This window comes from Schistocerca nitens, chromosome 7 (genome assembly GCF_023898315.1).
Source record: "Schistocerca nitens isolate TAMUIC-IGC-003100 chromosome 7, iqSchNite1.1, whole genome shotgun sequence".
NCBI classification, from domain to species: domain Eukaryota; kingdom Metazoa; phylum Arthropoda; class Insecta; order Orthoptera; family Acrididae; genus Schistocerca; species Schistocerca nitens.
In genome coordinates this window covers 169116702-169257969 of record NC_064620.1, presented here as the reverse complement: position 1 = coordinate 169257969, position 141268 = coordinate 169116702, and the positions used below count along the sequence as shown (strand labels likewise).

General features: G+C 40.8%; 1 protein-coding gene across 1 annotated transcript; it reads right to left on the bottom strand.

Annotated features, from left to right (window-relative positions):
- Positions 1–32167: 32167 nt before the first annotated feature.
- Positions 32168–127608, bottom strand: LOC126194698 (XK-related protein 7-like). Its single transcript, XM_049932923.1, has 6 exons — positions 127306–127608; positions 103131–103232; positions 63628–63848; positions 63320–63472; positions 61997–62276; positions 32168–32543 (listed from the first exon to the last, which is right to left on the bottom strand). Exons 1-6 carry the CDS (start codon positions 127602–127604, stop codon positions 32339–32341), a joined length of 1260 nt encoding a protein of 419 aa, XP_049788880.1. The 5' UTR covers positions 127605–127608; the 3' UTR covers positions 32168–32338.
- Positions 127609–141268: the final 13660 nt, after the last annotated feature.

The window sequence follows — 141268 nt, the reverse complement described above, 5'->3', positions numbered from 1 at the left end:
GCATATGATGTATGAATTTTGCCACTTGACGATGGAGAGGTAAGCAAACAAATGTCTGAGTCAGTTGGATGCAGTGACTGTGACTGGAATCCAATTGATCCTGGGCAGTGGTGATATCCATTTAAAAATAGTGAGAGAGATGCAGTTGTTAGAAATGGCTTCTCAAATATTGACCTTCTAACAGTTCAACAGCTTGTACATAAGACTGATTTGATTTGCTTTTTTATTGGTCCAGTTTTATCATACAGCACAAATTGTGCAATTGATATTGGACAGGCCAAAGATAAGTTACAATAATACATCGCATTAGCAAAATAAGTACCTATTACAGTTAATTTTGTTACATATTCAGAAATTCTCTGACAGAATAGAAACATTGCTTTATTAGACATGCCTTTAGTTTAGCTTTAAATATTGGATGAGTAGCATTTTTTATTTCCTGTGGTATCTTATTGTGTAGCATTACACCAATGGGATTATTCTCCTCTGATAGGAGGTTGTTCTGTGATATTTCTGATGTATATTTGATTTCCCTCTGGTACTATAGTTGTGTAAATTTTTGTTCTGTAGCAGTTTGCCTGTTTTCGGGGGTTAGTCCCTAGTGAACAAGATAGTTTCATAAATGAATAAACTTGGAACATTTAGAACACCAAGCTCAGTAAAATGGGATTTACAGGACTCCATCTTTTTAAGGCCACAAATTATTCTTAGAGCTCTTTTCTGCATTCTAAAAACCTGTACACTGTGTGTTGAGTATCCCCAGAAAATGATCCCATATCGGATTAGGGAGTGGAACTGTGCATAGTATGCCTGCAGTACTGTTGTTTTGCTTGTTGTAGCCTTTAAAATTCTTAGGCCATACCACACAGATGATAGTTTTCTAGACAAGTTATTTATATGTGTGTTCCACTTTGAAGTCTTGCTGAACCCATAGACCCAAAAATTTTGTGACACTTACATTTTATAGGGGATAATTTTTTAATTGTGCTTTAATAGACATTTGACTAGTTGGAGAAATTAAATGAAAATCAACACACACAGTTTTTTCAGTATTTATAATGAGATTTTTTGTGAACCACTCAGAAAGTCTTTTCATAGAACTTTCTGCTGTGGATGCTGTGGACTGCAAAGTTTCTGGACTGGATCCCGTGAGCAATATGCTGGTGTCATCGGCAAACAGGATAGTTTTTGTGGGACTCATTTATTCAACTAAGTCGTCCACATAAATCAAGAATAGTGGACCTAAGATTGAGCCCTGTGGTACACCATATTTTATTGGTAATTCGCTAGAACGAAAGGAGTTGTTTCTTGTTTTATTCATTTTGTTGAATTCATATTGAAGTGATACTTTCTGCCTGCAGTTTATTAGGTATGAACACAACCAGCTATGTGCTACACCTCTTACCCCTAGTCGTTCTAATTTCTTGAGCAGAATGTTATGGTCCAGGATGTCAAAGGCTTTTGATTGATCTATAAAAATACCTGCAGCTAATTTATGTTGATCAAGGGATTTTAAAATGCAGTCTAAGAATTCGGAAATTGCTGTCTGTGTAGATTTAGACTTTCTAAAACCATGTTGTTGTACTGTAAGAGGTGCATATTTATTTATGAAACTTAAAAGCCTGTCATAGAAGAGTTTTTCTAGAATTTTTGAGAAGGAACTTAACTGTGACACAGGTTGGCAGTTTGATATTTTTTCAGAAGAACCTTTTTTAGCAGTGGTGAAGCTTTTGCTATTTTAAAAATATCTGGAAATACACAAGTTTTTAAAGAGAGGTTGAAAATTTTTGCCAAGGGGTTTGCTATGTAGTGAGCATATGCTTTTAATATGAAATCAGGTACTTCATCAAGACCACTTGACATTTTATTGCTTAATGATTTAATTTTACTTATAATTTCATTGGGGTTTGTTTCATAAACATACATAGAAGCAGTTGTGATCACTGACTTGCTGGAGAAACTTGGGAGTGGTCCTTGACAGTGTACTTGAATGAGGTCTTAAGCTAGTGAAGTGAAGTATTCATTGAATTGTTCCACAACTGAATTTTGGTCTGTGACTTTTGAGCCTTCTCGTGTTAATGATACATTCTTTTTCTGTGGCACTGAACTACAAGTTTCTTTCTTTATAATTCTCCATGTGGATCTTATTTTGTTAGACGAGTTTCTTAACAAATTGTCATTCCACATAATTTTTGCCTCTTTGACTACTCTACCATAGATTCTTTTGTAGGCTTTTGAATAATATGCGAATTCTTGGGTTACTCTATATGTCTTACAACAGTACTGCAGAAATCTGTTTCTCTCACTGGAAATTTGTATGCCTTTAATTACCCATTGCTTATTATTGTTGTTAGGTTTTACTGTTTTTACTACTTTTGGAAATGCTACATTAAAATAGCGAAGAAAGATGCTCTGAAAACTCATGAACATGCGATCAACATTGTTCTGAGTGGCGATGCTTTCCCAGTTTTCCTTCGCCAGTAAGAGATTAAAAATTCTAATGTTATCTTCAGAAAAGGTTCTTTTTTTCAACTACTTTTTCGGAACTGCTACTACTTGTTGGCATTTCTATACACAGTAGCTGTGCCTCATGATCACTATAACCCATGCTCAGTACTCTGTGAATCTGTAATTTGTTTCTGAGATGAATATTTGGTCAATAATGGAATTTGTGCATTCTGTTAATCTTGTTGGGCAGTGTATTGTGGGGATCATATTGAATGTGTTGGTCATATTTATGAAAGCATCTCGGGTTCTGCTGTCTTTTGAAAAATCAATATTGAAATCCCCACAAAGCACTATCTTCATATTTAGTGTACTGATGCTGTTCAGCAGAACCTCTAGCTTATTCATGAAGACTGGCAGGTTTCCACTTGGTGCTCTATACATGTTAACAACTATGAAATTAAGCTCTGGTAGTTTAGTAAAGGAAAAATGGTTCAAATGGCTCTGAGCACTATGTGACTTAACTTCTGAGGTCATCAGTCGCCTAGAACTTAGAACTAATTAAACCTAACTAACCTAAGGGCATCACACACATCCATGCTCGAGGCAGGATTCGAACCTGCGACCGTAGCGGTCGCTCGGCTCCAGACTGTAGCGCCTAGAACCGCACGGCCACTCTGTCCAGCGGTAATGGAAAATTCAAAGTCTTTTTCAATTGAATCAGTATAACTTTTACTGACATCACAGAACTTTATTTCGTCTTTCACAAAGACAGCAGAGCCACCATTTTCGGAAAACTCTCTTATACTTGCTAATCTATATTCTGAGACTGAGGTTAATTTTACTTCGTCATTTTGTAGCCAATGTTCAGTAATGCAAATTATGTCTACATTTAGTGCATACTGGGGTAGTGCTTCCAACATGGAAATTTTATTTGTGAGTGACTGAACATTATGGTGTAGTATAGCAAAATCTGGGTATTTACTAACTTTAGTTGAAACGGTTTCTGATTCTTTACCTAATGGAATTTCTACTACAGCACTTAACCTAAAAAATGTTCGGTATCTTTCTGGTGTGTGGCTTCTGTTTGCTGGTGGTAATCAGCAGGTGAGTTAACTTCTGGAGCTTGCATAAGTTTCGCTTCATCCACATCTGTCCTCTTCAGTTTAAACCATTTCGTAATTTTCGTTTGGCTGATGACTTGATTGTTTGTTTCTCGCCTAATTGGTTTAAACCACTTGGTAATTTGCATTTGTCCGATGGCACAGCTTGTAACTCGGCTAAAGCACTTCTTAATCTCAGTTTGTTCGTCACTTATACTTTTTCCTTCGCTCTTCTTCAAAATGCGAGTACATATTTTTTTTGGCTAGTAATTTCTTTCCTGGTGTATTTAAATGAAGTCCATGGACTGTATGGAACCTTCGCTCCAATCTGTTTGTATCGACATTCTTAAAGTTACTGCATATTTCAGTGATACACCCGTCTGCAACATTAATTTCGCAGTTCACACACAACCAGGGTGGTAAATCATGACGATGTGGGATGTTCACAATGAGTACATTTGTGTGGGTTAAATTATTTAAACATTTCCTCATTTATGTAGTAACTTTGTATGTCTCGTTTCTATAGACGTCGTTTGATCCTCCAATTAAAACGGCAAAATCGTCTTTATTCAAACTAGCTATATCAGTTGATGTTACGTCCGTTATTTCACTCACAAGGGGAGGCCGCCAATTGTGAAATTCAGATTCGATTCATACTGCGCATAATAAAAGCTCATGGCCGGAGGTGTAATGTGGCAAAGCACCATGATGCTTTTCTCAGCCGTTGTCGAGAAAATCGACAGTTAAAAGAAACCGTTGCGGTGAAATACTCTCTACGATTAATAATTTTCTACAGCGTCGTGGCGCAGCGGTAAGTAATAGTTCGTAATAGTTTTCCGTAATTCAAATATATATATATACAAAGATGATGTGACTTACCAAATGAAAGTGCTGGCAGGTCGACAGACACACAAACGAACACAAACATACACACAAAATTCAAGCTTTCGCAACAAACTGTTGCCTCATCAGGAAAGAGGGAAGGAGAGGGAAAGACGAAAGGATGTGGGTTTTAAGGGAGAAGGTAAGGAGTCATTCCAATCCCGGGAGCGGAAAGACCTACCTTAGGGGGAAAACCATATAACCATTATAACCATATAAAAATTGTTTATGCATGTTGGTGAAGGCGGATCGCTCTCCAATTGTACCGCCTCCATTTTTCCGTTTTTTTAACAGGGTGTACCAAAGCTCTCCCGTCCGCACTGATTTTCGACGATGTTATAAGTTGCGCTAGGGACCGCATCTACCTTCTTTCGAAGTTAGCAGGCAACTACGCTGTTATGCGGCGGCTCGTTTCGGCCCATTCAACATCTGTCCTTCAAGTGTAACGAGCGAGTAACGGAGTAAAGCAGCAAATTTGTGTTCGTGGGGTCTCTATTCTAATTCGAACGTTTGACTTACGCTATACGTATTCGTTTCGGAATACCGTTTCTACGTCTTCCGTTAACTATACGTGGTTAACATTATGAAGACAATTAATAACATTTGTGAAATACAACTTTATTTGCCAGTTTTTCCACGACAAACGACTTTCAACAACTTATTATATGCATAATTGTTGCAACTGATTGCCGAGAATTATATAAACTACAAAAAAAAAAAAAGGTTGCATGACGAGAGATTCGATCCGGCGACCTTCAGATTACAAACCCGAGCGCATACCGCTGCGCCACGACGCTGCAGAAAATCATTAATCGTAGAGAGTATTTCACCGCAACGGTTTCTTTTAACTGTCGATTTTCTCGACAACGGCTGAGAAGTGCATCTTGGTTCTTTGACACATTACACCTCTGGCCATGCTTTTATTATGCGCAGTATAAATCGAATCTGAATTTCACAATTGGCGGCCTCCCCTTGTCAGTGGAGCCCCCTGGCTTTATGAAACAAGAAGCCTTGAAACTACATGTTCTCATCAACATTGCATTACTCTTCTGTTGGCCATTCTAATCATTTCAAAATGATCCAAAAAAGCCTTTTACATTTAAGTTAGCTAAACTAGATGACAGATTTGGCTACACAAACACAACTTGGAAAGAGCTATACTCCATTCTTCTTGATCACAAGAATATTTCATTGCATAAAAATAATTATTTAGCATGGAGATGTGAACAATGCCTAGTAGAGAGCAGCGTGCATTCCCTGATCCAAAAACTATTGCTGGAAGAAATGCTTTTTACAACAGTCACTAAAAAGAATTTTAGATATTACTATCTTTTTAGTTCACAAAATTTAAATTTGTCTTTTAGGAGATGTAGCCATAAGTTAGGAAAGCCGTAAATGAATTGAGTTGTTAGCTAAATAAGACCAATTTTTGATAGAATATAAAGTTTATTTTAAAAGCTCTCAAGAGAAACATTTATCTTGGACAGCACGACATGAGCATTTTATCTTATATATTAAAGAATATCTTAGAAGAAAGGCAGGAAACACTTCTTTTCTTTTCATTTATTTATGGTGCTACCCCAGATGTGTCTAAGACTGAATAGAATAGTCTGACTTTAAGGTATGTATTTTTAACAAAGAGGAAAATTCATGAGAGGCTTTTGGAATATTTTGATTTACAGAAAAAGACAGGTGATGCAATTAGTAATGCTATCATAGATGTATTTAACAAGCATGAAACTAATTTACAGCACCATAATGGTCAGTACTTTGATAATGGATCAGATATGGCTGGTAAAATAAAAGATGTGCAAGAAAAAATTACAGGCATTTATCCACAGGCAGCATTTTCTCTTTGTGCAGCTCATACTCTGAGCTTAGTAGGATTACATCAAGAAGTAATGTCGTAGGTACATTCTTCAGCTATCTAAACCAGCTCTACAATTTCTTCAGTACATGCCACAGAGGTGGGAAGGGTTATTAAAACACAATGTTCGTTAATTTCTCCATGGCGTGTTTGGAACAAGGTGGAGCACAAGAATTGAATCAGTGAAGCCCATAGCAGAAAAATTACCAGAAATAACAACTTTAAAATACGCAGAAAGTCCATGCAGTTTTTCTCATGATGGGGTAGCAGAAGTGAACGACATAATCAATTATTTCACCAAGTTTGAAACATCGATTCTCTTGAACGTTTGGAGGGATATTTGAGACAATATAAATGTAACAAGTTTTATTCTGCAGTCAAAAGATATTTCCTCTGATACTGAAAAGAAAAATATTAAAGCTATTCAGTTAATGCAGATAAGGGTCTAAGAGATCTATAGCCCAAGTTCTTAAGCAGAGCTAAAAACTGTGCCACTGTGTACTAAATTAATGAATGATCACTCCAGTTGCTTAATATTTTCTTTACTTTGGTCCACAACTTGTTTTGGCTTTTATGTTTATGATATTTTCTAGTAGATCTGAAAGTTTTGTTGTGTGAAGCAATATCAAGTGACAAATGTTGATTCACCACAACATTAGTCATTTATGTAGATGCCTCTGGCAGCTTAGGAGACCAATCCATGAATATAACATGTCCACATCCATTGCACCTAAATGTGAGTTGGGAAATGATTGAATTTGCCAGTCTTGTACAATATTACTCAAACTGACCCACTCCAGTTAAGGTGGTCAATTGCTAGAGCTTTCAGTCTCCTGCCAGAGCATTTCAGCTATTTGAATTTAAGTGTGTACTCTTAAATACTTTTTTTAACTGGCACCTGCAGCATTTTCTAGAGGAAGCGCATTCTTTTGCTGGCAACTGAATTGTCAAGGAAGTCTGTCATCAGTTGTAATGAGATCAAGCCAAAGATACAATAAGAATCCTATGATACTACAAGGTATCAAAATCTTTGGCTTCGTATAAATAGTTCATAAAAACTAGTTATTTAATACTTAAATGTTCATATTTTATACATCTGAATTAATATTGAAGCATTTTACATGAAATTCTGTAAATTCTATTTATTAACGTTTTAAAGGTTTACAGCAGGGGTGTTCAATCATTTAGCATACATGGGCCACACTGGAAGAAGATGAGTACTTTCGTGCCGTACATTATATGCCCAACACTAACAATAACCACTGAGAAAAAAATTATTAAAATAGAATTAATTTGACATTTTATATATAGGGTTTCATTAATAATTTTGTAAATGAGTAATTGCAAATCAGAGAATTAATATGACTTTGACTCTGAATTTGGGAAACTAATGTATAAATACCAGATTCGATCAAAGAGGTGCTCTCAAGGTGTTCATCTAAGATATGGGTCCTATTTTTACTCATTGTGTGCTTTACTCTTGAAAATAGCTGTTCATAAATGTACGTGCTTCCAATCAAAGATGATGTATATAATGCATGACTGTGCGGCAAGGGATATTTGTCTCTGGACATGTATAATTTGTAAAAGTTCAACAAAGATTCATCATCAAATTTTTCTTTTAGTTGGTTGTCAGAGTGCCTCTTTGCATCTCGTCTAAAAAAAAATCACATTACAAAGAAATTTCTCTGCTGTGGGTGGGATGTGCAGGGAATGAGAACAATGACCACTGCGGGGTGACAAAGGGCAAGTGAAACAGCTTCCACCATCATGTGCAGTACTAACACATTATGATTTGTATCAGTCATCTGCTGTGGTAGAAATTGTATACAAACATAAAAGGATTTCCTGTTATAGAGACATTCATGTTCAAATGTGGTTCTTATTTGTATCAATGGATCAATAGATTTCAGTACTGTTAGACAGCAAACATTGGCTGTAATTGCATTTCACATAAAGATTTCTAACTTCTATCAACATGTAGTCATCAGAACTGTGGTGAAAAGAGTTCTTTATAAAAATTGTACAGAAATAACACTGAATTTCCTTGTATTTCCATAAATTAATTTCATTACACATCTCTAAATATCTAGTTTCACAGTTGCAACTAAAGTAGACATAAGGTGACACACCAGTGAGTCTGGCGGATTGACCGCTTATAAAAATGAGACTGGGGATTTAAGTACAGCATGGGTGACAGTGTTATGAGATGGACCAATGAGAGAACAGCATCATGTGGCGGGAGTTTCAAATTTAAAATATTTAATTTATCATAACTTTACATAAATGTTTTTTATTTATTTTACTGATCGTGTCTTTGCCCTTCTTGGGCTGCATTGATACTTGCTTTGGGCTGCATGCGACCAGCAGATTGGGACACCTCTGTTGTACAGCAGTTGTTATTGGCAAAGATGTAAACCCTTAGTTTTATATATTCCATCTCTGTTCTCCACCGTGCACAGGCTTGGCAGGAGTGTGGTTCTAATGGGCAGTCTTGGCAGGAGAAATGTTGTACACAGAGCTGGTGATCTTTTACAGACTGCTGAGGGCAGATGTATTTTGTGTTACATTACAGGGTGAAATATTGCTGAATATAATCATTTCAAAGTTCAGGAACTTTATTTCTGTCAATAATCTCTAGAAGCTACCTGAATAGCACAATCTTTTCATCCGTTAATGTTTATTTGTATGAGAATAGGATGCATCACCATCATCATACCATACAGAAGACGACGAGACCAACTGAGTAATAACTTAGAAGTTTGGATGTGGATATGCAGTTCAGTGCAACTTCTTTCAAAATAATGATCAATGTTTGGTTCGAAAACAGATCATTGAATATCCTGCACTGAAGAGATGCATTACTCAACTCAATAATTGATGTGGCCAACCCACTGGAGGCTGAGACTAATAATGATGGCTCCTATCATGTTCGTCCATGCCCTAATTCAAAATGTAATATTCGTTATAGGAGACCTGTGCAAAACTTTCACACTTTTAAAGTTTTAAATAATTATAGTATTTGGAATAATTGTAGTCATTGGAATAAGGGGAGTTGTGTGAATGAAGAGAAAACGTCTTTAAAAATGAATTGAACAATGTGAATTAATAATCTTCAATTTAGGATACATCCTTCTACATACATTCTGTGTGTCCAAAAATGTGTTTAGCATTTGAAATGTTTGCCTGGCTTGAACGATGGGCAGAGACCAGAAAACTTAGCTTCCGCGACAGGCAGAGATAACAGCCTACCACAATGGCCACAGTTATTATCTATGACAGGGGTTGTCAAACTTTCTTACTCAAGAGCCAATACTAGCACTGTGGCTTCGCACATCAGGCCGCATATGTACTGATCTTATTATTAATTGTCAACCTACATAAATTGCTACATTATGTGCCCCCAATAGATTAGCTGTATTAAGGGCATGATAAGTTGCATCCAGCCACCAAGTATGGACTGTTAAAAGTCTGTATTATTCAAAACACTGTGTCGACTATTTCTGTTTCAGATAGCTGCGACCCTCAGGGACTCCAAAGTTATGACACTGTAATTGCCTGATAAAATGTTGTTGTGTTGATTAAGTAATTAATAACAATAATTGTACTTATCTTTAAATGCATTATACACTATGAGAATGATCAGAAAAGTTTACCAGACATTTTGAATATAATTTTATTTCTACTCATTGCTCTGTATTACAAACTCATCAACTTAATTTCATACTCCTTCCTACATATATGTTACACAGTTGAAGATGACCTTCCATATAACATGCATTCGTGAATCCATGTTACTTCTGTTTGAAATTTATACCACAACAGCTGATCAGTTCGAGTTGCACACATCTGTGAGCAGTCAATATTGGAAGAAACCATGTAACATTCCATCTCTGACATCATCTAACCCCACAGTGGCTGCATTGCTTACCCCCCTCCTCCTGAGGAAAATAGCCAACTATACTTATCTCACAGCCAAATTCACAAATGTCAATTAAAATTAACCACATCTTAAAATATTACTCTCTCTTTCTTCTTACTGAGAAGGAAAATTGCACTCTTAAGACACTCTTAACGGTAGTTTACATTTATTGATTGGATGTTAATTGCTAGATGTGTATTATTATGAAATATTAATGAGAATCGCGGGTCACACAAATATGTGATTCACACCACATGCAGCCTGCAGTTTGATAATCCCTGACCTATGACAATGCCATATACAAATTACTCCAATAATAAGTGCTCTAAAAACAAATAAAATGGTATTTGTAATAAGATAATGTGGAAAGGGAGTTTCTTATTCACAATTAATAAGTTGGCTTCTTAAAATATAGGTATCAAATTGGGCATCCATGATTCCCTTATGCCTATGATAGTTAAAGTTTCTTGTATGTTAAAATTTTCCACAGACAGTATATTAGTGTGTAAAATCGGTATGCACTGTAAGAAACTGGTTAAAAAACTTTTTAATGGTACCTCACTCATCTCTGTATGATTAGTACGTGTTAATAAAAAGGGCTGTCAAATTGAGAAATAATATATATATATTCCTCCTATTTGATACTCCAGTACTTTGGTGTCGCGTCAATACTGTGTTCAGGGTTCAAAGCCACTAAGACAGGCCTGGTACACCAGTTTAATGCATATTTGTAATGTTTACTGAGAATGCTCCAGTGACTACAAGCTGTGGGGGTAGTATGGATTCTGTTTTCCATATCCTTTACAGAATGGTTCCAAGAGAATACTTCTAAAATAAGAAATGTTATCTGCCTGCTATAGATGTGTATCAGAGAGTAGTATCAAAGGCCAGGAGAGAAATTTGTGGGCATTTTGTTTGAGCATTTCGATTTTCTAAGTGTTCAGACTATTACGAAATTGCCCATATGCACTCTTGAAGCAGATGTAAACAAGCTTATCTTTTGGTACTTATAAGTTGTAATTTCTTTACAGCTTTCAACAAACCAATATTATAATTTCCTTTTCACAAAGCAAATCAAATTTTCCGCTGATTTCATAATGATGCTTCGGCGTAAGGCCTATTCCAGCTTTACTACCTCTGTGTTGACTGGGTAACTAGTCAGATGCTCTAAAATATAATTCTGGTACTCTGTGGCGAATGTTTTGATACATCAAATTCAACATGGAGGAGCAGATGAAACAGTTATGAGGCTATTGATGGATATAAGATCTGGGGCAACTGATAAGTTTGTGCTTTATCTAAAGCTATTTGCTGTCTTTGTGGTGAAATGTCTTTGTTGTCAGTTTGGAGCATGTATTCAGGGCAATTCAGAAGAAATGTTACAGAGTTTGTGAGGTGATTCTACACGTGAAAATAAATCGAAAAAGTCCAAGAACATGTGTCCAATTCTTGATCATTAGGGAACTGGAGCATATTGGAGACTACACACATCAATGAATGGATATGAGGAAACGTGTGAATATTGCTTACCAAAAGGCTGTATAGGCACTATGGTGGACAGAATAATGGTGGGAAATGTAGTGGACTGACAAGGCAGCCAGTCCACAGTGACGGGTAGCCGAAAGGGCACACGTACACACACGCCGACTGGCGCGAAGTCTGGAACAGGATTCGTAATGAATGTGATAAAGAAAAGAACGTAGCTACTAGAACACTTAACTTTTATATCGTCCTTTGGTATACAGCATTCTTGATGATACAAGTGAGACTATCTTGAGATACATGCAATGGTACAAATGGCGCCTTGCTAGGTCGTAGCCATTAACTTAGCTGAAGGCTATTCTAACTGTCTCTCGGCAAATGAGAGAAAGGCTTCGTCAGTGTAGTCGCTAGCAACGTCGTCATACAACTGGGCCGAGTGCTAGTCCGTCTCTCGAGACCTGCCGTGTGGTGGCGCTCGGTCTGCGATCACTGCCAGTGGCGACACGCAGGTCCGACATGTACTAATGGACCGCGGCCGATTTAAGCTACCACCTAGCAAGTGTGGTGTCTGGCGGTGACACCACAGGAAAGATGACTGATACATGCTAGAAGAGGTGTTTGAAGTGCCCCCACCCACCTCAATGCACTTCTCAACATGTTGGAGGGTGTGTTGTGTTGTACTTCCATCAGCTCGGCGGACTTTAATGTGGGAAACAGCATTGATGATGCGAGTTACAAGTTCTTCATGTGTATCCACCTTCATAGTGTAACGTCCCTCTAATGGGGTTAGGGCACTTGGTCTAGCAGGCCAGTTCATGGGTCCACTAAAACCAATCCACCATTGAGGAAATGTGTTATTCAGATACTGGGATACTTGTCTATACTCCATTCACCGAAACAAAAGACGTTCTGTAAACACTGCAAGGCGCGTGACCACAGTGCTGCCGCCCAGGGGTGTACAAGGCAAGGAGGGGCGTCAGAAGTTAAAAAATGAAAGTGGTGATTTTTATAATTTGGCACCTGAACATGATAAAGTGATCAGAGAACTACCTTCCGACACTTTTCTACATTACATTAAAATCTATTGTCACTGGAAAAGAGAAATATTAAAGCTTTCAGGAAAAGTTGTATTTTCGCGTTACTCTATATTTGTCACGCCATAGCTCCTATACTGTGTGTCGCACAGCAAAATAATTTTATAATTGCCTTCATTACTATATGTAGATGACGTCTGCAAATTTTCAGCCCAATAGAGTCAGTAATAGTGAAGTAATAGATTAAAATCTCACGTCTGATGCAGAACTTTTACCAAATCATCATCCGAAATATAGTAAGCGACAAACTTTTCCCCTTAAATTTTTGTGTGGGGTGTAAGCAAGAAAAGTTCCAGAAAGGTTTTAATTTAATTTTGTAGTTTGTTCGAATGCGATGGGTGCAACCGTTTGTCCTTTATGAGCGATGCATTGTGCGCTTCGCAGGCGCGACGCTCTAGTCAGTATGGCCATCTCAGTTGCAGGTGTGAGCTCGTTAGTGGGTGTTGTACAGCGACGATTTCAGGATATTTTAAGTTCATCTGTAAAGATGCTTGAAAGACTAGTTGTTGATTATTAGTGTGTTTGTAGTCACGCTGAGCATTCACTGTTTATGTGCGCATCCAATAGCATCGCATGGTTTCTTATTTAAAATATTCACTTATTTCATTAGCATCACATACGGCTGTCCTCATTATGTCATCCACAGATTCAGCGAGCGAGGTCGACATGTCAGTTCTGGGTCCACCAAAGAAGCGAGCAAAGAAGAAATCATTAAGTTCCTCTGAGAAGCACATTGTGCTTAATGTGTATAAAACGGAACTGTTACATCCAGAGCAGTCGATTAGTGACATTGTTTCGAAAACAGCTGCAGCTACAGGTGTTGGACGTTCTTCAGTGTATCGTGTGATAAGTGAGTACAAGGCCACACACTTTTTGAAGTCTCCCAAGAAAGGAAAATTACAACAGAAACTTTCTAAAAGTGTTGATGACTTCGATAGAAATACGATACGAAGGAAAGTACACGAATTTTTTTGTTTTTTCGTAACGAATTGCCAACAGTTGACAAAGTGCTTACTCTGTCGTTAACGAAGGTGCAGATCTGGGCAATTTTCAGAGAACTACATTTTATAAGTTATTGAGAGAAATGAATTTCAAATATGTCCTGCGTGGGCGCGATAGCATGCTAATAGGCAGGGATGACATCATTTTATGGAGGCGGCATTATCTTCGAACCATTAAATGGTTGAGAGATGAAGGCAGACCCATTTACTATTTGGGCGAGACGTGGGTGAATGCAGGACATACCCGAAGTTACATCTGGGTAGATGACAATATAAATTCCTCAAAACAAGCGTTTCTGTCCGGATTATCCACCGGAAGCAAGGGCCCATCAGGTAAAGGGAAACATCTGATTATCGCACACATTGGCAGCAAAGCAGGGTTCATCGAGGGATGTTTGTGGATTTTCGAATCCAATCTAAGTGGAGATTATGATGAGGAGATGTGCGCCGAAACCTTTGAGAAGTGGTTTCAAGATGTTCTTCCTCAGCTTCAGGAAAATGCAGTTATTGTTCTTGATAACGCGCCGTACCATTCTCGGAGAAAAGAAAAAGTTTCCAATGCGAATTCCAATAAGCACGAAATCTCAGAGTGGCTAAAATCTAAAAACATTGATTTCGAAGACGGTATGTTGAAGAAAGAACTTTTAGATATAGTTAAAAATCACAGAATAGCCCACAATGAATACGCAATAAATGAAATGGCGAAGAATGCAGGGAAAACTGTTCTCAGAATTCCTCCGTACCACTGTGAATTAAACGCCATCGAGTTAGTGTGGGCCAGAATCAAAGGCTATGTTTCAGCGAAAAACAAAACATACAAAATGCCGGAAGTTAATGTACTGCTAGAAGAAACAGTAAGAACAGTGACTGCAGAGGATTGGAACAAGTGCGTCCTCCATGTCGTAGAAAAAGTGAAAACTCAAATGTGGAAATTAGACTGCATTATAGAGGCGAGAGAGGAGCGGTTTGTTATAAACCTCAATGAAAACAGTTCAAGTTCGACAGAGTGAACCTTGTTTCGTCCTTCGTCATTATTATTACTGGTATTGTTATTAAAATTAACAATTAATTGTGTTTGAATGGAGCATTTTGTTAGCAATCTGAAGGCAAATAAATCTGCTTCGACAGAATGAACTCAGTTTAACATTATTTGTAAATTTATTTTGTACATTGTTGCCCAGGTTTCTCAAGGTCCGCTGTGACAGCTCGGCAGCCAGCCGAACGCCGCCAGCTGCAAAGCGTGCGCCAAGGATTTTCCACACGCCTACATACCACGTGAATGCTTTCTCTGGAAACGAGCGTAGTCGCTCACGTGACACTGTTTATGTTTCATCCCAGCTCTCAGTGAATAGATTTTAGTACAGTGAACCGGCGATCCATCATGTTGCAGGTACATTTGCCATTATTGTGCTAATATCAAGTTTTCCATAAGTGCAGGGAGGCCTTCTATCTGGAAATGTGTGTACACTATGGTTGTCATGCGATTTGGCGGAACACAGGCCCTGTCACTGGGTTGGGGTTGGTTTGTTTGGGGAGGAGACCAAACAGCAAGGTCATCAGTCTCATCAGATTAGGGAAAGACGGGGAAGCGGCCATGCCCTTTCAAAGGAACCACCCCGGCATTTGCCTGGAGCAATTTAGGGAAATCAAGTAAAACTTAAATCAGGATAGCCAGATGTGAGATTGAACCGTTGTCCTCCCGAATACGAGTCCAGTGTGCTAACCACTGCGCCATCTCGCTTGGTCCTTTCACCAAGTCATCAATCATATCACACCTGATGTTCACTGAGAACCTTACTTGGAATCTTGATTCCCTAATGTCATGTGGGTTCTCCACCACCCATGTATGAGAATTGTGGATGTTCATATCATTGCGTGTAAATGTAGCCTCATCTCTAAATGAAGTGTATTGTCCAACATCTCTGTGTATGGCCAGCCACTCACTAAATTGTTGTCTGCTTACTGAGTCACCTAGATGCAGCACATGGAATGGGTACAAGCCTTTGGAATGTAACATGTGTTTGTAAAATGTCAAGCTGATGGCTAATGTTCTGGGACTGGTGGTAGGGTTCTGTTGTCCTGCTGCAATAATGTCATCCCTTTCCTCAACTGACTGGACAGCCTCAAGTTCTCATGTTACGTGTATACTGGGTACTGGGTATCACAGTCACATAATGTTTGAAAAACCCTGAGAAATACCTTGGCACAGTGGTTTCATACATCAGGGAAACATCTCTGGTATTCTGTCACAGCCACATGGGCACTGCAGTTATAGTACCTATACACAAACAACAGGTCCACGTATTATGCACGGATGATGGACCAGTCATCTGTACCACCATTATTCTGTCTACCACAATGCCTACACATAATTTTTTTTGTAAGTAACATTCACACTTGTCTCCACATCCATTCTTGAATGTGTGTGGTCTTCAACCCACTCCAGTTCCCTAATGATCAAAAATAGGACACATGTTCATAGAACTTTTTTGGTTGTTTTCACATGTGGAATACCTCGCAAATCATGTGACATTCCTTTTGTATCAAGTTGTGTATATGTTGTCTTTAAGTGTTATGGCAAACTAGCCTTAGTATATAGACCTTTCCCAACCCAGCATTAATTACCACATAATAGAAAGAGCATCTGTCAAGGGAATCTTGGTGAGAACAATGTTCAAGCTGCTCACAGAAATGATTCTTAGAATTTTAATTTTAGATGGGGACATGCAAGGAAATAACTGATATCTAGTTGTTTCCAGGAAGAAGTATGGAAATGGTCATGTACTGTCAACTCTGCGACAGTACCAAGCAGATGCTTATTCACTAATGTAGCCCTTACTGCAAAACCACCACCATGAATGCAATATTCTCCTGTCTATCACTTCCAAAACATAGTTTAGTCCATACAATGTCTACAGTCAATCTAATAGCCTGGTTTCAAATGAAGCAGCAGCAACAATGTGAAAGTGGCTCTTCATTTACAAGAGCTATTGTTATTCATTAGGTCCAGTAATGTTAATACAATGCTGGCCATCAAAATTTCAACACCACAAGGACAGCAAGTAACAGATGTTAAATTGACATGAAGTGTACTTCTGGATGGGGTATGTAAATGGAGAACATTTCAGCACAGCAGTACTAAGTAGGTAGGAGTAAGGAAAGATCATGCAGTGGATTTTCCTTTCAGAAACTCCCATTTGCATGTTGGTTGATTGTGAGATCATGTTATGCCTGGAATAAGGCGAAGAAACATCTGTCTGCATGTGTCAAAATCCGACAGTGACAGGAGCAGGTCTTATGAAGACTTCAGTTTAACCATTCTGTGACATTGATGCTTGTGTTGGTTGGGATCCAATGATTGTCATGTAAATATGGAATCGATGGGTTTCTGAGGACTATGCTCATAGTCATCTCAACAGCTCTATGTGACTGTAGCTGGTGACAGTCTTGCTAGCCAATCAGCGCTCACATCAGTTTCCACATTCTGTACTGTGTGAATTTCCATCATATTTGAGTGTTCTACTGTGTTTTGTGTGTATAAATGTGCAATTGAGTGATTTCTGTGAATTTTCTTGTGATTTCTGTGAATTTTCTCATAATGGCTGAAACATCCAGAAGGCACCAAATGTTTCAAAACAGACAAGGGACCTTAATTTTAAAGTGTACTCATTATTCAAACATTGAGGCAGATTCAGACAAGCTGGTCAGCAACATTGACAAGGTGTAGGAAAGTGCTGCAGTGGCGTATGGCAATATTGGTGTACGAACCATCAGACGAATTCTGCAGAATGCCAAGCTGTCTCAGTACACATATGGAAATGTGGAATTTTGGTCTCGAATTTAATGAAAGAGGAGTGTTCCCCACAACAGCAAAATTGATCGCTTACACGTGAAGGTACTGTGTTCAAAGGAGGGAGAAGGTCAATGTAAAGAGTATTGAAGAACATTTGATTTAAAGCTGTAACATCTAGTGACAGAGGGAAATGTTTAATGGAGCATAGTCAGGGTTGCCACAAGTTTCTCCGAGTGAAAGTCCCTGATTAACAGACAAATTTTGGCATTTTCCCTGACAAATTTTGAGATCTAAAACGTAAGTTGAGACTTAAGCTGACAATCTGTATTTGCATCTACAGTACAACAATAGTGCAAATGAGGAAATCTCTAACAAACTTCTAAGCAATGGCGTTTCCTGATGTGACCAAAAATCTTAAGTACTGATGTCACCATCTTATCCAATGAACTAATTTTAGGTGGTAAAAGCAAGCCAAATGGTAAGTGTGTTTCATTATTTTGTTCAATAAAAAGAAACACATGTGGTGACAAAAACATGCATTTCCTTGGAATCGCAAGACATATTTAAAATACCTTCACTAATTTCAGAAATAAATTCAGAAAAAAGTAGGCCTCTTGAAAGAAGTGTGGCCAATAAAATATTGGTTCTGCTACATTTGTTATTGTGGGTTCTTACCCACTGTGCTATTTCTATTATTTTACAGATATTTTGTAATTTTTCTTTCAAGAAATACATTGAAGAGCCGAAGAAGCTGGTACACCTGCGTAATATCGTATAGAGCCCTCACAAGCCCGCAGAAGTGCCGCAACAAGATGTGGCATGGTCTCAACTAATGTCTGAAGTAGTGCTGGAGGGAATCGACACCATGAATCTTGCACGGCTGTCCATAAATCCGTAAGAGTACAGCGTGTTGGAGATCTCCTGAACAGCATGTTGCGAGACATCCCAAATACGCTCAATAATGTTCATGTCTGGGGAGTTTGGTGACCAGCAGAAGTGTTTAAACTCAGTAGAGTGTTCCTGGAGCCATTCTGTGGCAATTCTGGATGTGTGGGGTGTTGCATTATCTTGCTGGAATTGCCCAAGTCCGTCGGAATGCTCAACAGACATGAATGGACACAGGTAATCAGACAGGATGTTTACGTACATGTCACCTGTCAGAATCATTTCTAGATGTATCTGGGATCCTGTATCACTCCAACTACACACACCCCACACCGTTACAGAGTCTCCACCAGCTTGAACAGTCCCCTGCTGACATGCATGTTCGATAGATTCATGAGGTTGTCTCCATACCCCTACATGTCCATCCACTCAATACAATCTGAAACGAGACTGGTCCGACCAGGCAACATGTTTCGAGTCATCAACAGTTCAATGTCGGTGTTGATGGGCCCAGGTGACGCATAAAGCTATGTGTTGTGCTGTCATCAAGGGTACACAAGTGGGCCTTCGGCTCCGAAAGTCAATATCGATGATGTTTCGTTGAATCGTTCACACGCTAACACTTGTTGATGGCCCAGCATTGAAATCGACAGCAGTTTGCAGAATGGGGTGCACTTCTGTCATGTTAAATGGTTCTTTTCAGTCATAATTGGTCCCGTTCTTTCAGGATCTTTCTCCGGCCGCAGCGATGTTGGAGATTTGATGCTTTACCAGATTACTGTATTCATGGTTCACTCATGAAATGGTCATACGGGAAAATCCCCACTTCATCACTACCTCGGATATGTTGTGTCCCATAGCTTGTGCGCCGACTCTAACACCACATTCAAACTCACTTAAATCTTGATAACCTGCCACTGTAGCAGCAGTAACTGATCTAACAACTGCGCCAGACACTTGTTGTCTTATATAGTTATTGCCGACCGCAGCGCCATATTCTGCCTGTTTACGTACCTCTGTATTTGAATACGCATGCCTATATCAATTTCTTTGGCGCTTCAGTGTATATGAGTACATAGCATAAAACCTCCAGTGACTGACAATTTCTTTCTTCTTATCATCCATACTTTCAAACCTGTAAATTACTTTTGAAGTGCCAAAATGTACTAGAACAAATAAGATGTCTATAAAATGCTACACAGTACAACGTACTTGCGGTGAGACAGTCACAATTCCTAAAATCTAGTGCCCATGGTCTCTGGCCCTGTGAGGAGCACCACTGTCCTGGGTCTGCTGCATTATGCCACACACAAACAGAACCGGCCTGTGGGCAGATCGGTGAGACTAGATCTGATGGGCAGGGCCTGCGAGTTAGTGGGAACCCAAATGGCTTCAGATCAGCAGGTCCAATCCGTTACACATATCCGCATAAACGGCCTGCAGTTTTGGCCTGTCACAGTAAACCACTGTGGCCAGCTATTCGCAAGCCACATACATGTTGATGAAATCAGACCATGGTGATAAATCCATGCAACAGATAACTTGTTCAACTATTCTGAGAATCAATAATAATGAGGATAGGTAGCAACACACCATGATCACTGAGCTGCAGACAGGCAAACAGAAAAGACAATCACTTTCTCACAACTGAATTTTCAGCCACAGCTTTTGTCAGAAAACGAGATTACACACATGTTCACACAATCACTCAGACACAACTCATGCACATGAATACCGTCTCCACCCACTGCACCTACAGTGTCTGAGAATCAGATCCAAACAAACCAGTCCTCATGCCCCCTGCCTCTCGTCAGCAGCTGCTAGGCTAGCGGCAAGAAGTGGTGCAGCACTGACTGCAAGCTGAGGGGAGTGGTAGGAAGGAGAGAAGCTATAGTGATGAGGGAGTAGGGATGCGGCACATGTACTTCGCTCCACTCAGCCAGCGATGATGCACGACACCTCAGTAAACAAACCATTTCATCTACTGAGACAAGAACGAGATTTTTCCAGTGTTTTTTTCCCAAATTTCCCTGGCGTATTTGAAATCCCGATTTCCAGAACCCGTGGCAACCCCGATAGTGATACTGCTATGACGACATTTCTAAGAACAATGCAGGAAGTTATATTAAAAGGAACATTAGCTGTGTATTACTTGGACAAGACCTCAGTACCACACTATAAATTTTATTTAGCAAACAACAGAGGGAATAAATGGCTTGCCGGCCGGAGCAGCCGTGCAGTTCTAGGCGCTACAGTCTGGAGGTGAGCGACCGCTACGGTCGCAGGTTCGAAACCTGCCTCGGGCATGGGTATGTGTTATGTCCTTAGGTTAGTTAGGTTTAATTAGTTCTAAGTTCTAGGCGACTGATGACCTCAGAAGTTAAGTCGCATAGTGCTCAGAGCCATTTTTTTGACTAGGTGGCTTGAAAGTTCCTATAGAAAAAGGAGGGCATCTTACAAAAAGTCACAATGACTCTTTGCTACTGGATTTGTGCCTCAAAGTAAACTTGTATTCTGACCAAAATTGAAAACCAACTCCAATTACCATTCCAAAATGAATGAAGAAACATTTCTAGAATGGTTTCAGAATCAACTGTTGCTGAATTTGCATCCAGGTTCTGTCACTATTATGGCCTAAGCAAGCAATCACTGTTACTCTCAAAAGGCCTCCCACTAAAACCACAAGAAAAACATATTCTTTCATAGCTGTGAAGTAATAATATACGGCATATTGAACTCACAAACAAGAGCAAAGCTGTTGCAGCTTGTTAAGATTCCAAAAGGCAGCAGTTAAAAATACAAAATTGATTGCACAGGTCTGCAACATGGTCACATTATAATCCCATAGAGCTGACGTGGGCACAGGTGAAGGGATATGTGGCAGACAAAAATACCACATCTGAAGCAGCCAACATTGAAAGGCTGATCCATGAAGCAACAGACAAAGGTCACTGTTGCTGATTGAGAAGTTTAAGAAGCTGTTCATCCTCCTTTGGATATTTTAGACTTGATTCTTTCTTCATTTTATTATAAAGTAAGAAGCAATAGAAGGTGTAATCTTTTCTTTGGGTTGCAATTTATTACAGAATCCATTCTGCAGAGTGAAATCTGATCTCTCTTTTCTATGTACACTTAATAAATTTATCTTGAAACAGTTTTTAGTGCACAATGAACCAGAGTGTAGAGAGATAGGTTAAAACTTCCACTGCTAAAGCTGCCCATAATGTAGCTGCTGTCTATAAGCTTTCAGCTGAGTTGATAACACAGCATTCCTGGTGAGCTGCACATCCAGGGGCCATTAATGAAGTCGCCAACTATAGTGCCAGAGGTATTGTTCTTTCAGTTGTATAGGATTGTTCAACCACAACATGTATCTTGAATCTGGAAACGGGATTTTGTTTGCAGCATGAGAAGTACCCATACAGACAGTGCAATGATGTTTGGAGCACCACGGGTTCTCAACACGGCGACTATTACTGCGGCAAAAGCAGACAAAGCCTTCTTGTCAGTGGTGTGTGCAACGACAACAATGAAACAGAACTAACTTACTTAATCCATGACACTATGGTCCTCTGAGGACCTTGGCCTCCTCAATCACAGACTTCCAGTCGTCTCGGTCTTCAGCACGCCTGCACCACCTCCTCACTCCCACTGCTCTCAGGGCAGTTTCCACACCTTCCAACCATCTCACATATGGTCGTCCTCTCCTGCTACCACGAGGATGTCCCATCATCAGCTTCTTCGGGAGCCTTTCTTCCATCACCCATTGGACATGTCCTAACCATCTTAGCCTTCCCGTTTGACTGAGGTTACCAAATCAGGTCCTGTGTACAGAGACTTTATTTCTTCATAAGTCCTAATTCTCCATTTACAGTACCAAAAATCTTCCTCAGCACTTTCCTTTCCCAGATATTTAGCTTCTTCTTCAAAGCCTCTGTCAGTACTCATGACCCACTGTCATACATAAGAACTGGTTTGATCATTGTTTTGTAAAGTGTCAGCTTTTATTTCCTACTTAGGTTCTTACTTATGAGCATGGAGTATAGTGCTCTATACAATCTGTTGGCAGCCTTAATTCGGTTTGCTACATTTGGCTTCACTTTGTTTTCTGATGTTATTACTGAGCCAAGATATATAAAACTGTCTGCTCTTTCAAAGCTGTACCCTTCTAACTGGAGATCATCTATGTTTCTTCTAACGCTCTCAGTTACCATGTACTTAGATCTTGTCTCACTAATTTCTAAACCAAGGTTCTTGGCAGTGGCTTCAAACTCTTTGAAAGCTGATGTAAGCGTTTCCGCACTTCTAGTACTTATTACCACATCATCTTCAAAGGCTAAAATTTGAATTAGTCTATTGTAAATATTGCCTCCTGGGTTTGTGGCTATCGATCTTACTGCATTCTCTAATACCAGCTTGAATAGCACTGGGGATAATGAGTCTGCCTGCCTTAGGTCTTCTTCCATTGGAAACAATCTCAACAGACATTCCTGAACTTTAACCTGGCTTCTGCTGTTTTTCAGGGTCATCTTAGTTAATTTTATTAACTTCTTACGAAATTTGAATGTCTGCATTGTTTCCCACAGTGCTGATCTTTTATATCTGCCACAGCCCTGTTTAAAATCTATAAAGAGATGTTGTAATTGTACATTATATTCATAGGTCTTCTCCAGCATCACATGTACCATAAAGATATGGTCAACTGTAGACCTCCCAGGTCTGAAGCTTGCCTGGTACTCACCTAGAATCCTTTCTGCTCTTCTACTTACTTTCTTTGTTATAGCAGTAGAAAGGATTTCGGAGACAATGCTCAGCAGAGATATTCCTCTGTAGTTCTTACACAGCATGCATGATCCTTTCTAATATGTAGGGCAGATTCCTAAGTTGCTTTATAATTTCTCTTAACTCTTCTATCGAGGGTGTTTCTGCGTGTGCATCATCTCCTCCATCCATATCTTGTTCTTCTTCAGTTACTTCTCTAGCCCCTACATTTCCCTCTTCACCTACGACGTGTTTGACAGTCACACTTCAAAATGTTGAGGCCATGTTTCTATTATTTTCTCCTTTCCAACTATCAAACTGTCTGTCTCATCTTTCAACATGTCCTTTCTTCGCTGATATCCTCTCTCTGTTTTTCTCACACCATAAAAGAATCCCCCCCTGCTTATTTTCAAAGTTCTTCTGTATTTCATCCATCATTCCCCCTTCCTCTACTCTCTTTTTATTCTGCACTAAATTCTTAGCTATCCTGCTCTTCTCTTCTCTTTAAACATAGCCAAATTATTTCGAGTGAGTTTCTGTAACATTCTTTGTCGAACTTCATTTCTATCATCCAGCACCTTTGACATCTCTTCATCAAACCATCCATTTGTTTTCTGTTTTCCTCTTTCTCCGAGTACCTCTTGAGCTGTTGTATTTCAGGCTAACTTAGTTTCGTCCCACAGTACATCGATATCGTTTCCCGCCATCACGCTGATCTTTTGCAACTTCTCTTGCACTTTGTTCCTAATACTCTTCCTCTTTCTTCTGGTCTTTAAGCATCTCCACATTGTAGACCTTATTTTCTCCAACCCAGCCCTTCTGGCCTTCACTGCAGTCCTTTCTAAGGTTTTGATTCTTACCAAAACTTGGTTTGAGTCAATATCCGCTCCTCTGCATCAGAGCACATCCAAAATATCTGAAGCACATCGTCCATCTATCAGTACATAATCTATTTGATTTCTCATCAGCCCATCTGGTGATATCCAAGTCTTCTTATGAATGTCTTTGTGTGGTAAGCACATACTTTTAATCACCAGTCCTTTGCTGAAAGCAAATTCAATCAGTTTCCAGTCGTTATTTGATTCCAGATGTTGACTGTTAATTCCTGCCACCGGTTGGGTCTCTTCCTCTTTACCTACTTTAGCTTATGATTCCCAGCACAATTTTGGCACTGAACTTCGGCAGCTTATCATATACTTGCCCCAATTTCTCATAAAATTCTTTTTTTCCTTTTTCAGCTGCACCTCTGTTGGTGCATGCACACTAATTAGCATCAAGTTGGAAAAATTTCCCGTCACCCTCATTCGGCATAATCTGGAGTTTATTGTTTCATATTCTTTACCATAAAACCTGTTCCTAATCTAGTTTCTTCTTCCCTGCTATTGATCAAGGTATAATGCAGAAGTTTGACCACCTCTGTTTGTTTCCATCTTCATCTCTTGCACCAAGTCGGTTTTTCAGACGAGTACCAGTTCACTGTACAGCATCCTAATGGCAATATCCATGTGTGAAGGCTCAGAAGAAACAAAGTTTCCACACAACATTTGTCAGTATCAAACAGGCACAGCATCTGCCATGAAAGTATGTTTTGGAAGTGTTAAGACCTGTGGCTGTACCCCATCAAATTATCCCTCAACAAGATAATGTAAGACTGCCTGTTGCCCATACTGTCCTAACCTACCTCAATACAACAGGTGTCTGGCTCTTGCCCTGGCTGGAACGTTCTCCAGGTCTCTCCCTGACTGACCACATCTGAGCGTGGGTTTCCAAGACACTAGTGTACCTCAATTACAACTAGTGAATGCTGCTGGCATAGAGTTGAAGCTGCCTCGAACAACACACAAATTCTATCATCCGAGCTCATTTTGACTCAATGCCTAGCCACATTAGAGCCACTTTTGGTGACAGAAGTGGCAGGTCTGTAATTTCGTCCCCTATATATCCCCACATCACCTACCTATTATTCATGCAGTCTTAATGCACTGTACTCACACAATGAACAAAATTTCGTTCCTCTCTTTCTGGTGTTGCAATTTCAATGACTAGCTGCAGTGTACATCCATTTTCATTCTGATCAAATTATTTTCTTTTTTGAATAGAAATAGTGGGTGACCAACTGGGCAAGACTGTTCAACCAAACTTAAGTGCGACTGACTGCCGAAGTTTAGCCAAACTATTCTAGGGTCCCCCATGCCCATGTGTGATGGGTAGCAGTATTCCTACATAGGCCTGCCTAACCAAAACAAAACTGTTCACTCTACTTCTCCGAATAGTTACAGGGTAACAGGGTGCAACCATCACACTGTTGCCAATAGTGGGTTGGACTAGTGACTCCATTTTTCAGCCAAAACCTGTCTCAACCACCCTTCTCTCATCACTGTTTGGCTCTGAAAAGTAAGAATAAATAAAGGGGGGAGGGTGGGAGAGGGACAGGGAGAGGGGGGGAGGGGGGAGGGGGGGGGGAGAGAGAGAGAGAGAGAGAGAGAGAGAGAGAGAGAGAGAGAGAGAGAGAGAGTGGGGGGAGGGGGAGGGAGAGAGAGAGGGAGATAGAGAGGGGGGGAGAATAACATTCAGATTTCTAAAGGCATTGATTATTATATGAAAAATGAAAATACTTTACAATAATTAATAAAAGATAAACTTTATTTCAAATTTGTCAACATTCCATGGGCAGGAAGCCTTGTTTTACTGCTTCCAGTAATACTAGAGTATCAATTATTAATACATTATTAAAAAAGATATTTCTGTTATTGAAATGCAGATTGATAATTGTAAATGTTTCAACAAAGTGTCTGAAATGGATTTACAATTTAGTACACCTTTCTGTATAAAATATTGTATGAGTAAGAGATTCACAATGCCTCAAACTAGCAAAATTCGTCTACTAACTATTTTACTCACAGAAATAGGCCAAACAAACAATACGACAGACATACAGCACAAACAGCATTATCAATCTAGTAACATATACGGTCACCACATGAGAAACTTTCTCTCAGAACTGTTTCCAACGTATTACTTCACCTTCACAATTGTAAACATATGAGAATTATAAAAAATGATGCAACGAGAATTATAAGTGTAGGCACTTAAAATCCCAACTGACAGTGCATCTCTTTGTTGCCCATCTCATTGTGTGCCACCTTACAATATAATTCACTGTGACCAATGGAGAACTACAACAGGCATATACAAATAAAAAAGTAAGGCTGCTTATAAAAAGTTTCGGTCTCTAATTCAATAGGGCAGGACTAGCAGAAAAGGACTATTTAATGTCCTGATTATCACATTAATCACAGTTCTTTACCAGCTCTTTTCTCCTTGGTTTTTATAAACACTCATCCACCATTGGAATGGAACAATGCATTACTCTCTAGAGTAAAGAACTGGGAGAAATTACAGCAGCACAAAGGGCAATACCTCGTTAAGATAGTTATGGTTTGCTCCCACAAAAGGCAGGAAATTTATGAACATTTCATACAAAGATAAATAAAAAGAATTTAGGGATGGGACATTATGAGAACGATTTGGAGAAACTACCACAAAACAGAATCCACGATGTTCTATAAGTGCCAATAACAAGTCTTGCCACAGAGAGAGGGCATGGCACTGGCACAAAGATATTAAGTCTGTTATACAGTGTGAGAATATATCATCTTCCTTCTCTATCTTAAAATTTTTTAAAGGCACTTCCATAAAAAATATGAAAGGTACGCATTTACAGGCTACACAGAGTCTTGAAATTTTAATTTTTAAGACAGAACTAATACTGTTCATTGTTGTGTGTGTTCAACTGAAAATATACCCATCATAAATGGAAGAGGACTTATTTGATGTCAAAACACACACACACTGAAAATATACCCATCATAAATGGAAGAGGACTTATTTGATGTCAAAACACACACACACACACACACTGTTTTGAGTGAAAACCTTGTGCCTCTTCATGACATTTGTACTTTTATTTTTATCTTATCTCCTTCAAAAAATCTTTAACTATTTCTCTTACTATTTGCTATATTTCCTGGAAATGCTGTTTGGGTCAAATAGCATACTTACATGGTGTGTCTGAAAAGTAATGTGTCACTTTTTTTTGTGACGCAACTGTCACAGAGTGGCTGAACCTTTTGGGGAGGGTGAGGATGACCCTTTGCTTTCCAGCAGTAGGTCGCTCAAACACCTTCATGCTCTTGGATAGTTAGGACAGCTTCTTTCATGAACCTCATGTAGTAGTTGCATCAAAACTTACAATGGAGAAAATCTAGGGAAATATTACGCACTTGAGCTTCACATGAAGCTCAACAAGATGTCACTGGAAGCTTTTGGAATGCTTAAGAAAGCTATAGGGGAAGATTGCCTTTCCACATCAAAGTCTAACAGGTAGCACAAGAGGGTTGCCAACAAGGTCTGAAAGTATGCCCGTCCACATCGCGAACTGATAATTATGTGACTTGTGTGCACCAGTAAATGAATTCAGACTGATGAATAAGTGATAGCTTGATGTCGGAATTATTGGAGTGGCTGAAAACAGTTATGATCAGATTGTATTGAATGACTTGGCTATGTGGAAGATCTGAACAAAACTTGTGAGAGTTTTGACCGATGTGCAAAAGCAACACTAAGTGGAAGTGTGTGAAGAACTCTAGCAACTCTGTGAAGATGATCCGAACTTCTTGGACAATGTGATAATGGGGATGAGCCATGGGTCTCTTAGTATGTTCCCGAGTCCAAGAGGCTGTGTGCAGAATGGCACATGGCGTCGTTGCAACACCAAAATTAGGCTCACACGAGTAAGTCCTGGATGAAGTTCATGCTTTTTTACTGTCAGTACTCAATTTTACAAGGGAGGTTCCAGAGACTGAATCAGAGGGTCACCTGCAGCTGAAAGAAGTTGTGCACTTCGTGTGGAAACTGCCACACAGCAATACTCTCTCTCACACCGCCTTCTGTTGTCAGGCCTACCTGACCTAGATTGGTGTGAAAATGATGCTGCAGTCGCCCTACAGTCCAGACCTGACCTCAGCAGGCTTTCTTTTGTTGCCTCAGCTGAAATGGGACACATAACTGCAGTGTGATCATTAGAAAGGTTACACAAATCCTGAGCAACAAATACACAACAATGTATTAATGCTGAAGGGTCACACTTCAAAGAATTTTAAGTTGTTGAACCTATCTGATCAATAAATTAAATTAAAAAAAAAAAAAAAAAAAAAAAAAAACCAAAGAAAAGAACAGCATTACTTTCCAGACAAACACTGTAAACATGTTTTCTTTGATTAAAACCTAATTTTAGAATAGTAGAACCATACAAATTTTAGCAGTTAATGGCAAATTTACAATATAATGTCATATATCTTCCAATCAGGTACACATAACCTATATGATTACAATATTTACATGCAAATTTCTTACAATCAGTAAAATGTGTTATCACTTCTTAAAAGTTCCACAATGCTGCTTGCATCAGAGTTCTCCATCAGTTTTATCTGAATCTAAATGCTACAGCACCTGAGAGAAGTGCAAGACCAAATGCTCTGAGATTCAATGAGGAACAGACATTTTTTCCTAGCTTTCACACACTTTCAACCTAACGTCACAGGACATACAAAAATCTCCTGCGTATTTTTGCTCTAGATTTAAATTAGACGTGGACAGGACGATTACAAAAAAGCACTTCAGGTTCAGAAACATTAACACTGCATCTATATCCTATAATTTCATAAACAACTTACCAAAAATACTTTGTACTTCTAAGTTGCACATTTATAAACTTACATGTATATAATATGTATAATTATTAAGATCTTTTATCCCAAATGTGACCTCTTAAACTTTTATATGGATCACATCAAACATCACATTTGAGTTTTCTGGGGCTTCAAAATCACATAAATTTCTCTATACCAAAAACACACAACTGCAGTGTGATAATTAGAAAGGATGCACAAATCCTGAGCAACAAATACACAATGAATATTCATTAAGCATACAAATGTTTTACAGTGGTAATCATGTGCCAGGAGCAGACAGACCATTTATTCGACTTTCCTGTTATTAGTTGTTAAACATAATACCCAGAAGTGTGTCAAACTGCCATAACACTGATAGCACTTGACGAGTATATATAGCAATGGGTGAGAAATTCGGTAGGATGGGATCATCTATTGATACATTAGCATGTACATGACAGAATCTGATGAAACTATCTGCAACTTACACGAAAAAAAGATTCCGTGTTACACATGGTGTGACATTATTAGTTACTGCATCAGATCATACATCCAACAACTGCCACTGAATAGACGTACATCACCTTCTGCAAACATTCCTAAAAGATATATTCATTGGCACATTTCATGTTCCAATGAAGAGTGGTAGAATGTATAGTTTGCAGTTGAAACTTGGTCACTGATTGTATAGTAAAAGATGCATTGACTAGGAATATTGCGTACTGCACAGCAAAGCAAGTTTCCCAGTTTCAATCTGTTTAACTTTGTGTACAGATGGATTAGTATGAATTATTACAGTGTCCATTTAGATCCCCACAAGAAATCACTTACAAAAACAACAAACTATCTTGTGGATACAGAGTAACTAGGTATCCAACTACTTCTTGTAACATTAGGTTGTTTGTATTTGTACTGGCTGCTTAAATTAGTGTAACTCTAGAACTTCACAATCTGTCTCATACTGTAGGTTTCAACCACTGCAAATTTTACTAATTTTCATCAACCTATATCTCATAAAACACACACTTTTTTATTGTCATAAGATGGCATTTGCTTGGTCTTCTCAGTAGAATAGAATACCAGTTTGTTTACAAGATACCTTACACATATTTTAGGAGAAAGGGGGACTGTGCTCGGTTGTTTCAGACTCTGTCAAGGTTAAATGGTTAAGACAAAATCTTCCATTACATTGGTCAATGTGTACTATTCACCTTATTTTACTTTTGTATGTAAATACTGTTTGTAGTCCCCCACCCCCCACCCAGAATCATAGCTCCAGACTAATCACATAACTGTGCATTTGGCATTGGTGGAAAAAACTCTTTTTTAATTAATTTTTCAATGCAGCTGATTCTTCTCACATAAGCACACATTATTTGTTAAACACAAACTTTTTAAATCAACCAGGTATTACAATCCACGTTGCTTTGCCATCTTACAATCAAAACTGTAGGAAAATTTGCAGTTAACATATTCCTTATCACAACAACAGGTCACTGAATCCACATGTGATTCAGACTATTTGTAATGTAATGGTTATAAATGGGGAGAAAGAAAATATTAGGCAACCAACATGTTAATAGGGTTACGAAATGAACAACGCACATTGATTAGGAGCTAATGAAGTGATGCGACAAGTCATTGGTCAAAGTAAAGTGAATAGGTGAACCGTAGTTTAGTAGCTTTAAGTCACAGTCACTATCTTAAAATTACAGCAATACCATCTTTACAGTGGCATACAGCTATATTGATTTTTCTGAAGTATATCTGCAAAGAGAAGAAATAGAGACAAATTATGGCATTGTGTATCTTCTGCCACATTCTGTGTAACGAAATTTGTTAAATTCATGAAGATAGATGGGCTGGCCAGTACTGGCCTTCAAGAAGCACAACTTCCACTAACTCTCATAAAAATATCTACAAATACACACAGCACTCCTAGCTTACAGAACTACAGGATCCTTCAGCACAGAAATGAAGTAAGTTAAAGGAGGTTGGACCTCCAATGTCTAAGTAGGTAGGGGGCTACCAGTACACAAAAGGATGACATAATTTTAGAAGACTTGAAGCCCAAGAAAAATTAACGTGTCACCACACTACAAATACCCCACCTTAATCCTTTCTTTTTCTACATTCGCTTATAGTGGATAAAATTGATTCAGATGAACCTGAGCTATGACATTAGTACACTGTGCACTCTTTCAAGACAACTCATGCGATTAAAAAATATACTGTTTCTGTTCCATATAATGTTTTGGTTGAGAATCATTCAAAAGCAATTCTAGACACAAGTGCATATAAAAACCAATTTTTAAGAAATCTTATCACAATTTTAGATACAAAGAGCTGCAGAGGTCTGCATTCAGAAAGACTGTACATCCATATACACCAAATATTATCAAAAGACAGCACAAAACACTTGTTACAAACACCTACAGTAAAGCAATATAAATGCAAGTAACATGCCACAAAATATATGGAGACGACCTGTACAGTACAAGATATTTCTTACACACAAACATGTGGGTCAGAAAAATAACAGATCTACGGCTTATGTAACACAGTTACATACAAATTTGAAGTAATACTGATGTTCACCTGATAACCACTATACAGTATCAAGTTCAGGCACGGAAACCTCAGTGTTAATGTAAGATTATACAGAACAACAATCTCATTTCCTAATGTAGCTGGCAAGTTGAAGAGTGGTACTTTAACGAGGTAACCAGAAAATTATTGTTCTTTAACCACAGTATACCTGCATGACATGGCAGACTCTACAGTATGGAAGTTTTCTTTACCACATGTTTGGTGTCTGAGATACGAAACCCCTACATAGAGCATTTTCAAAGACAGTTTATACAAATTTAATTTTAGAAATACCCATGATTTAGTCTTGTAATCTTTCCAAGGAGCAGAAGTTAATATAAAATTTTAACTATATCCTCGCCTATAAAAAAGCTTACAAAAATAAAGAAAAAGATCCTCTAAAAATAAGTATTGAAAAGCTGAGAAAAAGATTACATTTCAATTAGAAAAATGAAAGTATATAACACTGTTTCATATCTTCAAAGAACTGCAGAACATAAAAGGCAATACTTTGTATTAAAAAATGAATGCTTCCATGTGGTTATGCAAAAGCAATTATCTTCATAATTTACAAGGAACTGTAAACCTTAATTTTGTTGCAGTCAGACATGAATTGTGCTTCAACTCACCATATCAAAATTATCAATCCGCTTTGAGAATTCAAATATTTAAAATATACATATATGTATACATATATCTCTGTTAATCTTATATACATAAATACTGTATTTTCGTGACATAGCTTCTGATCACATAACAAGTAAACACCAACTGTTAACTTTTTATTGGTTCGTAGTCCGACGTTTCAGCTCTGTTCCCGGATCCGTAATAGCAATGCTTTTGCTGAGCCTGATAGTAGTTCCACTTGGATGGAAGTGTCGATAATACGTAAGCATAAAAAAAATGGCAAGAAGAAAAGCTGTTGTCTGGACAACAACGGCTCCATAGTACAGGATAGGATTTTGTGCGGAGTTGCTTGAAACACACCTGTAATTTAGAATAAATAATTATTTTTGCATGCAACTGCTAGACTTCTTCAAAATTTTAAGCTCTCATTAAATACAAACAACTAATACAGAGTGATTCTGCACAATTGGGACAAACTGCAGGAAAATGTCCCTTACAGGATAAGGAACAAAACATGGTCATATGAACATATGACTGAAAATGTATGGTGTCTATGGTACAGGCTAATTATTTATTTATTTGTCACACCTATACAGTACAATGCATTGAACAACATGCTGTGATGAGACCACCGTTAAGCAAGAATTCAAAGTGGTTCCACAGACCTCTTAACATCTATGAACATGACACAGCAGCAATTGGTGCACACATTCAAATGTGCCATCCTGCAACCAAATGGCGTCACAGGCAGCACAAATGTGTTGTTGCTGTGTTTGCAACATCCGGCGTGGGCTCCGCATACAGCCTTTCAGGTGCCATCACCGGTAGAAATCTCAAGGGTTGAAGTCCAGCAACTGTACGGGCCATTGGACTGGACCACCGCATGTGAGCCATTGGCTCCATATGGAAATGCAGAAGTGAACTGGAGCACCAATGTGTAGTAAGCACATTACCCTTTGTTCTGGGAGGGGGGGGAGAGGCACGACGACACCTCTTCCTGTGTCTGCTTCGGTAATTGCACATTCAGTGCATCGGACTGCTAACCGAAGGGGCCCAAGTTTCCATTCCCAGCCAGGTCAAGATTTTCTCTAATTGGAGACTGGGTTCTGTACTGTTCTCACATTCGTATCATCACAATTGACATTCTGGGCTTTGTACTAACCTCACATTCATATAATAATAACTGACATTCTACTATTCAGATGGCTGTATCAGCATGTCTAGAAGGCAAAAAGGGGCACATCTTCCAGCATAGGTAGCAGGGTCACCCACAAGAAGTGCAGATATGCCTCACCTGTGAGGCATTGTGAAAGGATGACTGGTCCCACAAGGTCGTTAGTTGTCAATAATCCCTGCCATATACCGAGGCTGAACCACTGCCAATGGTTTGCTAGGTGCGGGTTGTGCACACTGACGATAACCCCCCCCCCCCCCCCCCATAAAGGCAGCCTCATCTCTGAATAGGATGAAAGACAGAAATCCCATCATTATGGTGCCCTGTGCAATGAACCAGCAACAAAACAAGACGGCATGGAGTTAAGTCTGATGGCAATATGGCCTGCATACGTTTTACGTGATATGGATAGTGGCAGTTGTCATGGAGAATGTTCCACAGGTGCTTATAAAGACGTCATATTCTAGTGTGTTCAAGACCTGTTTCTCCAAGGCTGTGTACAAACAGGACACACCTACCTCTCATGTTCTCCCATCCCTGCAAAAGAGCCTCTCACACACAATTGGCAAAACAATGCTGCAAACTTTTTTTTTTTTTTATGGTAGGTATAGTTTTCCTGGTGCAGTAGTGCTGCCGGCTTCCCACTGCCATTTATCTGCCATTATGTACAGACCATGTCTGTTTGTTAACAGTTTATATAATGCTCCACTGTCTCTCAGTGTTGCTCTTCAGGACACACATCCACACCAGTGTGAATCAGCAATGGCAGTGAAATGAATGGTTCCTAGCACTGACATGTGAATGAGCCTCTGTCAAAACACTAGTACAAACAGAACATTCCTACTTGCTTGGTGTGTTCTCATATGGGCTTTCAATCACTGAAATGTACACTGTCAAAGATATTTTAGCTGTACCTTTACATTTCTGGACTTATTTCCACAAGATCTTTTTTGTTTCTTATCCTCTTAGGGATCATTTCCTGCAGCTTGTCCGTATTTAGCAAAATAACCCTGCAAAGTAGATTCTCTACACGATAATCTGCCACTTTAGCTGTCATTGGTCAGTTAAAATACAATTTTATTCAGCATACACCATACTGTGCAGTATAGCCATTTTCAAGTGGTTGTCTGAAATACATACCACATGAAATTTAGTTTAAACACAAAACACAGGGTGTCAGTAAATTCCCTTTACATATTTTAAGGACACGTTCCATACATCAAAATAAGAAAAAAAGGCAGTAAACACAGGTTCTAAAATGTGTCTTCGCTACTGTGAAACACTCATCTCTAGTGAACAAGTGCTCATACCTCTTTAGGTATACATTTTAAAGCCCATGTTTACAGGATTTTAGTTCTTGTTTTGCTATAAACTACCTGCTCCTGTTGTTGTTGTTGTTGTTGTTGTGGTCTTCAGTCCTGAGACTGGTTTGATGTAGCTCTCCATGCTACTCTATCCTGTGCAAGCTTCTTCATCTCCCAGTACCTACTGCAACCTACATCCTTCTGAATCTGCTTAGTGTATTGATCTCTTGGTCTCCCTCTATGATTTTTACCCTCCACGCTGCCCTCCAATGCTAAATTTGTGATCCCTTGATGCCTCAAAACATGTCCTACCAACCGATCCCTTCTTCTAGTCAAGTTGTGCCACAAACTTCTCTTCTCCCCAATCCTATTCAATACCTCCTCATTAGTTACGTGATCTACCCACCTTATCTTCAGCTTTCTTCTGTAGCACCACATTTCAAAAGCTTCTATTCTCTTCTTGTCCAAACTAGTTATCGTCCATGTTTCACTTCCATACATGGCTACACTCCATACAAATACTTTCAGAAACGACTTCCTGACACTTAAATCTATACTCGATGTTAACAAATTTCTCTTCTTCAGAAACGATTTCCTTGCCATTGCCAGTCTACATTTTATATCCTCTCTGCTTCGACCACCATCAGTTATTTTGCTCCCCAAATAGCAAAACTCCTTTACTACTTTAAGTGTCTCATTTCCTAATCTAATCCCCTCAGCATCACCCGATTTAATTTGACTACATTCCATTATCCTCGTTTTGCTTTTGTTGATGTTCATCTTATATCCTCCTTTCAAGACACTGTCCATTCCGTTCAACTGCTCTTCCAAGTCCTTTGCTGTCTCTGACAGAATTACAATGTCATCGGCGAACCTCAAAGTTTTTACTTCTTCTCCATGAATTTTAATACCTACTCCAAATTTTTCTTTTGTTTCCTTTACTGCTTGCTCAACATACAGATTGAATAACATCGGGGAGAGGCTACATCCCTGTCTCACTCCTTTCCCAACCACTGCTTCCCTTTCATGCCCCTCGACTCTTATAACTGCCATCTGGTTTCTGTACAAATTGTAAATAGCCTTTCGCTCCCTGTATTTTACCCCTGCCACCTTCAGAATTTGAAAGAGAGTATTCCAGTTAACATTGTCAAACGCTTTCTCTAAGTCTACAAATGCTAGAAACGTAGGTTTGCCTTTTCTTAATCTTTCTTCTAAGATAAGTCATAAGGTTAGTATTGCCTCACGTGTTCCAACATTTCTACGGAATCCAAACTGATCTTCCCCGAGGTCCGCTTCTACCAGTTTTTCCATTCGTCTGTAAAGAATTCGCGTTAGTATTTTGCAGCTGTGACTTATTAAACTGATAGTTCGGTAATTTTCGCATCTGTCAACACCTGCTTTCTTTGGGATTGGAATTATTATATTCTTCTTGAAGTCTGAGGGTATTTCGCCTGTCTCATACATCTTGCTCACCAGATGGTAGAGTTTTGTCATGACTGGCTCTCCCAAGGCCGTCAGTAGTTATAATGGAATGTTGTCTACTCCCGGGGTCTTGTTTCGACTCAGGTCTTTCAGTGCTCTGTCAAACTCTTCACGCAGTATCTTATCTCCCATTTCGTCTTCATTTACATCCTATTCCCTTTCCATAATATTGTCCTCAAGTACATCGCCCTTGTATAAACCCGCTATATACTCCTTCCACCTTTCTGCCTTCCCTTCTTTGCTTAGAACTGGGTTGCCATCTGAGCTCTTGATATTCATACAAGTGGTTCTCTTCTCTCCAAAGGTCTCTTTAATTTTCCTGTAGGCAGTATCTATCTTACCCCTAGTGAGACAAGCCTCTACATCCTTACATTTGTCCTCTAGCCATCCCTGCTTAGCCATTTTGCACTTCCTGTCGATCTCATTTTTGAGACGTTTGTATTCCTTTTTGCCTGCTTCATTTAATGCATTTTTATATTTTCTCCTTTCATCAATTAAATTCACTATTTCTTCTGTCACCCAAGGATTTCTATTAGCCCTCGTCTTTTTACCTACTTGATCGTCTGCTGCCTTCACTACTTCATCCCTCAGAGCTACCCATTCTTCTTCTACTGTATTTCTTTCCCCCATTCCTGTCAATTGTTCCATTATGCTCTCCCTGAAACTCTCTACAACCTCTGGTTCTTTCAGTTTATCCAGGTCCCATCTCCTTAAATTCCCACCTTTTTGCAGTTTCTTCAGTTTCAATCTGCAGTTCATAACCAATAGATTCTGGTCAGAGTCCACATCTGCCCCCCGAAATGTCTTACAATTTAAAACATGGTTCCTAAAACTCTGTCTTACCATTATATAATCTATCTGATACCTTTTAGTATCTCCAGGATTCTTCCAGGTATACAACCTTCTTTTATGATTCTTGAACCAAGATTAAGTTATTGCTCTGTGCAAAATTCTACAAGGCGGCTTCCTCTTTCATTTCTTCCCCCCCAATCCATATTCACCTACTACGTTTCCTTCTCTCCCTTTTCCTACTGACGAATTCCAGTCACCCATGACTATTAAATTTTTGTCTCCCTTCACTACCTGAATAATTTCTTTTATCTCGTCATACATTTCATCTATTTCTTCATCATCTGCAGAGCTAGTTGGCATATAAACTTTTACTACTGTAGTAGGCTTGGGCTTTGTGTCTATCTTGGCCACAATAATGCGTTCACTATGCTGTTTGTAGTAGCTAACCCGCACTCCTATTTTTTTATTCATTATTAAACCTACTCCTGCATTACCCCTATTTGATTTTGTATTTATAACCCTGTAGAAATCATTAAATGCACATACTTGGGTCACAGTTGAAATGTTCAATGGTTAAAGCAAAAGAAAAAAATGTAGAGAATTGATCTAGGTGTATTCACAATCAGAGATGAACCAACCAGATATCTTGGAGAACAAATGAACAGAATGTGTGACTCATTGGTTTTATTACACACTGCACTGTTATTTATAAAAAAGTGATAATGTTACTCTAGAAAGTATGTGTAATACTACTCATTACTACAGGTACACTACAAAAGTAACAAACTTCAGGAAAAAAGATTTTTTTCAATAATACCGTTCAGTGTAATAGTTAAAACCTGGTTTTGTCTGTGGACTTATTTCTTTCCATAATCATAATAATTCTACAAATTCATTGGCTTGTGACATAGTCCACATTACTGAAAACAATTGCTATCAATACTAACGAGATAAAAGTTAAATAATACTTCTTTGTTTATACATTGTGTGAAAGTTTATCTGCATTTGTATGTGTTATTGTTTCGCATGTGATCTCATGTGAATTACTGTGTTTTGCCGATGGATTTGGCATGCTATGAATTGTCTGCCATTGCATTATTAACTAGAAACATATCATGAGTCGTTCAGTTTTTTTAGGAGAATGTTTTAGCAGTGGTAATCTGTTTGATTTGGGCTAATGGGTAATCATTAATGTTGTTATAGTTTTTGGGTAATTATTTTCCTGTGTGAATGTAATGTTCAGCCAAATTGAAGAAAATAATGATGGTGGTGGGCACTAAACAGCAAGGTCATCAGCACCCTTGCATTATTGATTTACCACTGAACATTATGAAAATCTGTGGTAAAAGGTCAATAAAACGGAAAACCAAGTTTCATCCCCACAAGGCAACTCCAATAACATGAGCTTCAGAAAACCCCATAATAAAATGCCAACGAGATACAGCAGAATAACTAGAGGGGGGAGGGGGGAAAAACATAGATAAAACACCTCTAAAGATGTGGTTAAAAAAGGGACAAATAACTGTTGTTGGTTGACTAATTATAAATAATCAGTGACTCTCCTACTCTGTGATACATTAAGATTCCCCCTCCCACAACATTTTGAGAAGAATTTTGCTCATTACACAAAATCTTAACACACGAACAACACTTGCTTCATCATCAGTTAGAATAGAGGGCAGATCCTGTGGGAGTCCAGTTCAACTCCCAGGTCATCATATAAAACACAATAAGTTAAAATATGTGACCTGCATCTGACATACTGGGAGCTCCTCCCGACATAAGAGGAAACCATACATCAGTCAGCAATGTCCCACTCTAAGCCGTGTAAGGGCCACTTCTTCAGACCGTCGTGAGTGGAAGGAGGTAAACCATGGTTGCACTGAAGTTTTTATGGAACATAATTTATTATTCCTCACTTCCAGCCACTGAGCCCACCACCAACACGTGGCCTTCCGGTGGTCACAAATGAAGTGACAGCCTGCAGGGGGACTGAACAGCGAGCAGGAAGAGGAAGGGAGGGAGCAAGCCTCCTTGGTAGCCACATCAGCGAGTTCATTTCCCTGAATCCCTGGGTGCCCTGGAACCCAGCAGAAAATGATTTTCTTCCCTTGCTTTTGCTAGAGAAGGAGAAGGAGAGCATCCTGTACTTGTTGCATCATCCGATCTGCTGGGCACATCTGTCCAATAGTGAGAAGAGCACTTTGAGAATCTGACCAGGTGAGCAATTTCTTGTCATGACACCCTCTCATCTGCTCCATTGCCCTCAGGATAGCAAACATTTCCGTGTAATAAACTGAAAATTGCTCTGAGAGCCCTATCCTGAAGACACTGTCAGGAAACCCAACAAAACAACTGAGAAAATCTCCCTGCTTAGAAACATTCTTGTGGGCATAATAAAACCTGGGTGGCTACGTAAAATCTCGTTAAAATTTAATTTTAAAAATATAGTCTGGGGTACAATGCTTCCTGTAAGCAGTCAGTTCTAAAAGCAATCTGGGCCTTGGTAGTAGTTATGGGGATGTCCTATCCCACCCCTGGCTTTGGACCTTAATGTTCCCCACCTGTAATAACTAAGGCTCTCCATCGCACAGATCCCAAATGGCCTCACTGGTTGTGGGCGACGATCGAACAGTCGTTCCAGTAGCGGCTGTACAACGTAACTGGATGCTGGCGATGTAGGGATTGACAATGCCCTATACGCTTGGCATACCACGAGAAGAAGACACTGAATGGATAGTGGAGGCTCACCAGCCTCCGCACACATGCTGATAACAGGGCTCATGTGATCGGTCCCTGTCGACTGCCTAATACCCTTGGGTCAACTGCGGTGCGAAGGCCTTGCTGACCCACAAATCTGGTATTCGTATTCAAGCCAGGATTGCACAAGGTCTGTAAAGTTGGAGCAGACGTGCCCTGTTGGCTCCCCAAGACCTATGACTGACACATTTAAGGATGTTTAAGGCCTTGAAACATTTCAGTACTGAGTTCTTTAACATGTTAAATTCTCATGAACAATGAGACCCAGATACTTCACCTTTTCCTTAAAAGTGAGAGCAGTGCTGTTTTAAAACAGGTAAATTAAACAGGCAGCAGGAATAATTAAAATCAACATGAACAATTTTCTCCAAAGAGGATTTAAAACCTGTTGTGGAATTCCATTCCCCACCACCTGATCGTCAGTTGCAATTGCTGAGTAGCCGTTACAAGACTGGCGGATGCGCAGAAGATGGACAAGTCATCCACAAACAAGGAACATCGTACAGGACGTCGCACTGTGGACCTACTACTGTTTATTGTAATGTCGAATGCCATGACACTTAAAACACTCCCTTGAAGGACACCATTCTCCTGCTTAAAATGGTCAGACAGGACAGTCCCAACCTTGTATCTAAAATATGTCTGAGAGAAAGGACCGTATGAAGGTGGGCAATTGTCCGTAGAATCCCCACTGATAGAGCTGTGACAAAATATTAAGCCTCTATGTAGTATCTTAAGCCTTTTCCAAAAGGAAGAAAACATTGACAAGGTGTTGCTTATGAAGGAAAGCTTGTTGAATTGCTGCTTAAAGCAGGGTCAGGTTATCGCGTGTGGAGTGATACCTCCCAAACCCACACTGGGAGCGACTGAGTAGTGACCTGGTTCCAAGAACACACACTAGGTGCTGACTGACCACACACTACAGTGTCTTTTCTACGCAGATTGTCAGGCTAATACTATGATAACTACTGGGATCTGTCCGATCCTTCCCTGGTTTTAAAATCGAGATTAAAACAGATTCTTTCCACAAGTTGGGAAAGTCACCCGTCATCCAAATTTCATAAATGAGCTGAAGGAGGACCTCCTTCGACTGTTGGTCCAGCTGTTTCAACATGCTGTAGATTATCAACTCGTTTCCAGGCATCTTATCACAAGCTACTGATAATGCAGAATCAAAAAATCAGCCTTCTCCTGTATCTCCCAGTATCAATGGAAAATGGAATCCTGGTTACAATTGGCCATAATGGACTTACATGATTCAGCCATTGTCTGAGCTATGTCGCTCAGCGATGTTATGAGAGACCCCTGTATTTATACGAGTTAGTCCTTGAGATCTTGCTAGCAGCTTCCAATACTTTACTTGTGCATGTGGACCTGATGTTGGAGTTCAGGAACTCTCGCCAAGATCTCTTCTTACTCTCCCGAATTACTTGCCTCGCCTTTGCACATGCCATTCTAATGTTTGCAAGATTCTCATCTGTAGGGCACTGAGTGAGTCTGCACATAACCACCCTACTGTGCCTGATTGCAGAACAACACTCATCATTCCACCAATGGACAGGTCGCCTCACAGGCAGTTCTGTTGACTTTGATGCATCAGCAGCATGGTGAATCACAGCTGCAATGTGATCCACCCAGTTCTGGACACCGACACACTGCCTGTAAAGCAACTAGTTAGCCTTTTTTTAACAATCATCTTGGTAGCTTCCTTTCGAGATCTGTTCCATCAGGTAGATGGATTGAGATAGGGGAGTGGTCACTACCATGAAGGTCATTGTCCACTGCCCACTGAGCAGTGTCTGCAAGGGCAGGCAAGCAAAAGGAGAGGTAGACGAACCTGCAGCAGTGCTAAAATGTGTAGCTTGACCTACATTCATCAGTATGACATCTGTTGTGTGTATAAGATCCTCTAATACCTGACCTTTAGGGCAAGTGGTGTTAGAGCCCCATAGTACACTGTGTGCTTTGAAGTCCCATAAAAGGAGAAAGGAGTGGGGTAGTTCATCAAGAAGATGAGTGAGGATCCCACTGTCAAGATGCTCATGGGGTGGTAGGTACACGAAGCACATCATGATGGCAACATTGGCCAGTATCTGAACAGCAACTGCTTGTGGTGATGTGGTTAAGGAAAGATGTGAGGAATGAAAAGTGTCCTTGATGAACACTGCAACACCACCTTTTGCCCTGCCGCTAGTAAGGTTGTCTTTTCTTTAAAGGTGATATCCTCCAAGTACAGGTGTGTCAGTCTCTTTAAGACAGCGGCAAAAAGATCTGTCCTGTACAATGAGTCTTGTTTTGTTTTAGTGCGCAAAAACAACTAGGGCCATACATGCCCACATCAAAACTGTGAAATACGAAGAAAAAGAGACGAGTTAAAAACGAATAAATGACTACACATCAATCCCAATCGACAGAAGAGAAGACAGCTAAAAACAGGGACACAGAGAAAGGTCTATAAAATGCACCCTAGAGAAATGGAGGTCCAGAACTAAAAATTAGATGGCCTTCACCATACTGTTACGACAGAAAAATTAAAACACGGTTGACAGGCTGTGTATTGTTTGCTAGAACAACCGATAGCTCGTTGTTCACTAGAACAACCGATAACTCGGACGGCAAACCCAAGCATGAATGTAAACGGTTGAAAAATAGGCATTCCATCAGGAAATGGCAGACAATAATTAAAAGTTGTGTGCAATGTGTACAATGTCGTGGGGGAGCACCACTTAAAAAATGGCGATGGCTAAAAGGCCAGTGCCCAATATGCAACCTAGTTAAAATTACCTCTCGTGGTAGGAGGGCTGAGAGGAGGTCATCCAAGCTGCAGGGCAGGCTTAATAACATGGAGCTTATTCCCATGAAGCAGGACCAGTGGCGACGCCAAAGGGACAGGTGGCAACACTGAGATCGGAGGGACTATAAGAACTAGTGGACTGACGTATGAGGACTGACGTATGAGGACTGCAGCCTTGGCAGCAGCCTCATTTCCTGTCAGACCAACATGACCAGGAAACCACATAAACTTCGAAGTGGCTCCATCAAGAGTGAACAAGTGACAAGTTTTCCTGGACCCGTTGCACTAAAGGTTGGGCAGCGTATAGCGCATAGAGGCTTTGAAGGGCGCTGAGAGTGTCTCAGCAGATGACATAATTGAAAAGCCTTTGTCACCGGATGTACTCTGTGGCCTGATGCAGGGACAAGAGCTCTGCTGTAAATACTGAGCAGTGTGCCAGAAGCAGATACCGAAAAATGTCGGCACCAATGACGAAGGCACACCAAACACCACAGCCAGCCAGCCATCTGTGTACACAAAGGTACTACTGCGAAGTTCCATGTGAAGGTCATGAAACTGAAGGCGATAGAGCAAGGAGAGTAGTGTCCTTAGGAAGTGAATGAAGGCCAAGGAGAACACAGACCGCCACATGAAGCCAAGGTGCTGAGGGTTAACATTCACTGGGAAATTTGCACGTAGCGTGAAGTTTAGTTGCCAGAGCAAGAGCCGAAAGTGAACTCCAGGAGGTAACAGAAGAGAGACACACCCTATACTGGCAATCAAAGGAATCATAGGATGGATGGCCAATGCACAGCAGACAAATGGCATGCTTACCTACTGAGGAGAGAGTCACGGCAGAAGTTCTGCAGCTTCTGCATACACTCTCAATCAGGCTAGTATAAAAGATGACGCTGGCCAAACAGATGCCATGATGGTGGATAGTATTGAGACGGCATAAGAGGGATGGACACGCAATTGCATAAAGCACCCATAGTCCAGTTTCGAATGGCCAAGGGACTGGTACAAACGGAGGAGGGTGGTTCGATCTGCTCCCCAGATAGTACCACCGAGGACACGTAGGACACTCAGGGACCACATACAGAGGGCTGCCAGGTAACACACGTGGGGGGACCAAGAGTGTTTCCTATCGTGCATGAGCCCCAGGAATTTCTTAGTTTCAATGAATCAAAGAGCAACAGGCCCAAGATGTAAAGATGGTGGGAGAAACTAATTGTGCCACCAAAAATTCATACAAATTATTTTGTCAGTGGAAAATGAAAGCCATTGTCGATGGTCCATGAGGAAAGACGATCAAGACATCGCTGAAGACGCCTCCAATAAGATAGGTCTGTGGAGAACTGCAATAGATGGCAAAATCATCAACAAAAAGGGAAAAAGTAGCCAGAGATGCCCGGCACGAGACAGGCCATTATACGGTTAATGGTGACAGTGAAGAGGATGACGCTCAGGATGGAACCTTGAAGTACACCTTTTTCCTGAATAGTACAATGAGTCTGAAGTCCTCCAGAAGAGTCCTGTATCCATTTATATTCCATTGGAGTCCGAGAGCCATTTCATCAGTGTGGTCTATATTTACCCCTGTCCTTGCACTGGGGTGATGAGGCGTTCTTAGAGTAAGATGGAGTGGAGGAACTGCCTGGCACTGTTGATGCGGCATCAAGATCCATGATACCATCATCAATGAGACGTGCCAGAATGACCTCCAATGGTGCCCGGGGCAGCTTTCGACCCAAATGCTGAGATCCTTTCCCAGCACGGACGAGTGGGAAAGGGTGAGTGAGAGCCACTTTTCTTTGAAGAAAGTGAGCATGGAGAGGCACTCTGCATTTGGGGTGACTTTGGTCTGCTCACTGTGAAAGCATTACTGGTCTCTTCCATCCTTAGCTGCCTGGATCACTAAGTCTTTAACTTTGTTTTGACACAAGCAGGTCCAAGTACAGGCCCTGGTGGTAGACGTTTGTGTTGAAGCGTCGACCTAGGTACAAGTTTCTGCACCAAGGAAGCATAAGGAGTGGCAAAGACAGGGGGTTTCATCACCTTATATTCCTTTTGGCTTCTACAATGGGGATCCAATTGGTCACTTATTTCGAGAATTTTGCATTCCTCTGCAAAAACAGGGCAGTCTTGGCTCCAGGCTCGGTGGCTCCCAGATCTGTTAATGCGGACTGCTGGAGATGAACAATCGGTCCCCATCTTCGTGGGCTGCCTTTCCACACTTCCCACAGGTCACTTCGCCTCTGCAACTCAGTGTTGTATGGCTAAAATGCTGGCATTTGAAGCAGCACATAAGGTTAGGTACAGAGGGCCTAACTCTTAAGTCGGAGGAAACCTGCCACGATGCGTTCACATAGTGTCAGAGAATTAAAGGTCACAATGCAGGTGGCAGTCTTCTCAATTTCTCCATTATTCTTACAAGCCATTTGCTCCACATCTATTTTCCCCTGTGATGCCCATTCTTGTTTGAGTTCAGCAACATCAATGTCCATAATATCATGGCAGGTGACTGCACATTTGCTAGAGTTAAGGGAGTTACGCAACTGAACAATGATGTCCTACTTACCCAATTTTTGTGACTTTCTAAATAAGTTCCACCTGCTTTGTAGGGTTAGTCTCGACCAGCAAGGAACCATTTCGCAACCGCTTAATAGCCTTTAAGGTACAAGCAAGCCCTTCTAAGCCTTTATGGATATAGAAGGGGGACATTTTTTCAAATGTCCGATTCATGACTCCTTGAGCCCCATTACTAACAAAAAGTTGATATCAGAAGGACAAGCCTCCATTGTTCTTTTTGATGAATCGGTGCGAGTACAACCACACAGTATACTCTTCCCGCAGGGAAGGGAAGAAGATGCCAAGGGTTCCATCTTGGTCCCAGCTACATCTACATCTACATTTATACTCCGCAAGCCACCCAACGGTGTGTGGCGGAGGGCACTTTACGTGCCACTGTCATTACCTCCCTTTCCTGTTCCAGTCGCGTATGGTTCGCGGGAAGAACGACTGTCTGAAAGCCTCTGTGCGCGCTCTAATCTCTCTAATTTTACATTCGTGATCTCCTCGGGAGGTATAAGTAGGGGGAAGCAATATATTCGATACCTCATCCAGAAACACACCCTCTCGAAACCTGGCGAGCAAGCTACACCGCGATGCAGAGCGCCTCTCTTGCAGAGTCTGCCACTTGAGTTTATTAAACATCTCCGTAACGCTATCACGGTTACCAAATAACCCTGTGACGAAACGCGCCGCTCTTCTTTGGATCTTCTCTATCTCCTCGGTCAACCCGATCTGGTACGGATCCCACACTGATGAGCAATACTCAAGTATAGGTCGAACGAGTGTTTTCTAAGCCACCTCCTTTGTCGATGGACTACATTTTCTAAGCACTCTCCCAATGAATCTCAACCTGGTACCCGCCTTACCAACAATTAATTTTGTACGATCATCCCACTTCAAATCGTTCCGCACGCATACTCCCAGATATTTTACAGAAGTAACTGCTACCAGTGTTTGTTCCGCTATCATATAATCATACAATAAAGGATCCTTCTTTCTATGTATTCGCAATACATTACATTTGTCTATGTTAAGGGACAGTTGCCACTCCCTGCACCAAGTGCCTATCTGCTGCAGATCTTCCTGCATTTCGCTACAATTTTCTAATGCTGCAACTTCTCTGTATACTACAGCATCATCCGCGAAAAGCCGCATGGGACTTCCGACACTATCTACTAGGTCATTTATATATATTGTGAAAAGCAATGGTCCCATAACACTTCCCTGTGGCACGCCAGAGGTTACTTTAACGTCTGTAGACGTCTCTCCATTGATAACAACATGCTGTGTTCTGTTTGCTAAAAACTCTTCAATCCAGCCACACAGCTGGTATGATATTCCGTAGGCTCTTACTTTGTTTATCAGGCGACAGTGCGGAACTGTATCGAATGCCTTCCAGAAGTCAAGAAAAATAGCATCTACCTGGGAGCCTGTATCTAATATTTTCTAGGTCTCATGAACAAATAAAGCGAGTTGGGTCTCACACGATCGCTGTTTCTGGAATCCATGTTGATTCCTACATAGTAGATTCTGGGTTTCCAAAGTGACATGATACTCGAGCAAAAAACATGCTCTAAAATTCTACAACAGATCAATGTCAGAGATATAGGTCTATAGTTTTGCGCATCTGCTCGACGACCCTTCTTGAAGACTGGGACTACCTGTGCTCTTTTCCAATCATTTGGAACCCTCCGTTCCTCTAGAGACTTGCGGTACACGGCTGTTAGAAGGGGGGCAAGTTCTTTCGCGTACTCTGTGTAGAATCGAATTGGTATCCCGTCAGGTCCAGTGGACTTTCCTCTGTTGAGTGATTCCAGTTGCTTTTCTATTCCCTGGACACTTATTTCAATGTCAGCCATTTTTTCGTTTGTGCGAGGATTTAGAGAAGGAACTGCAGTGTGGTCTTCCTCTGTGAAATAGCTTTGGAAAAAGGTGTTTAGTATTTCAGCTTTACGCGTGTCATCCTCTGTTTCAATGCCATCATCATCCCGGAGTGTCTGGATATGCTGTTTCGAGCCACTTACTGATTTAACGTAAGACCAGAACTTCCTAGGATTTTCTGTCAAGTCGGTACATAGAATTTTACTTTCGAATTCACTGAACGCTTCACGCATAGCCCTCCTTACGCTAACTTTGACATCGTTTAGCTTCTGTTTGTCTGAGAGGTTTTGGCTGCATTTAAACTTAGAGTGAAGTTCTCTTTGCTTTCGCAGTAGTTTCCTAACTTTGTTGTTGTACCACGGTGGGTTTTTCCCGTCCCTCACAGTTTTACTCGGCACGTACCTGTCTAAAACGCATTTCACGATTGCCTTGAACTTTTTCCATAAACACTCAACATTGTCAGTGTCTGAACAGAAATTTTCGTTTTGATCTGTTAGGTAGTCTGAAATCTGCCTTCTATTACTCTTGCTAAACAGATAAAGCTTCCTCCCTTTTTTTATATTCCTATTAACTTCCATATTCAGGGATGCTGCAACAGTCTTATGATCACTGATTCCCTGTTCTGCACATACAGAGTCGAAAAGTTCGGGTCTGTTTGTTATCAGTAGGTCCAAGATGTTATCTCCACGAGTCGGTTCTCTGTTTAATTGCTCGAGGTAATTTTCGGATAGTTCACTCAGTATAATGTCACTCGATGCTCTGTCCCTACCACCCGTCCTAAACATCTGAGTGTCCCAGTCTATATCTGGTAAATTGAAATCTCCACCTAAGACTATAACATGCTGAGAAAATTTATGTGAAATGTATTCCAAATTTTCTCTCAGTTGTTCTGCCACTAATGCTGCTGAGTCGGGAGGTCGGTAAAAGGAGCCAATTATTAACCTAGCTCTGTTGTTGAGTGTAACCTCCACCCATAATAATTCAGAGGAACTATCCACTTCTACTTCACTACAGGATAAACTACTACTAACAGCGACGAACACTCCACCACCGGTTGCATGCAATCTATCCTTTCTAAACACCGTCTGTACCTTTGTAAAAATTTCGGCAGAATTTATCTCTGGCTTCAGCCAGCTTTCTGTACCTATAACGATTCCAGCTTCGGTGCTTTCTATCAGCGCTTGAAGTTCCGGTACTTTACCAACGCAGCTTCGACAGTTTACAATTACAATACCAATTGCTGCTTGGTCCCCGCATGTCCTGACTTTGCCCCGCACCCGTTGAGGCTGTTGCCCTTTCTGTACTTGCCCAAGGCCATCTAACCTAAAAAACCGCCCAGCCCACGCCACACAACCCCTGCTACCCGTGTAGCCGCTTGTTGCGTGTAGTGGACTCCTGACCTATCCAGCGGAACCTGAAACCCCACCACCCTATGGCGCAAGTCGAGGAATCTGCAGCCCACATGGTCGCAGAACCGTCTCAGCCTCTGATTCAGACCCTCCACTCGGCTCTGTACCAAAGGTCCGCAGTCAGTCCTGTCGACGATGCTGCAGATGGTGAGCTCTGCTTTCATCCCGCTAGCGAGACTGGCAGTCTTCACCAAATCAGATAGCCGCCGGAAGCCAGAGAGGATTTCCTCCGATCCATAGCGACACACATCATTGGTGCCGACATGAGTGACCACCTGCAGATGGGTGCACCCTGTACCCTTCATGGCATCCGGAAGGACCCTCTCCACATCTGGAATGACTCCCCCCGGTATGCACACGGAGTGCACATTGGTTTTCTTCCCCTCTCTTGCTGCCATATCCCTAAGGGGCCCCATTACGCGCCTGACGTTGGAGCTCCCAACTACCAGTAAGCCCACCCTCTGCGACTGCCCGGATCTTGCAGACTGAGGAGCAACCTCTGGAACAGGACAAGCAGCCATGTCAGGCTGAAGATCAGTATCAGCCTGAGACAGAGCCTGAAACCGGTTCGTCAGACAAACTGGAGAGGCCTTTCGTTCAGCCCTCCGGAATGTCTTTCGCCCCCTGCCACACCTTGAGACGACCTCCCACTCTACCACAGGTGAGGGATCAGCCTCAATGCGGGCAGTATCCCGGGCAACAACAGTCGTAGTCCGATCGGGGGATGCGTGGGACGAGCTGGCCGTCCCCGACAAACCCCCATCCGGAACCCCACAGCGATGCCCATTGGCAACAGCCTCAAGCTGTGTGACCGAAGCCAACACTGCCTGAAGCTGGGAGCGAAGGGATGCCAACTCAGCCTGCATCCGAACACAGCAGTTGCAGTCCCTATCCATGCTAAAAAGTGTTGTGCAAAGAACGTCTGAACTAATCTACAGAGAGCGCAAACATATCGACACAAAATTTAAACGGTTATTAAAATACAAGATTGCCTAGTAAATGCAGTAATGCTGCTACTTGCGCACTGCTGACACACTGCTCGGCGGCGGAAGGAGACTACGCAATTTTACACTATTCAGTCACTAAAACGCGATGTTACAACTCTCAAATACTATAATACGCCCAAAATTTATGAATTAAACAATGCAAGTACCAAAAACACGCAAAGAAATTAAGAATTAAACTATGTAACAAATGAGTGAGCTAGGAGTATATGACTTGCTGCTGCAGCTGGTTATCCAACGGTGGCAGGGAGCACCAAGGGAAGTAAGGGTCCACTAAGACAGAGCCCCGCGTGCCTGAGTAAACCTTATATAACTGAGCAGTGGCAGGTTCCCCAGAGGTTGACTGCTAACGACTGTTCCACCTCAACAGCCACACATCTAATATGCACAGTATACCTTGAGACTGAGGTTTTTTTTTTTTAATTGAGATTCATTCCACTCTTGCGATCCGGGTGGTTAAGCCAAGATCCCTGTTCGCTGTGACGCACAACATTCCATCACTGTGCCAGACAGTGGTCACTGAAGCATGTACAGAGCTCATGGTGACAAGAGGACTGGCGGTGCTAACCAATCCTCAGTTCAGGAACCCTGGGTCACCGAACCCATACTCAGCAAAGCAAACAAAACTGAAGGAAAGTAGAGTATTCCTGGTTCCACGTAACTTAAAATTTCTGGGTGCAGTAAATTTAGGGGGAGATGGATCAGAGTACTGTCAGTCCGAGCAGTTGACCATGCTCATTTCTACCTCAGTTAAGGTTCAAGAGAAGCTGTTTCGGATGACACAGTTACATTTTGTGATATCCTCTGATCCGTTATCGCCACATATGTCAACCATATGTGACATAAGTGTTGGCTGAGGTACCAGGACTGCAGCTGAGTGAGCAAGTGATAGTTTTCCTGGACCGTTGCACTAAGGGATGGACGGTGTACAGCACACAGAGGCTCTGAAGGGCACCGAGAAAGTCAGAGCAGATGACACAATTGAAAAGTCTGTGTGTCTGGGTGTACTGTATGGCCTGATACAGGGCAAAGACCTCTGCTGTAAATACTGAGCAGTGTTCCAGCAGCCGACACCAAAAAATGTTGGTGCCAATGACGAAGGCACACCCAACACCAAGGGCAGTGCGAGGGCCATCAATGTACACAAAGGTACTATCACGGAGTTCCAAGTGAAGGTCGTGAAATTTACGCCAATAGAGCGAGGCTGGAGTAGTGGTTTTAGGAAGTGAATGAATGCCAAGGTGAACACGGGCCGCCTCACGAAGCCAAGGTGGTGAAAGGTTAACACCCATCAGGAAATGGCGGGTAGTGTGAAATTAAGCTGCTAGAGCCAGAGCCAAAAGCGAACCTCAGGAGGTAACAGAGAAGAGGGATGTGCCCCATAAGGGCAATCAAAGGAATCATTGAAGAACGAGGCATAGGATGGGTAGCCAAGTATCACTGTCGAATGGCATTCGTATCTGTTGCAGAGGAAGTCACAGCGGTATGACAACGGTAATTTGGTAGCTTCTGCACACAGGCTCTCAACAGGGCTACAGTAAAAGGTGCCAGTGGCCAAACGGATGTCACAATGGTGGAATGTATTGTGATGGCATAAGATAAGACAGACATGCAGAAGCATAAACTAAACACTAATATTACAATGAAATGAACACCCTTAGCTGCTTACAGGCGTTGACATACGTCAACGAGGACAGATGAAAATGTGTGCCCCGACCGGGACTCGAACCCGGGATCTCCTGCTTACACGGCATCCATCTGAGCCACCGAGGATACAGAGGATAGTGCGACTGCAGGAATTTATCTCTGGTACGCCTCCCGCGAAACCCACATTCTCAACGTATTGTCCCGCACTACATTTGTAGTGCCCCTGCCCATTACACTCATTACTCCGTTGCCGATTCCCGTAAGAGTTTGGGCACTGTTTGTGCATTCACACAGAAGAAGAATATGGTTAAGTGGCCGGTGAGCCTTATATATATATTAAGATGGTATCTGTTCTTTCGGATAAAGAACAGATACCATCTTAGTATATATATAAACACTAATAGTCCAGTTTCAAACAGACAAGGGACCGGTACAAATGGAGGAGGGTGGTCCGATCTGCTCCCCACGAAGTACCACTAAGGACACAAGGACCATGTACAGTGGGCTACCAGGTAAGACACAAGGGAGGACCAAGGAAGTTTCCTATCAAGCACGAGTCCCAGGAATTTCATAGTTTCAACAAACAGAAGATGTAAAGACGGTAGAAAAAATTAATTGCACTACCAGAAATTCATACAAATGGTTTTGTCAGTGGAAAAGCAAAAGCCACTGTCGGTGCTCCATGTGTAAATACGAGCGAGACATCACTGAAGACGCCACTCAATGTGAGAAGTCAGTGAAGAACTGCAATAGATGGTAAAATCACCAACGAAAAGGAAGCCAGAGATGCCTGGCGGGAAGGGCCATAATAGGACTAATGACGATAGCAAAGAGGACGATGTTCAGGATGGAACCCTGAGGCACACAGTTTTCCTAGATAAAGCTGTCTGACAAGACAGAACCCACAGGGACCTTGAAAACTCAGTCTTTTGAAAATTCCTGAACAAAATTGAGCATGCAGCCATGGAAGCCCCACATGCTGAGAGTATGGAGGATACCAGTCCTCCAACAGGTGTTTCAGGCTTTATCCGAAACGAAAAACACAGCTAGAGTTCGGTATTTCCACAGAAAAACATTCATGACATGGGGTAATAAGGTGACAAGATGGTCAACTGCAGAACGGCGCACTCAAAATCCACACTGTGCACTGGTCAGTAAATTGCGAGACTCTAGTCACCATACCAGCCGGGCATGTATCACGTTCCATCACGCAAACACTGCCGGTGAGATAAATGGGGTGATAACTAGAAAAAAGGTGTTTGTCCTTATTGTGCTTAGTTATGGGTATGACAGTGGCCTCATGCCAGCATCTGGGAAACGTGCCCGCTGCCCTGATGCAAATGTACGTATGAAGGAAAAGAGCTTGCCCACAAGAGAAAGGATCTGCAACATCTGAATGTTAACACTGTTCGGCCATGAGGCAAGAATCGGGATGAAGTGAGAGCATGATCTAGCTCCCTCATAGTAAAGGCAGCATAGTAGCACTCACGATTCTGAGAGGAGAACGGTATCACCCGAGCCTCCTCCATTTGTTTCCAATGAAGGAAAGCATGGTGATAGAGGTAGGAGCTCGAAGTCTCCACAAAATGACAGCTCAAGGTGTTGGAGATAGTAGCAGGGTCCACTATGACATCGTTTGCTACTGTCAGACCAGAAACTGGGAAATGGACCTTGGTCCCAGACGGCCATCAGAGGCTGCCCCACACGATGGAAGAGGGAATGGAACTGTTAGAAGAAGTAGTAAATGAAACCCAGCTAGCTACTTTGCTATCCCAAAGAATGTGAAAACACTGTGCACACAACTGTTTATAATGAATGCAATTTGCCATCATAGGATGATGGTTAAAAATGCAGAGAGCACATATCCGCACGCGAATTGTGTCGTGGCACGCCTCAGTCCACCAAGGGTTGGGTCACAGCATGGTAAAGACAAAGTGAGAGGAATGGAACTTTCTGCAGCATTAAGGATGATCTTCATAACCTATTCTACCTGATTATCACAACTGGGGAAATGCGGTTTGTCGAAGGTCGCAAGGGAGGTGTAAATCCCCAGTCAGCCTTAGAAAGGCTGCTATTTGGGTGTGCACATAGGTGGGATAGGAGTCACAAAATGGATAGCACATGGGAAATTGTCACTCGAGACTGTGGGCAAGTTGGGCAGTGTAGAAGGAGAGGTCAGTGCATAAGGAGAGGTCCAAATGGGAATAAGTGTGCGTGGAGTCAAAGGAATGCGGGTGCTCCCATGTTAAGGCAGATGAGGTTAAATTGATTGAGGTCAGCCAAGAGGGCACCTCTCCGATAGGTTCTGGGAAAGCCTCAAAGCGGATGGTGAGCATTACAGCCACCAAGCAGCAGAAAGGGGTGAGGAAGTTGTCCAATAAGCTGGAGGAAGTCTCCCCTGGTGACACCGAATGATGGAGGAATGTAAATGGTACAAAGGGAAAATGTCGTGTGAGGCAGGAAAAGATGAACTCCAACAGCTTGATGCTGGGTAGTCAGGAAGATGGGTTAACTATGAATGTCATCCCGGATGAGCAGCATGACTCCCCGACAAGACAGAATGCCGTCCTTGGGGGAGAGGAGGGGGGGGGGGGGGGGGGATCAAAGCAGACCAGGAAGAATTGCTGGAGTTCAAAACAGTTGTGAGGATGCAATTTTTTTTTTCCTGAAGGCAGAGAACAAGCAATGCTGCGATTTTAAGAGCAGCAGTACGTCCTCTTTGTTGGACCGAAGGCCACAAACATTCCATTGGAGGAGAGTCATGACAAGGAAAAGGGAGGAGGCAAAAAATGAAGGTGTGTCACCTCAGCAGCTGCTGGGTGCCACCTTTGATGGCTCACTGCTACAGAGCACAGAGGCTGGAGGATCCTGCTCCATGAAATCCACAGAGGCATTGGCATTCTCCCTCTGTCAGTCTGCAGAGTCTAGGGCAGAAAAACGGTTGGCGGAGCGCACTGATGACAAGGAGGTCGGCCAGGCGAGGGCATCATGTGGCGACACCATTGAAGAGGATCTCTGAGTCGGCGAAGGAGAAGACCATTCGCTTTTGTGCGATTTCTTTGAGTATTTCCGGTTGGTAGAGGAAGACACAGATGTTTGTTGGCTGGAGAGATGGAGGAAGTCTTCACAGGAGTATTCCTTCTCTCCTTTCTGGCCTGCTGGTTGTGTAGCAGGTGACTTCATCCCATGAGATGAAAATTTGGTGGCTTGCTGCACAGCTGGAGGAGGAGACGGGGATGCTACCATGATACTGGGCGATTTTACAACTGCTGTGCTGAATTTGAGGTCACAAGTCTGTGTGGCCACGTCCTTCATGGAGCGATAAGCAACAGAAGAGCACTGTAAGTGCCAGATGGTAGAATGCATGCTTTCCAATCAGGCACCAACTTGCAACAGGGTAAGGCACTTTTTCTTCACCCAAATCTCCTGGGCAGCCAGCTCATCAAAATATATGGGGCAATTGTGGGAGGAGGCGGCATGGCCGCCATTGCAGTTGGTACAGCGTGGAGAAGGAGATGGACAATCATCCTCATGAGCATCCCTACCACAGACTACACATTTAGCCACATGCCGACAGTACATTCGAGTGTGGATGTAACGACGACAGCAGTAGTAGCGCATGTTTGGACTGACTGTGATAACTTCATAACCTGCTTTGATCTTTGACGGAAGCACTGCTCTATCGAAAGTGAGAAACAGAGTGCATTTGGGCACTAAGGAGGCATTTACCTTTTTCGTCACCCAATGGACTGCAATGACTCTCTCATCAGAGAGGTATGTTTGGATTTCTGCCTTGGTCAGACCACTAAGCAGCCTAGTGTAACTATCACGAGAAGAGTTCTGCATTTGATGGACCTCAAAAAGAACAGAATAGCCACGGAGCAGTGAAGCTGCAAGCAGTAGTTGTGTTTGAGAATCAGAAGTAGTCTCCAAAAGCAAAGAACCACTGAGCAGGATTTCACACGGCCAGCAATTGCATCGACATCTTTCTGAATAATAAACATAGCGAAGGACTGACTGTTTTCAGTATGTGAAACGACGAGGAGTCGTCGTAGAGCTGGGAGGGTCTGCAAATCTTTAGCCTCTTTCTGTTTACATTTCATAGACACTGACTATGAAGAAGATTGCTAGTGTCTCCGATGGTTTGCTTCTTCCAGCTGGGGAGGCCCCTTCAGGAGGTGAACCTGCCTTAGGTGATTGTTCACACCTTAGGTCACACCTCCCAAACACCTGACAGAGGGACCAATCGGCAATTTGGGAAGGTAACAGCTCACGCAATCACCCCTTCCTGGGTCTGGCCTGTGCCAGGGGGTACCTGCAAACCCTATGTGTCAATGCATGGTAAGGAATTATGCGTTGCCTAGTCGCCTGTTACGCTTCAGACACATGGGCTGGCCTTCAGGAGCACACAGGGAGGTAGAAGAAAAAGAGGAACCTCAAGCACAAAAACAGTGGAGAACAGACCTATTCCTCAAGGGAGGTGAGAAATAATAGCAAGAGGATAGACATGCAGCACGGAAGGGGAACTATGCTGCCAAGGCCGGGCCCTCGTGGTGGCCAAGCACGAACCCATCAAAGAGCAGCGAGCCCCCTGGAGGGTTTTAATAGGAGTTATGTGTTTCTAAATTTGTTTACAACAGGCAAATGGAGAAATAACACTAGGAAAAGCAGCAATAGACAAGAGTTACATAAATCTGTAAATAGAGTATTAATTTTCAGTAGATTGCATAGATTAGTAATAAGAAATAACTTGAAAGTCTTCTTGTCTCATCAAACAAAGTAGCAACAGTGATTTTCATAACACCTGTAGCTAAAGGAATAAGTGTACAGCAATGGGGACTTCGTATATGAGGAGTTGAGATATGAAAAATTATGTACGGGGACCAAAAACAATTAAAGTTAAAAAAAGCTGATTATTTTGGGTTCTACACAAATTATGTTTTGTTGTATGCCAATGAGGATAGATGAAACTAGTTCTTTGCAGACTGTGTCTATTATTGGTGGGATAATTTAGGAGTTTAGGAGCAATGAAAAAGTTATTTCTATGTGTAGGGGCCTACCTCTCATAATGACGATTTGTATATGATTTTGATCTAAGCTCAAAAGATGACAGTATTTTAAGTTCTGTTGGGTTACACGAAAACATGCAGAACACAAACAACATATCTCATATGTTCGAGAGAACATCAAACGATAAAATGGGCAGCACATGTGAAGATAACTCTACGGGTTGATATACAATTTTTTTTCCTTTTTAATAGATTTTCTTTCAATTCTTTCCTGCTTTATTTTCATTATACATTGAAAAGGTTGTTTCAGAATGAGTTTGGTGAATTAAATCTTGATATAATTATGTGCCTGTTTACATAATGTAGCTGTTGTGATTGTAATTGCCATTTTCAATTATTCTGATGTTGCATACTTTCTTATTTGTTAACATGTTATCTGAATTCATTTCCTATGGACAGAGTAATATGAAAATGCAATTTTGTGTAAAACTGTTAATCAATGTAATCACAATTTTTGAAAGTATTATGAGAGGCAACGTATTTGAGTGATGTAGAATTACATTGAGAGGTCAAAAGAGAAAGCATTAACAAGGAGTCGGGAGCTAGAAGAGAGTGGAGGTCATAGTTGTACCACATATGTACTGCTGCATATTGTGTTTGTGGCCAGTGAAAAATATGTTTGCATAGTGCTGCATTTATGATCATGGCGTGTACCGCGATTACAGACCTAGTGACTTTACGTGTCGCGTTGCTCATTTGCTGGAACTGTGTTTGGATTCATTAAACATGAAACTTTGATATGCAGACTGTAAGCTGTGTATACACCATAAAAATAATGTTTATGATTGTAGACAGCAGGAACTGTTCAGTGCATACCATATACTGTGGAATGAAACAGGAAATATGGTTACACATTTTTGTGTCATATATTGGCATGAAGAACTTTAACTGTGTATGTACGATGTGCTGATCACAGGTGACTGATTATGTAAACAATTTTACATGCCACTCATTGTCTGATTTAAACTGCAGACTAATGATTCACAGTACAATCAACTTGATTTGCTTTCATAGTATACTGTGCACAGTGCCATGCTGCGATCATAAATTGTAAATCAGAAAACTGTGGCTAACGTGTGTAACAGACATTATGACATCAGGTTACGTCACATGTTAATAGAAAGAAGCATGTGTTATATTTGTTGTTGCATGCAGATACACAAATTGCAATTATATCTACAAACATGGAACATTTCTGTTAAATTTGTAACAGGTGTCTCTGATCAAGAAGCTCAGCAAGACAATGTCAATTACTGGATAACATGCTCAAGGATCAAGGACCAACGAGGCGGATGTTGACAACTCACAGACTGCATAAGCTAAGTCGAAACTGTTTTGAAGAAACAGTGACTAAGAGACACCGTGAATAACATTGTTCAAATCAGTGATGTTAAAGCTCAATATGCATAAGCAAGAGTAACTTTTCATGGTAATTAATTTCATGTAATTATAAAGTGTCATATTACAACATTGTTTTGATTTCTTTTCAATAATAATTTTCAGAATAATGGTTAAAACTTAGTTTTGTCCATTATAATTCTTTCCTTAATCATCAAAATTTTGCAAACTCACTAATGACATAGTCTGTATTATTGCAAAAAATTGCTATCGGTACTGACAAGATAAAGGTTAGTTGTATTCCCTTTCATTTGCTTTTAATTGCCAATGTTTGTTTGTTTATATGTTTTTAAGTGTTTATCTGCATTTGGATGTTTTATTGTTTCGTATTTGATCTCGTGCAAATATTTGTGCTCTGCCGATGAATTCTGCACACTATGCATTATCTGCCATTGCATTATTAAGCAGAAACATATCACGAGTTGTTCAGTTTGTTTAGAAGAATTTTTTATCAGTGGTAATTGTTTGATTTGTGCTAATGGGTGATCATTCATGTTGTTATGTTTTTTGGTAATGTGCGAATGTAATGTTCAGCCAAATTGAAGGAAAGTAGAGTATTCCTGTTTCCGGTTAATTTAAAATTTCTGGCAGTACTGTCAGTCTGAGTAGTTGAACATGTTTGTTTCAAGCCCACTCGAGGTTCGAGAGGTGCTGGTTCAGATGATACAGTTACATTATGTGATATCCACTGATCTGTTATCGCCACAGGTCAAAACCCAAAATATTCTTTATGCAACTGCTGTTTTATTCAAATTGTGTAATGCTGCAGGAATGACATGCTATTCAAAAAGATTTATAGGAAAGTGTGCATGAAAACCAGAGACACACACAATCACTGCCAACGCCAGATGTGTCTGCGACTCACATTCCCACTATATGGTGGGTAGCAATCTATCCTTTGCATAATTTTGTCATTTAGGCAAATTGAATATATATTTGCAGAGCATTTCTAAAAGAGAAACTGTCCTCCAAATAGGCTGGAAAAAAAGGAGGAAAGAAATACCCTAACCCACAAGAACTGTCCTGGGAAATCAAACAATGTATCAGAGCTGGAAAAACTACGCACTACTGTTGTATATAAGATTTCATCTGCTATGAAAGGTTAAACTACAGACAAAGGTACAGACTTTTCATAAACATATTACATTAATTTTATGTAAGTGATTGTGAGACAATGTGAGAAAACCACACACATTAGACAGCATTCTATCTGAACTGCAGCTGGCAGGGAGAACTCTGAGTACAGGTTCCTTCTGGACCATGTTAAGGGGAGTATATATGGTAAAATTGGGTCAAAAAGTGACATTTTTCTGATTATTACCTCTTAACAATATTTGAACTTTCCTGAATAATTTGATACATCATTTGTTGATTACTGCCAATTGGAAGGGTAGTTTATATTATTCCAAAGTTAATGGTGCAAGTCCAAAAATTCCAGTCATTCTGCACTGACTTAAGTATATCTCTGGAACAATTCAATCTAGAAGGCTGTGGTTTTCAGCTATTTATTCCTTAAATTCATATTAATGTTCATGTTAAGAGGTTGGATGCAGTACGTAAACAGAAATGGCGGTATTGCACATGCATTTTGTGGGGACTCTATATGGTAAAGTACGACTTACACACAAAAACAGTGATGAATTCCAACAGTATTATGGAATGGCAATAAGAAACAATACATATGACCTACAAGGGATGAAAAGAGCAGTGTGGGCTACATTCTTCCACAAATTATCCACTGATGATACACCTATACATGATCTTTGCCCATGTGGTGCCAATTCATGGTGCAACTAACGCAAAGCTCAGGCAGCGGGTACAGAGGGACAACTTAGGCACAAAAATAGCATACCATCTTCAATGATCGAAGCTACTAAACAAATATATAGAGAGTTAACTTCTCCTGATCTTTCCAAATGTCCACATGGTCGAAAGCAAAACCCAAATCAGAAAGCACTCCGTCTTCAGGCCATGAGTGGCCTACCCGGACCATCCGAAAAAATGGCTCTGAGCACTATGGGACTTAACTTCTGAGGTCATCAGTCCCGGACCATCCAACCGTTGTGTCATCCTCAGTGAAGGATGCAGATAGGAGAGGCGTGGGGTCAGCACACTGCTCTCCTGGTCGTAAGATGGTATTCTTGTCCGAAGCCGCTACTATTCGGTCGAGTAGCTCCTCAATTGGCATCATGAGGCTGAGTGCACCCCGAAAAACGGCAACAGCGCATGGCGGCCTGGATGGTCACCTACCCAAGTGCCAACCACGCCCGACAGCACTTAACTTCGGTGATCTCACAGGAACCAGTGTACCCAAATCAGGCTTTCAATAATGTTATTTGGACCCAAATACCAAAAAACATCTTTGTATGAATAAAAACTCTATGTCTGGTTGTTTGTGACGCTTTGATAACATTTAATGCTGGTAATAAGGAAAGAATTAGGGTACTAGAGCAACTTGGTATCACTCTAGGAGCCAACACACCACAAGCCTTCCAGCGAATGGATCGACTTAGCATCATGAAAGCCCAATGTGCAGCAGAAGAAATGACTAAAGAAGCAAGAGGCAGGAAAAGAAAAAAAGCTTTTACTTTTTCAGGCTGATCAAAACCAGGATCCATAAAACACCGATTTTGGGCTTGGCTCTTATTTTTTAAGGGGCTGACATGCCTCCATATGTAAATTAACATCAAATGAAACATTAAAACTTGAGTTCCTGAAAATGGTTTCTTTTAATATTTGACCCATTATCTCAGGAAATACTACAGATGTGCATATCTAATTTTACACTATGTTGCCTCTTAGCTGGTGCTGAACCACCAAAACACTTATACCTATAATGGTTTTTTAGTTACAGAAGCAAAAGTGGATTTAAAAAAAACTGAACATAAAAAAACATAAACTAATTACTTGTCTGTATGTTATGATTATGGTTCAGTAATCAGAAAAGGAATGAAACTATACTTCCCAAAAAATTCAGGTCTCTATCTTTCAAAGGTTCTGAGATAATGAGTCATCAATATTGCAAATTTAACACTGGAGGTATGGGATCTAAGCCCCTTGAAGAAGGAAGAATTTCAAGGTGGTCAGAAATTAATCACAAGCTCAGATTGGGTATGTGAATGGGAAACTGTGAGGACTGCGTTACAAAATCATCTCAGCATTCTTTTCAAACTGATTTAGGATTAAACTTGCCTCTGTGGTCAAGATCACTCTTAAATGATTTCATAATGATGCTTGATTCAAGGATAGCTAGAGTCAATCTCGATGGTGGAAGAAATTTCTGCTGGCAACAATATCCTGGGTTAAATTACAAACCTTTCTGCACTGTCTCGTCCAACAAAGTTAATGATGCATCCTTCAGATTCCAGTATTTAGTTGAGCAGCATTGGTGATGTTACTCAAGACAAGCAAACATGTGACAGCACACTATGTACTGGCACTGAGTACCAAACTTTCTGTTCTCTCTTACAAACGGTCATCACAATTATTATCGCCACCATCAATAACGTGATAGCATACTGCGCACACTCGTGAACACTACACATTTGTCCAGCAATCACTTTCGAAATGCAAAACTGCCAGAAGGACAACATCTAAACGGCTTGCACCAGTTAATGGACAATATGGGAAATAGATATGCATTTAGCGGGCACATAGCATACCTTGTACACATGTAAAGAATAGCTGTCTTTGTGTTAGCAAGGTAAACATGTATAGCCAAAAATCACTGTTTAATCTTAGTTGAATTAAACAACTATAAAATAAATTTACATAATATAGGCTAAAGCCACTCTCTCACCACAGACAGGTGATGCCCCATCGAAATCACCCATTCGAAGCATTAAACAGTGCAGCTGCATCAGATCCCAGCCTACCGCTTATTTAATTACTAATTATCTTGTAGACAACTGCCTTTTTGTGGGATTGTGCTGCTAGCTCATAATCTGACTCATTTTCTTGCACCTAACAAATTTTTTCTCACCTACTTTGCTGTTTATTTTATATTAATGCTGCTCACTTGGGCAAACGGCAACATAATTTATCACTGTGTTAGCTGAAGCAATAATGAAGGTATAGTTATGGGCTCTGTGAAACAACAGTGGAATAGTGTGAAACAATTTTATTTGTGGTTGGCGCACTTTATACATAGGTGCACGCACCCACTCGAGGGGTAAGTATGCTCATCATGAGAATATGTGTCACTCTGAACAGCAGTCTATAAGATAAGTGTCTTCCCTGAGGTACTTCAGGCCTACTTCAGACCACATCCAATCATTAGACAGTATTAAAAACAGGCAAATGCTTGGAAGATGAAAATGAAAGGTTTCATTGTGTCAAAAATCAATGCAAAAAGAAACGGTACCTAGCTTTACTGTTACGAAGGGCCCACAATAGGACAGGACTAGTATTGGAAGATGACAAAATGTCTCTCACATACATCTGCCTATGCACAAGGATGAACATGAGATTTATCCACTAAAACTGTCCTGATCAGCAATCCAAGGTTTGCCATAATCTTAATTTTGTTATGGAGTGGAATACTTACCACACAACAAGAGCACCAGTGTTTTCCATAAAGAACACCAAGTAATATGCAAGGTACGAATATCTAGTCGGTCCATCACGTGGGGCCACAAAAGTCAAAATATATGCAAATCCCAGAGCAGCACTAAAGAGCAACTCCTCGCAGCGACTGGTACAGACTGCAGTAGGTTGGTGGCTGAGAGCCAGCCATGCTGACATCACCATCCAGTGAGCCAGGCAGACCATCCCCATCCAGGCAGGATAGAGCGCAGCCAGTAGACTCAAAGCCAGAACACGTGACACTGCAACAGGTATACATGGGGCATGAAGGCAACAACTTTCTTGTGTGATCTGTATATAGAATACACGCTGCAACTGCACAATGCTGTGTAATACTGTTTCAACATTGGATAACATTCAGAACAACCTTCCACTACTCACCACAGACTTGCCAAAACTTCGTGTTCATTTGGTCAACAGAAAACTGAACTAATTCTTCTCTTTCCTCCCTTGTCATTTATCTGTTTCTTTTCTCCACAACACTTATTTATATTTAGTTTCGCTTCTCATATTATAGGCCCGATTGTCTAATGGTGAAGTGTGCGCCTAGGAAACAAAATGTTGCGAGATCAAACCCTGGTTGAACCACAGTTTTTTTCAGTCTGCCTTTAACCTATCCTTTACATCTCAATGATGTGATGATCTGCCCGAAGAACAAATGGTTTGAAGTCCATGTTAACTGTAGGTCCCCTTTCCCCAGTATGATCACTGTGGTAGGTCACGGACGTATGTCATTGAAGGGGCGTCCAACTTAAAAGACTTGCACCAGGTTGTTGAGCCACACGAAATTATAATTACTTCTCATCTCACTTCCCAACAAACTGCACCAATCTGTGGTGTGTGTGTGTGTGTGTGTGTGTGTGTGTGTGTGTGTGTGAATCAAGTTACAACAAGCAAGACCCAAGGTGAAATGGGTACGTCAAAGTCACTAAGTATTCTTCTACCAATTTATTAGTGCTCAACTGATTCTCTTGTATGGCAGGTACAAATTAAACAGAAACAGTCATTGTGTCCAACCTAGTACTGTAATAACCAAACTGCTGGTACATGCACACAATACGAAAATATCTCTCTCTCTCTCTCTCTGATCCACACACTGTTTTACTTATAGTTCACCACCATCCATCAAATATAATGGTAATTTAAAAACCACTGATAACTTACACAATTAATAACAAAATTAAATCAGTGCATGGCATTCACTTTTGTTCATTCATGTTCAAATAATCATATTTTCAACAGAAACATATTCAAGAGCATTTTCTATGAGGAATAAATACCGAACCTGCACTCAACAGATGCCAGCAAAACTGCATCACAGCTCCTTGCCATGCCAATTTTTCTTTATCATCTCTGGCAAACCTTACAGATCGATGGTAAGAGGTGAGTGACCAGGCAATAGATATTAAAGAGCACGCAACAGCCCAAGACTGGAGACCTGTAAAACAAGAGTTTCAACAATAGTGTGCAATTCATCTGTCACGAAGTTCAAACTTGTTTGACTGTGGTCTCTCTCTCTCTCTCTCTCTCTCTCTCTCTCTCTCTCTCTCTCTCATGCATATCAGTGAGGCAGAACAAGCAAATACCACAAACCTTGAACTGGGCTCGTTTCTTGGATGTTTGCAGCCGAAAGCAGAATCATAAGCTGAAGTACTGCTTGTGGAAAAGAATGAAGGAAACAGTGGAACAGTCTTAACAAGGAAGCATCAGAGTCTTCATCTAGCATTATTCTGTACAATTTTTGCTGTCTGATCCCATTTCCCAACTTCCCAGCAATCACACTCCGGCATCCATATGACAATGTGTCAAAATACCTACAAAGACATGAGAATAGTAATTAGCGTATCAAAGTCTCTCTCAAAATGTATTTTTGCACACTCTGTTATATGTTTTAATATCTTTGCAGATTACGTATGATAAGATTAACTAGTATTGGTGAACAAAATAATTTATAATTACAAAAATAGTTTGTAATCATGAGAAACTCAACATAGGCATTGGTCTCAAACTAAATAACACTACCATTAATTGAGGTCACCAACAAAAAACACCCCAATAATTTGATTAAAAAAAATTCTTTGGGGGTTTTTGACATGTAGCATCACTTTCAGCCTTAGATTTATAAAACAACACAACTGGTGAATGATGTCAATGTACATGTTGTGGTCTTTTTCTGCAGTACCATGTACTCATGACATGACATGACATACTTCCCTAACCATTCCCCCTGATGTTAGGCAATTTTTATGTTCATAGTATCACTAGAAGGCTACTGTTACTATAAAAATAGTCCAGTTCCACTACAGTAGTGTACTTCAACAGCAGTTTTAATTTGAGATGGTCAGTAGTTTGCTGTGATGTTACCATTGCTGCTACCAATGTAGTAGAGTATTTGACTTCAATGACTCTGTCATGCCTTGATGCCTTTCATGTGTGGATGGGTTAACACCTTCACAAAATTATATTCTTCCCATTTCATTACTATATGGGTCTTCCATGTAAACGAGGAATCATCATAAAAAAATTAATTTTTCTGTGGGAATATTTTCCCCCATTACATATGTAGGGTGGGCATTGAATTTTGTTGGAAAGATTGATTTTTCCCTCCAAAACCTATTGTTTACTTGTGAGAGCCATTGTTTTGAAGACTATATTGTTGAGTTTGTTCACACGCAGAAGATTTGATCAATTTCAAGGTAAGAAAAAAATCATGACATTTATAATTATTCTTAATGGTTTATATATCACTTTAAAGTGCACAACTTCTTCTTTTTGGTATATTTTTAGAAGCAATTTAAGCATGATAAATACAAAAACATTTATATAACCTAACCCAAAATGTTTAACATAAGTTACCAAATGCCAATTTTTTAATGATTTTCACAAAATACATTAAAGTATAGAAACTTATATGCCATGCTGTCCTTCACATAAGTGCACCTGATAATTTGGTGTCTCAAATAGATTGCCTCCTGGAAGCCTTCTCCTGGTATAGGATATTTAATTCATGCAATGTGAGTTACCTTTATTTACGAAATGTGAGTTACCATAATTTTTGTAGGATTAGTTATAATTTTGAGCAGTCAGATTGGTTCTGAATTACATACAACACAACTAACAATGTATTTTAACATATTTAATGTATATCTCCATATGCCACATGAAATCCCTTTGGGAATAGCTATTTCATCTTTACAACGACCTGCAATTTTTGCAGAATGCCTTTAAGTGTAGCTGAAAAGATGAGACGAAGAAGGCAGAAATTGAAAAATGAAGGCAGATATGAAGAGTATAAAATCAAACACAAGGAAACTATGAAAAAATTCTGGTAAAAGAAGCAGGAACAGGAAAATTGTTTGAGTAAAAGAGAACAAGAAAGGATTACTGCAGACAGGAAACGGAATGTTAGAGAAGAAAGAGTTGCCAAGTACAGGAAGCGGCTAAAGGAAGCATCTTCAGCTACACCAAGTAGTTCTGCCTCTCCACCATATAAAAATAGGTCTTCATTGGGAAAAGCCATATCAAAAGTGAAACGTGTAATTCCAGCTACACCCAGAAAACAAAAATTTATTATTAGAAGGTTGTATGATGCAGAAGTAGAAAGAATCTCTAAACAAAAAGTAAGTGATAAAACAATAAGTGCGGTGAGCAAATTCTGTGAAAGGGATGACATTAGCAGGCCCCTGGATGCAAAGACGTTGTGACGTAAAAGATGAGAAAGGTAAGAGTAAGTTGCAAGTACGACACTTTATGTTGTCTTTGAAAGAAGCCCACGCAATGTTTTATGAAAAAAAAAAAAATTGCAAAGTGATTGGTATAAGTAAATTTGCAGAATTAAGACCCAAACATGTCATGCTTGCCAATAAAATTCCACACAACATGTGTCTCTGCAGATTTCACGAGAATTTCATCTGTGCTATTAACTCTCTTCTTAGCAGAGTACCTCTAATACCTAAGTACACCAGTAGCTGGCCAGAATTTTTTCTATGTGCAGAGCCTACAGCCGATTGTTGTTTGTGAAAGTGCATGAAATGTCAAGATTTATTGGCAGTTAAACTTCTTGGTTTATGTACTGGTGTACAAGAGTACGGCGTAAATGGTATGTGTGGCAGGAAAGTGATGGCAGAATTTTGAAAGTAGAGGAAGAAGGTACATTACAGAATCTTATTGACCATATTCTTACCATGGGACCTAAATTTTTAGAGCACTGCTACTTTAAGAGGGAACATTCAAAGATAAGTGATAAGGAATCACTGCCTTCTGCGATGCTAACTGCCATGATGCAAATTGATTATTCTGAAAATTTTGCATGTGTAAATCAAGATGAAATTCAAAGGGCACACTGGGAGCAGAATCAAATTAGTATTTTTACTGCCATGATTTGGCATTCAGGTAATTCTCACCCCTATGTGTTTGTATCTGATAATATGGACCACACAAAAAACACTGTCATTCCCTATGTTGAAAGACTTCTTGAAGAACTAGCAAAAAATATTAGAGAAGTATCTGGTCACATGGTCCTGCTTCCCAGTTTAAAAACAGATGTATTGCAGAGGCTATAAAAGTTCTAAGTAAGAGTCATGCCAAAAGAATTACACGGAAGTACTTTGCAACTTCTCATGGGAAGGGACCAGTGGATGGAATTGGTGGGGCTGTCAAACGCCAATTTTGGTCTCGTGTAAAAAGCAGGAAATATGTTATAAACAAAGCAACAGATTTTGTCAAAGCATTGTTGAATTCTTCTTCTAATGTGACAGTAGTTCTTATGGGTGAAGAAGACTTTAGCCAAAGAAGCAAAAAACTACATCTCTCGGGCTTAATCAAGAACTGCAAGCCTTTCTTGAATATTTATAAAATTCATCACTTGGAACTCTATAATAATGGAGCTGTAGGACACACCACTTCAGCAGCTGCAGAGGAAAACACTAACAGAACAGAAAACTCACTAGATATACAAGTAGATGACTGGGTGATGGTAAAATATGACAATTCATGTTTTCCTGGTAATGTTACTAAAATTGAAAATGATGAGTTTAAAGTTGATGTTATGATGAAAGATAGGAAGTTCTGGAAGTGGCCCGAAATTAAAGATGAGATATACTACACTAAAGACAAGCTTGTCAGAAAAGTGAACACTCCAAGGGTTGTAAATTCCCATGGTTATTTCAAATTTGACTGATCTGTGACATTGTAACACGAGTTACCTGTTCATTATGTTTTAATATTTATTTTATTAGAGATTAAATGTTTGGAACTTTGTGAAAATACTTATAAGATCTTCTGGTATTGTGTGTAAAACTTACAATAAATGTTCACATAAAACAGAGCAGACTTTTGTATTTTATTTATCATATGCAAAAGCCATTTCTTGGAAATGTAACGTGAGTTACCAAGAATAATTATAAGATTTGGTTTTATAAATCCAGTAATGTAACAATTATTGTGATATAGGTTTATAGAGCATTCTGTATGAATTATGCTTTGAGGTATAAAAATATTGAATAGAAACATTTCCTTCAGTTAATTGTCCAAAACTTATAATATAAACATCACTTTGTAATGTGAGTTACCATGGAATGACCCATATATACATTTTGATACACTATCTGCACTGTCTTAAGGTAAGAAAGATTTAATTTGGATAATACTTGATCACAAATGGTAACCAATTGGCTTCTTTATTGACTGGGTGCTTTTACTACATAACAGCCCACCTGAACTACTACTAGGTTTCTTAGAGACTTGGAGGACGTCATCTTGTTCTCTCTTCACCAACAAAGGAAATTAAGGCGAATTCAGGCAGAGCCAACATATTTAGAAAAGTTTAATACAAAAAGAGGAGTGGCAAGTACCCCAGATATTCCCTGTAAATGTTGTTTCACTTCAACAATCTCCACTGAAGTGCACCAGTCCTTGAGGCTGGGATTTTTTCCAATGAGGTTGCCACTGCCCTTATGATCTGGGCAATTTATACAAGATACACATTTCATCTGACACAATGTTCCATCACAGCACTGAAGTGGCAGTTACCAAAGAACGTTCAGACCTTATGGTTGGTTACAGCAGACTGATGCTACATATTAGTCCGTGGCTCATAAACCTCAACAAGCTACAATTATGTACTCAATTGGCTGAGTTCCCTGAGGTATGTGCCATTTGGTTCAACGGCATGTGGCTAATGAAATACCACATATCTAGTGCACATTACTCTAATAGAGCAGTCATATCAGATAAGTTCAAATTTTTCTTTGAACATAAGCAGTGTAGCTCCGAATTCATCTAAGTGCAGTGTAAACCACAGAGGTGAGTAAGTGTGTCGGGACTTACCCCAGTTCACTGCTAGTAGCGCCAAATCACCTTAACGTGTCCACATAAAGCGCACAAATATTGCACCATAATTAAGTATAAAATTAAAAGTCAAAATTTTATATTCAATCTTTGTCAACATATATTTTATTGTAATAACGTTTTAAATATGAAGTCTTGATGTAATTAAACTAATAGTTTCCATAAAAATACAGTTTTAAGAAAAAAAATAAGTGGCACTAAATAATAAAGCTAGAAAGTCAGAATTTGGTCAGAATGTGCCTACGGAGCTCGTAGATAACTGGTGGAAGTTTCAAAGCAAAGAAATAAAAAAATTACAATCATAATCCACGTTTATAAGAAAAATTAAGGACACTAAATATTGAACATAGAAACGTAAAAATTTGTTTTATGCTTCAGTTCACCTAAAAATAATAACTAAGAGACCACGTTAAGGTATCTCTTATAGTTTTTGAGTAATTTAATGAAAACCAAATTTGTAGCTAAAATATACCCATTCTAATAGAGTAAATACCTGTAATATTAATGATAGAAAATTTTGGTTACAGCACATGATAAAACCTACTAAATAATAGAGCTATACCAAATTTTAGAACCGTAGTAGTAATTACATCCGATATAAGTTCTAGTAAAGGTATGGTTCAGAGGTAACGATCTACCGTTAGTTCCACGATAAAAATTCTAGAAGGCAAAGTTTTTATTCAAAGGAGCTGACACTTTTTCTGTGCTTTCAAACAACTTACCTAAATACATATAAAAATTAAGAAGATTCTAAATTAATTCGTAACTTTGTTATTAAAGATCATGTGTCCAAGAAAGGGGCCATTCAGAGGCTGCTGCCATATGCGTAAGGCAGTAGATAACAGATGTTCCCTCGGCCGTCCACTGAGGCACATATATAAATACAGCCCACGAGGCAGGAGGGAGGTGCACTTCACACTCAGCCACTGTAAGATACACATCTGTTAAACGTCGGATCGCGCTCTGCCTCTGATGATGTCAGAGACAAACTGTGACAAAACGCATATTTTCTGTAATGATGGATTGTGAACTCACGAGGGCTGTAAACCATCATCGATTGCTTAGATTTCACTAAAGTAACTGTTGGTGTGCCGTCTGTGATAATTACAAATCCGCATGGCAAGTTGACAATATTATTTCCACTTTTGTGGTGAGCATTTAGTTTGAACATTTATTTGAGGATTAGTAGTCAGGGCGAAGGACTATTTGGTAGGAATGTACTGTAGAGGTCGCCTCTGAACTGAGAATAGTGCTGTTTAAGATAAAAAGATTTACTGTCAATTGAACGCAGTGACTTTCAAAGTGTTGTGCATGAGATACTTCACTCAATATACATATGAACTAGAACTTTATTCCTTCATTTATAATCATAGTCCTGATCCTGCTAAGTAGAAGAAGAATAAAAACATTTCTTTCAGTGGGCTGGACCACAATGTGGCCGTGCAGACTGGAAACTAAGGCCAGCGTGTTCTCCAACGCTTTCTGGCTAACCACAAAAATAGTTGCCAGGCTCACATGAGAAAGATGGCGTACTATACATCTATGCCATCATAACTTTACCTGCCGCCCCACAGTGTGGCTTTACCTTGCATGAGCTTGTGAGTTTTTACTGCAGAATACTTCTCTGATAATTTTAACAGTCTACAGATCCACTCTAGGAAACTTTCAGCTATTTATGAGAAATTCATATGCATTATTGAACTATCTGTCAGACAAGAAGAAACAGGAGGTTTCAGTGTAGATTTCCTAAGATACAGATAGGAAAAATTAGCCAGGAGTATTATTTGGGTGTTTCAAACTAATTTCAGAAGTCAGTTGTTTCAGTTGCCTGAGACTACAGGTGTGTGTGTGTGTGTGTGTGTGTGTGTGTGTGTGTGTGTGTGTGTGTGTGTGCGCGCGCGCGGAAGGGCTGCTCGACTGAATATGTTATTTATACATTTAACCATCAAAACTTACAATATTAACATATCACCAGTTGGTATTTTTTGTGACCTCCACGAAGCCTTCGACTGTGTATATCACGACACTATCTTAGAAAAACACGTTTTATGGAACTGACAGCTTTATACACAGCTGGTTCGAATCATACTTGACAAACTAAATGCGAAAGTTTGTGTTGAATAATTCAGACATTATCAGAAAAATACAAAATTTTTGTGATAGGGGTAAAAATCACAAAGGGGGTCCCGCAGAGCTCAATTTTGGGTCCGCTCCTATTCCTTACATATTTGAATGGTCTTACATTTAACATTCAACAAGCAAAATTGTTACTTTTTGCAGATGATACAAGTGTTATAATAAATCCCATTAGAAAGAAAAAAACATTCCCTTCTGTACAACAAAGAGTGTCATACCAACAACTGAATTGGTCGGAACTGAAAGGCATTAAGTCCATTTCACAACTTTTCAGGAGAAGGAAAAAACTGTATAGATGTATCTAAGCCAAATAAAAATTGATTATAGCTCCTATTATCTATAAAATAATTTCTTAGAATGTAATTTTTGTTAGTGAAAATACGATTTGAACGTTTAATTCACATTTATTTTTGTTTTTCCAAAAATGGAGTTGATGCTTTTCAGTCCTGAGGTTACTAGTAAATTCACGACCTGTACTGATTAATAAATTTAATATGGTATATTAATCACATGTGTTTATTGAATACATATTTATGGACAACAGTAATGTTAATTACAAAATTTATTATTACTATGACTGAATATAATTTAAATTCACGAAGAAAAACGCACACACACACACACACACACACACACACACACACACACACACACACACACACACACGACTTATTAGGGACTGAAAGATTCACTCATAGAGTACCCATTGTTGGCCATTTTAGAATGTTCTTGTAAAATTCCCTCATGTCCTGAGGAACATATTTCACTAACTTTCCAATGTCCTGTATAGTTTTGAAGTTTATGGGAACTTTGTCCTTGTATACATTTTCAGAAGGCATGGTAAGATAACACAGTGACCTTGACTTTCCCAGAAGGAATCTGAGTGTAACAGGAGAGTGGATGTAAACAGACACTTCGACCTCTCCAATCTTGTTGTTGCAGTACTTGAATTGCTTGAATTTTAAGGGAGACAATGCCTGCTTTTTATCTCTTGGGAATCCTTCAGTTTCCCTTGATGTAACAATCTTCTTAAAGTAGGGCAGCCATCATTTATCAAAGTCAATTATTTCATTTTACTCTGCAACATGAACTTCCACACTTTTTCTGCTGTGTGCTATTAATTCAACATATTCTTTTGGTATATAAACTCTATCACAATTTTTTATTTTATTGGCACCTATTTCTTCGTTTTGAAGACACTGAGGCTTGGCTTCTTTGAGGAACTCTAAAAACTTACGTCTTCTTCGAAGATGAATCTGCAAATCTGCCTTGGCAGCAAGTTTTGAAGCTTCACAGAAATGGGGACGTTTTAGTTTCGCATTAAGCTACTCACAAAGAGAATAAACATCTATCTGTGGTCTGCCGAACTTGTAATCTTAATTTTCGAAAATACTGATTGTAGAAGTCATATTTCACAGCTGCGTCTGGATACGCGGTACAGTATATCAGATAATTGTTTTCACACAGAGTCACGAATCGAAGTACTGAATTTTCTTTCCAGCATAATGTGGGGACTTCAGAGGAAAAGACTGTATTTTTCATCTATTGCTTTCAGGATACTTTCAGAAATTGTATTTCCTTTCGCTTTCTTACCACGTTTATCTAGTGGCAGTTTCCCATTTATTAACATGGGAGTTACAGAGAAAATCCACTTCATTTCAATGGAGTGGAAATTGCGAACTGCTTTTTAACACACTTGCAATCTACATGAGTATCACATTACAAAATACTGAAAACCGGAACAATGCTTATTTCTTCCACCACTGTCTAGTTTATGAAGTCTGCGCCACTTTACATCATAAGCTTCAATGAGGCCCATTAGGTGCAAGTCTTTAGCATCTTTGTTTGGGAGGTCATGAAATTTCGAAATGATATCAATTTTCACACTGTCAGCGATTCTCTCAAAACAACTTCTCCGTCACCCACAATCAATATGACTGTTTAACAATCTGTCATTTACTCAATTCTTCACTTCTTCTACGATAGATATTGGAAAAGAATACAGGATTCACCAGAATAGCTACTTCAGCATCAGTAAAAGACAGAGTGGAAATAAAGCTTATTATTGTCAATATTGATGTAGTAGAAGTTTGTACTGGCCTGCAATCCTCTCCTGTTTTCTTTTTTGCAACGGTTTTCCACTGTAGTTAATATAAGCTATACCTTTGGTAATGGCTTGTTTAATAAAGTTTTTCTTATGAATAGAATCATGTCTCTTTCTTTTGGGCGACATAGCATAAGACTGACTTCGGCATGACAACAAACAACTGAATGAATATGAAATGACACGGGAAGATTTGCATGGGAGGCAGCACTTAATAGCACTGCCTACATACCCAAAGCCACGGAGCTGAAAAGTAGGTTAACTTAATGTTTTTCAGTGCCATTTGAAGTGTCTCGTCGAAGTAATTCACTATGTTCAACAAAACAAAATATGCACGTTTGCACTTAATGCCTTTCAGCTCTGACTGGTTCAATTGATGTAACACATGAGCTTCAGCTAATAAGAAGGGTAGAACGCTCCAAATTTTTTGGTTCACATATTAATGAAAACTTGAAATGGAAGATGTATATTACTGAGCTTCTCAAACAATTATGTTCAAGCACTTTTGATCTTCATATAACTGCTTATGCTCTGGGCATACTTTGCGTATTTCCATTCAATAATGACATATGGTATAATTTTCTGGGGTAACTCACTACTTAGAACAAAACCATTGATTGCACAAATGTGAGCAGAAAAATAAAATGTGGTGTCACCTATGGATGTCATGTTGGTACCTCTTCAAGAAGTTAGGCATACATATTTTCACCAATGAAATTCGTCATAAATAATCCACCACCATTTGAAAAGAACAGAAACGTACAGTCTTAGACAACAAAACTGACTGCCGGCCGGCCGCCACAGAGACTAAGTCCGAGTCATTCACTTAAGGTGGCCAATAAAACTGACCGCCCCTGACAACTCTAAGTCTGGCAATCTGCACAATCTGGCAACACTGTAAGATGTGGAAGTGTCAGGAGGAAGTGTTATCTACTTCCGAGACGTTGTTGGACAATGTGAGCCCGTGGTCTAGTGGCAAGCGTCGTGCGTTCTAAACTTATAGTCGCCTGTTCGCGTCCAACTGTATTTCTTTTTTTTTTTTTTTTTGGTCTAAAGTTATGAGTCTGACTGAACATCGAAGATAATTCGCTTAACATTCTACCCACCAGCAATAACAAGTATTCCAGAAACAATTCAGCAGGACAGCTCGTGGCTGCGCCGCGATCATAACAGCTTACGCTCGAGAGTTTCCTCGCGCTGCAGCGGCTACCGGCCACCGGCCAGACGCCACCCGCCGCCTGAAATCCAGCGCCGCCCAGGTGAACGCGTCGCGACGCTATCAGCGTGTGTCTCAACTGTCATTTTCGAATTTGAAGTTCTAGTTATTATCTGGCAGTTAAGGAATGGATTTTGCAAACTTGAAAATCATGAACTACAGTTAAGCATTGTAAAATTGAGTCGCAAGTGGAAATAGGTGTAACATCTGCAACACAATGTTTACTTTTGGTAGAACAGAGGGGTGAATGCAGAGGAGGCAGCTAGAAAGATTTGAATTGTGTGTGGAGCGAGTGCTTTTGGGAAAAATACGCCAGAAAAAGATAATCTTGTTTCAACAAAGATCGTTCTGGCATGAATGATTTTCCACATTAAGGAAGTCTCGACTACTGATATATGTGATAGATTACCATTTTACCATCATGCGACATTTGCATTCAACAGGCAAAGTTCAGAAGTCTGGTGTAGGAGTACTGCATGCTCTAATTCGAAACAACAAAAATCAACGGAGTGACTATTATTGAACGTCATCAGGTCGCTCACTGAGCATTCGTATGCAGTACTGTTACTGGTGACGTGTTATGATGCCTTTATCGTTAACTTCCTGAGAAGAAATGAAAGGCTGAGCCCCTCCAAAAGACATAAACTCGAGGAAAGAGTAGTGTGAACATAATATTTTACATCTGATAGCTCCAAAAGTGTGTTTTGGGCTACCAATTCTGCCCCAAGGGCTGTGTACAACACAGCTGGAATTTGTTGCCAACAACTGAGACACCTTTCGGTCGCACGTAAGAAAATCGAGCAACATCACATGTGCTACTGCATGATAACGCACTTCTTGATTTGAGAAACAAAACTATCCAGGAGATTGAAATTAAAGACGTCTCTTAGGCACTTGTATTGATAGAGAAGTCCTCTCTCAAGCACTTGTCCCTCTCGTCATATATTCGTAAAGTTTTACCTTTCCCGCTCTTGATCGATCAACCGTCAACGCAATTCATTTCTAGACGAAAATACTCTTAAAACTTCTCTGGTATAATGATATCGTGGGAACCAGTAGGTTTCTACTGGCGTAGAATCTGTAAACAACTTTAGCATTGTCAGATCGTTTTAGATATCGTGAAAGAAAATTCTTTTGCTGATTAATTTCTCTTTGATGATTACTGTTGCGTTTAATAAACTAATGGAAAATCCAATTAAAATATTCACTGTACTAATACAAATTAAATTCGGCTTACTACAGAAACATCACGACGGCAGACTATCTTAATAAAGCATTAAGTATCTGTAAGATGATTGAGCCTATTTTAACACGAATTAGTAGGACATTACCGACTTTTGACTTCGAAAAGGTCTGTATTTACTTCATTTCCTGTATGATTCGCAATTATTATGAAAATGTGGCATTTCACAGATAAAATTATGTATTCACAACAGCAAAAAATATGTCGTCATTATGAATTTGGCAGTACCGTAAGGTTTTCGCTCTGACACTAAGGGTTACTGAAAGTAGCAAGGCGCATTTTGCTCGAGCGTTGTCTTACGATTCCCTTATTGCGTTTGTATCTGCCTGCTTGTAGCTCTGCTACAAAAGAATTAAAAATCTGGCTTTCAGCGAGTCTCGAAAGGCGAACGAAAGCAGCTAGCATCTGGTAGCCAAACATGTTTCTTTGGAACAGGCTACTTCCTAAAGTGGGAAGACATTCTTTTGTGGTTGAATTGTTGGCAAATGTCAGTCAGACGTGTGCCGTTGGTCTAAGCGTTTCGGTGTGTTGAATTTGTACCAATGATTTTTCTACAGGTTTTTTCTGTCCCAAATAGAGAGTTGAAGTCTCCCATTAGTATTTTCACGTCATCTTGGTGAATTTTGCTCATAGTATTTTCGAGTGTATATCTTTTATAGGGGCTCTGAATGAGCATAGTCATAAGTCGATTGTTGATGGATGGCCGGCCGCGGTGGTCTCGCGGTTCTAGGTGCGCAGTCCGGAACCGTGCGACTGCTACGGTCGCAGGTTCGAATCCTGCCTCGGGCATGGCTGTGTGTGATGTCCTTAGGTTAGTTAGGTTTAAGTAGTTCTAAGTTCTAGGGGACTGATGACCACAGCAGTTGAGTCCCATAGTGCTCAGAGCCATTTGAACCATTTTTTTTGTTGATGGATGCAATTTCTTTGACAGAGTTGATGATAGATCTGTGTTCGAGAAATGCAGTGCCGAAGATTTGTACGCCTTTCGCTACCTTTTGTTGTATTTTGCTCTTGAAGATGGCATGGTTTCCGTAATGCAAGTTTTAATTGTCAATTAATTGTGGTTCTTGAAGAGCAAGGACGAGAATTTTTTGGCGGACGATTTCTTTCGTGAGATTATTGAGGTTTCTTGTTTGCATCAATGTATCGATATTTAGTTTTTAAATGAATGTTTTCTGCTTGTAGAGAAATTTACCAGAGATCTTCAATATTCTCTGCCGTGCTAACCTGGACTCCCCAGAGTGCGAAAATCCAACTGCCGCCTATCGGTGGCCAAGTTGTGTACCACCTGGGGTAAAGTTACCTTTGCTTGCATAGTTCATGTTTTCTTGTGTTTCATTGGTTTGGCCTGGGTGATACCAGGACCGGACAGCACCAGAGGGTGTTGAAGCCTTTGGAAGCAAATATTTTCAGCCAAGCTCATTGAGCCAACAGATGGTGGCCAGAGTAGCGGTGATTTTCACTCAGATGTGTCTGGATTTTGGGTTCAACGGACTGAGTAGCCGTTCAGGATTGTGTTAGTATTTGGTTCACCCCAAGTATTTGATTTCCTCAGTACCACCCACATGGGGGAGGGTTTCCCCTATTGGCCATACGGGATTTTTATTATTATTATGTCATCAGCAAATCTGATATGGAGTATCTTCCCTCCACTGAAATAGATGTGTATTGTTCGATTCAATATTTCCATCAGATAAATATGGGTTATAATTACGTTACATTGCTGCTAGTCGACATATTTCTCACGTTTTCTTAGACAGTTGCTAGCTGTTACTCCATCATAGGAATTTATGTGCGCAGCATTGTTGCAATACAGACGTTCAAATTTGGATATCCGACTACGACTCTCATCATATGATAGACTGGGTGAACCACATTCTTAATCGGACTGTTGAATTCAGATCACTTACCTATGACAGGGAATGAATTCTTAAACACTGTGGAAAATAATAATCCAATGTGCTTATTACAAATACGTTATTTAAATACAAATATATGAACTAACGAGATAACAGTTTATTTACAGGAGCAGTGACCCATCCATCATAGCAGGGCAGTCCGAGATTGGTTTCAGGGCCAAGAGAGAATAAAGCTGTGGCCGTTTGTTCCACGATCACCGAACATCAACCAGATAGAGAATATGTGGGCAGAGGTAACAAGGTCATTGCCACGTGTTCCTACAAATGCAAGCGACCTTTGGACGAATATAGAAAACGTATGGTGGGAAGTAAACCATCACGCTACACTGTCGACGACTTAATGAAATCAATTCCCCTACGCCCTCGAGAAATCTTACGTAATGATCGTGGGTGGGTTGGTTACTAAAAGTATACTCGTCCACAAAGCCCATGTGGACAATTATCTGATAATCGGTCAAGCTTTGCTTTGTCGCAGCTCTTTAGCATACAAGAAGTCCAGTTACTTTCAGTCCCCTCCCTACAATTCTTGTAATGCAAGGTAATTGAAAAATCTCATCCACTCGATGCCAACTGAGGAACTGACTGGTGCATGTGTTTTTCAACACACAGTAGATGTCACCCTCACTGGAATCAATGACTGTTTGCGTGTGTGTGTGTGTGTTTTTGTGTTAACGCACAATCTGAATCAATGCTATTAACATTAGAGAGACAACCAACAATAAATATTGCATCAAATATGACTAAAGTATTTTAATGCGATGGGAAGTTACAAACTGAATTTTTACCCATCCCACGTCCTGCGTATTACGTTAAGTAAGATGTATTAACTCCATAGAATCGTTAGCAGAGACAGTGCGCTATTGTTGTCGAGGCTCGCGACAAGCGCAGCGATTAGCAGTGCCCAATGCCGCCGCGATTTGTTTATGTTGGCTGAGCGTGGACACTGCAGCAGACGCTTCGCCATAAACAGAAAGAAATCACCTTGGCTCTGACTGCAGTGATCGGATATCACTGCCTGCGTGTTCTTATAGTAACCAACGTGAGACTCTACTCACAGGTGCCATGGAGCAATTGCAACGGGTATCATGTCATTAGTCATCAGAATAATAACCAGTGATGAAATGTCCACTCTATTTGAATCCCAAGAAAATAGGAACCTTCTCACAAAGGAATGTGAAGTGATATCAAAATTTATCCAACATACAAAAATTAATTGCAGGGCTTTCATTTATGCAGTAATAGCACACAAGGAAATATTATGTCTTGGAAGCGTATATTTCATTTTCTCTTCTCATATTAACGCTCTTGTTTTAATATGAAGTGAGAAAATAAACACGAAAAACTAAAGTTCCTGAGAAGCATATAAGTCATTTCCTCTTCTCATATCACAACTTTTCTTTTAGTATGAAGTAAAAAAATAAACAGTTTAGAGTTCTGAAGCATAATATGACACCAGATTCTAATCGTAGGCGCTATCGGAAACGCCAAAAGCAGGGAGCTGTCCATTCTTTTGTCCAACAGTCTGTTTCCTTTCATGTATTACTCCCGCTAGGAGATTCTTATTTAAGGACTTGTGGCCATCACGTTCTTCAGCAGAACAAGCCTTATGTTGTTGTGCTAATTACGGTATGGAAAAAATGCAACAAAGAAGAGTTCCGCTAGAGCAGTGAGGATATTTGCACATGTGTGTATTCAGCAACGACTGCCAGCTGCCACAACACTTCACAGAATCCTTGCTGCAGGCAACACAACTGTGCGTGCACTACAGACTTCATTCAGTGAGACGTCTGGAGGTGGATGAAAACGTCAAATTAACGTCGCTTTCCGAGTCGTATTCAATCCAGAATGAAGTGTTATTAAGGTAGTTGAGCGTTCTAGCAATTACACTTTTATGATTCCAATTTGAGTATTTCGATAGCCAAAAGAACCCGTTAGTGTGAAACTATCGGGAACTGCATTAATATCAAACTGCAAGAACTTGAGACAATACGTGGACTCTTCTCTTCGCTTGGTGACCTATTACTGCTATTTAGCATTCTCTCCGTCCTAGTCGTAATGCAAATGGAACTTCAGAGGCGCTTTCCGCTATTCGTGACAAACATCAGCAACCTGTAATCACTGAGAGTCACAACTGCGTGATGATAATGGTTCAGGTTGTCAGTAGTTGTGGTGGTGTTATGCTGTCAAACTGTTTACAGTAACATTAATGGTGGCGCACATAATTTAGCGCTGACTATCTACTTAAGTGAAGATAGTGTTGTGGCGTCGTCGCTTATCTTTATTTGGCCTCAGCTTGAGTAATCCGATTTAACGAACATAGTACTCCAATCGCGGGCTGCTAATTCAGTATGACTGCAGAGATTATCGTGCGGATATTACATTAATTCTGCAATGAAATGCTTAACAAATCTTACCCTCAGCTATGCAGCTGGAATGACTCATTACACAGGTACTCCATTTTGCACTTGGTTAAGTGATCAGTTCGCTGCTATCCTACTTGTATTGTTCGTAAATACTCGTATACCTCATAAATGGTTCAAATGGCTCTGAGCACTATGGGACCTAACTTCTGAGGTTATCAGTCCGCTAGAACTTAGAACTACTTAAACCTAACTAACCTAAGGACCTCAGACACATCTATGTCCGAGACAGGATTCGAACCTGCGACCGTAGCGGTCGCGCGGTTCCCGACTGTAGCGCCTGGAACCGCTCGGCCAACCCGGCCTGCATACTTGTATACTGACCATTCGTTATTTGACTAAATATGAACTACAATCTGATTCGCATATATATGACATCGGCTAGCGTTGGCACAAAGGTATGACTAAGGGTTGGATGCCGTTGAAGTCCTGTTACATTGATGGCAAGACAAATGTTCGCAAATCACCTCTATTGCCTCAAAAAACAATTGCATCTTAAATATCGAAGGACCGACGACCATACTGTCACAGCGCGTTGAAATACAGCAACGACGGCAGATGAAAATTTGTGACCGACTGGGCTTCGAACCCAGACCTCCTGCTTACTAGACAGACGTTCTGATCACTGGAGTATTTTTTTTTAAATGTTTGAGAAGACTATCAGCACCAGGTAGGCGGAGGCAAAGAGGGCAGGGGCCGAAGATCCGGTCCTGTCGTGGTCCTTCAACAAGGTTCGGATGACATTCCGCTTCCAGTTGTTAGTGGCCATGCGCTTGGGATTCGCCCTTAACCACAGTCGGAGTTGGAGACTCTCTTCAGTTACATCTAACCAGTGTGCATCTATTGCACTATTGTGAGAACCGAGATACAGTATTTTGGTATTAAAATTTTGTAAATTTGTGGTAAGAACTTATGAGACCAAGCTGCTTAGGTCATCGGTCCCTAAGCTTACACATTACTTAATCTAACTTAAACTAACTTACGCTATGGACAACACACACACCCATGCCGGATTCGAACCTCCGACGGTGGATACTATAATGACACAGCAGTCAACCTCTCTGCAGCACCTATCTACACACGCTCCTCGTCAGACGCGAATTCCCATTTTTGCCGCATACCACATGCGCGGTACCCCACGGCCATTGTTCCACTGACTTGCGTCCACACTGTATTCCCGCGAAGGTCGGACGATTTCGTGCGTCTAGCACTGAAAACTTTCGATGACCCGTGGAGACCCAAATAATTGTACAGGATGTTTCAGGAGGAATAGTAAATATTCTTGGAGATGATAGTATAGACAAATTGTTGAAATAATGACATATAACATGCGTCCAATTTTTATTGAACATACAGATAGCTGGGTTCAACGCATTTTCGTTTCGTATGTTGGTCCTTACAGGACCCAGTTGTCTACACTTCCTTGTAAATGAGCTTCCAGCGTAATTGGAAGAGGTTCATTTGGCTACTAGGATGCGTATGTTCCTCCAGGATGACGGGGCTCCTGCACATTCTAGTCGCCAGGTGACACATTATCCAAACCTAACATTTCCTGGAAGATGGATCATTGGATATGGGCACTTTTCTTGGTCTTCAAGGTCCCCGGACCTTATCTCTTTCGATTTTTGCCTGCGGGGAGGGTTAAAGGCGAAGTCTATAAAGAAAAAGTAAACCCAAGAACCGATTTGATCGTTCGGATTATGAATAGTGCAGCCCTCATAAAAGAATGCAAAGACGACCTACACGTGGTGTTATCAAGAGAAGTCAAATGTGCATTGAAGTTGGTGGGGGAATTTTTGAAAATCAACTTTGAATGTCCTCGTTGTCTTTGCTTTGAGTTTGTTAGTGTTACGTACTAACAGCTGTATCTCTGTACACAATTAAAAGTGGACGCATTTATATGGAATTTTTTATGCAATTCGTCTGTACTACCACCTGCTAAAATATCTAATATTCCTCCTGGAACACTCTGTATATGGATATATGTGTGGTGTCTGTTCTTTCGGACATGTCCGAAAGAACATGCTTCATGGCATTCTGTAACGACCTTCGGTCGCAGGGGCTGATAGAGATTTCAGAGCTGCTTGGCTGTCTGAATAAAAGTAGATGCTACGATTTTTGTAGGGTCTACTCTAATTCTCCTCCGTGCACATGCTGATAGAAGATATTATGTAATACTGTGGCCATCTTCCCTAAAGAGATTCTAGGCAGCACACCAGACCCGGTGGTTTCATCTGTTTTCAACCTGTCAGTATACCACTATATTATGTCTCCTGAACGGTGTAGTGGTTCGTTCTTCCACTGCTCCCTGCTTCCAACTGTTACATGGCAAGGTTTATTGAAACAGCTAGAAGTTATTGTATAGTTAGTCGACATTTCCCCAGCCATCGCCATACTGATTTGGGATTCCATATATTCTAACTATATCCAGTTATTTACAATTTTTAGCCTTATGTCCCTGCTGCGGCCTCCATTTTAAGCCACAGATGTAAGGCGGGCATGTCTAGCCTAATATCCATCCCAAGAGTGGATGTCCTGCTAATTCCGTCTGTTTGTGAAAGAAGGCCAGTCTCTGCACTTTGCGAGACTCCCTAGCAGCCACGTCCTGTTCGACTTTGTTCATATTATAAGACAATAAATTATCATTGGTATTTTTGCAGAGGTGTATATCCAGTACGTACTGGGTTTAGACCCCCGTTTACCCTGCAGCAGCTTCTAGTGCTTATAAGATTATCTTTCGCAGTGGAATATATTCTTGATATGAGGTGTTCATAATAGTTTTCCATCCAGGGCTACCTCTAGATACACTACAACCCCCTCTAAAGTTTCATCGAGAAACATAATTTTTCAGTATATATGTGCTGGACATGCTTCAAAATGGTTCAAATGGCTCTGAGCACTATGGGACTCAACTGCTTTGGTCATCAGTCCCCTAGAACTTAGAACTACTTAAACCTAACTAACCTAAGGACATCACACACATCCATGCCCGAGGCAGGATTCGAACCTGCGACCGCAGCAGTCGCACGGTTCTGGACTGCGCGCCTAGAACCGCGAGACCACCGCGGCCGGCCGGACATGCTTCGCCATAAATAATACTACACCAATTTTCGTGCGGCTTGTCTTTAAATATTTTTTCACAATGTTCAGTGCACATAGGTTTAACAATACTATCAAATTTTCTAAGTCTTACTGTGAATAAATCGTCTACTTATTCTTTTCAAGAGTAGTCTCTCGCATTCAGCTCATCTTTGAGTTCATTCACCACTAGGTTTTCTTCATCTCTAACCATTTACTCGAAGGTCGTATTACTAGAACCCCCTCGACATCCAGGAAGATACAGAGAGCATCCAGAAAGGGTAGTGCTTTTTCCACCTTCCCGACAAGTTGGTGAAGTGTTACCTCACATGATTTGCTTCATAAGTATTATGAAAATGTGGCAGTTCATAGATAAAATTACGTATTCACAACAACAAAAAAGTATGTCGGCAGAAAATAAAAGTGGCATTATGAATTTGGCAGTACCGTAAGGTTTTTCGCTTTGACACTAAGGGTTACTAAAAGTAGCAAAACGAATTTTGCTAGAGCGTTGTCTTACTATTTCCTCATTGAATTTGTATCTGCCTGCTTGTAGTTCTGCTACAAAAGAATTAAAAATCTTGCATTCAGCGAGTTTCGAAAGGCGAACAAAGGCAGCGTGCACCTGACAGGCAAGCACGTTACCTTCTTCTCTCTCTCTCTCTCTCTCCTTTTTTTTTTTTTTTTTTTTTCCATCTTGTTCGTTGTCGATCGTTGTGGTTGGTCGCTGCGGACGTCACAGTGACATCCGTTCAAGTTCGTTTGTTGATCCGTCCACTCAGTTTTTTTATTACAGAGTCCAACTGGCTCTCTGACCGAACACGCTGAGCTACTGTGCCGGCGATAATATCAAGTGAATTCAGCAGGACAGTTCTGTGCCATCAAGGAAGTAACTTGTCGGTCACAGAGTTGCCAAACATATTCTGCGCTGTTGCCAAGTTTCAGTTATAGTACCAGGAAGGATACCAGCTGATGTGTTCCGTGAGTGACCTCGGAAGTGACTATAGCTTCATCTCAAAGTTGCGGGTGGCAAGGGCTGCAAGATCCTCATTATATGCCCATGAGTCTTATTCGCATTTCTGTAACTAGGTTTAGAGGCTAGAGTGCAATTACTTGTAATACATCGATGCACTGAATGCAAACTAAATGTCATATATTAATAACTGCGACAATTATTTGTGTTTTACTGTCTTAATCGGATCGAAACCTTGAAAGCGTATTCACCAGACGCGATTCACAATTTTGGAGCTTCTCCAGTGGTTGAGTTGGCAATTCCTCTTTGCTGTACAATATTGTTATTGAGATCACTGTCATTGGCACATCCACCAGAAGACAGGCATGGCCTGGCTTATTGTTAGCTTTCGTGACGGATATTCTGCCTTTGCTCGAAACGTGAAGACTTAAGGTGAATTCGAACATTCCATATGGCGAAAATTTGATGTTTCTATTCTTCCAGCTCTAACATACAAATAACAGTTACAATAAGCGGCAGAAAAGCGCCTGTGAACCAATGATGCAATCATAATTAGTGGAATCTGACAAATTCCATCTGTCATCTGATAATTGTGAAAACTACTTTTTCATCTTCACAGCACCGCAGTATGAACTCAAGGGTTTCATAGAATACCTATACTTAATTTCGTTGTGATCGTTTTCAATGACAGTAGGGGAGGAGCAAAACCATTTGACTTGAAACATACTTTTCCAGTGGGATTTGAATCTTTGGCTACAATTGCAGTAGCACGTCCAGGGAGGTATCAAGAATGTTAGCAATCACTCATTGCTAAAGTATAGCCTAGGGAAGAAAGAAGCAGGTTTCCGGCAAAGTAAACACTGTCGCTGTCACTTATTAAACAGGAATTGTTCAGAAAATTACAACTATATCTAGTGAAATGAGTAGGTTGATGCATCTCCAGTCTGGCACTATCACTGAGTTGCCAAACGTTTTCCGAAATGATATAAATGTGTGTGTGTGCGTGTTCTTAGGACATTTCCAAAAGAACATACACTACGAATCGAAATAGACAGACTTCTTAATCAATTAAAGATTGAAGGACAGATGTCCAGGCTGTCATGGGCATTAAAATAGAACAACAGCGTCAGATGAAAATTTGTGGCTGACCAGATTCGAACCCGGATTTACAAAATTTTAATACCAAAATACAGCATCTCGGTTCTTACAATAGTGCAATAGGTGCGCACTGGTTAGATGTAACCGAAGAGAGACTCCAACTCGGATTGTAGTTAAGGGCGAATCCCAAGCGCATGACCACGAACAATTGGGAGTGGAAACTTAATCTCATCAGGACCTTGTTGAAGGACCATGACATGCGATCGTTAGACCGACTGCACAAAGTTCAGATTATAAATACATACATACTTAGAAAAATATATTGCGTTGGAGCAGTCTTACCGATACTGCAGGTCACTGCACATAAAAATATAAGCTGTAGCCTCTTGGTATGTGTGGAAACAAAATATCATCAAAGTATCCTTCGACACGGCGACTTTGCAGAGGCAAAACGGAGGACTTTGAATTAAAGACGTGCTTTTAAACTAATACACGCCACTAAGACAGGCATCACGAAACTTCTGTTCCTCTCGTTAGATCCTGGGGATAGGAACGCTCCTGTTAATGTAGCATGCCAGCCTAGATTACGTCCGAAAGTACTATGGCGTTTGGAGCTGTATAAGACTTCCACGACCACAAACCAACACTAGAACCGTTTATGATTATATTACCAGACATCGTCTTCACAAACCAATTCCGGTAACTTAAACTACAAAAAACTGGAGGAACGTCTGGAAAAATATCAACAATAAAATTATACCAACTAGAGTAAGTGCCGTATGGTGCGACTTTGTAAACGAAACCATACCCACAGCGGAACGATTATGTAAAATCAAATTGAGACCATCTCCATGCGGCGACAAATGACGGCTTGTAGAACTGTAGCGCACATCTTCTCATGTGAAAAAAGAATCAGAATATTTGGAACTGGACTACGAAGAAGTTAGCACTGTCAATAGAAACGCAGAAAGTCAAATACCGATAACTGAAGCTTTACAACCCGACTGGAAATGTTACCCGTCCGCAAAGAATAACAGTTATTCGTGGCTTCTGGGACAGTTTGTGTTTTACGTCATAACAAACAAAAGTTAGTAGAGTACATGTTCTATATTGCACTAGAATATTTTAAGCTGAAGAAGAATAACAAATATAAGGAATGGTTTTAAATTTTATCTCTATTGCTTTATGTGGGCTACAAAGAGGTGGGCAGTTTTATTCATTAGAAGAGGAATACAGTTCTTTCACTTTTTTTATTCCTGGAATATTCTTTTACGTTGGATCTAAAATCAGAACTGTTCTAATTTGGCAAAACCCCACCGGCTCCGAAATTTCTTTTATTTGTTGAAAAATATATGGCTTCCTTACAGACCTCATATGCATCCAGTGCATAATAAATTAAAATGTGAAGACATTTCTGCATGAATGTTTGTTATGTATTTTTCCGTCACCCTTTCCATTGTTATAAGTTATGTTCTACAAGGAACGCACGCCATTGGAGACGGTAATCTGTAATTTATTTTACCTAAATTATTAATTCAGTTTTGTTCTACAATTTACAAGAATATACGTGTGCAAACATGGAATACATGGGAATATGCAGCTGAACAGTGCCAGGTATGGGAGAGGCATTGTGGCCAGGCCTCGGATCTTCGACCCCTGCAGTCTTTTCCTCCGCCTACCTGGTGCTGAAAGTCTTCTCAAACATTAAAAAAAAAATAGTCCAGTGATCAGAACGTCTGTCTAGTAAGCAGGAGGTCTGGGTTCGAAGCCCAGTCGGTCACAAATTTTCATCTGCCGTCGTCGCTGTATTTCAACGCGCTGTGACAGTGTGGTCGTCGGTCCTTCGATATTTAAGATGCAATTGTTTTTTGAGGCAATAGAGGTGATTTGCGAACATTTGTCTTGCCATCAATGTAACAGGACTTCAACGGCATCCAACCATTAGTCATACCTTTGTGCCGGCGCTAACCCATGTCATATACATGCGAATTAGATTGTAGTTCATATTTAGTCAAATAACGAATGGTCCGTATACAAGTATGCAGGCCGGGTTGGCCGAGCGGTTCCAGGCGCTACAGTCGGGAACCGCGCGACCGCTACGGTCGCAGGTTCGAATCCTGTCTCGGACATGGATGTGTCTGAGGTCCTTAGGTTAGTTAGGTTTAAGTAGTTCTAAGTTCTAGCGGACTGATAACCTCAGAAGTTAAGTCCCATAGTGCTCAGAGCCATTTGAACCATTTATGAGGTATACGAGTATTTACGAACAATACAAGTAGGATAGCAGCGAACTGATCACTTAACCAAGTGCAAAATGGAGTACCTGTGTAATGAGTCATTCCAGCTGCATAGCTGAGGGTAAGATTTGTTAAGCATTTCATTGCAGAATTAATGTAATATCCGCAAGATAATCTCTGCAGTCATACTGTATTAGCAGCCTGCGATTGGAGTACTGTTCGTTAAGGGGCTCCGGAAAGGCTCAAAATCATGAAAAGTTCAATTTTTACTTTTTTGCGTTTTCTGAATCTGCAGACTATTACCTTTTAATAGATATATAATTTATTCAATTCCGAAGACTACAACTATCTTTAAATTTTTTTTGAAATGTGTTCTACATGGGCGTGATCCACTGTGGCGCTGTTAAACTGCTGTCAAATGTTGTTATTATTAACGTCCGTGTTCATCAGGTACATTTTAGTGATGTGAGATAAAGTATGTGTTGTGGCTAACCTGTGATGGTTCAATATATATCGCTGGTGTGATTGTCGATTGTTTCATGTTTATGTACTCTGTCGTTATCTCAAAAATATTCGTAATTAATTCTGTTTCTTGAGTCTCTGTTTTGTTGAAGTATAATAATGAGTAACAGTAAAGTTATTAGAAATCCTCTGAAGGCTTTTAAGAAAAGGAGAAATGTTGGAAAGCCAAAGGTATTTAGAAATATGGGAATGGAGATAGGTTCTAACATGGTACGAGCGATGCTTGCTTTAGACAAGGAACGCCTTCGGGCTGCAGACAGGGCTGTAAAGAGTCTAGAAATACAAGCAAGAGTAAACAGGAGGAGGAACAAGAGGAAGCTGGAGGAGGAGTTTGCAGAGGATGAAGATAATCCATCCTATGGACCTGGAATGCACTAAAAAGTTAATCCAATCTTTGTCGCTCGATTCCCAAAACTTTTATTTTCTCATACTAATTACATGTTTTCTAAGAATCTTCCAAACATATTTGTTTCAAACTTTCAGTAAATGTTACACAGTACCTTCTGCATAATTTAACACAGCCTTTTTCCAAAAAACTGTATATTTTTGAATATATAAATAAAAAATTGCAAAAAAATGTGAATTTTCATTACAATTGAAAAAAAATCATCTTTAATAACTGAACTAATACGACTCGGAAAGCGACGTTAATTTGACGTTTTCATCCACCTCCAGACGTCTCACTGAATGAAGTCTGTAGTGCACGCACAGTTGTGTTGCCTGCAGCAAGGATTCTGTGAAGTGTTGTGGCAGCTGGCAGTCGTTGCTGAATACACACATGTGCAAATATCCTCACTGCTCTAGCGGAACTCTTCTTTGTTGCATTTTTTCCATACCGTAATTAGCACAACAACATAAGGCTTGTTCTGCTGAAGAACGTGATGGCCACAAGTCCTTAAATAAGAATCTCCTAGTGGGAGTAATACATGAAAGGAAACAGACTGTTGGACAAAAGAATGGACAGCTCCCTGCTTTTGGCGTTTCCGATAGCGCCTACGATTAGAATCTGGTGTCATATTATGCTTCAGAACTCTAAACTGTTTATTTTTTTACTTCATACTAAAACAAAAGTTGTGATATGAGAAGAGGAAATGACTTATATTTTTCTCAGGAACTTTAGTTTTTCGTGTTTATTTTCTCACTTCATATTAAAACAAGGGCGTTAATATGAGAAGAGAAAATGAAATATACGCTTCCAAGACATAATATTTCCTTGTGTGCTATTACTGCATAAATGAAAGCCCTGCAATTAATTTTTGTATGTTGGATAAATTTTGATATCACTTCACATTCCTTTGTGAGAAGGTTCCTATTTTCTTGGGATTCAAATAGAGTGGACATTTCATCACTGGTTATTATTCTGATGACTAATGACATGATACCCGTTGCAATTGCTCCATGGCACCTGTGAGTAGAGTCTCACGTTGGTTACTACACTCCTGGAAATTGAAATAAGAACACCGTGAATTCATTGTCCCAGGAAGCGGAAACTTTATTGACACATTCCTGGGGTCAGATACATCACATGATCACACTGACAGAACCACAGGCACATAGACACAGGCAACAGAGCATGCACAATGTCGGCACTAGTACAGTGTATATCCACCTTTTGCAGCAATGCAGGCTGCTATTCTCCCATGGAGACGATCGTAGAGATGCTGGATGTAGTCCTGTGGAATGGCTTGCCATGCCATTTCCACCTGGCGCCTCAGTTGGACCAACGTTCGTGCTGGACGTGCAGACCGCGTGAGACGACGCTTCATCCAGTCCCAAACATGCTCAATGGGGGACAGATCTGGAGATCTTGCTGGCCAGGGTAGTTGACTTACACCTTCTAGAGCATGTTGGGTGGCACGGGATACATGCGGACGTGCATTGTCCTGTTGGAACAGCAAGTTCCCTTGCCGGTCTAGGAATGGTAGAACGATGGGTTCGATGACGGTTTGGATGTACCGTGCACTATTCAGTGTCCCCTCGACGATCACCAGTGGTGTACGGCCAGTGTAGGAGATCGCTCCCCACACCATGATGCCGGGTGTTGGCCCTGTGTGCCTCGGTCGTATGCAGTCCTGATTGTGGCGCTCACCTGCACGGCGCCAAACACGCATACGACCATCATTGGCACCAAGGCAGAAGCGACTCTCATCGCTGAAGACGACACGTCTCCATTCGTCCCTCCATTCACGCCTGTCACGACACCACTGGAGGCGGGCTGCACGATGTTGGGGCGTGAGCGGAAGATGGCCTAACGGTGTGAGGGACCGTAGCCCAGCTTCATGGAGACGGTTGCGAATGGTCCTCGCCGATACCCCAGGAGCAACAGTGTCCCTAATTTGCTGGGAAGTGGCGGTGCGGTCCCCTACGGCACTGCGTAGGATCCTACGGTCTTGGCGTGCATCCGTGCGTCGCTGCGGTCCGGTCCCAGGTCGATGGGCACATGCACCTTCTGCCGACCACTGGCGACAACATCGATGTACTGTGGAGACCTCACGCCCCACGTGTTGAGCAATTCGGCGGTACGTCCACCCGGCCTCCCGCATGCCCACTATACGCCCTCGCTCAAAGTCCGTCAACTGCACATACGATTCACGTCCACGCTGTCGCGGCATGCTACCAGTGTTAAAGACTGCGATAGAGCTCCGTATGCCACGGCAAACTGGCTGACACTGACGGCGGCGGTGCACAAATGCTGCGCAGCTAGCGCCATTCGACGGCCAACACCGCGGTTCCTGGTGTGTCCGCTGTGCCGTGCGTGTGATCATTGCTTGTACAGCCCTCTCGCAGTGTCCGGAGCAAGTATGGTGGGTCTGACACACCGGTGTCAATGTGTTCTTTTTTCCATTTCCAGGAGTGTATAAGAACACGCAGGCAGTGATATCCGATCACTGCAGTCAGAGCCATGGTGATTTCTTTCTGTTTATGGCGAAGCGTATGCTGCAGTGTCCACACTCAGCCAACATAAACAAATCGCGGCGGCATTGGGCACTGCTAATCGCTGCGCTTGTCGCGAGCCTCGACAACAATAGCGCACTGTCTCTGCTAACGATTCTATGGAGTTAATACATCTTACTTAACGTAATACGCAGGACGTGGGATGGGTAAAAATTCAGTTTGTAACTTCCCATCGCATTAAAATACTTTAGTCATATTTGATGCAATATTTATTGTTGGTTGTCTCTCTAATGTTAATAGTATTGATTCAGATTGTGCGTCAACACGAAAACACACACACACACACACACACACACACACACACACACACACACACACACACACACACACACACAAACAGTCATTGATTCCAGTGAGGGTGACAACTACTGTGTGTTGAACACATGCACCAGTCAGCTCCTCAGTTGGCATCGAGTGGATGAGATTTTTCAATTACCTTGCATTGCAAGAATTGTAGGGAGGGGACTGAAAGTAACTGGACTTCTTGTATGCTAAAGAGCTGCGACAAAGCAAAGCTTGACCGATTATCAGATAATTGTCCACATGGGCTTTGTGGACGAGTATACTTTTAGTAACCAACCCACCCACGATCATTATGTAAGATTTCTCGAGGGCGTAGGGGAATTCGATTTCATTAAATCGTCGACAGTGTAGCGTGATGGTTTACTTCCCACCATACGTTTTCTATATTCGTCCAAAGGTCGCTTGCATTTGTAGGGACACGTGGCAATGACCTTGTTACCTCTGCCCACATATTCTCTATCTGGTTGATGTTCGGTGATCGTGGAACAAACGGCCACAGCTTTATTCTCTCTTGGCCCTGAAACCAATCTCGGACTGCCCTGCTATGATGGATGGGTCTCTGCTCCTGTAAATAAACTGTTATCTCGTTAGTTCATATATTTGTATTTAAATAACGTATTTGTAATAAGCACATTGGATTATTATTTTCCACAGTGTTTAAGAATTCATTCCCTGTCATAGGTAAGTGATCTGAATTCAACAGTCCGATTAAGAATGTGGTTCACCCAGTCTATCATATGATGAGAGTCGTAGTCGGATATCCAAATTTGAACGTCTGTATTGCAACAATGCTGCGCACATAAATTCCTATGATGGAGTAACAGCTAGCAACTGTCTAAGAAAACGTGAGAAATATGTCGACTAGCAGCAATGTAACGTAATTATAACCCATATTTATCTGATGGAAATATTGAATCGAACAATACACATCTATTTCAGTGGAGGGAAGATACTCCATATCAGATTTGCTGATGACATAATAATAATAAAAATCCCGTATGGCCAATAGGGGAAACCCTCCCCCATGTGGGTGGTACTGAGGAAATCAAATACTTGGGGTGAACCAAATACTAACACAATCCTGAACGGCTACTCAGTCCGTTGAACCCAAAATCCAGACACATCTGAGTGAAAATCACCGCTACTCTGGTCACCATCTGTTGGCTCAATGAGCTTGGCTGAAAATATTTGCTTCCAAAGGCTTCAACACCCTCTGGTGCTGTCCGGTCCTGGTATCACCCAGGCCAAACCAATGAAACACAAGAAAACATGAACTATGCAAGCAAAGGTAACTTTACCCCAGGTGGTACACAACTTGGCCACCGATAGGCGGCAGTTGGATTTTCGCACTCTGGGGAGTCCAGGTTAGCACGGCAGAGAATATTGAAGATCTCTGGTAAATTTCTCTACAAGCAGAAAACATTCATTTAAAAACTAAATATCGATACATTGATGCAAACAAGAAACCTCAATAATCTCACGAAAGAAATCGTCCGCCAAAAAATTCTCGTCCTTGCTCTTCAAGAACCACGATTAATTGACAATTAAAACTTGCATTACGGAAACCATGCCATCTTCAAGAGCAAAATACAACAAAAGGTAGCGAAAGGCGTACAAATCTTCGGCACTGCATTTCTCGAACACAGATCTATCATCAACTCTGTCAAAGAAATTGCATCCATCAACAAAAAAAATGGTTCAAATGGCTCTGAGCACTATGGGACTCAACTGCTGTGGTCATCAGTCCCCTAGAACTTATAACTACTTAAATCTAACTAACCTAAGGACATCACACACAGCCATGCCCGAGGCAGGATTCGAACCTGCGACCGTAGCAGTCGCACGGTTCCGGACTGCGCGCCTAGAACCGCGAGACCACCGCGGCCAGCCATCCATCAACAATCGACTTATGACTATGCTCATTCAGAGCCCCTATAAAAGATATACACTCGAAAATACTATGAGCAAAATTCACCAAGATGACGTGAAAATACTAATGGGAGACTTCAACTCTCTATTTGGGACAGAAAAAACCTGTAGAAAAATCATTGGTACAAATTCAACACACCGAAACGCTGAGACCAACGGCACACGTCTGACTGACATTTGCCAACAATTCAACCACAAAAGAATGTCTTCCCACTTTAGGAAGTAGCCTGTTCCCAAGAAACATGTTTGGCTACCAGATGCTAGCTGCTTTCGTTCGCCTTTCGAGACTCGCTGAAAGCCAGATTTTTAATTCTTTTGTAGCAGAGCTACAAGCAGGCAGATACAAACGCAATAAGGGAATCGTAAGACAACGCTCGAGCAAAATGCGCCTTGCTACTTTCAGTAACCCTTAGTGTCAGAGCGAAAACCTTACGGTACTGCCAAATTCATAATGACGACATATTTTTTGCTGTTGTGAATACATAATTTTATCTGTGAAATGCCACATTTTCATAATAATTGCGAATCATACAGGAAATGAAGTAAATACAGATCTTTTCGAAGTCAAAAGTCGGTAATGTCCTACTAATTCGTGTTAAAATAGGCTCAATCGTCTTACAGATACTTAATGCTTTATTAAGATAGTCTGCCGTCGTGATGTTTCTGTAGTAAGCCGAATTTAATTTGTATTAGTACAGTGAATATTTTAATTGGATTTTCCATTAGTTTATTAAACGCAACAGTAATCATCAAAGAGAAATTAATCAGCAAAAGAATTTTCTTTCACGATATCTAAAACGATCTGACAATGCTAAAGTTGTTTACAAATTCTACGCCAGTAGAAACCTACTGGTTCCCACGATATCATTATACCAGAGAAGTTTTAAGAGTATTTTCGTCTAGAAATGAATTGCGTTGACGGTTGATCGATCAAGAGCGGGAAAGGTAAAACTTTACGAATATATGACGAGAGGGACAAGTGCTTGAGAGAGGACTTCTCTATCAATACAAGTGCCTAAGAGACGTCTTTAATTTCAATCTCCTGGATAGTTTTGTTTCTCAAATCAAGAAGTGCGTTATCATGCAGTAGCACATGTGATGTTGCTCGATTTTCTTACGTGCGACCGAAAGGTGTCTCAGTTGTTGGCAACAAATTCCAGCTGTGTTGCACACAGCCCTTGGGGCAGAATTGGTAGCCCAAAACACACTTTTGGAGCTATCAGATGTAAAATATTATGTTCACACTACTCTTTCCTCGAGTTTATGTCTTTTGGAGGGGCTCAGCCTTTCATTTCTTCTCAGGAAGTTAACGATAAAGGCATCATAACACGTCACCAGTAACAGTACTGCATACGAATGCTCAGTGAGCGACCTGATGACGTTCAATAATAGTCACTCCGTTGATTTTTGTTGTTTCGAATTAGAGCATGCAGTACTCCTACACCAGACTTCTGAACTTTGCCTGTTGAATGCAAATGTCGCATGATGGTAAAATGGTAATCTATCACATATATCAGTAGTCGAGACTTCCTTAATGTGGAAAATCATTCATGCCAGAACGATCTTTGTTGAAACAAGATTATCTTTTTCTGGCGTATTTTTCCCAAAAGCACTCGCTCCACACACAATTCAAATCTTTCTAGCTGCCTCCTCTGCATTCACCCCTCTGTTCTACCAAAAGTAAGCATTGTGTTGCAGATGTTACACCTATTTCCACTTGCGACTCAATTTTACAATGCTTAACTGTAGTTCATGATTTTCAAGTTTGCAAAATCCATTCCTTAACTGCCAGATAATAACTAGAACTTCAAATTCGAAAATGACAGTTGAGACACACGCTGATAGCGTCGCGACGCGTTCACCTGGGCGGCGCTGGATTTCAGGCGGCGGGTGGCGTCTGGCCGGTGGCCGGTAGCCGCTGCAGCGCGAGGAAACTCTCGAGCGTAAGCTGTTATGATCGCGGCGCAGCCACGAGCTGTCCTGCTGAATTGTTTCTGGAATACTTGTTATTGCTGGTGGGTAGAATGTTAAGCGAATTATCTTCGATATTCAGTCAGACTCATAACTTTAGACCCAAAAAAAAAACAGTTGGATGCGAACAGGCGACTATAAGTTTAGAACGCACGACGCTTGCCACTAGACCACGGGCTCACATCGTCCAACAACGTCTCGGAAGTAGATAACACTTCCTCCTGACACTTCCGCATCTTACAGTGTTGCCAGATTGTGCAGATTGCCAGACTTAGAGTTGTCAGGGGCGGTCAGTTTTATTGGCCACCTAAAGTGAATGACTCAGACTTAGTCTCTGTGGCGGCCGGCCGGCGGTCAGTTTTATTGTCTAAGACTGTACATACCTACAACACTAGAGTTAAAATGACCTTTATTACCCATTATTAACGCTGTCAGTGGCTCAGAGAGGAGTTCAATATGCAACCATAAAAATTTTGGATCATTTGCCCAATAATATAAAATATCTGGCAGGCGGCAAAACAAGCTTTAAATCTAATTTAAAGTCATTTCTCCTGGAAAGCTGCTCCTATTCCATCAGTGAATTTCTACTTAAAAACTGGTAGCCAGAAAAAAAGAGAGAACAAAGAGAAAACGTTGTTTTTAAGTGTGGTGGGACAAGTAGAAATGAAATGATAATGTGTTCATTAATGTTAACAGAAATCATGAATACAAATGAAAACTCATTTGACATCATGTCAATAAAAGAATTGTTTAAATTATCTATGCTGCATGTCTTCCCCCATGAACCATGGACCTTGCCGTTGGTGGGGAGGCTTGCGTGCCTCAGCGATACAGATGGCCGTACCGTAGGTGCAACCACAATGGAGGGGTATCTGTTGAGAGGCCAGACAAACACGTGGTTCCTGAAGAGGGGCAGCAGCCTTTTCAGTAGTTGCAGGGGCAACAGTCTGGATGATTGACTGATCTGGCCTTGTAACATTAACCAAAACGGCCTTGCTGTGCTGGTACTGCGAACGGCTGAAAGCAAGGGGAAACTACAGCCGTAATTTTTCCCGAGGACATGCAGCTTTACTGTATGATTAAATGATGATGGCGTCCTCTTGGGTAAAATATTCCGGAGGTAAAATAGTCCCCCATTCGGATCTCCGGGCGGGGACTACTCAAGAGGACGTCGCTATCAGGAGAAAGAAAACTGGCATTCTACGGATCGGAGCGTGGAATGTCAGATCCCTTAATCGGGCAGGTAGGTTAGAAAATTTAAAAAGGGAAATGGATAGGTTAAAGTTAGATATAGTGGGAATTAGTGAAGTTCGGTGGCAGGAGGAACAAGACTTTTGGTCAGGTGATTACAGGGTTATAAATACAAAATCAAATAGGGGTAATGCAGGAGTAGGTTTAATAATGAATAAAAAAATAGGAGTGCGGGTTAGCTACTACAAACAGCATAGTGAACGCATTATTGTGGCCAAGATAGACACAAAGCCCATGCCTACTACAGTAGTACAAGTTTATATGCCAACTAGCTCTGCAGATGATGAAGAAATTGATGAAATGTATGACGAGATAAAAGAAATTATTCAGGTAGTGAAGGGAGACGAAAATTTAATAGTCATGGGTGACTGGAATTCGTCAGTAGGAAAAGGGAGAGAAGGAAACATAGTAGGTGAATATGGATTGGGGGGAAGAAATGAAAGAGGAAGCCGCCTTGTAGAATTTTGCACAGAGCATAACTTAATCATAGCTAACACTTGGTTCAAGAATCATAAAAGAAGGTTGTATACCTGGAAGAATCCTGGAGATACTAATAGGTATCAGATAGATTATATAATGGTAAGACAGAGATTTAGGAACCAGGTTTTAAATTTTAAGACATTTCCAGGGGCAGATGTGGATTCTGACCACAATCTATTGGTTATGAACTGCAGATTGAAACTGAAGAAACTTCAAAAAGGTGGGAATTTAAGGAGATGGGACCTGGATAAACTGAAAGAACCAGAGGTTGTAGAGAGTTTCAGGGAGAGCATAAGGGAACAATTGACAGGAATGGGGGAAAGAAATACAGTAGAAGAAGAATGGGTAGCTCTGAGGGATGAAGTAGTGAAGGCAGCAGAGGATCAAGTAGGTAAAAAGACGAGGGCTAATAGAAATCCTTTGGTAACAGAAGAAATATTGAATTTAATTGATGAAAGGAGAAAATATAAAAATGCATTAAATGAAGCAGGCAAAAGGGAATACAAACGTCTCAAAAATGAGATCGACAGAAAGTGCAAAATGGCTAAGCAGGGATGGCTATAGGACAAATGTAAGGATGTAGAGGCTTGTCTCACTAGGGGTAAGATAGATACTGCCTACAGGAAAATTAAAGAGACCTTTGGAGAGAAGAAAACCACTTGTATGAATATCAAGAGCTCAGATGGCAACCCAGTTCTAAGCAAAGAAGGGAAGGCAGAAAGGTGGAAGGAGTATATAGAGGGTTTATACAAGGGCGATGTACTTGAGGACAGTATTATGGAAAGGGAAGAGGATGTAGATGAAGACAAAATGGGAGATACGATACTGCGTGAAGAGTTTGACAGAGCACTGAAAGACCTGAGTCGAAACAAGACCCCGGGAGTAGACAACATTCCATTAGAACTACTGATGGCCTTGGGAGAGCCAGTCATGACAAAACTCTACCATCTGGTGAGCAAGATGTACGAGACAGGCGAAATACCCTCAGACTTCAAGAAGAATATAATAATTCCAATCCCAAAGAAAGCAGGTGTTGACAGGTGTGAAAATTACCGAACTATCAGTTTAATAAGTCATGGCTGCAAAATACTAACGCGAATTCTTTACAGACGAATGGAAAAACTGGTAGAAGCGGACCTCGGGGAAGATCAGTTTGGATTCCGTAGAAATGTTGGAACACGTGAGGCAATACTAACCTTATGACTTATCTTAGAAGAAAGATTAAGAAAAGGCAAACCTACGTTTCTAGCATTTGTAGACTTAGAGAAAGCTTTTGACAATGTTAACTGGAATACTCTCTTTCAAATTCTGAAGGTGGCAGGGGTAAAATACAGGGAGCAAAAGGCTATTTACAATTTGTACAGAAACCAGGTGGCAGTTATAAGAGTCGAGGGGCAAGAAAGGGAAGCAGTGGTTGGGAAAGGAGTGAGACAGGGTTGTAGCCTCTCCCCGAAGTTATTCAATCTGTATATTGAGCAATCAGTAAAGGAAACAAAAGAAAAATTTGGAGTAGGTATTAAAATTCATGGAGAAGGAGTAAAAACTTTGAGGTTCGCCGATGACATTGTAATTCTGTCAGAGACAGCAAAGGACTTGGAAGAGCAGTTGAACGGAATGGACAGTGTCTTGAAAGGAGGATATAAGATGAACATCAACAAAAGCAAAACGAGGATAATGGAATGTAGTCAAATTAAATCGGGTGATGCTGAGGGGATTAGATTAGGAAATGAGACACTTAAAGTAGTAAAGGAGTTTTGCTATTTAGGGAGTAAAATAACTGATGATGGTCGAAGTAGAGAGGATATAAAATGTAGACTGGCAATGGCAAGGAAATCGTTTCTGAAGAAGAGAAATTTGTTAACATCGAGTATAGATTTAAGTGTCAGGAAGTCGTTTCTGAAAGTATTTGTGTGGAGTGTAGCCATGTATGGAAGTGAAACATGGACAATAACCAGTTTGGACAAGAAGAGAATAGAAGCTTTCGAAATGTGATGCTACAGAAGAATGCTGAAGATAAGGTGGGTAGATCACGTAACTAATGAGGAGGTATTGAATAGGATTGGGGAGAAGAGAAGTTTGTGGCACAACTTGACTAGAAGAAGGGATCGGTTGGTAGGACATGTTTTGAGGCATCAAGGGATCACAAATTTAGCATTGGTGGGCAGCGTGGAGGGTAAAAATCGTAGAGGGAGACCAAGAGATCAATAAACTAAGCAGATTCAGAAGGATGTAGGCTGCAGTAGGTACTGGGAGATGAAGAAGCTTGCACAGGATAGAGTAGCATGGAGAGCTGCATCAAACCAGTCTCAGGACTGAAGACCACAACAACAACAACATGCTGCATGTAACTAACTAACTTTGTATTTCCCCTATCTTTCCACTGAGGTACTGGGACTTCTGATAAGTTGTTTGAGGGGTTTACTGGTTTCCTTATGTACATTTCACTTCAATGTTAATGTTACCCATGCTTTGATCACCAGACACCACTCAAAAACGGAGCAGTATATTCTGAAAGATATTAACACTCTAATGTGGCAGTTCTGTTTCTGTCATCCAGTTCTCTGCTGCTGGGGACAATCTTGTGATTGTTTTCAAATTCTGCCTGAAGGAATAAGCTTGTTTTCTCAAGTAAACATTTGTTTGCAATCTTTGTTGTAAATAGAAAATGAAGTGCACTTTTACACATGCACGTGCACATATGAATGTCTGTATGGATCCAAACTACTAAAAGCTATGTAGAGGAATCGTCTGAAATATCAGTCCAGTCACTAATGCAACTTACAAGATGAATGTGGGACGTATCTTGGTGATGTATAGGACCCAAATACAATAAAATTCGTCTTGAAACCATGATCTGCTGGTTTTTTCCCCTCTAATAGGAAATGCATGTCTTCCTAAATGTTCACACAAATGGGTGGTGCTGAAACTGTGCTAACACTTTCATGTTCTGGTTGGTGGCATTTCCAACATCTGTGTCCCTTTGCAGATTTGGCTGTGTTGCCATAGTTCTTTCAATAATGCACGAAGACAGGACTATGATTATTAAATCTTTGCAAGAGAGAACAATGTTTTTGGAATTCATTATGTTATTCAGTTTTAGTATGGAATTCACTGCTTTCTGTTTCCATGATTTAACAAATTCCTTTATTTAACTTTGTGGCAACATGGGCCTTCCTACTGTCCTAGTCCTCAATTAACCTACAGGATTGAATCTGTCTATGCCATATGTCTGTGAATCATGCAAACTTTGTTCTGGGTGTATTTCAAATGTTAGTGTATTGTATTTTCTGAAACAGATTTTTAAACTATTGGGTCTTTTTTTTACTGTGGAAGGCAAAAGACACTCCTGTAGTGAATGCATTCATGATAAATTAGTATATGCTTCTTAGTATGAGAATGGCATTCAATTAGATCAGTTACCAAAAGCAACTTGTCCTATCCTGGACAATATGGAATGCCCATATGAATTTTGGTAATCTTTTTGATATTATGAGGGTAAATCCAATATAAATGAGTTTTTTTATTTGATTTTACAAGATAACCAAGTATACAACACACTTCAACACAATCTCATGATCATTTAAAACTGTAGTTAGCCCAGCATATTATCATCATCATGTTGCCATCATTATAAAAAGAGTGGGACCAGGTCACCAGCAAATTGTGCATGAAGTCTCCTATGGTTGTATCATTTTCACATCTATTCCTTCCTAATGTGTATGAGCAATCCAATGTGATGAAAATCGCAGGATAATAGTTTGGGGCTCTAAGGAGGGCGAGTCAGTGGTGCCTGCCTCATTTTGTCCAATTTCTGTTACACACACTTAACAACTGTCAACCAAGTCTTGGCTTTCCTGGGGGGTGCCTAATCTTCCCTTTGTCACTCTTTACTATCTTGTTTTGGCTCAGGTGTGTAATGGCACACTCAAGCTTCACCACAGGTCACTATGTGATGAAAAAATGCATCCTCTTCAGCTGAAAATTATGCTGAGAGTCATTCACTAACCTGCAGGCATTTCAATTTCTGCTCTTCAGTCAAATGTTAAGGCATCCACTAGTAACAAACTTCACATGGCCTAATTCTTCTGTAATGATGACCGATAGCTCCCATAACTTAATCCGACCTAGAAGTAATTCTGGATAGTGTCAAACACTGCTCACCTTCCAAGTGATCACAAATTATGATTATGATTCTGTCCATAATGCCTATACACAGGCAACAATCACGGCTTCCATTTTCAACATTTATGGCCTTCCTCAAACTCCTTACGCCAATAACACCAAGACATTCATTATGTGATTTGTCAATCTACTATGCTCCAAATCTGCCTGCCTAACACTTTCATGAGCACAGAGCACTGGTTGTTGAGCCATTGTGAACAGTGGTAATGTCTGGGCCTGCAGTGGCTAACTGCACGTCATCCCCACTCCCGACATCAGCATACTGTGTAAAAGTCACTGCCCTCCATCTTCACACACACAAACCATACAGTCTTGTCTATACACTGAAGTGTAAAAGAAACTGGTACAGGCAAGCATAATCAAATACAGAGTTTCCAGAATGAGATTTTCACTCTGCAGCGGAGTGTGCGCTGATATGAAACTTCCTGGCAGATTAAAACTGTGTGCCCGACCGAGACTCGAACTCGGGACCTTTGCCTTTCGCGGGCAGAATTCTGGAAACATCCCCCAGGCTGTGGCTAAGCCATGTCTCCGCAGTAGCCTTTCTTTCAGGAGTGCTAGTTCTGCAAGGTTCGCAGAAGAGCTTATGTAAAGATTGGAAGGCAGGAGACGAGATACTGGCAGAAGTAAAGCTGTGAGTACCGGGCGTGAGTCGTGCTTCGGTAGCTAAGATGGTAGAGTACTTGGCCGCGAAATGCAAAGGTCCCGAGTTCGAGTCTCGGTCGGGCACACAGTTTTAATCTGCCAGGAAGTTTCAAATACAGAGTTATGTAAAGAGGCAGAATACGGCACCACAGTAGGCAACACCTATATAAGACAACAAGTGTCCAGCACAGTTACTGTTGCTACAAAGGCAGGTTATCATGATTTAAATGAGTCTGAACATGGTGTTATAGTCGGCGCATGAGCGATGGTACACAGCATCTTCGAGGTAGCAATGAAGTGGGGATTTTCCCGTACGACCATTTCAGAGTATTCCGTGAATATAAGGAATCCAGTACAACAACAAATCTCCAATATCGCTGCCATCGGGAAAAGATCCTACAAGAACAGGACCAATCTCGTGAATCCATGGACCCTGCATGTCAGCAGGGGATTGTTCAAGCTGGTGGAGGCTCTGCAATGGTGTGGGGCAGGTGCAGCTGGAGTGATATGGGACCAAGGTACATCTAGATATGACTGACCGGTGACACGAAAGTAAGCATCCTGTCTAATCGCATGCATCCATTCATGTCCATTGTGCATTCTGAAAGACTTGGGCAATTCCTGCAGGACAATGCAACACTCAAGATGTCCATAATTGCTACAGAGTCACTCCAGGAACACTCTTCTGGGTTTAAATAATTCCACTGGCCACCAAACTCCCCAGACATGAACATTATTGAGCATATCTGGGATGCCTTGCAACGTGCTGTTCAGAAGAGATCTCCATCCCTTTGTACCCTTAGGGATTTATGGAGAGCCCTGCAAGATTCAGTGTCAGTTCCCTCCAGCACTACTTCAGAGTTAGTCAAGTCCATGCCACTTTGTGTTGTGGCACTTCTGTATACCTTTGCTATATTTACAACTAGCGAATCTGGCAATGCTTCACAATTGCTACACATGTATTGGAATTGGATATATGTTCTAATCTCCTCTTCCCCCCTTCCTCTGTCCTCCTCCCTATCTCTCTCTGAAATTATATTCACAGGTTAAGGTATGTAAGAGTGGCCACCCAGTGAGACCAACAGTGAGCAACAGGTCTTCTCTGAATCTGAAAGTTAAAGGTTGAGTACATAAGAAAATCAAGCAGCATGACCCTATAAAGGCAGAAAGAGATGTCATTTTTTACAACAAAAAATTCTGTCAGTCACAAGTAGTAGTAGTAAAATAACAACCCAAAGGATGGTTTGAACAGAACAGTGTTTACTAGGCATGAACCACTGAAAGTGGTGTGCCCATGCCTTCTTCAACCCTTGAACTGACTTCTGTCAGTCAATTATAGGGGGACCTACAGTTCAATGTGGACACTTTACCTTGGCGAAACTCTGCATTTTTCATATTAATAAATCATTGGCAAAGGAAAACGAAAAAGAAACTCTAAAAAAATCCAATGACCGATCAGCACTCAAACCTAGAATCACTGGGCTGGTAGTCTGACATTTACCCATTGAATCACATTGCATTACCTACAAGTGGTAATAACAACAAATAAATAGAAGTATGCAGCCAGGGCAGTCACAAAAGGAATGACCATTAGATCATTAATCAGCAGAATGGCGTCTTTTACAAGGTATGATCAACACTGGAAAATACAAAGACAAGCTGCACATTTTGTCACAGATTTACTAAGAGCATTATTGACATGTTCATCACACTCCAAAGGTACACACTACAAGAGATGTCTGACACGTCACACAGAGATTTACTGTTAATATCTTGAGTGTGTGCATTCCACAAAGAACTAGGCATTGTTTTACTTCCTCCCATATACATCTCACAAAATTGCCAGAAACTGGAGTTCATACAGACATTTATCAAAAATCATTATTCCCACACACCATTCTTGAATGAAACAACAAAGATAAGAAATTATAGTGGTACATGAAATACTCTTTGATACACCCCATAAGGAGGATCATTTTCATCACTTGGTGTCAAGTCAGTTGTACATATTTCACACAAATTCAACACAGAAAAATAATCAAAATTTTTTGCTCTAAGAAGTTAAATGGAGTTTTACAGAAATGCTTACCTAAGTAGTGGAGCTAACTGTAGAAGCAGCATTATTATCCTCACCACCCATTTCCACAGTGGTGGTTTAGGCAATGATGGTTCATCCACATCATTTATGTACCTGAAAGGAATTAACAGATGTCTCAAGTTTGCAATACTTTTGAGACTGAGCCTAGAATAGGGTGTAAGCATGGACAAGAAAAAAAAAATCCTAGATTTTCCCAGTTTTCCTGGTTAAAAATACATTTTTCCTGGGTGAAAATATACTATACCCTTGGTGAAAGTACCTTTTTTCCGTGTTAAGTGACAATATACTTTCCCTCAGAACTGTAAACTTATAAATCCTTTGAATGGTGAAGGTTTTATACACTGGCACCGAACTTCTTAGCACTTTAGGAAACAAAACGCAGCAAAAAGCTACGTATTTGAAAAGATTTTTGATGCACAACAACATTTTCGCTGTATATTTTTGCATTACAAAATTATAAATAGGAATTCCACGAAATACAGCAGCAGCAATTCCACCAAATACAGCACAGTAGCCTCTGCAGCACTGAAATTGAGGTTCAATGCACTTTTGTCAACCAATCATGGCTCATGTCACGTGCTCTTGCTAGCCAATGACAGCAGATATTCAGAGCATAGGACACATGATGTAGTCAGCCAATAGCAATACCATTTTAAAGCAGCGCCAACACACAAATACAAAAAGTTATTGGTTTAAATTAATACGCATACAGCACAGCCACAAAGAAAGCTAAGCTTTCATGTATAATATTGGTCGTCAAAATTTTTTTGCTGCCCCCCCCCCCTCCCTGAAGATGTGATTAGGCACGGTCCTATGAACACCCCCCACCCCGCTCTGCCTCCCCGAAGATGTGATTAGGCACGGTCCTATGAACACAACTGAAATTGATTGCAGCCGCTGAATGTTTCTGACAAGCACAATTGTAAATTTCACTTCTGTGCACCCAACATTTGGTGGGGTACCTGGCTGGCTGGCTGGTTTAAAACAGGGGGGAAGGGACCAAACTGCTAGGCCATCGGTGCATTGTTCCGAATAAAACAATGCCACAAGGGTGAGACTAAAACAAACAAGACTGACAACACAAAACGGAGAGAAAGGAAAAACCACAAGAACGACGGAAAGGCAACAAACACTTAAATGGACAAAAGGGGAGAAGAAAACCACAGAAATGCACGAAACAGGTAGAAGAGATTAAAATGACAAAACAGATTACCATGGCTGGCTGACCATGAGAATAAAAAGGAGAAGCCAGCCACTCTGCAACACATTAAAACCTCCACCCTAAAAGCACTTGGGTGGAGGACACAGAGGGACAAAGGACATGCGCTAAAACTTAGATCAAATGATAAAACCCACCCCCACGAATAACAGCAAAACTAAATCAGCCAATGAGGTGTTGTCCGATAAAATTAGTGGCAATAAGTCCAGTAACTGAAGATTTTGTTGCAGGGCAGTCAAAGTGGGACAGTGCACCAGAATATGGAACACTGTCAACCAGGCACCACATTGACATTGAGGTGGGTCTTCATGGTGCAGGAGGTAGCTGTGGGTTGCCCAAGCATGGCCAATGCAGAGGCGGCAGAGAACCACACAATCTCTGCACGAGGCCTGCATGGAGGACTGCCACATATTCATAGTTTCCTTAATGGCATGCAGTTTGTTGTGCATACCGAGACTATCCCATTCCGTCGCCCAAAGCCGAAAAAACTGACGGCGTAAAAACGAACGCAGGTCAGTCATTAGAAAACCGATCTCCATAAGCAGTTTCCGTGTAGCCTGTCTGGCCAGCCTGTCACCAAGTTCATTGCCTGGGATTCCGATGTGTCCTGGGGTCCATGTCCACACAAACACCACTGAACAATCGGACTGTTCCAGGGCATAGATCTGACTACTGGATGGTTGCTACCAAAGGGTGACAAGGGTAGCACTGGTCAATAGCTTGTAGGCTGTACACAGAAGAAACACACAGAAAGAACGACTCCCGAGGTCATGAAAGGATGTGGTCAAGAGCACGAGATATAGCCACCAGCTCTGCAGTGAAAACATTGCAGCCATCAGGCAAGGAATGCTGTTCAATATGTCCTCAAAGGACATACGCGAAGCCGACGTGTCCGTCAGCCATCGAGCTGTCAGTGTAAACCACTTCATGGCCTCAGTACATGTCAAGAATCAAGAGGAAGCAACAGCACAGAGCCGCAGGGAAGCTGTGGCCTATTTGTACACCATGGAGATGTACGCGAATGGACCTCGAGTACAGGTCGTAAAGGCAAGCACTCCAGTTCAGATAGAAGGGATCAGAAGCAAACTGCAATTGTAAACCCTGACCTGGACCGCCGATGCGGGAGATGAACCACCGTGGGAGGGAAAAGGAGATGGTAATTCAGATGTGCAGGAGAACTGTGAACATGTGCAGTGTAACTGGTGAGCAGTTGTGGATGTCTGACCTGTAATGCATGGGCTCCAGCCTCCATCAGGATGCTGGTTACTGGACTCATCCTAAAAGCTCCCGTCACTAGTCGAATGCCAAAGTGGTGCACTGGGTTGAGTAAACGCAATGCTGAGGGCGCTGCTGAACCATAAACCAGTCTCCCATAGTCAAGGTGGGATTGAACAAGGGTCGTAGAGCAATCTACACCCCAGTTGGTATTACTCAGGCAGCAGAGGGCACTGAGGTGCTGCCGGAACTTCCGCTTAAGTTGATGAAGGTGAGGAAGCCAAGTCAATCGGGAATCTAAAACTAGTGCTAAAAATCAATATGTCTCCACTACAGTGAGGGGAACATCAGTAAGGTAAAGTTCTGGTTCCGGATGAACGGTAAGACACTGACAGAAGTGCATAACATACGACTTTGCAGCCGAAAACTGGAAGCTGTGGGCTACAGGCCATGACTGCGCCTTGTGGACGGCTCCCTCTAGGCGCTGCTCAGCAAAACCAGTACTGGTCGAGCAGTACGAAATGCCGAAGTCATCTGCATAAAGAGAGGGTGATGCGGACGGCCCTACAGCTGGTGCTACACCGTTAATGGCAACTAAAAATAGAGGTACACTCAATACAGAGCCCTGTGGGACCCCATTCTCCTGGACATGGGGGGAACTATGGGAGGCACCAACCTTAACACAGAAAGTACAAAGTGACAGGAAATTCTGGATAGAAATAAGCAGCGGACTTCAGAAACTCCACTTGTATAAAGTGGCAAGGATATGAGGTCGCCAGGTACTGGCACGGAGCCAGTAGGCCAGGTGACTCCAGGACCCGACCTGACCCAACCCACCAGCCGACACACCATACACTCCAGCAGCTTACAACGAATGTTGGTGAGGCTGATGGGCCAATAGCTGTCCACATCAAGTGGGTTTTTGCTGGGTTTGAGCACTGATATGACGGTGCTCTCCCACCAGTACGATGGAAAGACACCATCGCACCAGATCCGGTTAAGGTCACGAGGAGATGTCACTTGTAGTCAGACGAGAGAGGTTTAATCATCTGACTGTGGATCCGATCTGGTCCAGGAGCTGTGTCGGGGTAATGTGCAAGGGTACTGAGGAGCTCCCACTCTGTAAACGGGGTGTTATAGGGTTCACTGTGGTGTGTAGTGAACGAGAGGACATTCCCTTCCTTCCTCCGTTCGAGAGTGTGGAAGGCTGGGGGGTAATTCTCCGACGCAGAGGCGCGAGCATAGTGCTCAGCAATCACGTTGGCGTTGGTAGATAACACACCATTTATGTTAACATCAGGAACACCTGTTGGGATCTGGTACTCAAAAACTCATTTGATCTTTGCCCAGACTTGGGAATGTGACGTATGGCAACCAATGGTTAAGACCTATCTTTCCCAACATTCCTGTTTCCGTCATTTGATAAGTTGGCGAACATGGGCACGGAGCAGTTTAAAGGCTATGAGGTGTTCCAGGGCAGGGTGCCACTTATGCCGCTGTAGAGCTCACTAACACTCCTTAATTGCCTCAGCGACTTCCAGCAACCATCAAGAGACTGTCTTTTGCCGGGGGCACCCCAAAGAATGAGGAATCACATTTTCCAGCGCAGAAATGATCATTGTAGTTACCTGCTGTAACAGAACCTCTTTATTTATTTTATTGTTCCCGCTCGTTCGGGATCTGAATAGCAGCCCAAAATTAGATAATTGATTAATGTGACCGTGTACCTAATGGGCTGGCAATCGGATTGGACTGCTCAGGGGATGTTACATTCCGTATTGTCCTTCGCAAATATGGTAATACGTACTGTTTGGTGGTAAGAAGGACACAACACAGTTTCACAAACAAGATCTATATTCTTAGCAAAAGCACAAAATAAGGAGACAGCCACTGCCTTCGTCAATACACTGTTAATGACGGCTAATCTCAGCACAGGTTTCTTTAGTTATTCTTAATCGTCACACGCAACATCCAATCACTGTAATCCAAGTAATGCCGGGGCGGTAGACGTGGAAGTTCAATAACGGCACTTAATATCACTGAAATCGCTCTGTAATTAAACTTTCTCACTTTCCCGTATACTACTAACACGAAGGGGTTAAACCACGGCGATGGCCACTCCCTTTTGCCGGTAATTGCCTTAATTCAACTGCTGGCTTCTGCACAGCTCTGCCCGCCTCGCAGGAACCTACCACACCCTTACTTCAGCACATCTCAACTCTAACTGCTCTCCGCCCAGTTCTTCCCGCCTTGCGGGAATCTACCCAAGCAGCACTCGGCACTCTGGTGAACCCCCTTTCGCTCTCGCGACCTGCACACACACTACTCGATAGTTGCCCTGTCGACCTGTGTGAGTGTAAACTTAGTAGTAAGGGCCTGCGGACCCCTTACATCCCCGCCCTCAAAAACTTCTTTTGAACCGCAGGTGAAAAAGAATCGGCAAGGGATTTAAAACATGGCTACATTTGAACAGTACATTCAATACAAATAATTACTGAATTTACAATTTGTCAAGATGGTCCTGGACTCCGGTAGTGGGCTGCCTCCATAACAATTTCTACAAAAGGTTATTACATCACATAAATGGCATTGTCCAAATTTACAATTTTTCATCTCATCCAGCAATAGTCCTCTCTAGTCCAATATCAAATGACAACACACAACATATACACTCAAAATTCATTACCTAAATACAGGACATATGAATTATTACTACAACATAGTTATTACAAGTTTTATATTCATCCTTAGATAATTTTTGACATGAAATATGCAACTCTAACTGTAATACCTTACAAAACACAATGTAAATAAACCCTTCCCTCTTTCAAAAGTCCATTTTACAGCTAAATATTCTAACCATGTCTTAGCAGGTTTTCGGGTCCTTATAGCCCTCACTCTTGGCCGGACCTCACCTGGATTGTCATTCGGTTTTTCGGTTCCTCCGCCTCTTCCTCGGAAATCAGACGAGTGATTAATATGAATCCTTGGGTCATTGCTTCCCTCTTTGTTTCGATCATTAGCTTGATTGTGTTTCTGTGATCTAATAGACTCCAATTGGTCCAGTATCTTCATTAAGGCCTCTCTACCTTTAATTAGGCTCCTGGATACGGTTCCTTGCCTTTTCTGATTCAATCTTCTTTTTATCGCAGATACCATGATGTTATCACTCAGGGGTTGTTCCAAGGTCTCGTTCAATTCCCACAAATGTTTGGCAAATTCTTTCGACGTTCCTTTCCAAATACAAAGTGGCTTGCAGTGTAGTGGGTCCTCAAGTGCTGTACACTGAAGACCTTTGGGCCAGCATTTCTTCAAGAATCCTCCTTCAAACTGATCATTATTAGTAGCCCCTTTCTTCCTCTTGATTCCACAAGTGAAGGCCTCACCTTCGATTGCACCCCACTGGTCATCTTCTTCTCGCTGCACGGCTATAGCATTTCTCGGATTGATTGCCAATTGGTTTTGTTTATCTCCTATCCCCTCAACCACATCGTTGCATTGTTTCTGCATCTGCGTCACCTCGGTGATCTTTCCTTCCAATTCGGTTCTAGTTTCTTCAACATCGTCTTCTATCTTCTGTTAACTTTTCTTCCACCTTCTCCACGTCTCCCTGGACCTGGTCTATATTTGTCTGTAGCTTATTTTCTCTTCCGTCGACGTTCATCTTCAATCGTTCTGGTAACTCCTGCATTTCCTTCTTCAGATTACCTTCCATCTTTGTGTACGATGTTTTGATCTCATGTAAATCTTCCTTTAGTGATTCTCTCGTTTCTTGTGAACTCTTCTCTATTGATTCTCTGAGTTCTTGTGAACTCTTCTTTAATGATTCTCGTAAATCTTCCTTTAATGATTCTCCGAATTTTCGTACTATTTCTTCCCTTTCTTGTAAACCCTTCTCTATCGATTCGTTAAGTTCCTTTATCATGTCTATCAACATCGACCACTTATCTTCATCCTCTAAAATTGACTTAGGTCTCATCGCTTGTCCCGGTGTCTCGGGATAATTAGTTGAATGTGCTAGTGGGCTATCTAATGACACTCCATAATCACTGAATCCTGAATCATCTCTATCTTCCTGTCCTATCCCTTTCCTTTCAACTACTGCCTCACAGACCTGCTTATCTTCAGAAGACATTTTTGGTTTATATTTACTGACCAGGCAAGTAATACAAAATAACCTCCAATAACCCAAAACACTCCTAATTACCATGAAACTAATCAAACAGTACCTGCAATCCTTTCATTTAGTTCCCAAAATGATACAACATGCATGGGTACTGAACATAACAGCCCTCAAAAACCTAAATTTCCAGTAACAATTTCCACATACACAGTTTATGTAAAAATGTTTCAAACAAGATAATCATAACACTCACAAAATCTATAATTGCAAATTCATCAAAACATTACCATTTATACAGTGCAGTGTGCATACGTAAGCATGCTATAGTCCAGAGTATGTTTCACAACTTTTTTGAAATTATTGCAATTGAGCACTTTTCCTAATGTAAATACCAGTTAAAAACTGTTTATTTATCGCGAATACTGCACACTGCAATTTACTGTTATGTTAACCCGTCGTCTTCACTCACCAACCGACGTTACCGCGAGTCGCGATGTTTTGACGTTTGAGATGGGCGTGGCTGTGCCGCCGCTGGAGCTCGCGTGAAGTTGAAGATCAGCTGCAAGGCGACGTAGTTCCCCGTCGGCCGCTCCGTGGCGCTGCAGGCGGGCGTAGTTCGTAGTTCGGCCGCTAGATGCCGGAACTGCGCTCGTTGTCTCGAAGTTGCGTCGCTCCGTGGCGCTGTAGGCGGGCGTAGTCTGTAGTTCGGCCGCTAGATGTCGGGATTGCGCTCGGTATCTTGAAGTCGCGTCGCTCGCCGTGATGTCGTGTGAAATCACCTCGCGGATCGAAGCTCTTTGGTGCAACTGCTACGTGGCTCTGCGTGACGTCACTCACTAATTGCGTCGCCACAATACATTATCGTCAGCATACCAGTTTACGGGTCCACACTAAACCGTCCGATTTTCACCGTTCAAAAAATAATTTCCGTCAACATGTTATCACTAAACACCTTTCTAACAGCTTTTGTGACGAAATCTTAGCTCGTTTTGCTATTTTACTGTTCACACGTGTCTTTCTTTAGTGTCCACTTTTCACAGTTTTTCGCGCGGATTTTCGCATTTGCACTTTACAACACAGTTTATTGACGCTATTTGGCTATTTATTATGGCAAGAAAAACAGTTTCGTCACAATCGTGCGATATTACTACTTCGTATTGTTCAAAAAATGCACTGTTCCTTATCGCGATTTTAACGTTCATGCACTGTCCCGATTCCACATTGGAAAATTAGTTTTCTGGCGTTAAGCAAGGTAAATTACCTACTGTTCATTATGACTCGTCCGAAAATTGCACTTGTCCTTTCACGGTAAGCCAAGGATGTAACAGAACCTCTTTATTTATTTTATTGTTCCCGCTCGTTCGGGATCTGAATAGCAGCCCAAAATTAGATAATTGATTAATGTGACCGTGTACCTAATGGGCTGGCAATCGGATTGGACTGCTCAGGGGATGTTACATTCCGTATTGTCCTTCGCAAATATGGTAATACGTACTGTTTGGTGGTAAGAAGGACACAACACAGTTTCACAAACAAGATCTATATTCTTAGCAAAAGCACAAAATAAGGAGACAGCCACTGCCTTCGTCAATACACTGTTAATGACGGCTAATCTCAGCACAGGTTTCTTTAGTTATTCTTAATCGTCACACGCAACATCCAATCACTGTAATCCAAGTAATGCCGGGGCGGTAGACGTGGAAGTTCAATAACGGCACTTAATATCACTGAAATCGCTCTGTAATTAAACTTTCTCACTTTCCCGTATACTACTAACACGAAGGGGTTAAACCACGGCGATGGCCACTCCCTTTTGCCGGTAATTGCCTTAATTCAACTGCTGGCTTCTGCACAGCTCTGCCCGCCTCGCGGGAACCTACCACACCCTTACTTCAGCACATCTCAACTCTAACTGCTCTCCGCCCAGTTCTTCCCGCCTCGCGGGAATCTACCCAAGCAGCACTCGGCACTCCGGTGAACCCCCTTTCGCTCTCGCGACCTGCACACACACACTACTCGATAGTTGCCCTGTCGACCTGTGTGAGTGTAAACTTAGTAGTAAGGGCCTGCGGACCCCTTACACTGCTCAACCACCACATCAATGCTACCATATGGGGGAGATTCGGCAGTGACAGCAGAGGTGAAGGCTTTCCGGTCTGCCTTGTTTAAAGCACACCTTGGCAGGTGTCTGTGGGCCTGACACTGAGGGAGTGACAGGATTTGAGGAAGTGGTCACTACCCTACAGGTAATCATGTGCTCTTCAGTGGATATATGGGAGAAGGCCAGGACTGCAAACCAAAAGATCAACGGCCAAATATGTGCCATGTGCCACACTGAAATGTGTGGGGCACCTGTATTTAAGAGGCAGAGATCGAGTTGCGACAGTACATTTTCGACATCTCTGCCTCGGCCAGTAAGCAGTGCCACCCCATAAGGGGTTACAAGCGTTAAAATCTCCCAAAAGTAGGAAAGATTTAGGGAGTTGATCAATCAGTGCAGCCAATGTGTTCAGGGGTACTGCACTATCTGGAGAAAGATATACACTGCAGACAGTTATTTCCTGTGTCGTCCCTATCCTGACATCCACAGCTTCAAGAGGGGCTTGAAGGGGCACAGGTTCGCTGCCTACTGCAGGACATAGACATAAACAAACTCCACCTGACACACTATTATAGTCACTATGGTTCTTGTAATATCCCCTATAGCCGTGGAGGGCAGGGGTCCACATTTCCAGGAACCAGGTTTCCTGAAGGGCAAGGCAGAAAGCAGGTGTAAAGTTTAAGAGTAGCTGAAGCTCAGACAAGGACGGAAAAAACCGCCAAATTCCACTGGAGGATGACTTTATCGTGAGGCTGGGAAGACATGAAAGGTGCAAGGAGGTAGGTTACGCCTCAGGGTCACCTGCTGCCACCAATTGAGTATTTGTAGCCTTTTCTATGGTGGATGAGGCATCAATGAGGTCCAGGTCCACAGGTGACGCTAAAATCTCCACCGCATCCTCAGATGCGGAACTGATAGGAAGTTGTGGTGTTGGGGCCACCAGAGGGTCCTGTTTCTTAGCAGGCTACTTCTTAGTGCATCCTCTCTCGCCTCTCTTTTGCAGCTTGCTGGGAAGATTTCTCCAAAGTAGCTTCAGGCACGGAGGAAGACCACGAAGCTCTTCATGCAGCAGTTTTTGGCTCCTTGAGCCACTGGCAAGTGTCCACCGTGGCATTAGCGGAGACCTTGGGAAAGAGGGCCCCAAGGGACCCCTTCCACATGAGAGGAGCCAGAGGAGGCTGTTGCTTCTCCAGCAGGGGGGAGAGGACTGATGTCCTCTGCTTTTGTGATGGCCTTGCTCCTGAAGTAGGTGGTTTGGGAGTAACGGAGGAAGATTTGCCCCCTACACCAAGGGGGTGGATGTCTGCTGTTCGTGGCACAGAGTGAGGAACCACTGGCACTTGGGATGGCGATGGTGACGTAGCTGCAGCATATGTCGACGTCAACCGAATGGGGTGTAATCTTTCAAATTTACGTTTAGCCTCTGTGTAAGTCAATCGGTCCAGGGTCTTGTACTCCATGATTTTCTGCTCCTTTTGGAGTACTGGGCAGTCTGGCGAGCAGGAGGGAGTGGTTTTCTCCACAGCTGATGCAAGTATGAGGAGGCACACACGGAGTATCTGGATGCAGTGGTCCGCAGTCTCGACATGTGATGCCAGGAGTGCAGCGGGAAGACATGTGCCCGAACTTCCAGCACTAAAAGTACCGCATAGGGGGAGGGATGTACGGTTTAATGTCACAGCGATAAACCATCACCTTGACCTTTTCAGGCAATGAATCACCCTCAAAGACCAAGATGAAGGCACCTATAGCAAACCTTGTTGTCTTTGGGTCCCCTGCAAATGTACCAGATGAAATGAACATCCCTCCGTTCTAAACTGGTGTGGAGCTCATCATCAGACTGCAAAAGGAGATCGCGATGGAAAATGATCCCCTGGACCATTTTGAGGCTTTTATGGGGAGTGACGGAAACAGGAATATCACTCAGCTTGTCACAGGCAAGTAATGTCCGGGATTGGGCTGGGGATGCTGTCTGAATCAAGACTGCGCCGTTTCACATCTTGGACAGCGCTGTCACTTCTCCAAACTTATTCTCAAGTGTTCAACAAAAAATTGAGGCTTCGTAGGTAGAAAGAAATCCCCATCAGTTCTGCTACAGACTAAAAACTGAGGCGAATATGGCTCTCTCCGTTCCTCCCATGGTGTAGCAAGAGAGGGAAATGATTTAGGGTCATACCTGTCGGCATTGTATTCGATCTTGCCCTTCTTAGAGACTGCTGGTGCCGTAAGGTCCACAGCAAGATATGACTTAGTCCGTTTCATTGCGGGTCATCCGCCCTGATGCCACCCACTCCGATCAGGAGCTCTCTCCATGGGCGCCACCCAGCCACAGCAAAGGCCAACTGGTATGATGGCCGTTGCTGGGAGTCCTGATGCCCCAGGAAGATAGGCATCTAATCCTTGGCATATGTGGGGAGTTTACAGCTCAGGCATCAGCAGAGCGATCCCTGTGTTGTCAGGGGGCTACCAACAAATGGGTACATGATGGCCCTACAACGGACTGGCTACTGTTCTGGATATTGGGTGCAGAGAAATCCAATATTGTCATGGGGGTGAAAGAGGACAGGAGACAACGGATGAAGATGACATACCCCGGGAAGTGTCCTTGCCCAAATAGCTGAATCGCAGGTGGAGATGCAAAGCCATGACAAGAGATTCAGGAGATTGAATCTAAGGGCACTATGGATAACTCGTGCACCACATAAGGCATCCTTCCCCATATGGCCAGCACTTAAATAGAATTTTGAAAGTGGCAGGTCAAACCATTAAATGGGACCTTAACTGATTGGGCTGTGAAGTGCGAGACTCCTTTTAGTCGCCTCTTACAGCAGGCAGGAATATCACGGGCCTATTGTAACCCCCAGACCCGCAGGGGGAAGTTATCTGGCTGAGTACATGTTCCATTGAGCACTTCGACTTTCCCACGGAAAAGTCAACTACATGTGCAATTTCTCAAGAACTAACTTAACATGATAATTACATGTTTTGGCAGTGTTATGGCATAATTTGTAATCTAAGAAAGAGCTAAAATAAAAATATGAAAAACTGATCTTGACGCTTGATCTTTTTTAGTGTGCGTTACCTTTTAAGATATATCAAACACAAATTTGATAGTAAAATTTTTAATTACGGCATAAATGACTGGTCTTCTGGGCCAGAATTTTTTTTACGTGGCTGGTCCTCAGCATTAAGTTTTCAACTTGAGTCCAATGCAGTAAGATTTAAAAAATTAATCACACACTGTGGGCTGTGGGGCATTTGCACTTTATTAATACTTTTTCATTATTCTGCTTTAAAAACTGAATGTAACAACAACCAGTTAGTGTGCAGCTCAAAATTACTGGCGGTCACCCACGAGACATGGTAAACATTTTTCTCATTTGTATTTAAAAGCTCTGTGAACCTATGATCTTCTTACTGTAATCAAAATTTTTGAGTAACAACTATAGTATATTTTCTATATATTCCACATGTAACATTAATTTAAAAGAGTGAACAAATTGTAAAAGAAATATTTGTCTGCTGTTACAGGTGGGACATTATATGAATTCTAACTCTTTTCTTTGATTACCAAAGATATTAAAATTATAGTGCCAACTCATTTGTTAAAGCTACAGTACTGCAACATTAAAAGTTAAGAAAATTGTTAACTAATTGTCAATACATTTACAAAGTCCCCTGTTGTTGGTAATTAGTGGTTCAAGGTTTATCTTCAGAATTTCATTGTGGCTGTAAGGTATGTCAATCCTGTTTTTTACCTTTGACTCATGGATGACATTAACTTCTACTGTGTCTTGGTAAATTTCAGTTATTTCTCCTCTGTTAATTACCAGAGTTTTCCTTACAATCAGCCACTACTGGTCAATCGCTAGGTGCAACAAATCCGGCTCAAAAAGTAACAATTTGAAGAGAGAGCATTTGTTGTAGCTGTGTGGGCAGTCCTTTTGATTTTGTTGTGCGAAATGGTAAAATTCAAGGGACTGGTAGAAAATCTCTTCAAGGATTTTCAGGTTCAACTATATTGTTGAATAATTGTTCACCAGTGTAGAAGATCACCATATTTTTGCAACAAGATTGGCATAGTATTTTGCAGTCATTTTCTCCTTGGCTCATCATTTTCCCAGGAAGAAGTTCTTTGACAGTTCCCCATACGCCATACTCCAACAACTACTCCAACTCCTTTTCCATGGGATGTTGTAAAATAGGCCTACGAAAAACATTTGCTATATTTCTAAGGCAGAAGTCTAGAACGTTGGTCATGCAGGTTTTTAAACTGAGTGGCAAGACCATCATTCCAGATTACTCTCCAGAAGTATTTTCACTGTTTGGTTGTTCTGCACTGAAAATATTACAATACAAAAGAACCTATGAATGAAAAAATTGTGTTTTGTCCTTATTTTAAGTTTTGTAACAAACAAGGAATTCTGACATTTTCCTTAAAATAATAAGGCTGCTGAGAAAACCACAACACTTCCTCTAGACCACAGTGTAATCATAATTTGTATGAGAAAGAAATTAAAAATCCATTTGCAAGATATGGATACCACTGATTTCTATTTAATCACTTCAGTACTGCAAATTGTATTGTCTGAGGTGTACTTGGGCTTTAATGATTGGCATATCTTGTACTGTCTTCAAATAGATCTCAAACCTGGCCTCCTTTACTAGAAAGTTTTAATTATTGATATTAATTTCCCTAGCATTTCAAAATAACTCCCATCACCGTTTCCTGCACCAGGAAAACTTTGCCATTATAGCGGGCTTCACACCTATTTTGCCAGCAAGCAGAGTTGATTTGCACATCACACAGGTTTTTCTCCAAAAGAGTTTGAATAGCTGTATTTTAGGCCTTAAGTTAGAAAATAAAGTTCTCGAGTAATCTGCACTTGCACTGATCAGATGGAGTGCTTTACAGAAGTAAAACATTCTCTGGCTGCAAGCTACAAAATTTGAAGAAACCAATATTAAGTTCTGGGTTTCCTTCTTTGAAAACTGAGAAAGCTTCTTTCAAGAACATTGTCAAGTAGTGCTTCTATGACTTTTCTTTGGTTTCTTTCTCTGAGACAGTTATACAGTCATTAATTCCCGAGCATGCATATACAGTATCTGGCCTGAAGTAGAAATCTCTTTTGATTAATCCACTTTTTAATTTTGCATTGTAACAAAGCACTTCCAAAGCTGATGACAGTAAACCAGCACATTATGAGCCATTTTCATCCTCTGTGATTTGAGCAATGCACACAATATTCTCCAGACATTTCCTGGTGGCTGGGGACCAATATGGACCCACAGATTCTTCTGAGCAGGTAGAGAGTGAGACTGTTACATAAGCTAATCACCACCTTCATTTCCATCTGCAGCCTCTTCAGATTCCTCTCATACTTAAAGAGTTTATCCAATTGTGAGATCTGCTTGTTTTCCAGTTTTTAAAAACTTTGGTTTTCATTTTTAGTTGTTCATACAACTTTTGCATCTGACTTGCATAGTTGATAATACAGTAGATGTTCCAATTGTTATTTTCAAGTAAGGTTCAGCTTCTTCAATCTTGAGGTCGTCAACTAGACAAAAACACTGAAATGAACATAAAAATAATAAAATTTAGTTAAAGTTACCATATGCATGCACACACATGTACAGAGATGTGCAAAAAAAGGGCAACAAAAAATGTTACGTGTGGGACACACTTTAACATCTAACGTCAGTTGTGCCTATCTGCGACTCAGCATCTCCACTATAGGGTGCGTAGCAACTATCCTTGTCATAATATTGTCATATTCCATCCTGGATTTTACACTATTTGGTTTAACATAACCTATAACAGAAATATGGTAGAAATCGATCATCTTTGCTTGCTTCAGAAAAATTTGAAGTTAGCCATATTGATTCAGTATCACCAACTTTTGATATAACTTGCGAACTTTTTTTGAGAGAGGAATGTCTGGTTTTCTCTGAAATGATCCATTGTGCTGGTCCTGACTTCCAAATACATTATCCTTTTAACTTCATTCTGTGGCTTGCTTTCTTATTAAGTATTTCCATGCTTGTTGTCCCCTCCATGAACCATGGACCTTGCCGTTGGTGGGGAGGCTTGCGTGCCTCAGCGATACAGATGGCCGTACCGTAGGTGCAACCACAACGGAGGGGTATCTGTTGAGAGGCCAGACAAACATGTGGTTCCTGAAGAGGGGCAGCAGCCTTTTCAGTAGTTGCAGGGGCAACAGCCTGGATGATTGACGGATCTGGCCTTGTAACATTAACCAAAACGGCCTTGCTGTGCTGGTACTGCGAACGGCTGAAAGCAAGGGGAAACTACAGCAGTAATTTTTCCCGAGGACATGCAGCTTTACTGTATGATTAAATGATGATGGCGTCCTCTTGGGTAAAATATTCCGGAGGTAAAATAGTCCCCCATTCGGATCTCCGGGCGGGGACTACTCAAGAGGACGTCGTTATCAGGAGAAAGACAACTGGCGTTCTACGGATCGGAGCGTGGAATGTCAGATCCCTTAATCAGGCAGGTAGGTTAGAAAATTTAAAAAGGGAAATGGATAGGTTAAAGTTAGATGTAGTGGGAATTAGTGAAGTTCGGTGGCAGGATGAACAAGACTTTTGGTCAGGTGAATACAGGGTTATAAATACAAAATCAAATAGGGGTAATGCAGGAGTAGGTTTAATAATGAATAAAAAAATAGAAGTGCGGGTTAGCTACTACAAGCAGCATAGTGAACGCATTATTGTGGCCAAGATAGACACAAAGCCCATGCCTACTACAGTAGTACAAGTTTATATGCCAACTAGCTCTGCAGATGATGAAGAAATAGATGAAATGTATGATGAGATAAAAGAAATTATTCAGGTAGTGAAGGGAGACGAAAATTTAATAGTCATGGGTGACTGGAATTCGTCGGTAGGAAAAGGGAGAGAAGGAAACATAGTAGGTGAATATGGATTGGGGGGAAGAAATGAAAGAGGAAGCCGCCTTGTAGAATTTTGCGCAGAGCATGACTTAATCATAGCTAACACTTGGTTCAAGAATCATAAAAGAAGGTTGTATACCTGGAAGAATCCTGGAGATACTAAAAGGTATCAGATAGATTATATAATGGTAAGACAGAGATTTAGGAACCAGGTTTTAAATTGTAAGACATTTCCAGGGGCAGGTGTGGATTCTGACCACAATCTATTGGTTATGAACTGCAGATTGAAACTGAAGAAATTGCAAAAAGGTGGGAATTTAAGGAGATGGGGGCTGGATAAACTGAAAGAACCAGAGGTTGTAGAGTGTTTCAGGAGAGCATAAGGGAACAATTGACAGGAATGGGGGAAAGAAATACAGTAGAAGAAGAATGGGTAGCTTTGAGGGATGAAGTAGTGAAGGCAGCAGACGATCAAGTAGGTAAAAAGACGAGGGCTAATAGAAATCCTTGGGTAACAGAAGAAATATTGAATTTAATTGATGAAAGGAGAAAATATAAAAATGCATTAAATGAAGCAGGCAAAAGGGAATACAAACGTCTCAAAAATGAGATCGACAGAAAGTGCAAAATGGCTAAGCAGGGATGGCTATAGGACAAATGTAAGGATGTAGAGGCTTGTCTCACTAGGGGTAAGATAGATACTGCCTACAGGAAAATTAAAGAGACCTTTGGAGAGAAGAAAACCACTTGTATGAATATCAAGAGCTCAGATGGCAACCCAGTTCTAAGCAAAGAAGGGAAGGCAGAAAGGTGGAAGGAGTATATAGAGGGTTTATACAAGGGCGATGTACTTGAGGACAATATTATGGAAAGGGAAGAGGATGTAAATGAAGACGAAATGGGAGATAAGATACTGCGTGAAGAGTTTGACAGAGCACTGAAAGACCTGAGTCGAAACAAGGCCCCGGGAGTAGACAACATTCCATTAGAACTACTGATGGCCTTGGGAGAGCCAGTCATGACAAAACTCTACCATCTGGTGAGCAAGATGTACGAGACAGGCGAAATACCCTCAGACTTCAAGAAGAATATAATAATTCCAATCCCAAAGAAAGCAGGTGTTGACAGGTGTGAAAATTACCGAACTATCAGTTTAATAAGTCATGGCTGCAAAATACTAACGCGAATTCTTTACAGACGAATGGAAAAACTGGTAGAAGCGGACCTCGGGGAAGATCAGTTTGGATTCCATAGAAATGTTGGAACACGTGAGGCAATACTAACCTTATGACTTATCTTAGAAGAAAGATTAAGAAAAGGCAAACCTACGTTTCTAGCATTTGTAGACTTAGAGAAAGCTTTTGACAATGTTAACTGGAATACTCTCTTTCAAATTCTGAAGGTGGCAGGGGTAAAATACAGGGAGCAAAAGGCTATTTACAATTTGTACAGAAACCAGGTGGCAGTTATAAGAGTCGAGGGGCAAGAAAGGGAAGCAGTGGTTGGGAAATGAGTGAGACAGGGTTGTAGCCTCTCCCCGATGTTATTCAATCTGTATATTGAGCAATCAGTAAAGGAAACAAAAGAAAAATTTGGAGTAGGTATTAAAATTCATGGAGAAGAAGTAAAAACTTTGAGGTTCGCCGATGACATTGTAATTCTGTCAGAGACAGCAAAGGACTTGGAAGAGCAGTTGAACGGAATGGACAGTGTCTTGAAAGGAGGATATAAGATGAACATCAACAAAAGCAAAACGAGGATAATGAAATGTAGTCAAATTAAATCGGGTGATGCTGAGGGAATTAAATTAGGAAATGAGACACTTAAAGTAGTAAACGAGTTTTGCTATTTAGGGAGTAAAATAACTGATGATGGTAGAAGCAGAGAGGATATAAAATGTAGACTGGCAATGGCAAGGAAATCGTTTCTGAAGAAGAGGAAGTTGTTAACGTCGAGTATAGATTTAAATGTCAGGAAGTCGTTTCTGAAAGTATTTGTATGGAGTATAGCCATGTATGGAAGTGAAACAAGGACGATAACTAGTTTGGACAAGAAGAGAATAGAAGCTTTCGAAATGTGGTGCTACAGAAGAATGCTGAAGATAAGGTGGGTAGATCACGTAACTAATGAGGAGGTATTGAATAGGATTGGGGAGAAGAGAAGTTTGTGGCACAACTTGACTAGAAGAAGGGATCGGTTGGTAGGACATGTTTTGAGGCATCAAGGGATCACAAATTTAGCATTGGAGGGCAGCGTGGAGGGTAAAAATCGTAGAGGGAGACCAAGAGATGAATACACTAAGCAGATTCAGAAGGATGTAGGTTGCAGTAGGTACTGGGAGATGAAGAAGCTTGCACAGGATAGAGTAGCATGGAGAGCTGCATCAAACCAGTCTCAGGACTGAAGACCACAACAACAACATGCTTGTTGTAAAAGAAACATTTCCCTGTTTAATCATTTGAAGATTATTTTACACAAAACCTTTCACAGGATGTGCAGGCCCCAGGATAATCAAGAAATACACGAAAAACCCAGGAACTTTTTCATGTGGGAAAAACAATTTTTTAGATTTTTGGGAATTTTTCATTTTTTTTTTTTTTTAGTTTTCAGTCAAATTTTTGTAATGTTGGCTGATTTGAACAGGTAACGCTAAGAAAAGACTTTACTTTAGCCCACTACTGCAGCAAATAAACATAAACGAGAGGATAACACCTAATATAACTTTATTTGCAAAGAAATGTGCCATTTACATCATCAAAACACGGATCACACACAAGTGTCAAAGCAACTGCAGTTTGTTGTTATGAAGTATTGCATACTCTGACATATTTTACTGTCAGCAGAAGCTTGTGTGTGTACCGTGTTTTTTTCCGTAAATGGCGCATTTTCTTTGCAAATAAAGTTTTATTTTGGTATTATTCTCTTGTTTATGTTTTACTGTTTTAGTATTCTTCTGCGGGTTTTCCCAGAATTTCCTGGTTATCCCGGGGCATATACACACTACTGAAGGCTCGGCTGATGGACACCAATTCAGCAGTCAATACACTGCATCAGTCTGGCAGAAAGCATAGTTCACTATACCTGACGTATGTAGGCAAACCTGGTTCATCTATTGACCACTGAGCCATTACTGTATACCACTTCCAAACCCAAAAATCCATCAAGAAAGCCCAACAAAATGCAGCGAAAAACGATGGAGTCAACAGAGTCTATCACACAGTAAGGAGCGCTAGCAGTAGTTGCGTTAAAGATGGCTGCCTTCATTGGACCCGAGCATGCTAGCTATGTGTTTCGGTTTGAAAAATCTAAGCTGACAAAAACAGTTCAGCATAATTTTTGTACCAAGTATGCTAAAGATCCTCCTAGTAGGCCTACAATTTGTGTGTGGCATAAATGTTTTGTAGGAACAGGGTGCTCAGTAACCCATGGGAAATAATCAGGTCGTCCAAGCGCATCTGACGACGTCATTGAGCAAGTGAGACGTTTTGTCAACAGCCATACAAAACCAATACCATAGATCGATTAGGATGACCAAGAACAAAATGTTTACTTCGTGCAAAATGGTACATCACCTCACTATCTGGCTGACATACGGGATTCTCTCAGTGACCACTTTCCAGGTCAATGGATAGACCGTGATGTGCTAATTGCGTAGCCCACATTCCCCAGACCTGACACCACTTAATTTTTTTTGTTATTATGGGGATTCATCAAGGATATCATGTTTGTACCTCCCTACAGCACCTTTAGTTTAAGGTAAACAAACTGTGTGCTTCCCAACAAAATAACACTAAACACAGCTTTATAGCTTCTTTCAATAAATTTATATGAATTTTTAATGTTGTAAAATCCTTTTTGAAACACCCTGTACTGCGGGAGTAACATAACAGTTGTTACAGTGCACCTATATGAAACCATATCTTTCCTTGTAGTCTATATGGTAATTTCTGCAATTTTCCTTTTGCTTTCCGTGCCATTCATGTTCATCTGTTTTACTTTTACATTACAACATCCTTAATAGTTTTTCTCATCAGTAGTAATTGCTAGTTACTGCAGTCAATTTTCTTCATTGCTTAGGGTACTAAAGGCCATCTCCAAAGTTCTTAATTTAACACAAACTTCTGGAATATGTTGAAAGCCAAGTATAATAATGTTTCCAACTACTAATCAGTGGCTGAGGTTTGCAAAATATTTTGAAACACAGAAACAACTACCCCAGGCAGTGACTGTGCAGACTGAAAGAAACAATGTTTCCGTCCAGCTATCACATCTCACCAATGCACAGCATTAGCTTACGTTGATGTTTCAGATTATGGTTTCACATGAAATACTGAATGCTTCACAAGCAGTTTAGTAATGTACTGGATGAAGGAGAGGTGCCATCGCTGTACCAGGCAGAAGAATGCCTTTGAAGCAAGGACTAGCAGAACAATTATAAAATCCAAGATTTTGCAGTAAATTATTGTTATATTGCAGTGGAGAACAGCAAGTGATCAAGCAGTACACAAGCCTACATGGTTTTCAGTTTCTGAACGACACATGTGAGTAAGGCAGAGGAAAGAAGAGGAAGAAGAGGAGGAGGAGGAGGAGGAGGAGGAGGAGGAGGAGGAGGAAGAATGAAGAAGAAGACAATAACGATGATTGAAAGAGGTGGGGGGAGGGGCAATTCACAACATTCTGGACAAGATTTGTGTATTTCTGTTTTCAAGAAACTAGTGAAAGTGGCATTGGAAACAAAAGATAGTTACATTCATTTTCCAAATGTAACAAAATTAACCACCAGAGATGCCGAGGCAAACATATTCATTTGGATGCTGACTCTTTACAGCAATACACCACCATTCTCACCTCAGCCTTCACTGCACGCAATTACCCCACCAGACTAGTTAAATAGCAGATTTCTCAGGGCATCACATTCAATCCTAGTACTGTTGATCCCTCCAAAAAACAGCAGCTTCGGAGCACACCATTGGTAACTCAATATTATCCTGGTTTGGAGTGTGTTAATCAGCTACTTCCACAGGGCCACAACTTCTTAAAATCATGCCTGAAATGAGATTCATTCTGTCTGAAATTCTGCCCACCACACCTAGAATAGCTTTCCATCGCCCTCCCAATCTCCACAATATTGTCAGACCCTATGCTGCTCCTGCACCCACCTCCCTACCTATGGCTGCTACCCCTGTGACTGTCCCTGCTGCAAGACTTGCCCACCCTCCTACCACCACCTATAATAGCCCTGTAACTGGCAAAACATATAGTATCAGAGGGAGAGCCACTTGTGAAACAAGACGTCATATACCAGCTATTATGTAAACACTGTTTTCAGCTTTCTACATTGGCGTGACTATCACCAAATTATCAATTAGGACGAATGGACACAGGCAACTCGCAATATCCTGTTGCAGAGCATCCTCTAGAACATGACATTCATGACTTCTGTACTTGTTTCATCACACATGCCAACCAGATTCTTCCCCCAGACACCAGTTTCTCAGAACTCCGCAGGTGGGAACTAGCACCACAACATGTCCTTGTTTCCTGCCACAGACCTGACCTTCAGTTACGTTAATTTATCCCTTCTCAGCTTTTCTACACTGTAACTGCTCTTTGCTTTACTCTGTTTTAGTTTTCTACATCTTTCATTGCCTTTTCGGTCTGTTTTTCACTGCCACCTCCCACCTCTGTTACGTACAATGCACTTAGCTTCTCACTTTTGTTAACTCATACATGATGTTTTAGTAGTACTCTCTGTCTTGCATATTACCCTGCCTTCCACCTTTAAGCTCTCAGGTTTTCAATTCTCATCTGATGCAGTCCCCAACAATCAGTCTTTCCTTCTTATCCTGTACGGTAAGTCTCCCCTGACCTGCGGTTCTGGGTGACTTTCCCAAAATCTACTCCTTTTCCTAGACCTCTCCAGTCCTTTTCCTTCACCCTTCTTCCTTCCTCTTCAACCCTTCTGCCTGAATTGGTTTTGGTTTTGTTTTGCTTTAGGACTCAAAAAACAACTGGGGCCATATGCCCTTCTGCCTGAAAAAGGGGCCACTGGCTCCGAAAGCTTGCCTATCACAACAGCCTTTTATTTGTGTGTTCTGCCACTGCTTTGTGAGTAGATATTTTTAGTCTATCCAATTAAATGATTTATAATACTTTTAACACTTGATAATGGCCTAAGGCTGAAATCTAGACTGTGAAATAAAACCTGCTGTACAGTCAAATGGTGTTTATACCTTTCCGAAATATTCAGGTATATTAAATTAACAATTACAGATGGCATTAAGTTTGAGGTGAATATAAACTGTAATAGTGAATCTTATAGTGATGCCAATCGTGGTGGGGACAGAAGCTCATGATGATTAACAAGTGGCATCCCATTCAAGTTCCATGGAGGACAAATTGTGTGGAAAAGTAAACTACAGCAGCGCATTGCTCTTTCTTCAATGGGGGCAGAATACATGGCTATAAATGAAGTATGCAAATAACTTTTTTGGTTAGAACAACACTGAAAGAAACGGCAGCCGCTTAGTTATCAGTTCCTATTTTTTCTAATAGATAAACAAAGCACTATCAAATTTATTAATGGATCAGGATTGTATGAACGATCAAAACACATAAAGACATGGTATCATTATATTTATCAACTAGTTAAAAAGAAGAAGCTTATAGTGAGTTACACTCTAACCAACAGACAGACAGGCAGGCAGCAGACATTCTGACAAAAGAGGTGCCAAAAAAAGTTACAGATGAGAAAAGGAACTTGTTGGTGAAGTTTCTACTTCACCATATAGGCCTGTATGTAAAACCTTGTGGAAGAGAGTGAAGTATCAGTGTTATAGCTACTTCGGGGTTGAGTTTGAGAACTGAGTTGTGTCAGTAATTCAGTTACTCACTGACAGTACTGTCATATTTTTGTGGTTTTTAAATAAATGTCTCGTTTGAGAAATGACATTTGATGTTCAGCCAACAATAATTTGTTTTGTAAATTAAAAGATACATGAAAACCACTAAACAGCAGGAGAAATGATAAGTTTAACATTATAAATGTTAGATGCCTTAAAAAGCTGAAGTGCTCCACAAATTCAGTAAAACGGAAATGTACTGATTTTCTCAAATTAATTATGTTTACATAATCTTTCATGACTACCACTAGTGATTCACAAACTTCCAGTTACCATGTGAGGTAGAGCTTGCTTCGAAATGTGAAATAAATAAGCAATGCTCTGAAATCATCTCCCTTGTCAAAAGAGAGTAAAAGCAAGTGTTTGGTTGATTGGAATTTATTTATTAAATAAGGAAAAAACAACTAGTGCTTGCCAGAATTTCAAAATTTATGGATGGCATCCTACAGAAGTTACAGAAACCAACATTGTCTTCCTTATTCAGCTGCTATATCAAGTTATTCCCACCAGTTCTGTAGTACATGCTTTGCTTTTTCGAGCAACAATATCTTTCGCTCTGTTTGCTTGAACCTTGAGCACCACGCATCAACGTATCATTGTTGTCACTACACATAATGTAGCAGATGATAGAAATACAGTATGAGAAATGTTTACCACAAGCATGGACAGACTAACACGAAACAAAGTTGTAAACACACTGTAACATTTGGCATGTTTGCCACAAACATGTTTCAGTGACAGTGGGAACATTATTGCTTAATGCCAACTCACCACTGAAGAGTAAGTTGAAGTACAGGAATGGGGAGGTGACTTCTGTACTCCATAGCTAGGAAGTGGTTCTGCTTAGTATGACTGCTAACCTTTTGTTAGTGTCCAGCACTGAATTTGTAAATGACTTCCTACATTGTGGCCTTTCTAACTGTTGCTACAGTAAATTGACGGTGACCTGTTACCAACTTCACGTTGCCCAAGTAGAAAGGGTACTTTGTGCCGGTTACAACACTGACACACATTTACTGACAAGCCACCTTCCACAATGCACCTTCCACAAAGAAATTAGATCTCCACAAGTAAATAACGAATTATAGCAATCAAGTAACAAGCAGAATGACATGTCTCTTGTGACCAACTAACTAGATCGGAGATGCTGGTGAATTTTCGGCGAACATAACTTAAAATGTCCCAAAACGTTATCAAAATTTCATATTAAAATTGTTGCCACTCACAGCAACGAGCGTGAAGTGGATTAAATAACATCAGTTTGATGTATCTGAGGACACTGTACTGTTCTGAGTACAGCATGCACACAAATGTCAAATATGAAACCTGTGAATGGGCCAAGCAATAAACAAGTACTTGGGCCTGTATAATTTTATGCTGTTCTCGTTTTAATACATAAGACATGATGCTGGTGATTCACTTGTGTGTTGGATAGAAGTCGTCCTTACGTAATTAGGTAAACAATGACAATGCACGTAATGCTCTCATCCCCGATGTGACAACAATGTCGTGAGGTCCTTCCTCGAGTTTAACTATCATATCTTAAATGCAATTTCATTTTACAATAGTGCTTATAATCGTACAAGAGTACCATACTTACAGTTGTACATTAAAGTAAAAGTACATATGGCTCACGTCTAAACTAATATAATAAGAAATATTATACGAAAATTTTATTGTGACTCTTACCATCGCATGCTGAACGCGGTTGATATAAGCGCTGGCACCACTAAAAATGTTACTGTTAAACCAAAATAAGCAAAATACGGCCCATGTCCTTGAGTTAAATAAAAGTATGCCAGCCAGCAATGAAGTACAACGTCAACGACGTAAGTCACAATTGACAACGCAATACACACAGCGTGGTAAATCCCGAATGTCTGGTATGATGTACTGTTGTGCATTTCATCTTGCAAATTACTGTTACCATCGTCACCGCAACTAACACCTCTATCCCCGCCAAACTTCACAACAACACATTCCGCCATTTTATGGTACCCGCCTACTCCACAGTTCACATCTTCACATAACCAGTTATCTCACTATATCTGTAACATTGTGTAACAATAACGTAAGAGGTTCGTATCTGTTTTGTCAACGAATGTGTAATATCCTTTTAATAGTCTGGATCTGAAAAAGTAAACAAAATTAATAAAAACGTCTTTTTTACTAATTAAAGTTGGTCTCAAGTGTTGGAGGCGCTATTTTAAAATTTTGCTTGACACGGAAATCAGATTAAAAACAATACAAATTATAATGAAAATTCTGTTTTTTAATACGAAAATAAAATAACCAGGCCATTTAGATAGAGACATGTCCCTCCGTCTCTACAAGGGAGGGCGGTGGGGGGAGAGACAGAATTATATTCTCCACCCACTACCCATCCCCCCTCCCCCCCCCCCGATCCAACCATCGCAAAAACACATGACTGAAGCTAGGAGAATAGCCAACAAATAAGAGGCCCATCTGACACATTTGTTAAACATTTCTTGCAACCTGTGAAAGTAGAAAAGGCGAGGATACCATCTTGTCTGTTAGAAAGTAAAGTGAATGGCTTACACAATTTGGCTCAAATCAGAGCAAGAAAGACAGCCTGGTTAAATTTAACAAAGTAACAGTAAAAGATGTAGAAAAAACTATAATAAACCTAAAAAATAAAAATTCTGTGGGATGGGATGAAATACATGTCAAAGTCATTAAAACAGCTACAAATATAATAGCACACCCACTACACAAAATAATTAATCAATCACTTGAAGAAGGGTACTTTCCACAATTTCTAAAATATACAGAAGTCAAACCAGTATTTAAGAAAGGCTCCAAAGATGATATGTGAAATTATCGTCAAATTTCCCTTCTTCCTGTGTTTTCTAAGATAAGGTCATCAGTCCCCTAGAATTTACGACTACTTAAACCTAACTAACCTAAGGACATCACACACATCCATGCCCTAGGCAGGACTCGAACCTGTGACCGTAGCGGTCGCGCGGTTCCAGACTGAAGCGCCTAGAACCGCTCTGCCACACCGGCAGGCTGAATATTCAAAACACGTTGATTTTCTGGTGAAAACGAACTTTCACAGATCGTCAGAACATGAAAAAGAAAAACACCTCAGAAAGCATTAAAAGGTCACAGTCTCACTGTCAGCTGCCTATGAAGTAAAAACATGACAAACGATTGATTTTAGGAGACTAATTTCCAAAACAAGAACGTCCTCAAATAAAGCACATTTCCAGACGAAATATGTTCTGGTACCGATGCGGGCATATATCTGATGGCGTTTTTTCTAGTTCTTTCAGTTAAAAAAAAGATTACTTTCCTGGCAGTGAATTGTAATTTTTCGCTCAAATCAGAACATACTTCATACAACCATCAGTGAGTTTCTCCTTAAGTACTTTTAGTAATACATATCACCATGTAAGTAACTTATATGTAGCTGACAAATTCTCACTTCCAAAGAAAGAAAATACAACACTAGTTGTAATTTTTCGCACTTAATTAGGACTCACTTCACACAACCAGCACACTTATTTATCGTTCATGGAGCTTCTTAAGTTCTTTCTGTACCACATGCTGCGATGTAAATGTGTATAAAGGGGGCAAGTTGTCACTTTCAAAAAAAATAAAAGACAGAAATAGTTTCCAAATTTGCAATGATGAACCAGCTGGACCTATAAAGAGCTTCTGCTTTAATTTGTCTGATAAAATAGCTGCCGCCGTCACGAGATACGACAGTCTGACACATACAGTCACGACGTCCTCTCTGCTGTGAAAGTTGTTACCGTTTGACAGATGGAGCAACAGTAGCACCCAAAACGGCGAGAAAACATATAGTCACATGTCCTGTAACGACAACTTTTGTTTTTAATTATGTTTCACTTAATTAACGGAACAGTTGTTATATTTTTGGGTTCCATGCATAAGTACATTGCTAAGAGAGATGAATAATGGCGAAATACTTCTAAAACAGCCAAATCAAATTGATTCAATGACATAAACTGCAACTTATCCATGAAGAAATACTTTCGTTGGTTGGCTGATTCGTGGGAGGGGACGAAAAAGCAAGGTCATCGGTCCAATCAGCCTAGAGAAGCATGGGAAACGAAGTCGGCCATGCCCTTGTAAAGGAATCATCCTGGCATTTGCCTGATGCGATTTTAGGGAAATCATGGAAAACCTAAATCATGATGGTCAGATGCATATTTCAACTGTCTTTCTCTCGAATGCGAGTCCAGGATGCTAACCACTGTGCCATCTTGCTCAGTAAATACTATCGAAAACATGTATGTTTCCAGCTTATTTCACTGGAAGCAAGATAATATAAAAACATATTTCATGCATGAGAAGCAAATTTTTGTTCTTTTTTTTGTATGTTGTTATTATCATAAGCACTTTCCATGACACTTAAAAAAATTTTGTGGAGTCTTATGATTAGCCCATTCTTAAAGCCTTGTTTACATGACGACACTAGGTTGCAGACGCGCCGCGCGTTTGCGCACCTCGTCCATGCAACTAAACGCTTTCGGAGTGTTCCAACTTCGGCGACGCTAGTTGCATGGGTTTTGAGGTTATGTGTATACATAGAGTGTAGGCAAACTGAAATATGAAGTGGGGAACGGAGAATAATGTTCGCTTTTTGCATATCTATGCTTTGCATCAGTGTTTGTGGGATTTCAGTGATGCTGATTACAAAAATAAGCAACATATTGCTGCCGCTGAGCCCGTCATGTGCAATCATAACATAGATGGTTTGACAGTATCTGAGCTGTACGGCAAAATTTCTTGAGTTAGGCGCACATTTACAACTGAATTAAGAAAAATACAAGCAATTGTAATTGTAGCTGTGGAAATGCTCTAGTCTAAAAGACTAAAATCCTATCGTTTGAGTTGGCCAACTCTTTTTTTCTTAAGGAATATTGTTGACAGGAGGGAAGGCTACAAAAGTCAAGAAGCTGCATCCTTTATTCAATATTCATTTATTTAAAAGGTCGCTTAAGTGCTCCCCATTCACAAATGTTTGACTTTTGAAATATTGCCACTGTACAGATCTGTCTTCAAGAGAGTGGTCTGAAAACCATTCTCTTCTTAATGCGGCCAGCTTCGAATAATTACTGCTGTTAATAATTATTACTGTTAATGTTAATAATTATTGGTGTTAATGAAAAAGCGTCATCACCAATTAAAACCGCATTTATAGCATGCCAAGTGTTCTCGATTGTAATGCACACAATGTAATATGTAATTTCAGTTCTGGCGACTGTGCTTCACTCGTACGACATGCATCTGCCAAAACTTTCATTTCAGACATGACTTAGGAAACCACAAAGCGACGAAACTGAAGTGTATACTTGTTTCGCCATGTCTACGGTCAAATATGAAACCATTTGCGTGCAACTCATTCCACGCAACGAGTGGCGCAACCCAATGTCGTCGTGTAAACTAGGCTTTACACTTCACTTGACTACGTAATACACGAATATTTTTGTAAATGGAATTACTTTAGTTTCAAAAGCGCATGTGTTGACGTTTCTTGCTATTTATGGGTCAGATTTAGCAAGAATAATGTGGAATTGGTTTCTTCTGTGTTGGGAAACAGTTTCTTTACTCTTTATTACCACATTTGTGTGGTTTTTCCGTAAGTTATAGTTGTAGCAGCTCATCTGACATGTTAAATAATGGTGGTATTACATTCCATACCGGTTTACTGCGTTTCACAGTCACTGATTTGGCTGAAAATGTAGCTTTGTTGGATAGATATGTGACGTCATTCTGCAAAAGGTTGAGTCGTATGGTATTTACTAGTAGTTTTATGTCATTAAACGGAAACGACGTTGTTCAGCAGATGTCTGTACATTACATGAGAGGTGAAAAAAAAACTGACCAATGAAATACTGTTCCGTGCCTCCCAAGATGGTCAGGAAACTAAATGATGATAAATAAGGTCTCATTTTTTAGTTACTGTTGATTTTTGTGGCACTCCCTATTGTTAAAACTATGTTACAATTCAGTATAAACGTTAGTGTTCGCAATTATCCGATTCCGTATTCAGAACTGCCAGTTGCTGGCTGCTTGGGGCGCGGCTATCGCTGTGGGTAACGAACATGAGAGGGATTGTTGTGACTGTTTTGTCAGACTGAGAAGATACCTTGACAACAGAAACATCTGTGGATATGTTTGAAAGGAGCACAGCCACAGTACCTCTCGTGGCGTATGTACAAATAAAGGCATGTGATAGCTTCGTCGAAGCCCGTACACTGTTAATATTGCTGTAGGTCAACGCCAGCTTAATGTTATGTATTCCTGTGCAATATCATGTGTTCATGTGTACTTTCAATTCTCCATGGAACAGTGCATTGACATATGTTCGGTAGTGAGTGAAATGAGGATACAAATATGTATCTAGCAAAACCCAGGGGGCCGCACATAAGGCCTCTCTGGTTAGTCTGACAAACAGGATCACCGTGCTGTCTGTGTCTCCCAGCCAGATGCAGTCGTTTGATCTGTTTCAGAGGAAACCTCTCAGCCTGCAAGATCTGGGCAGTCAGAGAGGGTGGCGTTATTGGTAGCTCGGAGCTCCAATGTTAGGCGCATTAAGGGACCCCTTAGGGACATGGCTGCCAAGTGAAGAAAGTCGATGTGCACTCTGTGCGCATACCAGGTGGAGTCATTCCAGACATGGAACGGGTCCTTCAAGATGCAATGAAGAGCACAGGGTGAAGCCAACTGCAGGCAGTGGCTCACGTTGGTACCAACGATGTGTCACTTTGGACAGGAAGGGATTCTCTCTGGATTCAAATGGCTAACAGAAGTGGTAAAGGCTTTGTGAGATGAAAGCAGAGCTTACCATTTGTAGCATAGTTGACAGGACTGATTTGGGACCTCTGTTATAGAGCCGAGAGCACGGTCTGAATCAGAGCCTCAGACAGTTCTGTGTTCCTTGTAGGCCGCAGGATACACGACTTGCGCCATAGGGTGGTCGAGTTTCAGGTTCCGCTATGTAGGTCAGGAGCTCACTATACGCAGGAGGTAGCTACATGGGTAGCATGGGCTGTGTGGCGTGGACTGGACGGTTTTTTTTTTAGCGTAGAGGCTCTCAGAGAAACATAATTCGGGCTGAACTCTCAAAGGGTGCAGGTCAAACACAGGAAGTACATAGATACAGGAACCATGGGTATAACAGCTGCTGACTGTCGTAGATGTGTTGAGAAAGTACCAGAGCTCCAAGCACTAACAGAAAGCAATGATGATCAAATTGTTACAAGCTGAAGACTGGCTAAAGCCAGAGATAAGTTCAGTTGAAATTTGTGCAAAGAACCTAAAAGTGTTCCAAAAGGATGAACTAAACGGAGTTGGCAGTGGCGTGTTTGTTGCTGTTGGAACTAGTTCATCTAGTAGCGAAACTGGAGTACACAATTCAAGTCAGTTAGTATGGGCAGAGGTTATTCTTGGCAATTGGAATTAAATAATTGGATCGTTTTACCGACCTCTAACTCAGATGATACATTTGTTCAAAGAAAAGTTTCAAACATGTATCTGACTCATACAATGATAATTGGAGGTGACTTTTATTTACCCTCGACATATTGGTCAAAATAAATGTTTTAATTTGGAGGTAGACATAAAACATCATTGGAAATTGTGCTAAGCACATTGTTTAAAAATTATTTTGAGCAGTTAGTTCATGAGCCCATGTAAATAGTAAATGTTTGTGAAAACACACTTGACATTTTAGCAAAAACAATCCTGAGCTAATTATGAGCATAAAAAAATACAGGGATTAGCGAACACAGGGCTGTTGTAGTGGCACTCCAAAATCCTCCTAAAATAAACGAGAAATATACCTATTAAAAAAACAGTTAAAATTCACTTGACGCCTTTCTGCGAGACAATCTCCACACCTTCCAAATTAACAATGTACCAGTTAGTGTAATGCCTTGAATTCAAAGAAATAGTATCAACAGCAACTGAGAGATTTATACTATTAGGAGGTTGTTTGTGTTGTTACCCCTCCCCCCCCCCCCACACATGATAATTACACGAAATATTTGCCAGGATTTATAAGCAGGGGATCCTTGAAGTATAGCATACGTGGACACCGAGAAGTAAGTTTAAACAGTTTATTAACAAAAGACTGACTATTAAACATACACCTACGCGCATCCATCATCACTGTGTCTGACATCCTAACACTGGCTATTTATGGTCGTATCGAAAGGCTCCATGGTGAGCTAAGAAGAGAGACATATTCGCGCCCAAGACCGCTTTAGTTATATGCCACACTGCGGATGGCGGCCAGTGGTTTACTCTCCTGTGGCGCACTGCAGCTGGACGCACGTCTACTGACCAAACAAATTGTCAGTATTCCAAGATAGGTCGGCTGGTGAGCACGTGTTACTTACTGTACAGTTAGATGAAAACCCGTAGATCCTTAAATCACTCTCCCCAGAGTAAAAGAGCAACCATAGGTGGCTCAAAACAACCTCCTGGGCGCTATGAATTTATTTCGCCATTCGTGGCATCAGAAGGCATTGCAACATGTATTTCATTTGCAGACAAAGTAACGTTTGGTACAGAGAAGCGAGCTTTCAGGATGACAGTTTTACACATGACAAATGCTGTTGACAAAAGACAATTAATAAAAGCAATAACACAATACTGACAATCAAGTATGCATTTACATTACTGGATGAATCGGAAGACTTAATTCTATTTGCTGCTTTTAATGAAGTTTAACTCACTATTGCAAGGAATTACGTTTTCATGAATATCCTTAATTAAATCGCTGTCTTCAGAAAAACTTGATTAGGAATGCTTTCCATATGTTAAAATGTATGAATCATTGTAATAAACAGATAACATTCTCGTAAATGGCAAATGTCCAGTTGCATGAAATGTAGTTGGCAATACACTAGGCATATCAAATAGTTCAATTCATAAATCACAATGTGTGGCATTCTAGATTAACCCACTATCATTCAGTTTGAGTGTAAAGGGTAGCTCAGGCATATCATAATTTTTACATGTAAATGTTGTATAAAGGGTTGAGTTAAATGAGAAAATTGTACCTTAAGACCTTTGTTTAAGAAATGGACGATATAGATGCGTTAAAATTCTAGGGCACTCATTTCTTGGGGGATGATTCATAAACAATTCTTCCTCACAGCTGCTCACTCTACTATCTAAGAATACTGCCATTTCAGGGCAAATTAACTTTGATTACGTTTACACATATGCAAATAATTTTTATTTAGGGACAAAAAATATCTTCAGTCCTTGCTTATCAGTAGATAATCATTTAGGACATACTTTACATGAGTACCTGCCTGTCTTCATTTCACAGGGTAAATATAAATCTTATACATTTCAAAATTATGCTTTGATCTAGCAATGGGTATAGAAACAATAACAGTTAGTTCATCTTGAATCATTGAAGAGTGTGTGGTGGTTAACTTGTAGTAAGCATATGAATTGTTAACAGGGTAAATCATAGTAAATGTTGCATCTAGCTTCTGTTCAATTGATAGTAGGATCTTTTTAAAAGTTGTTCTGGGTGTAGTAGTGCACAGCTCAAACAATCATTTGAACTACATTCTAAGGCTATTCTTAAGTTAAAGGCATTAGTTTTAGCATTTGATAAAATATCAGTAATCCTTAACAAAAGAGTGTTTAAATCTAAGTGTGTACTCACAGCATTTAATCCTTGGAATAGATCTTGCATATTTACATTCAATTCATTACGAATTACATGCAAATGTGAGATAAATTGCTTTACAATTTGTTCAATGAAAACTGTGTGGCTAGTAATGGTTCATTGAATATTCTTTATTACGATAATTTCATTGGAGAGGTTAGTTGAATTTATACTGGACTGTTGTTCAAGAGCTAATATTTTGCCTTTAACTTCCAGTAGAACTCAACTAGTTAAAGTACCAAATACAGTACGAAGGATACTCCCTCCAACATCAAACCAGTCACGATTATGCCTAATTAAAGTTTTCTGGATCAAAAGCTAAAAAAACAGTTATCTCTTGTTAATAATTAGCAAATGTAGGCTCCACCTGCATTTTGGCTGTGATACAGTTATTATACCAAGATGTACCCATTTCCAAAATTGTATCATTACCCTTAACAGAAAGCATTAGATCAATTTGCAGAATTGAACTATTGCTGGATTTCACTCAGATTGTACTTGAGTACAAATTTTGCATTACTGTTGAAACTACCATGTCTGATCGTGGTTGAAACAAAAACACCTGTACTCTGTGGTACTGCTATTACAGAATTGGTAGAATACGCTATCATAGCAAACATTAGAATAAAAATGAACATGATTAATTAGTTCTAAATACTAGAGTTAACAATGAATAAAAAATAAATTAATTTCTTGTGATAACCTGTTGAATACAAGGTTTAGCCTTACATGTGCACTCGTGTAATAGCTTAAATACTAAGTTATCACAACACATTGACACAAGCACGCGGCTGAAATAAACACACACATTGCACTCTCACACACTACACACGTTTACGCAGATTGTAGGGGTGTCTGGAACAGGATCGCTCAGAATGTGGCGAAGTCTCGGCCTCGAAGTCTGGACTGCAACCTCGCGATTCTCGCTTCCTGGGTTTGAGAACAACAGGTCTTCCTCTCGGTCAGTCCTCATCCTATTTTGACGCTACAGGAAATCTGCCAAGAAATGGTTTTACGCGATTGACATGAACGACAAAGAACTAAAGGGCAGTTGGAGCTTAAGAGTGACTGGCGACAACATCTCCAAGACTGGATATGGTGCTTTCCAAAACTTCTTAAGCTTTTTGACTTGACTCTTCTTTAGCATCACATTGCTCAGATACAGAAGATCTCCAACTCGATACTGTGGCGCTGCTGCTTGGCGGTCGTGTTGTCATGCTCGCTGAAGAAAGGATTGATGATTTCGCTGTTTCACTTCACTCCATGCTTCCTTTAGTTTGCGTGCTAGATCCCTTATGTGCTCATTGCTGATTCCGGAAGTCGATCGTGCCAATTCCAAGGGTGAATTCATCCTTCTTCTGTAGACAATCTCATATGAACTTAGGCCAGTTGAGCTGTGCATTTTGGCATTGCAACAACTTACCAAGTATGGTAAACAGACATTCCAATTGTCGTGTTTACTGCTCACATAGTGGCTAACCATTTCAATAATTGTTCTGTGGACTCGCTCGACTCTTCCATTTCCTTCAGGGTGTGATGGTGTAGTCCTTAATGGAGTGATTTGCATGAGCTTACAAGTCTGTTTAAGTAATTCACTCATAAAATTCGTTCCTTGCTCACGAATTATACTTAATGGTGATCCAAACTAAAGAATCCATTCTTTCACAAAAATTTTAGCTATAGTCTCGGCGCTCTGATCAGGTATTGGTATCATGAGAAGTTATCTATTCAAATTATCTAACATTGTCAATATGTATTTGTTTCCATCTTTGGTCTTAGGTAACGGTCCTGCAACATCTAGTCCTACTCTCTCAAACGGTTCACTTATCTCTGGCAGTTCTTGCAGTGGTGCTCTACTTCTTCCTACATTATTCCGTCTGTTACAGGAAAAAAATCGAAAACGTTAGCTTTGCGACTCGGCCAGCAGAACATTTGAGGTATTTTAATGTCTGTTGCTTTTTTACTGCAATGTCCTGATAATAATGAATTGTGTTGTTCTCTCATGATTTGCTCTTTCATGCTTTCTGGATTAACTACGCGGTTTCTTTTACTAGTGATTTTGTACAATAATCCGTCTATTTCCACAAAACGTTGATCATGTTTCCATAATTTGCATTGTGGATCATCTTCATGAGCTGCCTTTAACTCATCTTCTCGACTTATTGTAAAACAAACATTGACTTTTCGGCTCATTGGATCAGCATTGACATGTTGTTTACCAGGTCAGTGAATAACCTTAAATTGGTACTCACTCAGTCTTAAAGCCCATTTTGTTAATCTGGAACTCCTTTAAGCTCAACAGCCATTTAAGTGCGGCATGTTCTTCTCTGTCTTCCTGTTAAGAAACATCTGTTATACCAAAAAGCAAAACAAAAAGATCCTTCTCAGTACTAGTATAATTACTTTTTGCTTTGTTTAATTGTCTGGAAGCAAATGAGATTGGATGTTTATGACTGTCAACTTATTGAGACAAGATTGCACCTATGGCAAAATTGGATTCATCTGTTGAAAGATTAAAAGGTTTACTGAAATCCGGATAGGCTAACACTGGGGCTGTGGTTAGGGCAGTTTTAAGTTCTTCCATTGCCTTTTTGAATTCTGTTGGCCAATTAAATGTGCCTCCTTTCTTCAGTAGCTGTGGCACTGGACGTGCTGTATTTGCAAAAACAGCTATAAATCGTCTGTAGAAATTTGACAGTCCCAAGAATGATTGTAGTTCTTTCAAATTCTGTGGTTCAGGAAAATTCTTTACGTCTTCAATTAATTTTGAATCAGGTCGAACACCTTCACTGGTTATAACATGACCAAGGTAATTAACTTTGTGCAAAATGACATTTATCTATTGATAAAGACCGGTTTGCACTTCTTATAGGCTCAAAAATAGCTTGTAGTCACTCAGTATGCTGCCTCAAGTTTTCACCAAAAATTATTACATCATTTAGGTAAACAAGTGCTTGTGTTGGGGTGAGCCCTTGAAACACTGAACCTATCAGGCATTGAAATGTAGCTGGAGCATTACAAAGTCCAAATGGCATACGAAGATACTTGTATACTCCGGTTGCAGTTACAAATGAAGTTTTTGCTTGATCATCTGGATGCACTGTTAACTGGTGATAACCACTTGTTAAATCACATAGTGAAAAAATTCGAGGAGGAGATTAGGGTTGAACGTCCTGTCAACTAGGAGGTAATTAGAGATGGAGCAGAAGCTCGCATGAGGGAAGGATTGGGAAGGAAATCGACCATTCTCTTTCACAGAAACCATCCTGGCATTTGCCTGAAGCGATTTTGGGAAAGCACGGAAAACCTAAATCAGTATGGTCGGACGTGGGTTTGAACCATCTTCCTCCTGAATGCAAGCCCAGTGTGCTAACCCCTGCGCCATCTCGCTTGGTAGTAAAAAAAAAATAAGCATCTGCTCAAGTAATCCAAAGTTTCCACTAAATTTGGTAAGGGGTAAATGTAAGGTGTGTTCACAGCATTCAAAGATCGGTAATCAACACAAAAACGGAACTGTGGTTCTCCAGAAATTGACTTCTTCTTTACAATTACAACAGGCAAACACCATGGTGGGTCTGAAGGATCTCTTGGTTTTATAATTCCAGCTTCTAATTGTTCTTTAACCATGTCTTCTACCAACTCTCTTTGACTGAGTGGTATTCGGTAATGTTTCTGTGTGACAGGTAAATTTGCAAGTTCTCGGAATAAATCTGCATACTTCAGCAAAACAGGCGCTAAAATCTTCTGTTCATCAGCTGTCAAATGTTATATCTTCTTCCAGATCTTGCTCTTCAGTTCATTATTAACTTCGTCTCCTTGATGCAATTTTGCGGTACTGTTACAAAAATCTGCGTATAACTGCAGCGTTTGTTACTTCATCTGGAATCTGTATTACGTTACTTTTACTTACGCTCGGCACTTCAGCAACTTTCGTTCCTCATGGCAAAACAACATCCTCATTGCTCATATTCATTATTGTAACCGGGACTTTTGTGACATTCTGTCTCACCATTGTAGCGACACCTAAACTTCTACCAACATAACAATGCATTGTATCCAGTAACTCACTTTTCTCGGATCGCTCAATTAATAACATAGTTCCTTCTTGCCTCAGGGTGACTTAACTTCAACGTAGATTGTCTTTCCTGCTCCCTTGGGAATTTGTTGAGGCTGATCGACTTGAACATCGACTCGGACGGTCTGAACTGATGCATCATTTGGGCCATCCATTCCCGCGACATCAGCATTGATGCCCCTTTGAGTACGATCTAAAGAACGATTTCCTTGGTTGTAGTTGCTACAGCCTCATCTGATCTTTCTTTCTGCGACGAATATCTCTGCCTAGTTAGCAGACAAGAAATCAAATTGAAGTACACCATTGTAACGTGTTTCGTTATTTGAAATTACTTGCACCCTTGCTGTGTATTTATCTCTATCTTCACTTACACCTTCATCTTGGCCTTGCCCAACAATTAATAATCAACTTCTGCATAGTTATGGAGTTTACCTTCATTTAACCCTCGCACTTTTAATAGCGACGGTTTCAATTTACCCCGTTTATCTATGCAACACCAAATTAATGAGGTCTGTGCTCCTATGTAAATAGTCTCATGTTTCTCCCACGATATACAGCACCTATTACGAAGTCATTTTCGGTCTGATTTTCACTGGAACTAACAGGAATCACTGTCTCTGGCAGGGGGCTGACGGAGTGGTGGCCCATGTGTGCCGCAGGGGAGTGTCATAGGACCGTTGCTATTCACAATATACATAAATGACCTTGTGGATGACATCGGAAGTTCACTGAGGCTTTTTGCAGATGGTGCTGTGGTGTATCGAGAGGTTGTAACAATGGACGATTGTACTGAAATGCAGGAGGATCTGCAGCGAATTGACGCATGGTGCAGGGAATGGCAATTGAATCTCAATGTAGACAAGTGTAATATGCTGCAAATACATAGAAAGATAGATCCCTTATCATTTAGCTACAAAATAGCGGGTCAGCAACTGTAAGCAGTTAATTCCATAAATTATCTGGGAGTACGCATTAGGAGTGATTTAAAATGGAATGATCATATAAAGTTGATCGTCGGTAAAGCAGATGCCAGACTGAGATTCATTGGAAGAATCCTAAGGAAATGCAATACGAAAACAAAGGAAGTAGGTTACAGTACGCTTGTTCGCCCACTGCTTGAATACTGCTCAGCAGTGTGGGATCCGTACCAGATACGGTTGATAGAAGAGCTAGAGAAGATCCAACAGAGAGCAGCGCGCTTCGTTACAGGATCATTTAGCGCTACGGAGATGACAGATAAACTCCAGTGGAAGACTCTGCAGGAGAGACGCTCAGTAGGTCAGTACGGGCTTTTGTTAAAGTTTCGAGAACATACCTTCACCAAAGAGTCAAGCAGTATATTGCTCCCTCCTACGTATATCTCGCGAAGAGACCATGAGGATAAAATCAGAGAGATTAGAGCCCACACAGAAGCATATCGACAATCCTTCTTTCCACGAACAATACGAGACTGGAATAGAAGGGAGCACTGATAGAGGTACTCAGGGTACCCTCCGCCACACACCGTCAGATGGCTTGCGGAGTATGGATGTAGATGTAGATGTAGATACTCGTTTAAAGATTTGGCAGATTGTCTGTTGTTCGCATTACCTTTTTTCTTGTTGTGACAATCTCTCGAAACATGACCATGCATTCAGCAATGAAAGCAGATACGATTATCTTTACAATCCTTATGCTTGTGACCGAGCTTATTGCACCTGCAGCATTATACTGTTGTGTTGAAAACTATGCCTTTTTTGTTTCTGCATATCATTCGGTCGTCTTAGTGCTTCAACGAAACCAATAGCTGATTCTACTGCTTCCTGAACCGTTTTACAACGTGCCAAACTAACAGATTTGCTTACTTCGTCTCCATACAACCCATGCATAAATGTGTCCAAGGCTCC

Bases quoted from the DNA above. Each gene is read 5' to 3' on its own strand.
- LOC126194698 (XM_049932923.1), bottom strand. From the start codon at position 127,604: ATGGCGGAATGTGTTGTTGTGAAGTTTGGCGGGGATAGAGGTGTTAGT. The intron at 63,849-103,130 runs GTAAGCATTTCT...ATGTCTTTGTAG, and splicing joins CAGTTAGCTCCACTACTTAG to GTATTTTGACACATTGTCAT. The intron at 32,544-61,996 runs GTAAGTATTCCA...TCTAAATTACAG, and splicing joins ACTGGTGCTCTTGTTGTGTG to GTGTGTTTCAAGCAACTCCG.